The sequence below is a fragment of the Perognathus longimembris genome, chromosome 2 (genome assembly GCF_023159225.1).
Source record: "Perognathus longimembris pacificus isolate PPM17 chromosome 2, ASM2315922v1, whole genome shotgun sequence".
NCBI classification, from domain to species: Eukaryota; Metazoa; Chordata; class Mammalia; order Rodentia; family Heteromyidae; genus Perognathus; species Perognathus longimembris.
In genome coordinates, this window is record NC_063162.1 from 146,675,256 (window position 1) to 146,819,434 (window position 144,179).

Here is a 144,179-nt window from a genome sequence, read left to right on the forward strand (position 1 = left end):
TTACCCGACATTTAATTTCATTGCCATGCAGTTAGTCTAAAAATTATAGGGAAAATATGATAATCTATGTTTATTGATGCTAGCTACTGGAAGCCTTATTAGAGGAAGCTGAGGATTCACTCCAGCTTGGGTCTGACTTTGCTGCCGGATGAGTTTTGACACAGTTACAGAAAATTTGGGGTGTCAATGGTTTTCAAAACCTGTGGTGAATGACAGTGAATATGTATATAAATCTATCTATCTACATCTATCTATTTGTTGATATATCTATTGATAGATGTGTGTATAGCTGATATTTGCCTTCTTATTCTGTGAAGATGTACCCAAATGAGCTCATATTTGTTTAGAGGATATGATGAAATGATTGATTTGGCTCATCTATTCCAATCAGAATTTTCAATTCTTATCTTCATTCAGTACACATTCCTCCAAGTGATAAGGAAAAGGAAATAAGAGATACTTTGTGAGGAATGGAGAAGAAAATAATTCTATTTGGAATTATTGGAATTATTTCACTGGCAAAGTCCATCAAAGCAGCTTATAATTTCAAAACCAAAGAAGTAAAAGTAATCGGCTATTATGGTAAGAGCTATATATAGGTGTGGTCTTGGAGATCTAAGAACTATGCAATATAGTCTTCCTGCCTGAAGATGTGTTCAAAACTGTGATTTTTCTTCCTGTTCATAACAAGAAAGTAGATTCTTTCTGGACACATGAAACTGACTCAAGTGGGGGCTATTGAGACAACTGGAATTAGGGGTCAGGGAGGTAGAAAGGAGTCTAGGAACCTTTTACTCATAAGAAGAGCAGCGATATGAGTTGATGGACTCTGTTCTGTCCAGGTAGAACTTTATATGTGTGCTTCTCATAATGTTTGGGTTTTTCACTTCACTGAAGCCCTTCATAAATATTTTCTGTTTTCCCATATGGCTATAGCAGGTTATTTTTCTGATTTGCTTTTCTACACATCTAGCATTCTCATACTCAAGTTCAATCTCTATTTTCTCTGATATGACCCCATGTATAACTATCCACATCATCTACAAAAAAAGACAAAAGTTAAAATGACAGACAACATAATAATATGAGAAACAACGTATTTACTAATATCACACTGATGCTTAAAGCCTTTCATTGAATGATACTGTTTTAATGAAAGCTTCAAGAAGCTCAACAAATTAAGCTAAAAACTATGGAACACTAAAATAATGAAAACTATTTTTATCTCCATTATTACTTTTTTGACACTGTAGCCTTTTTCAGTATTTCACTCATCCATGCCTTATTTCATAGAAATTCAAAAAGACCATTTCCCAGGTAACAAATTATACCTCTCAGAAATCAATTACATTTCAGGACAACACTAACAGTACATGTCTTTTTATTAGGAAATAAAACCATAGGATATGGGTAGTAATAAAACTGGAATTATTTCACTGGCAAACTCTGTAAAAATATCCAATAATTTCAAAATCAAAGAAGTAAAAAAAATCCCAGATCTACTACTGTGCAGTATTAGCAATATTATTTTACCCACATCCACATTAATTTCTCCTGTCAACTTCTGGTAAATTCTCACATCTGCTTGTAGAATGCTGGAAACTTCATATTATGCAACAGTTAGTATTTTTTGTTGTTCTTTTTATTTATTTATTTATTTATTTATTTTTATTTTTTTGGATTCAATCACCTTTATTAGCCTACCAATGTTACATTTTATACATAATGTCTAGGCATCTTCTCAAAAAAAACTCTACTTTAGTATATCACATTTATTAGTAAAAAGCCAAGTAAGATGGTAAACCTCAACCTAGCATTTTAATATTCTCTGGACAGGGAAGCTAGAAAGCCAATCACTTCAAACACATTTAAGAGTAGTGTTCCAAAAATAACTAAGAAATTGCTATATTTTTAAGCAGGGACGGAAACAATTTTGATTTTGGTCTTTCATCGTGTTCTAGTAAATTATACTTTCAATTAACAGCAACAATGATATCATAAAAAATCCTCAGCTTTCTAAATTTGTGAACTTCAATACAAATTAATATAAAATAGTATTGGAATCTTTTGGGCGGCAAGTAGCTATCAGTTACATTCATCAGTGTAGCTGAACCTTCTTATCGATAACTAGGTCCAGGCTGGGTATAGCCCTGACCAAAGGGAGGACGATTACAAGCATAAGGGTTAGGCCCACTTGAAGGAAGGGGTCATGGTATACTCCCAGGAGGTGTAGTAAAACCTGGTCTTGGTTGATAAGCCCCTGGTTGGCTTGGAGCCCTTCCAGGCTGAGAAGCAGGGGCCACTGGATAGTTAGTCGGTTGAGATGTTTGAGTAGTGTAAGTTTGTGGAGGATAACCGCTCGCCTGGTACTTGCTGAGGTGCTTGAGCAGGCAGTTGTGGCTGACCAGAAAAGGCAGGTGCTGGTGCCTGAGAAGCTGGTTGTTGGCCATATCCTTGGAACTGCTGAGGTTGTTGAGGTCCAGTCTGCTGACTATAACTAGCTGAATAGTGAATGCGGTATTGCTGAGGTGGCTGGGGTGGAGCCTGGAGCTGCTGGGCAGCATAGCCAGCTTGTTGCTGGTGCTGTTGATAGATCTGCCCTGCTTGTGCCTGAGCTGCTGTGTAGGGAGGCTGTTGAGGCTGAACTCCCGATGGGTGAGCGGCTGAGGAGGAGAAAGCAATGCTGTCAGGTGTTCCTGAACGGTCTTCTGTGGGAGCCCTGGGTGGTCCTGAAACCTGATCATCTGTTAAGCCAAATGCCGACATGACATTTTTATTGATTTCATCTTGTTTTGTTTTTTTCCCCCAAAGGATCAAAAGCTGACATACTTGCTGCCATAACTTGAGTAGACTGTTTCCCAGAAGAATCAGAAGTGGCAGACTTTTCTTCCCTACCATCCACAGCATCATTATCAGGAATACTGGTAGAAGGGACTGGCTCTCCAGTAGGTTCCAAGCTTTCCAACAAACGATTTACTTTGTTTCGAAGCTCAATCAGCTCTCGACGAAGATATTTCACCTGACTTGATTCAAGGGGTCTTGGCTGGCCATTAACAAATAATGTCAGTTTCAGTATCCTACTACATTGGATTGCAAAGGAAAGGTCAGAACTATCAAAAATTGTTATTAGATCGCCACCTTCATCTCTATACTTTATTGTAACTTCATTATTACTGAGAAGTTTTCCTCTGAAAACTCTTTGCATCATTAGCACTAATTCATCATAAGTAACATCTTCATTATGAATGGGAGTTCGCCGAATATCTTCCCCAAGTTGAGCTTTAATAATCAGCTTTCCACTTAGGTCCATTCATGGTGGAACTCCAGGATGGTCTATTTACACAACTCTAGGGAAAAAACAGCTTGCAGAGGCCAGGTCTCCAGGGACTGCCGCTGGACTCGGGGAGCATTGCACGGAGGCTGCAGCCTTAGGGGCCCCCCTGCTCAGTTACGTTCTGCGGCCGCCTTACCAGCTCTCAAGTTCCTGCAGGCCCCGGCCAATCGCATGGAACCACCAAGCCTAGAGACAGCCCGGGGCCCAGTACGTGGCAGGTGGGTTTGTTGCTCTTTGTAAAATCTATTAATGAGGGAGGAGAGAGGGAAACAATGTTAGAAAAACATTTCATGAGCGACACATTGCAAGACATTTGTTTGAACGCAGATAATATCTCAGCTCTGTTTTGATAGGTCTGGAGGGAATACTTTCAGTATGACTGCAAGTAGCGGACAAAGCGCTGTGCAATTTAATGGTGCCAGTAGAGCAAGACCTTCTTTCTGGTTTTTGCTTCAAAATGGTCTTGGGGGAAAACTTCATGGCCTGATTATAGGGACCAAAAGAAGGTTTTCAAGTATATGTGTTGTCAAAAATATTTCAGATAGGAGTTACATAAAATAAAAATATAAAGTCCATTTTTTGAAACTTAAATCATTTTAGTTTACATGGCCATATAAAAAGAAATCCTAGATGTCTCCAAGCTCTATCTGATAAGCAAAGCCAAGTTCCTCAGCTGAATGGCTTATAACTTCTTTTCTTTTCTCTGTTTGTATATGTGATGACTCAAGATTTTTTTAGATTATTTACCACCACTGACTTCTGCTGCCTGCTATACAAACATTGATTTTTTTAAGGGCTTAAGACATTTAAAAGAAAAAGGGTTGGTAAAGAATAATACGTGGGCTGGGGATATAGCCTAGTGGCAAGAGTGCCTGCCTCTGGTACACGAGGCCCTAGGTTCAATTCCCCAGCACCACATATACAGAAAACGGCCAGAAGCAGCCCTGTGGCTCAAGTGGCAGAGTGCTAGCCTTGAGCGGGAAGAAGCCAGGGACAGTGCTCAGGCCCTGAGTCCAAGGCCCAGGACTGGCCAAAAAAAAAAAAAAAAAAAAGAAGAATACGTAATCTCTCACATGTTTTTAACCTAGTATTGGTGTTAAGATTTTATTATAAGTTATAAGTTATTATAAGTTCTGAGTTTGGAATAAATTCTCTACCATTTGCTTTATTCTCTTCTTTTTAAAGCTAGTTTATCATCTTTAAGTAGTGGTACAAAGGAGGTGCCACATAACAAAGCAGTTCATAAATATAATACATCTTCATTGGTGTCACCGCCTTCAACATTCTCACCTCCCTTCAACTCTCCCCTTCCCTTACTTTTCTTTATTTTGCAGTATGTACAGTGAATTCTTAACTGCATTCTCTCTACCTTCTTCCCCTCATTAGTCTTCCCCTCCTCCTTTGCCCCCTGCCCCCCTTTTACTTGGATGGATTCATATCCCGGTGTTGATTTGGTTGGGCTTTGACCTGGTCTTTCTAAGAGATTATAATTTGAGCTCTCCATGGAGTCTATTTCACTTGAGTTAATTGATGTTTTAACCACTTGAGTACTGCCCAACATATTTACTTATAGATGTATAGGTGTATAGGTATATCCCAGCTACCATAGATACAGGGAACCATGCAACCCTTGCTTCTCTGGATCTGGTTTACTTCACTGAACATATTTTTTTGTAAGGCTTTCCATTTCCTTATGAATGGTACAAATGTTATTCTTTCTCATGAGTGAGTAAAATTCCATTGCATGTATATACCACAATTTTTTGATCCATTCATCTATTGAGGGACATCTGGATTGATTCCATAGTTTGACTATGGTGAATAGTGTTGCAATGAATATGGTTGTGCTGATAGCTTCATAAATGCTCAGAAGTGGGATTACTGGGACGCAAGGTAGCTCTTTGTTTAGCTAGTCTATTTTCTTTTAAAGAAACTTCCATACTTCTTTCAATTCTCACCAACAATTCATTAGAGTTTCCTTTTGGCTGGATCCTTGGCAGCATTTGTTGTTGTTTGTTTTCTTGTTGCTGCTTGTTTTCCTAACTGGGGTTATGTGGAATGTGAATGTTGTTTTGATTTGAATTTAATATGTCTTTTTGTTCTTTACAAAAGGGAAACACATGCACTCAGGCACTAGCTTCATGTTTGTTTTATCTATCTATGCATGTGTATGGCATGTATATTATGCCTATTTTATATTTGCTTCTTGCAAATTGTCATCATGGCCGATTCAATCTGTGTTTATGCATAAATCTGTTCTTTTTAACTCCTATGTAAGAATCCATCATCACAATACTGTGATTGGATTTTGCTTGTGATTATGGGCAATTAGATTTCTGTCTTTTCTAGTTTGTTATTTTCATTATTAATTGAGATTGAAACAAGAATCCTTGAAGATGCTTCCTTGTGAACATGTTCAAAGTTTTTGGATGAGGTCTGCTGAAGAGAAGAGTTTATTTATCTAGAAAGGCCATCCAGGACTCTAATGAGTGTTTACATTATGACTGTGTCCTGAGGAATTGCACAGTGGACAGCTTTTTCCACATGCCATCTATGAGAATTCTCCTTTCCTATAACTTCACTTACATGGCATAATACCACTTCCATGGATGTAAACTGGCATATCATGTTTTTATTCAAAAGTCTCTTAATTATTGTTGAGTTAGAATGACTTATTGTGTATTTACTTTCTACTATTCTGTCTTCTGCCAAATATCTTTTTCTGGGATTATAGGTGTGAGCCATTGCACCCAGCCAACATAGTCATTTTTAATGTTGAATCATTCTTACATACTTGAGATAAATTACACTTCCTCATAATACATTCTTTTCATAGGCACTCATTTGGATCTGACTTATTAGTAATTTATAAATTTCTTAGATTTATTTTCCTAAATATTACAAAGGAAATTGGTTTACAGAGTTCTTTCTACAGTGGTTGCTGGCATTGTATTAATAGAAGTTTAATAAAATGAACTAGATAGATTTCCTATTTTCATTCTCTGAAGGCAATTTCAATAACACTGATTTGGTAACATTCACCTCTGAAACCTTCTGGGCTAAGCAGAAATACCTTCTGTGATTTTGTAGTTGTTGAACTTTCTATACTCTTTTATTTCTGAAATGACGTTTTATTCTTTTCTTAAAGTGATGATATGATTGCTTAAGCATTTAATGTTCCAAATTACTTAACTTTAGTACTTTGAAATTATTTTTCCACTGCTTTTCTGAATCGTTTTTAAAATGTGGATTTTACATCTATTATTTATTTTTTTAGAGAATACCAATTTTCTCCCTAGTGGTTAGACATTACTTTTGTTGTGCTTTATACTTGGTAGTCTGATATATTACTATATGTGTCTCAGTGTGTATCTAAAAGACTTAACTGTGTTTAGCTATCTTCACATCAGTATCTGTCTCTTAACTAGTTTTGTTTTTGGTTTGTAAATTTTAAGCAGACATGGGTTTACATACTTTCCTTCAGATCTGCCATCTTCTAAAACTACCTTTAGACAAATGCAGTGATTTCCCATTGTCTCCCAATTCTTAATACACTCCACAGTGTCCTTGTTTTTCTATGCTTACTCAAGGAGGTGTCCTTTCTGTTTCTAAAGTACCAATTATCTCTTCGCTTATATCTCTTCTAGTATTCAAATGACTACCAAGTATTTTCCTTTTATGTCAATGATTTTGTCTCATACTTACAATTTATGCCTCTTTTTATTGCCTCCTAAAGGAAGGATATCCTTTGTTTTAACATCTTTTGGAATACTTTCAAAATCCCATTGACATTTTTTTCCAGTTCATTTTATCCTTCTCTCTGGTTTATGGATGTGAATTGTCCTTTATGTTAGTAAACATACTTTGAATTTACTTTTTTTAAAAAAAATATTATATTTAAGTAGTTGTACAAAGGAGTTTCCACTTAACAAAGCAGTTTATGCATATATGTTTTGATCAATGTAACCATTTTCAACATTTTCACCCATTCCTCCCTTGTCTCCCCTTTCTTCACTCTTCTTAATCCAGAGTCAGTTTCTGAGAATAACCATTGGAAGTAGACCAAAGTGCACAGGTGAGGATTTCTTGGAGTTGGCACCTAGGGGCTGGGTTGTATTAAGTGTTTTCTCTCCTTCTAATCAATGTTTACATCAGTGTTTTAGTTGTATGTATTCTGAATTGAGAAATTTTATTCAAACAGTATATAGCATAACCTTGGTATTTCAAACTTTTTAATGATTAATGAAAAAATGAGCTTATACACTTATTTGTAGTCATAATTAATTCAAGTTAGCAAAGGAACACTCAGGCTGGGATTTAGAGAAAGGAAACATGTTCACAGGACTCAACTGCATGAGCAAATACAGGTAAAAATAGCTGATTTTGTACCAACATTTCCTTTTTTTTGTCTTCAGTTTATTGGCTGTGAGTCTCTCTTAGACAACAGTAACTGTTAGCCAGCAACTGTCTATTTCAGTAATGAATTGAAAAGGTATTTACATGGTCTTTTTTATCTGTTTTATGTTTTGAGGCAGAGTCTCTATAGTTCAAGCTAGCTTCAAATTTAGCATCCTTCTGTCTCAGCCTCAAGGTGCTGGGATCACAAGTATGTGCCATGTATTAGATTAAAGATTGTTGAATCATTTGTTATTCATTTTATTTTACACAGTGATGACAAACTGATATGTATTCATTAAAATTTAGGTGTAAAGAAGGAAAAGAAAGAATAAAGGGGAAAAAGTTAATGTCATTTCTTTTCCCATTTTCCAATGGTAACATGTTTATAAGTATGTATTTCAATTTAATAATCTACTCACCAATAGCTATTTCATATCTGCCTTTTTCCAATCTTCTGCAAAGTGCCTAAGTAAGTCAATTTTCAAGTATAAATATAACTTTCTATTTTTGAATCTATGTGGCTACTTCTCTCTTCACAGGGACTGACTGCAGGGCCTCTACTTGGAAGTGCACAATGTAATTTGTAGGTTGCGATGAAGCATGCTTATTTTTTCCACTGGTGGTATTTTCTTAAGTAGAATGGCATTTTGACTTATAAATTTTGCCTGCATTTTATTTTAATAGCTAATCATAGGACTGCATGTTTTTCTCATTGTTTTCCAAAACTCCAGGGTACAAATTGATATATTTCTGTAGCTAATGATACTTTCAGTTTTTGATTTACACTCTTTTAAAAGTTGCTGCCTTAATAATTCCACATGATAGGGAGATACACAGAGATCTGGAGGAATCTATCTCAGGACAATCTGGGCAAAAAGAAAGACCTTTATCTCCAAATAACCAGAACAAAAATGTCTAGTTATCTTTATTCAAGTTGTAGTTTCTCCTAGCAAACATGAAACTCTGAGTTCAATTTTTAGTATTGCTCAAATTAACAAATAAATGCTAATTTTGTCTGAATTCAATTTCTATGATACAGATCGCTTTTTTATTTCTGTGGTGATTTGTTGTAAAAGCAGAGTTAAAAGAAGACAGATTTTTTTTTTATCTCTTATCTATACAGCTGAATAATATGGACCCTCACCCTATTTTCAGCTAGCTCACCTACATATCGTTGAAATGTACATCGCAATTAAGTATGGAAATGTCTTAATGAAACTCATTATTTTGTACAACTAATATATGATAATACAAATATTATAGGGCACAAGTGAATTTGCAAGGTATGATTCAAGTATGGAAGTATGGAAAAAATGAGCTTTCCTTTACGCACTTGCAATTTCCACCTCTTTACTGGTCTCTCACTGCAAAGCACTTTCTACCTTGTACTGGACAATGTGATTCTGAAAATGTTAGAATGGCTCATTATAGTATTGTCTTACAGACACAAAATCTCCCAGCTTGAAGGAGACCTACAGGTCATCTTGGGTCAAGTTCCACACATTTCCAAGGCCATATAATGAAGCCCGTTGAGGTTAAGGGAAGTGCCCTTGTAACAAAGCCCTGGAGTGCTAAGCTGACCTGAACCATGTCCTCCACCGTGCTTATGTGCACTACAATGACAGACACCTTGATCCAGCAGGAGATAGGAAAGCACAAAGTCTGATGTGATTAGAGTCCCAAATCCACAGATGTTTGCATGGAAGGAAATGATGAGCCAGATCAAGGTGAGAAAGTCCAGGGGACTCTAAGCTACAAATTGATCTCCCTTGTTCGGAGAGGTTCACCAGTCTCTGAACAAGTACTTTTCCAAGAATTTCTCTTTCTTAGGGCAATATTTTATAAGAACTTATAGTGAGTCCACATGGCATTATTGGTTTCTATCTTTTAGTGCCTAATTAAGTAATAAAGTATCCTCTTCAAGGTTTCTTTTTTAGCTTTATGACTTACACTATTTAGTAATATTTTAAAGTTAAGACTAAAAAAATTGACATGTTTGTGGGATACCAGGTGATATCTTTCTGTAAAGTATAAATTGGGTAGCATTTAAATCAATGTAACCATCGCTATCTGTTCAAACTTCGCTATCTGTTTCTTAGTAGTGGGGAAGTGTAGAACTCTGTCTAGCAGTTTTTCTGAAGCATAAAATAAATTACTGTTATCTATTCACACTGTGCTATGCAATAGACCACCAGAACTTAGTTTTTCTTTTTCAGTGGGCACACAGCATTCACTAGCCAACCTTTATTCCCCCCCGTCTGTCTTTCTTATCCTGTGACAACCATTGTTGTAGTCTTAATTTATATTCAATCAGCCAGGAGACTTAGGCCTTAAGTAAAAATGCCTTCAGTGAAAATGCCAAGCGATCTCGTCAAAAGCTTATTCTTCATCTTTGAGATGATCTTCTGATTATTGAACTTACTTCTATTGATGTGTTCTATTACATTTATTGATTTACATAGTTGAGCCAGCTTTGCATCCTTAAGATGAATACTGTTTGATCACAGTGTATGATTTTTTGATTGTTGAATTCAGATGGACAGAATTTTATTGAGAAGTGTTGCATCTATGGCCATTAAACAGACCTTGTAGAATTCAGCTGTAAATTCCTCAGTTCCTAAACTTTTCTCAGGTCAGAGGTCTTTTATTGCCATTATTTGTTATGGGTCTATTTAATTGGTTTATATCTTCTTGGCTAAATTTAGGTATATCGATGTTCTCTATAGGAATGCTTCCATTTCTGCCAGATTCTCCAATTTATTGGTGTAAAGATTTACAAAGTATTCCCTTATAATATTCTAGCACTATTCACCATAGCCAAGATATGGAATCAGCCCAGATGCTCACCAGTGGACAAAAGGATGAAAATAATGAATGTATATACAAAATGGAATTTTACCCATCCATTAGAAAGAATGGAAAAGGTTTGTGAAGTGCAGGAAGTTAGGCCTGGAGAGACAAAGGATGTTTGTTTCCCCTTGCATGTGGAAGGTAGATTTAGCTTACAAACTCATGAGTAAATACATTGAGTGGTGTGCAAGTATATACAAATATATTAACTGAAATGTGGTAGATTCAAGGGAGACCTCAAATAGTGTAATTCTAAAATCAAAGTTTAACAAAATAAAACCCCAGGAAGAGGGTACTCAATAGTTGTGGGTGGGTCAAGAGAAAAAGGGTAGAGGGATGAAGAGAAGAGGGGGAAAATTCAGTCAAGAATCATTGTATAGGGCTGGGAGTATGGCCTAGTGGCAAGAGTGCTTGCCTCGTATACATGAGGCCCTGGGTTCGATTCCCCAGCACCACATATATAGAAAATGGCCAGAAGGGGCGCTGTGGCTCAGGTGGCAGAGTGCTAGCCTTGAGCGGGAAGAAGCCAGGGACAGTGCTCAGACCCTGAGTCCAAGGCCCAGGACTGGCAAAAAAAAAAAAAAAAAAAAAAAAAATCATTGTATATTCTACAAAATTAAGAAGTGCTAAGGAAGGAGTGGATAGGAGGGGAATAGGTGAGCATGTCAAAAGGGGTGACATCAATGAAATATATTTTATTCATAAGCAGCTTTGTTATACGTCAACTCCCTTGCACACTATTTAAAGATAATAGTTTATAAAAAAATAAACAGAAGCCAAATGAGAGGATGAGAGCCCGAGTTCAGTCCTACTCCTGGAATTAATAAAAATAGGAATTAACTTTTATAGATTCTACACACAGGGAGTGAGATCACACGGTATGTGTTTCTGGGCCTACTGATTTCAATCAGCACGGTGCTGAATTTTTTTCTTTTTTCTATTTGCCATTTTCATGATTTCGAGAAACGTTAAAATTTATTTCCAGCTTTAAAACTGGTTCATTGTTTTGGTATTAAGATTGGTAAATTCCTTACATAGTTGAGATACCAACCCCTTATTAACTTTATACTTTGAAAATATTTACTCCAATTTTGTAGATTTTTTTTCTTTGCTGTTATTTTCTTTGATGGATATAACTATTTGAGTTTGATGTCATTCTATGTCCATTGCTTTTTGCTTTTGCTTCCTGTGTTTTGAGGATCTTGTCTTTAAAAAAAAAATCCTTTCTAGCCAGGCACCAGTGGCTCCCACCAGTAACTCTAACTACTCAGGAGGCTGAGATCTGAGGATTGCAGTTGAAAATCAGCCTGCACAAGGAAGTCTGTGAGACTCTTATCTCCAAAACACTACTCAGAAAAAGCTGGAAGTGGCCCTATGACTCAAGTGGTAGAGTGCTAGTGTTCAGCCAAAGAAGCTCAGGGACAGTGTCTAGGCTGAGTTCACACACACACACACACACACACACACACACACACACACACACACTTCCTTTGGAGTCATATAAAAAATAGACTATGGATGAAAATATTTCAATGTCTTGAAATATTTCACCCATGCTATCTTATAGTAGTTTCATAGTTCTAGGTCTTGTGTTAAATCTTTAAAATATTTGAAATGAATTTTGAAATTGGTGGATCTGAGCATGTGAGTATCAAGTTTTCTCAGTACTGCAGCCTCATTTTGTTGAGGAGATGATAATTTCTCTAATATTTGTTCCTAACACTCTTGTAGAGTTCACTCTCATTATCTGTTCTACCCCAAATAGGCATTCATACAATTGGGTTTGATCGTTGCTTTTATATATTAATAGATACAAATGCATCTTTGTAACATTGGTTTTCATATTGGGTTGCATATTTTTTGAAATTGCAAAATAATTTCTTTTTTTTGGCCAGTCCTGGGGCTTGGACTCAGGGCCTGAGCACTGTCCCTGGCTTCTTTTTGCTCAAGGCTAGCACTCTGCCACTTGAGCCACAGGGCCACTTCTGGCCATTTTCTGTATATGTGGTGCTGGGGAATCGAACCCAGGGCCTCATGTATATAAGGCAGGCACTCTTGCCACTAGGCCATATCCCCAGCCCTGCAATATAATTTCTTGATCCAATGTTGATTCCTGTCTTCTATTTATGCATATCAATATCTTTTAGTGGTTAGACTAGGTGGACTGGTGCTCAACATTTTCTTGATACTTTGTTATCTATATGACCTTGAACAAATTCCTTAATCTCTGTGCCTTACTTTTCTCATATGGCTGGTGAGTTCCTATTCCGGACAATGTTGGCAGTTACCTCACTGGTTTAACAAGGAGTAAATAAGCTAATCAATGCACGATGCAGAGAACAGCGTCTGACATATAACACTGTCCTGGGTATTAGCTATTGACACTGTTTGAGTTGTATTTTCCCTGAACTCCACTTCTAACCTTAAACTATGTTGCTGTTAAACACAAGTAATTCCTTGTTCTGAATGTTACCCAGTGTTCCATGATATGCCTCCACTCCACTTGTTCAATAATCTGATAATGAACACCAGATTGCTTCCAAATGTGTGCTGTTATAACCCAAATTGTCCTCTCACAGGACAGTATATGATGTCTTTCTCTTGTTATGGGATCATTAAATATACCCACACATGACTTCCATAAGTACTGTAACATATTGGGAGAATGGCTTTACCAATTTACATTCCCACGACTGGATATCGTAGCTCTATGCACATGGGGAATTATCACTGGCGTTTACCCCCATGTGCTATACAAGATCTCTGTCTGAGAAAGTGTCATTCCATCTGGCCTTTAGTTATTTCCCACCATCCTCAAGAATATTGTACATATTCTCAGGATACAAGAATGATCTGCCATTTGATGGTATCTTTGCTGTCTTCCTCCTTTCTCTAGCCCCAGGCAGTGAAGTTTCCAGCCCCTTCCACACACAAAGCTGCATAATGACTTCTCCATCCTTAGGCAGTGATACTATTTTCTAAGACTCTATTTTGTCTTATGCCCTGGAAAACTCTTTATGCTTCCAGAGATGGTGACAGTAGACCCCACCTGCAATCTGCCTTTCTCTGCTTCGTTTGTGTTATCTCTATACCCCCAGCCTATACCACTTCTTCCCTCAAATTTCCTCCTTTTCCTCAGACTATGACAGACCTGTGCTATGTTTTCTGGGTCCCCCAGTGCTACAACACCATGCAGATTTCCAGGCCTCAACATCAAAAATTCCTGCTTCCTCTTCAATGATTCCTTCTGCTTAGTGTGAGACGACACATGTATGCATGAATGTGGGTGTGCATGTGCATGCATGTGTGCGTGTGTATTTTGTGTGTGAAATCTCCATCAAGATATATGGAAAACCACCCCAAAGCCTGGCCACAGGGAGGTTATGATATAATACACTCACACTACCACCTACAGCTATTAAACTGTAAATTTGACTCCACAGTCTTTCCCTATCCTACTGTTTTCCATAGTGTTTTATTAACTATCTACACTTTGGGATCTTGTTTTTTTGTCTTGTTCCTAAAGAGGACAGTAGAGGATTTGGGACTGTGTAAATTACAAGCCACAGGGCTGATGGACACAAACCATTTGTCTCCAAGATGCCTATGTTCCTCCCCGTCCATAAACCTCTAGAAACCTTTTCAAAGACATGTTCATATTTCTTCATTCTACTCTGTACAAAGGTGATTATTGACACTGTTTCAGTTCCTCTGACCTACTCATCAGAGATTCACCTAGCAATTAAGATTTTTAGTGAGAAGCCATATAAAGAAAATTAATTTGGATTTCCATCTCATTCTCTGTTCAGATATGCACGGGGGATGTGCAGTGAGTGTAGAGAAGAAAATTCACGAGTGGATCGAATTCAGCTTTTGGGAAAGGAATTTTTAGTGCTATCACATTTCAAGCTTTATTAGGCTTTTGATCAATTTCTAATTAAAGCAAGCATGAATCGTCATATGACAAGGGGAAAAGGTGATTTCTAAGTAAAGTACAGAAGGTCTTGTCTCTGTAATTCCTACTCTGTCAAAACAAATCAAAACACTCACCAGCAATTTTAATCTCATCATTATTTTTTTAATAGAATCTGTTCTCATTTAGGTAGGAGAAATCCCAAATGCTCTTTTTGAATTTTTATTCTACTGTTTGAGATCACTTTAGTAAAAGAAATATGCTTCAATCATTTGGTGGAAAGATGACTAACATTAATTTCATTTCTGACTCTATAAATATAATTTTATATTATTTGGTTGAGATGGATTTATTACCTTTAGATTTCATCTCTTGTATAGCATAATAATTGATCTCATATTTCTCATATAAGCCACTTAGGAATATATCATTTTGATACGGTGTGTTTCTGTAGGAAAAGAACTTGTCTTTTTATGAAGTACTAAGCATAAATTTATTTAATCAAATAGCTTTGGGAGACAGGAAAGGAGGGAGAAGGAGGATGATGGATTAAGAAAGGGTAAGATCAAGTTTGTGTCAATGACCAATGAACAGAAATGCCAGTTCATCATTTGACAGCTGTTTCTGTATTATATAATTAAGTCTCTTTACTAAACCAGATATTCATAAGTAAACTCTGGGTTTGCTTTAAGTGTTCCCTCTATCGTAAAATTATATTTATGTTTAACTCATTCATAGACTACTAAGCTGAAGGGGATCTTTTTTTTTTTTTTTTGCCAGTCCTGGGCCTTGGACTCAGGGCCTGAGCACTGTCCCTGGCTTCTTCCCGCTCAAGGCTAGCACTCTGCCACTTGAGCCACAGCGCCGCTTCTGGCCGTTTTCTGTGTATGTGGTGCTGGGGAATCGAACCTAGGGCCTCGTGTATCCGAGGCAGGCACTCTTGCCGCTAGGCTATATCCCCAGCCCTGAAGGGGATCTTAAAAATAACAGGCAACTCCTAATTTTATAGAAGAGAAAATGGAGGGAGAAATTAAGAATCATTGTCATAGTATCATTCTCTCATTAATGGCATTTGCCTCATTTAAATGCTATCATTTTTGATGACCTGACTTTCCCTTTTTTCTGATTTTGAGCAGATATTTACCACAGGTGAATATAGTGGAGGCTGGGAGAGAAATACCTGCCAGCAAATCAGTACACTTTTTTTTAATAAAGAGTTTGTGAATCTGGTAACAATAGCACAATGGGCAGGAAGGCAATCACTGCTTGGTGCTACTCGTCGGCTCCTCCCTCCTTGAAGGAGATGGTGGAAGTTGGAGAAAGGCCCACTGATTTCTACTGCTGTCTTCTTACCCTGCATGTGCCCTCCTTCGTAACCCGTTTGAGTTTGTGCTTTCCATCTGTTGCTCATGAGCTGAAGTGACAGAAGGTGCCATGACACAGGGATGCATGCCTTCTGATACGTTTATTTGAAGGGGGAATTATCCAGCAGAGATGAGGCAGAAAGGAAGACCGTGTACTTCGCTGTAAGTCAACAGGTGTCACTGCCATGTGGTGCTGTGCCAGCCAGCTGAATTTCCTGAGACCAGAAGTGTGATTAGTCACAGACGACACACTCAAAATCCTTTGAGGGCATTGGGTAGAAAACAAAGGTGTGCAGTCATTTGCATAAAATAATGCAGAATTGCATGGACTGTCGAAGGTGCCCATATACCCTAAGAACATGCAAATAGACATTTGTTAAAAGCTTAGCTGGGTATTAGTAGGGATCTAAAGCGACTTGAACTAATGGATTAGTGGTGAGCACTTAAATTACTGTGATCACTTTGGAGAGGCATTTTTTAGTTATAAACATAAACATACAGAGTACATATGATTTTTGACCTCATTGTTTAACTCCTTCAAAGACAATGATCAGAAATGAGTGTTGGCATCCAACAAAAGACATGTATATGAATACTGACAGCAGCTAGACTCATAGACACAGGAGGCCATAGATGCTATAACTCTAGCATTGCAAAACAAACAAATTCAAAACCAGTAAAAGCAGTCTGTGATAATGTTTTTCCAAATAGTGGCTTTCTGGGTTATTTTGGTTAAAAGGGACATAAAGCACCTCTGAGAATTTTCTGCTATATTGATTGGAGAGTGTTTATATAGACATATGCATGTATAAAATTGACTTAGGGCGAGGGTACTTAACTGTATATCATGCATAACTATTGAAAGGAGAATAAATAAATAAAAACAAAAAAGAATGTAATAGAGAATGAAAGGAGGAAAAAAGAACAGAAGGAAGAAAGGCAGTATCTCTTTTATGGGGGGCGGTGGTTGATATAAAACCACCCTTGCAGATGGTTGCAGAATGTCACTCTGTTCTTCCTCAATTCAGTGGTTTCTAAGATCCGCTTCAGCTCTAACAGTCAATGACTGTTTGAATAAGAAAAAAAAAATAACATAGAAGGTGAAAATTTGGAACTGGCAACGGAAAGTTAACACCAACTTTTATGGCTTAATATTATGATTGTCAATGGGCCCATTAACAAGGAAATGATACTAACTATAAAAATTCTAAATTGCTGTGTCAAGTCCCCACTTTCCTTACCTGGAAGCTATGGTTACCTTGTGCATCATAATACTGACTATAAATTAGGAAACTCATCTCATTCCCTTTGTCTGCAGAGACCTGTGGTTCAGGAGGGCGTCTTTGGAAGGATTTTACAATTCAAATTCAGCAGCACCGAGTCTTCCTACTCTGAGCAGATATAAAAAGCCGCTCCCTGCTATTATAATCAGAATAATACAGATTAGTGCTATGTAGCTATCGTAACCAGAGTAATTCCGTCTAAAGCTCTGTTTCAAACAGCTAAGAAATTTAGGAGTAGGTAGAATTAGTGGCCTTTCCATTGGTGAATTTGATGGGTGAAATTGTCACCTACATATGCAATAGAGCATCATGTTCTTCCACACAGATGTTTAGATTCATGAGGACAGGGAATACCTGTCCATCAAGGGACCCCCTCACCCCAACTTCCAACAGTGTGACTAGCAAACAAAGGGTGCCTCTCAATAATTGTTGAGTTGTGTGTCTGAATCAAAACTGAAAAGCACCTCAACTGAAAAGTCATAAGTATCAGGAGTCAGATCTCACCTCATTGCATTACATTGGGAAATTAGCTAAATGACAATTCTTAGAAATATATCGATGGTTAAATAAATGAATCCACAGTACGTGCTACACCGTATAATGAAGTGTGTGTTGAAGTTCAGATCTAAGATATGCATGTTTCTCTTTCTTTTGTTCCACTGCAAAGGAAACCATATATTACAGATTAATCTTTCCGTAGAGGACTCTTAATCACTATAATTTTATTCAATAAAACAAGAGCAAATTATGGGTACACAATGAAGTTACAATGTGCACATGCACTTGAATATTTTCTTATCCTTTTGGAATTAAATGTAGCACACAAAGTTTTAAAAGGAGTTTATTTAATGATGCTAGATTCCAAAACTTTCCTAAATGTTACCCAGTGCCAGGAGGGATAGCTAATTTCACAGAAAACAGAATTAATATACTGCAGGTTTCTGAGAAAGAACAGAAATCAATATTGTGAGTTTTAATCAAGACAAATGGAAAGCAATTCACTAGGGAAAGATCAAATCTGAAGGAAAAGAACAGGGTGTAAGCCAGACAATTGTAAGCTAGAAGTCATTAATGTGTGTTTGTGTGTACACGGGTGCTTGTTTTCAAACATTTGATATGAGTTTCACACAAGAGACCACCACAACAAAAGGATGAATACTGTAGGAGAAAGTATTAGCTAATATATCACTCATATGTCTCCAGGGATAAGTCTCTTTTTTCCTAATAGATAGCTGATCTACATATCAAACACAGCATTTAATTACTCTCAAACTGTGAAAATAATGCAAAGCAACAGAGAAGCAGCCCACTTGTCTAACATGTGACGAGACCTGATGTAGTGTGCTGAACCTTTTGTTTCCCGATTTTTTAAAGGGGTCTGGGTTTTCCTCTTCCCTATGTCTAGCCTTGCCTTATTTCCATTTTTGCTTCTAGAAATTCATTTTGTCCATCTATATCAACCTCAAATGAGATCTCATTGATGAAGACTGTCTTCACCTCTGGTGCTTTTTCTAAAATTCCATTCTGCTTGCTTTCTGCATGTTGGAAAGCACTAGAATTTGAGGTAAAGTGGGAGTTGCTTTGTGGCTGACTTGGAAAGAGCTGAGTCTGGACCTTTAGAAAAGACCTATATTTCAAAAAGCCTTGATTTTAATGATCATAAATAAAAAACACACTCTAGGAGAGATACCCTGGAGGAGAAAGAGATGTCTAGTGAGGAAGGACTCTACATATACATGTAAATCCTTGCCAAGACAGGAGAAATGACACAGGCCCTGTAAGCTAGTGGATAATGATGGAGTGTTTTGTTGCAGTCACTTGTAGTGACTTGTAAGGATCATTGGTCTCCTTGTTCCATTCACGCAGGATTCTGCATCTTTAGGGTCTCTTGTCTAGGCTGGGAAGAGTATTTCCAGGAGATATAGCAAGAGTCCCATTGCATTGAAATGCTGTGGGTTCTTGTTTTGAGGTTCTGTAAGCAAGAAGAGACTCTTTTCTTTGGGAAAGTAATTGAACACTGATCACCAGAAGGAAGTGGGGAATCTTTAAGGGACTAGGAAGGAAAGTACAGGACTCTGGTAATAACTGGGCTTATCTTGGTGCTCTTGGTGCTTCATTGGAAACAGCCCAGAATCAATACCGGCTGCCACCCTAAATGGAACTACATATGAAAAGCTAGGACTCAGGATCCGTGGAGAGGAAGAACCAGATCACGCATCAATAGGTAGGACCTGTGGTCATGATCACAGTGTGTGAGGGAAACAAGAGATTCTCCATATCACGGATGTCTGCCCTATTCGTTGCAATGCTGCCTTTATTTTGCTATTCAGCTTTAAATATGTTACAAGTTTTATCTTCTCTACCTCTCTTAAAAACTGCCTTCTTAGCCAGGCGATGGTTGCTCACACCTGTAATCCTAGCTACTCAGGACCCTGAAATTTGAGGATCTGGGCTGGATCCAGTCTAGGCTGGAAAGGCTGTGAGACTCTTATCTCCCATTAACCAGCGAAAAAGCCAGGAGTGAAGCTCGGGCTCAAAGTGGTAGAGTGCTAGCCCTGAGCAGTAAAGCTCAGGGACAGTCCTCAGGCCCTGAATTCAAGCCCCATGACCAGTAGTAAAAAAATAAAAACTGCCATCTTACTATTTTCTCTTTCTGGTATTTAAGAAAAAATATCTTTATGTAGTTTACAAAGAAGTTTCCACTCACCAAAGCAGTTTGTGAATGCAATGCAGCTTGATCAATGCCACCTCTTTTAACATTCCCACCCACCACTCAAGCCACCCCATTCCCTTACTCTTCTTAATTATGGAATAAATTTAGACTTTTTAAATTTCTTAAGCCTTTCTTTTTGTAGTTGTCATCATTACACACTCACACATACTCTCTCTCTCTCTCTCTCTCTCTCTCTCTCTTCTTGGCATTAATGTCTGTTTATTTGGTAGGAGGTTAAAGTTCCTTTGTATATTTATAGTAGTCTGGCAAGCTGTCCTCCTACTTCAATTTTGTCTCTATAACATATATAACAATCTCCACATATTTACTTGAACTATGTTCTCTCTGAACAGCAGAAATTCTCTTAGAATGTTTAGTAGTTTGGCAAATTCAGCTTAGACTTAAATTCTCTCTATCTAACAATCACCACATATCCTTGAACTATATTAGCTCTAAGTTGCTGAAATTCTCAGAGGATACTTAAGTTAAAGCAAAACCAACATTTATTTAACAAGATGACAAAGAACGGTAGCCTGGAAACTGATGAAGGACAGAACAACGAGCCAAGGACTATGTGCTATTGAGCTTTCTCTGGGTTTCTTCTTCATTGCCCCTATTCTTTTCTTTTTCTCTCTTCTTCTTCCTTCTTTTTCTTCTCTTTTGTCTCCTTCTTCTGCATCCTGTTCTCATTTCTTTTTACTTTTCTCCTTTCTTCTCCCTTTTTCTTCTTCTTCTTCCTCCTCTCCTCTCTCTCTCCCCCCATCATCACTACTTTTCCAGCTGCCTTTTCCTCCAGACTCTACCTCCACCAGACTCCTCCAGTTCACTCAAGTCTTCTGCTAATTCCAACTGGTATAGTCTAACGCATTTAGACTCTCCTTCATTAGCTCTCAGAAGACATCTCTGGAGATGAAGCTAGTCATGTCGATCATAGAATCAGTATGATCTGAAATCATATTACTCAGTTTAACTAATGCAGGAAGAGAGTGTTTTCATCCACCCTTGTATTTTTCACACACTGTCCCTGTATCTCAGGGCTTCTTGTCACATGGTATCAGATTGCCATTACTGTGTAGATTAGGGAGAGAAATGGCTCTCAGTGAAGTATATGCTGAAGGGCATTGGGGAGAAACAGGGGCGGAGGAGGGAAGATTAAAAATGACAGCTGGATGGATGTGTTGGTGTTTATTTAGTCATCAAGTGTGGGCTCTTCTTCCCTTAGGGGCCCCATCCTTCCCCATGCAGACAGTGTCCTGAATGTCAGTTTCTCACCAAGCATGGATGGCGGGGAACTTCCTTTCTCCAGTTGCCCACTCCTCTTACCACCTGTGGACTTACAGCGTCCTGTTGTCAACCTGCCATTGCCAGTCTTCTCCACCATCCATTTCTCTATTGAGACCTGGGGTTTGTAAGTGAAGGGGCACCTAGCTGGAGGGGCCCTGGTGTGTGCTAGGCAAGCTCAGCAGATACAACCTCTGTGGGCTTATCAGCCATGTCTCCATACTGCACACCCAGTAAATACAAAACCACTAATTTCACTTTTTCAACTTTTTTTTTTACTTCAGTGTCATTTTCTGAAAGCAGAAATGGGACCAAAGTTGTCAGTCCCTCAACCCAAGCCATGTAAAACAAGATGTTGCCTAGATATTGAGCAAACTATTTTATTTTGTGTTAGAATTAAATATTTACCTCTCCTCCTGCAGGAATCAGTACACATTTCGTTGTGTCTAGGAAAGAAAAATATAATGATCATAAAGTGGAAATCTCTGATGATAGCTTTTTACTATGAAATTTCTTTTCCTTCCTCTAATTGACATGGGTTAGAAATGTTTGTTAACTGACCAAATGTTTGCTACTTACTTTTCTACTAGCCTAATTTGGACTGCTTCTTTAATTTAATTTTTGAATCACAGTATACTTTTAAGCATTATAATTTAAAGTAAAATAGGTTAAATAATTAAAAAATCATGAATTATTGAAAATAACTAAAATATCCATCTGGCATGCTTAAGTATATAACTTGTTTTAAAATAGGTTTATGGAAAATATAGTAATTGAAAAATCAACATGGGAATAACTCAAACAATAATTTCAAGCAAGCTTTCACAGATTACTACTTTGTTTGAAATCCTAGCAGGATGTAAAACAATTTATATTTAATAAAGAATTAGAGAGAGTGGATAAGGGTTTAGTTAAGTAAATCAAAGACAGCATTTTAAAATATGAATGAAATAGCCTCAACAGTATTTTGTAGAAGAAGAATAATTCTACTAAGAGAATTCTGAAATACTTTGTGCATGCTAAGTGCTGTTGATTCTTCAAAGTAATGATGCTCCATTACAAGAAGGGTCAATATTTGGATGACAAAAGATTAAACAATAGATTGTCTGAGTTGGCATTGCTCATTTGGCTGGAAGGATAATATGCTCTGAATTGAGAAACATATATTAATAATCATTTTGAGTTTTGAAGTACCAAATCAGGCTATGAATCCAGACTGAAATATAGTACTACCAAATTGGAAGTAAAGTAATTGATATTTAAGGGACAGGAGACAACTAGTGAAAGTAGAACAGCAGAAAGTTTTTGCTTGAGTTTCTCAGCAGTGGAACACTTGAGTATAAGAAATAAAAAATAGAGAAAAGTGCTAACAAGAGGAGAAATTGTAACAAGCTTCAACAGTGGATGATAGGTTCAAACTTTCTTTGATACTGTAAATTTGGATTTCACAATTTTCAAGGTCTATGAGACTGATTGACACACATGCACACACGCAATCAACTTCTCAGAAAAATCACAACTTCTGTTGGTGTTACAAAACAAAAGATTAGAAAACAAAAGTCAAAAGACTAAACAAAAATAGGTTTTTAAAATCAAAATGGTGAGTGCTAACAACACATTCTACTTTGTGTTTTTTAATTTAATTTTATTGTCAAAATGATGTACAGAGGGGTTACAGTTATTACATAGGTAAGGTCAGGACTCAATTTCTTGTCAAACTTGTTACCTCCTCCTGCATTTTCCTCCCACTTTTGCCCCCCCCCAACCCCCTCCCCTAATGTGGTGCAGTTCACTTTCAACATATTGTCTTGTGAGTATCACTGCTGCATTGCTATCACTGTTGCCCTTTGTCCTTTATCTCACCATTTTTTATGTTACCCTTCCCTTCCCTAATTCGGATAAATGTATATACAATATTCAGGGTCACATTCTTCTTTTTACAAAGTATTCACAAATTAAAAAAAAAATCAAGTGGTATCTTTTAGGTCTTTCTGCAAGTAAGCCAAGTAGGAGATATTCATACTCAAAAGTGAGTACTTTGTTTTTAGCATTTGTTAGAACTCCTCTCCTCATTCCAGTGTAAATTTTTTTTTTCCAAAGTAGGTTGGTATACAAGATTTCTTTTTTTTTGTTTTTTCCTCTAATTTGAGAATAACTTTATTCTGTGCATAGGGTAAAGGTAACAGCAAATTCTGGTGTCAAAATCATGACTAAAAGGCCTGGGGTATCATAGCTCAACTGGTAGAGTGTTAAAAGAGTCTGGTTTCAATTGCCCTCACTGAAACACACACACACACACACACACACACACACACACACACATACACACACCCCCCACACACACCCTGGAGAGAGAGAAAAAGACAGAGATTGAGAGAGAACCACGACCACTAGAAATTTTTGGTTAGCATGTTTTAGCCTTTTATATGTTTCTGGATTAGATTTACTAAAATTGTTTAGAAATTCTGCATCTATGTCATGAGAGATATTATACTATCTTTTCTGTAAAGTTTCTGCAGAACTTTGATTCCACAATCATGCTGACCCCATGCTATGAGTTGCAAACCTTTTCCCTTCAGTATTTTAGAAGAATGTTCAGGATGGATGCTATTCCTTCCTTAAATATTTGGTATGATTCTCAAGAGAATTTTTCTGGGCCTACAATTTTATTTGGTGGAAGATTTTTGAGGAAACATTACTTTTCTTCTATAGGATCACCTTGGAAAGCCTTTTGGAAGAAACTTTTGGAAGGGCTTTCATAAATGATTTCTTTTCAAACTTGGGAATTTTGTGATGGTCAAGGAGATGGCTGCCATTATCTGTTTATTTTTCTTCGAATTTCTATATGCAAAAAAACCCCACTAAAAAACGGACTGAAGGACAAGTTTTCGGGTTTGCCAAGCAGCCATCAAATGGTTGTGTGGCATATTTGTAGTCCTCGTGTTTCACACACACATACACACACACACACCCCGTGTTCGATTTAATCTTATGTATGTCATTTTGTGTAAGGCTATTGTGAATGGAAGAATGTTTTTTTCTGACATTTTTCACAGACTACTTACATCGGTAGATAGAAAAGCACATGTTCTTTGTACATAGATTGTGGGTTGTCCTATTTGCTGTATTGTTCAAGACCTCTAAAATGTTTTTATGATGTCTTTGGGAGTTTTTTTAAACTATAAGTATAGAAGCTGTGTAGGATCATGTGAGTTTCAAATAGGGATGATTTGACCTCTTATCCTTTTTGATATCTTCACATTTGTCCTTTATTGCAATGGCTAATAATTCTAGTGCTATATGGAATAAAATGGAGAAAGTGTACACTTTCAACTAGTTCCTGATTTTAGAAAAATGGCTTCATTTTTTTTCTCATCAATGATGTTAGTAGCTATTGGTTTATTATAAATTGTCCTTTACTATGTTGAACTACAATCATTTTCCTAATTTGTTCAGAGCTTTTATGATGAAGGGCATGTTGAATTTTAAAAACATGTTTTTCCCTTTTTGTTTGGCTTTTAGTTTGTTCGTTTTTACAATTATTGGTTCTCCAAATTTGAACTGTCCTTGTATTCCTAGAATGAAGCCAACTTGATAAGGGTGTATTATCTTTCCAATACATTATTGAATTCATGTCCTAAGTATTTTATTGAGGATGTTTATAGCTATGTCCATCTAAGACATTGCTCCAAAGTTTTCTGGTTTTGGTACATCCTTTTCCAGGTTTGATATGAGCACAACTTTGTAGGGACTGTATATCAGCCAGAGGATTTCAGAGACAGGTCTCGCTGCAGTCATATCTCTCACAATGGATCACTACGTTGGTCTTCTCACCTTACATGCCACCTCTGTGAGCTCTGTTAATGTCACTTCTGCTGGCAAACAGCAACCTCTAAGGTGTGAACTACAGCAAATTAAAGGGTTTGCCATCTTTGAAGCATCATGGGTGTTGGCAGGGGAGTCTTTTTTTTTTTTTTTACTATGTTCATATTTTGTCTCTCTATATTGTGGTTTTGTTTATCAACCTTTTTACTTTCTTGAATTTCTTAACCTTCCATGTGAAATCTAATACTAGGAGAAAATTGCTATGAAGCTCACAGGCAATACATGTCGAAGTTTCGAAAGGAAGTATCCAACGGATAAAAATTCAAATGTTTTTTTTTCTTGAATCTCTGCTCCACTTAAGGCATTCCTACATGAAAAGCTATATTACACAGGAGAAGAAATCAATATCTAACTGTGAAAAGCCCAACTGAATATGACTTGAGTGAAGTCTAGGATTCAATAGAAAGTTCACAGTCACAGAAGCCTAATTGCCCAGCAAAGGAAAATGTGAATTCTTGACCTTCCTTAGATCATAGACCATTAGGAGACTTCTGAAAAAGTGAATAAAAGGGAAGGATCAAAATGAGAAATTTAATAGCCCCATGTGAAATCTATTGAAACCTAATAAACAAATATTGCCCAAATAACACTCTAAACATACAAAAATGCTAGGTTTTAGTCTCTATTTTCTAGCTAATAAGTATATTTATTGCCATCTTTAGCTAGTTTGTACTATACAGTGCTATAAGAGACAGAATTATCATGGAAGTGAGCATAATATAAAACATACACATACATTAACAGGTTGCAATTAATAACCCTTAATAAATGGGTTAAAGACCTAAAGAAGAGGAAGAGGAAATGAGAATGGCCAACAGACACATGAAGAAGTGCTCTACATCACTGGCCATAAAAGAAATGCAAACCACAACAACACTGAGATTCCACCTCACCTTAGTAAAAATGGCCATTATCAAGAAAACTAATAACAACAGATGCTGGGGGGTGTGTGGCCAAAAGGGAAACCCATTACATTGTTGGTGGGAATGTACATTTGGTTCAACCACACTGGAAAGCAGTGTGGAGGCTCCTAGAGCTCCCCTAAGACCTAGCAGCCCCTCTTCAGGGCATTAACCCAAAGCAAGACCAAACTAAAACTCAATTATGTTAATCACAGCACAATTTACCATAGCTAAAATATGGAACCAACCCAGATGCTCCTCAGTAGATGAGTGGATCAGGAAAATGTGGTGCATATAAACAATGGAATTCTACGCTTCCATCAGAAAGAATGACATTGCCCCATTCGTAAGGCAATGGAAATACTTGGAAAAAATCATATTAAGTGAAGTGAGCCAGACTCAAAGAAACAGAGACTCTAGTGTTGGGGTTTGGACAACCCCTTTCTCCCCCCACGGGGAGAATGGTAACCACAAACTCTATGAAAGAGCACTCAGCCTGGCCCCCCGCCAGCGGAAGGCCAAAGGCGTGCTCACATGGGCAAGCGCTAAGTTGAGGAAAGGTTGCTGAAGCCTCCCCTTCCCCCAGTCCCCTCACATGTTACCAAGGGCGGAGGCGAAAAGGAAGGCATCAGGGACGCTGCGGTGGTGGGAAGCGTCTCAAAGACTTTAATATGGAAGGGCACTTATATAGAAGTAATGGCGGGAAAGAAAGGGGGCTGGCCAAAGGGCCAGTCATAGGCTAGGGATCACGTTCATCAAGTGACATCACGAAACTTCCCTTTGTGGGCGGGACAACCCCATCATGGTGGCACACACATGTTTACCTCCCAAGGGGTGGAGGCCAGAAGGTGGGAGGGACTTCCATTGTCCCAAAGCTGGAGGAAGGGCAGCCTTCCCAAGGCCATAATAATCCCCAACACTCTAGGGTTTCTCTCATTGGGAATAATTAGAACATGTCTATGATAGACCTAGCAGATGAATCACAATACCTCAATAGCTAGTACATATGGACACTTAAGATGATGCTAAGTGAAATGAACTCCAAGTTATAGAAGTGGTTTATCATTGTTGTTATTTTCAACATTCCATGTGAAATTATGCCTTTTTCTTTTGTCATTCTTCCCCATAGTTTTACCCCTGATGTCACTGTAACTGATTTTGTTTCCCTGGATATTGTATATACATTTATTGGAGCTAGGGAAGGGAAGGGGAACATCAAAATTGAGAGACAAAGGGTAAAAGGTGAACCAATGCAACAGCAATACTTACAAGACAATATGCTGTAAACCAACTGTACAACTGGGGTAGGGAGGGGAGGGAAGTGGGGAGGAGGAAGGTGGGAGAGAAATGAGGAGGAGATAACAACTTTGATAAATGTACTCACTGCCTTACATATGAAACTGTAACACCTCTGTACATCACTTTGACAATAAATAAAGAAAAAAGAAACCTCCCAAAAAGAAAAATAATGAAAAAGAATTTGGTAACTGCTCTTTATTCCTACAGTTTGATATGCTTATCTTTCCATGTTGGAAAATTATCCTGAAATAATGACTTCTGTTGATAATTTATTAATTGATGCCATTTGCTTTAAATACAGTAGGAATCTATGGATTCTTTCTGGCATCTTCTAATTGTTTGAAAGTATCTGATATTATTCTATTGATCGCACTTTCCCATTGTGTTGTCCCAAAGGCAGAGAAGGGCAAACAGCAATCATGAAATATGAATGAGATGCCTCATTAACCTTTGGGCTTTTGAGTAGTTGGAAGCCGCGAATCTATGTTATTGACAAGAAAAGCTGGGGGCCCCGTAGGGGTTCACAGGGAAGGGCCAGAGAACCCCGAAGGGGTGCACAGGGTCGTTCCCAGATAAACTGACTCTGTGTTTCCTTTTGGGTAAAAGCTGCTACCTGGGAGAGAGGGGTGTCTGCTCTTACAGAACTGGCTCTTGTATGAAACCAGCTATTCTGAAATGTGGGCGAATGTAAATATAAAGTAGAAAGCTTGCCGAAACTCACCTCGGGCTTTGCGGTAGGACAGCAGATTCACCAGCTCCAGGGGAGTTCAAACATCTGCATACGAACAAGGCCAGCTGAGTCTGGACCCAGAGATCCAGGACCCAGAGATCCAGGACCCACGCTGAAAGTTACTGGGACCCACTCAACAAAGAGGAATTAAGTGGATAGATTATAGCATTTTTTACTAGAGTATACTGTAGGGTGGCACTGCCTTTCTATTATTTTTTGATTTTTTAATTTAACTTGGACTACATGTCCTCCCCAAGTGCATGACTTGGGATGAAGGGTTTAAGGGTCATATCTCTATATCATCAGAATCTTCTTTATCTTCAACACTGAGGTCTCCCGATAACTTATGCCTTGCCTTCCAAGAGTTTACAGTGGCTATTCAGTTGTATGGTAATAATTATACAAATACTGTCTATTAACGGGGAAAAAGAAACTCAACAACTTATTTCCAGTGGTAATATAATGTCCCATTGCCACCGAAGCTGACTTCATAGATGTCATAGCAATCAGCTGATGCTATTAGGAAAGCAAGAGCTTTCTGCGCTTTAAGAAATTCAGTTTTATCAGGAGCAGTGCTTGAAGAAAAAAATGAAAACTTGTTCCAAATGCGGCAAGTCTTTTAGTTTCCACAGAACCTAGATCCAGGGGGACCCAGGTGATAAACTGACTCTGTGTTTCCTTTCAACAGTCCCTCTGTTTTGTCCTAAGTCTTAAATCTAACTCTACAGCTTTGTATTTTATAGTTATCAGTTTATTTCAGTTACTTTCTCATTCTAACCAATAACTTTGTTGCCTCTCCATAATCCTGCCTTATGCTACAGGTGAATCTATAATCAGCTTCATTTTTCACTCTTCAGTTGAGGTCAAGGAAATTTTTCTTACAACTGTTAAGTAAAAGCATTGTGACAGACACATTTGTTGTAAAAAAGTTATACACTGAGCTATTGACTGTAATAATAACAATAATTAATAATAATAAGCAAAACTGTCACTGAGATATAAAATGTCTTTAAAATACTCAAAATATTAAAAAAATTTCATTCTATATGAATGACACCTTCAAACCAGAAGAATTCAAGATATACAATGTCCATTTTACTCAATTTTGAAAACATACTCCTTGGTTTTACACACACACACACACACACACATATATTCTTATTTATTTGTCTTAATTAAATTTAAAGTAAGCTAGATTTTCTTGGGATAGTTGATAGATTTTTGTTTACCTATAAAACGTGTATTATGTCTGAAGGGTGACAATGTATAAGCTTTTCTGTTTATTAAAACTGTCTTAAAGTGAACTTCTGAGCCAAATGTATTGAAAAGAAAATCTGAGCAGTTACATTTGAACATGACTTAAATCACTCAACTTTTTCATTTCATAGAATTTGGGTTGGGATGTATGTGGTGACTGGGTGCAGAGTTGACAAGTAGAATACTGTCTTTCAAATCTCCCTCATTATATCATGATGCATATTTGTGACATGGTTTTGCTTATGTAGATTGCTAATTAATTATTCAATACCTTGGTCAAATTTAGTGTGCTACTACTATGTGTTTGGTCTATGCTAAAACTAACCTGAAGCTACATTCAAGCAGCTTCTGTTCTCATATGGTTTCTGGTAAGTTTTAGTGAATGGATTGTTTGAGATCAAAGGTAATTTGTCAGCAAATGAATGAGGCTGTATTCAAAAAAATTGTAACAGAACCATAGATCAGAGGGCTTCTGTGGAGATTTTAATCTTGTTCAATAGCTACTTTTATAATTATTTTATCAATTACTTTGAAATATACTTCATTCTGGAAATGCCAAATACTCTAAAAGCTCCTTTCTTTCTTCTGCAAAACTAATGCTGCCTGGAAGAACTGGTTAAAAGATTTAACACAAAATTCAGTTACTCATTTAACAAATGCTTATTTCATGGCTATTGAGTGGTAGAGATTTGGTTCTTTCTGGGGAAAAATACTTTTATAGAGCTTATATTCTGGAGGACACACACACACACACATAACAAATAAGTAAAACATCAATAGGCATGATATTTTGAAGTTTTGATCATTATTATGAAGCAACTGAGAAGGGTAATGCTTTACAGGGAAGTGAGTAGGTAACAAATCAATGTTCAATTATTAATAAAAAGAATCGCTGGTAGTTAATATTAAAGTTGAATTGTGAAGATTAACAAGAGATCAACTAAGTCTTTACCAAGGGAAAAAGTTGTTCTTGGAAGTTGATGGCAAATAGCTGGAAGCTGAAAAACTTAGTTTATTAATAAATGCATTGCTGCAGCTTAGTGAGCAATGAAGCAAGGTCAGAGACAAAGGCAGAAGAGACCTGTAAAACTTTAAAAGTTATGGAAATGAACTTTAAATTTGCTATTACAGAAGCTATTAGAAAGTATTTTTTACAAAAACATATATATGTATAATAGGACTATACTCTTTGTGATGTATAGTACTTTGCATGTTAACAAATGCATTAAGTCATAAATTGGTGGTGATTGCCATGAAACAGAACTATTTCATCATGCTTTTGATTCTCTCCTGCCCCTTCACACCTATAATCCCAGCTACTCAGGAGGTAGAAATGGAGAGTATCAAGGTTTGAAGCCAGCCAGTGTAAAAAGATAGTGAGATGCCATCTCCACCAATATGGTGGTTGGAGTGTATCTATCATCCAAGCTGAACAGGAAGCTCTAGATAGGAGTATCACAGTCTGAACCTGGCTCTGGAGGAAAAAAAAGTTACTTGACAAATGATTAAAGAAAAAAGAAACATGGTGGTGTGGCTCAAGTGCTAGATCACCTGCATGGTGTATGTGGATGCAAACCCCAGGACACTCTCCAAAAAGAAAAGAAGAGGAAAAAAATGAAAGAAAAAAACAAACCAACCAACCTCCAGTCAACATTCTTTCCCCTGAAAAGAAACATTCTCCCAACCTCCAACACCAGGTCTGTTTTCCATCCTTTAGGAAAAACACCATAAAAATGAGCCTAGGCCCTTGTAGTCATTTGGACATGAAAAATATGTACGTATGTATGTATGCATGTATATACCACATGAATAATGGTTGGTAAAACATATACATTTGAATCTAAAACAATGTGCACAATATCTCAACTAAATATTTGGAGGATAAGTACACTTAGTATTCACTCTCAGCTTTTATTAAAGAAGATGTTATATTTTTAAATTAACTAGTCTTTACATTGTACAATAGGAATACAAATATTTCATGATTATCACCTAGATGTGGAATTTGAAAACAATTAATCTTATAGCTCTAGATGAGCAGAATGGTGATGAAATCTGGGGTGAGGGACTGAGATGATGTTAGCCAACAAATATAAAATCTCTGTTGGTAATATATATGCCAAAGTCATTTATGTTTATATATATATATTTATATATAACCTATATGCATAAGTCATTTATATTTACAGGTGCTACAGTCTTTCAACATTACTATTTTAAGATTTTTGTCAAATCAATTTGCATTTCAAATCAAATTTTAGTTTCTAATGCTTCGGTTTAGGAGCCACCCTTTTTTTCCTGAACCTGTCACTATTTACTTCTGACCCCAGTACATTGAGAAAAAAGAAGAAGGAAAGACAGCACAATCCCTGTTTTTCCCCAGTCTTTTCCAGAAACCAAATATCACTCTCATTTTTAATAACCAGAAAATTGTATTAAAATAATTTTCCTTATTTTTACTTGTTTCAGTGTGGTTAGTTATACCATATATTCTTTCTTTTCTGGGCCCAAATCACTGAGAAAGATGGTATGAAATGAAAGCCATATAATTTTTCTCATCATGAATTCACCTTCTAATTTACAAATCACTCTTTCAATTGGTGATGACCTTCAATTCCTTCTTGTGGAATAAAATTAACTTTCTGCATGGAGAAGAGTATACATAGAGTGTTTGTTACAGAACCAACAGTTGATGGACAAATGAACCTCCTTACTAAAAGACGATACACTTTACTTCATAGACTCTATCATGATCAAAGTATCCAATCCATGAGGAAAATATACCTTAACACAGAAAAATAGAATATTTGATTGGTTTGGGCTCAGGGACTCTGCTATTCTATCAATAACCGAGACAAAAAGAAAATGTAATCTTTGTCCACAAAAGAGAACTGAGGTTTTACTAAAAAAAAAGACTGGAGGGAGGAAGAAATCTTGTAAACTAAAAATAATTCTATTTAAACCCCATGTTGAACAATTGTGCAAGTGTGGAAAAGGGAAGGGAGTTGAGCACAGAGGTTAGCTGAATGAATACTTTATAAGCTTCACTGATCAAAAGGTAACTCTTCATGTCAACCTACTGGCAGAATTGTGATCAGTATAGTTTAAAAAAGTCTTTTTCAAGATATTTGGACTTGAGTAATATGAAACTATTTTTTAAAGGACAAATCGATTCACTCAAATACAACCCTCATCCTCCTGGAAGCTTTGATGTTCGTTTTATTGGACAAGTGTCCTCCTCTAGTTAGAAAGGGGCACAAATGAACACATCATTAGTTTCCATCTTGAATCAATGATGCAGTATTGAAGAAGCATTAGTGATTTGCTAAGCCTAGTTCAGTGTTTACAATACAATGCACATTCAAAGGTTCTCAAACAAACAAGTTTATACATGAATGTTAATGAGATACAAGTTTATTTTAAGTTAATTATAATTTTCATATCCAGAACTGTACCTTTTTATTAATGTCCATAAATGATTTTATTTGGTTACATTAATCTAATGTAGTATCTTCAACATGTAATTAAATAACTCACTTTATTTAGATCCTATGATTTAAAATTATATCGAGTTTAAAATAATAGTTTCAACTCAATCTAGAAAAACATAAATAGAAAATTAATGATAATCTGTCTCTAAAGCTCACTTAACATATGGTATATCTATTTCATTAAATGACTTAGAGACATAAAATGAAATGCTCTTGATGTTTTCACATTTCATTGGCTATTTATGATGACTTGTATTCATTAGGCAACAGGAAATGATTGAATCAGATAGCTTAGCTGTGTTTGGCATTGAACATTTCCTATTATATGTAGCTCTCTGATAACTGTATTTTCTTCAAAATCTGTCCATGAAAATCAGAACCAATGGTATATTCAGCCTGTCAGAATATACTGGTAATAGTATTTCCATTGGTTGTTTTCATTAAAATAAGATTTTTATTGAATATATTGAATACAATTCACTTACTATTTATCCTTTTGGAGTTTGTTATTCAGTGGTTTTTAGTACACTCACCATTATGAATTGTAAAACATGGTATCAGAAAATCCATATGCATTAGAAACCATTTTCCATCCTGGTTTCTTTTTATTTCCTGCAATCACAATCTACCTAGTTGAGCTTGATTACTTTGGAAATTTCATATAAATCTTATATGCGTTGTTTTGTATCTGGCTTCTTGTAACTCATATAATGTTTTCAGGCACATCCAGGTTATAGTATTATAGGGACTTCATTCTTCTTGATTACTAAATAATGTTCCGTTACATTGGCCTATGGAGAAAAGAAAAAGCATTGAAGAGAGGGCTTAAAAGATATGGTAACCTCATTTATAATATAAGCAGTATTGGGTATATTTCCAAACTATATACTTTCTTCTTGGAGTTCAAGGGGAAAATAATAGAGGTTTACAAGAGTCAGAAGAGATGTAATGCAGAGAACCGTGTGAGGAATTAATCTGGATGGTGAAGCACTATTCCATCCCACGAGAATCCCAGGAAGTGGGGGAGGGGTGGAAGTAGGACAGGCGATTTGACCTTGAGCCTCCATTTCAATGTGGTTCACAAAGTTGATGTTTCTCTGAAAATGCAATTGGGACAAATAAGAATGACTTTGAAATAATATCCTGGAGATACTTGGAGGACCAGCTAAGGTTGCAATACCAGCATTTAAAACTTGACGGGTCTCCTCACTTAGGAGATTTTGTATTCAAGAAACCTCTCCAGCCAAGTACTGGAAGCAGAGAAGAAAGATTACAAGTCTGATTGTATTATTGCTGTCAGTGCTTTGGAAGTCCTTGGTTACAGGCTTAAGGTTATTATAAAACTAAAAGGAAATAATTTCATGGAACATCATAAAATCCTACTTAAATATCCAAAGAATAGAAAACACTGGGGAGATGCTGGCTGGGGGAAGAGAAAGGAGATGATGAATGGCCTAGACATGATAAGGATGTTCCAGGGGTATGGAGTGGATGGGAAAGAGCTGCAAGTCAGCGAGGGGTGGAAGATGCGGTCAAAGGTAGGATGTGGGATTGAAGATTTCACAGCAGTGTTGAGCCATTGCGAGGTCAGCTCTGTAACCATGGGAAGGAGTACTGAAGTAGAGTGCCGGTGGAGTCACTTCATTTGAGAGAGTGAAGAGATGGTGAGATGGAGTCGTTCGAATGAAGCTTGAACTTCCACAATGTAAATTAACATAGGGAACCGACTGTCAAAGGTTCAGGTCATGCCCATTCTTCTTTTCAGAACTCTGAACTGGTCGTTAGGAACACCGGCTCACCACTGGCTGTTATCTGTCTTTTACTAAAGAGCTTCAAATTCTTCACTTTTAAATAAGGACGTTGAGCCCTATGATTTATAGTGTCATCTCGTGTTCCAAGGGTATAAACTCTTTACACTTAAACTTTCTTCAGTCTCAGTAATCTCCTCACTGGTCTTTCATTCTTCAATTCTTTTCTAATGAGTTCTAATAGAATCCTTGGTCATTTGATTTATGCTTCCAAGTCTTCTTATATTTTCCCTTGAAGTATTCCATAGCATCATAGGAGGCGGTTTGCTTAAAAGAGCTACATTGGAGGAAAGAATGGGGAAGACAAGGAAGGAGAAAAGAAATCTCCTTTTTTTTCTTACTTGACAAACACTTTGCACATACAACGTCTTTCCCATCTTAAAATAAAAGTATCATCCTCTTTATAGGTGTGCAAATTTATGTTTATAAATTAAGTGATATTACCGCATATTATAAATAGAAGGTGTCATAGTCCCTCCTCAGATCTGGGTGCAGTTGAGTGCAAAGCTCATTTTAGTGGTTACTTTGAGATGAGTGACTGTGGCTCACACCTGTAATCCCAGGTCCTAAGGAGATTGGGATCTGAAAGTTACGGTTCAAAGGAAGCCCAGGCAGGGAAGTCCATGAGACCCTCTAATTAACTTAGAAAAAGCTGGAAGTAGAGCTGGGCTTCAAGTGGTAGAGCACTAGCCTTGGAAACAAATAAAGCTCAGGGACTGTGCTCAGGCCCTGAGTTCAAATGCATGCACACATGCACACACACACACACACACACACACACACGACTAGCTGAACACATAGGTGAGGCTTTCACACAGTGATTTATGTATACTCTCTTGCTCCATTGCATTCAAGTATCCCATATAATTTTGTGATTTCAACTCAAGTTTCACAAGCTTTGATGAAAAATGAAAATATATTTTCATCCTAATAAATGTGTCATGTATATAGGTTTAATTGACAACCCTGGGCACTTACAAGGGGGCTCTAACTGTACACGCTGTAGTGAAAAGTTATATATAAATTGTGGTGTGGTCTCTCAAGGTTCGATTCTATAGCCCTAGTTATGATAAACAAATTAAAGAATATATTACAGATTGGAGAAAACAATTTGGGGATTCTTAAAATACATTATGTTTTTCTTAGGACTTCTTTTATGTATTTGTGCTTTGAATATGCACTCAGCTGTTTTGCTAGGTCATGGGTTCCATTTCATTCTAGGGGATTCAATTATTTTCCTCCAATGTGCATTGAGAGAAGAATCTCTGCTTCTGACTAGACCGTGAAAGTGAACCTTAGAGTCATATGGAAATTCTACTAAGTATGTGAGTGAGGAAAAAGATAAACTCATTGACAAGGGCAGAGAATCAAATGGAAATGAGTAAGGTGCCAAGATGAGAAATGGAGAAAAAGGATAATTTTTTTTTAGTTCTTTCTCAAAGATGTTTAAGTCCAGACTCTGTTTGTTTTTATAATTCACTATGAATTTTGTCATATTTCCAGCATTTATAATCTACTTCTGCTTATCCTTGGGTTCACCTTTTCGGGTAACATTTTCATATATTTTGTATTTTTTCTTATTAGTTTATAGAAGTGCTTTTGATATGTCAAGAAATGTATCCTTTATCTTTTTCTCTGTGGTTCTTTTGTCTTTGATATACTAAGAATATTTACCCTAGTGTAAGTTTCCTATAATTAATATGAGATGGTAGTAATCTGGATGGATAAAAAAACAGAGAATTTATTTGAACTCGTGTCTATTGACACTAATTTGTTAGAATTGAAAATGAAAAACAAATGATAATGATAAAATCTACATGCTTCAGAATAAATTTTAAAAAAATTGCCTAGTGTCTCCATTTGAAAACCCCTACATACTATATATTAGAAAGGTATAAACAAGTTTATGTTATACGTATAGCAAATTACTCTATTTCCAAATAAATATAGTCATTTAACAAAGTTAGAAAAATTCTACTTTATTTTCTCTTTCAAATGGGACACCAAATGTATGGTTCAAAGGAACAAATTAGAGAATGACTCCCTAAACAGTCAATCAAATAGTAGTACAGTTCTTAATTTGTCAGATATTAATCCTCTTTGTTAGAGGGTATATAGTACCTTTATTAGCTGTATCTACCAAATCAGTTCTGAGATGCCTATTTATGCATGAACATTACACTAGAGCTCTTGTGCATCATGCAGTTGCTGTCCTGATTCTTGCTTGATCTGTGCCCATACTTAATCTAACCATTATCATGTCCTGAAGTCCTATGTTCAAAAGCTTACTGGGAATGAGGAAGAGATTTTTAAGGAATAATATTTAAAATTTCATAGTAATTTTCTGAGAAGTATAAAATAAAATGCTAATGGCATGATGTAAATTAAACAACTTGGCCCAGTTCATATAACATTGCTGGAGAGGCTAAGGTTGTCAGCATCTGGGTCTGGATCCTGGATCCATGGACATTTTAAAGCCAACCTGAAAGGCAGAGCTACTGGAATTACTGAACAGACAAGAATTCCATCTTCCACACCTCCAATGAGGAAAGTAGGAAATGGCTTCCCACTTGCGGTTAAGGAACAGTGCATCCATTGCACACGGTACTCAGGAACATCTTCTCGTGATCTGAGCACCAATGTGGACAATGTGAGCTTATGCTGACTTCCAGTTTAGTTAGTTTCTTATTCTCTTCCACACTGGTGCCTCTCGAGTACTGGGATCTCTATGGAGAACAGGCTGTCAATGAAACTGCCTTGGATTTTCCTGAGCTCCTGGAATAACCTTCACCATTCAGGGTCAGACAAAGCACAAAAATCCACTCTTCAAGTGGAATGCCTTTAGATTACAGAATTATATATTTTTTCAAAGATATATTGGAGCCTGATATTTTGGAGTAAAGGATATTTATGATTAAGCACTCCTAAGGGCTTCATTAAGACTGAAAGCAATGTTCTGATATTGTAGCTTCTATAAAGACAAAAAATTGTGTATGCAGCATCCTCCTGTAAGGTACAAGGAGGGCAATGGCAGAGGATGCAAAACTAAAAACTGATGTAAATTTAAGAAACAAAACACAGCCCTGTAAAATATGTGTAGGTAGCATAAGGATCCAGAAATACTACAACGGGAAATATAGTACACATTGGAAAACCAAACTATTTTCATTTTGTAATGTAACTAATTTCTTATTTTCCTTTATTTCCAGACTTTTAAATTTCTATTTCCTTCGACAATTTCAGAGAAACTTGCTGCAGGCATTTTAATCAAATATAGGTCTTGTCTTTGATTTTTACTCTTGAATTATGACTTCTCACTCATTGTGCCAATAATTTAGCTTGTTCTGTTTATTACATGCCATTTTTTCCAGTAAGAGTCTTCAAAGAAATCCCCACGTGAGTCAACTGAAACACACTTTTAAATTTATTTAGCCCGATTAATGCATAATATGATTTTCTATATGATGTTAGATAAGATTTTCTTATAGAATTTGCAGAGAGTCTGGGTAAGTATTTTGTTTAGCAACTATCAGAAGTCAATAAACATTTCAATTTTGATGATAACTAACTGGTTAGTCTTTTATTATTTACTGTTCAGCCTTCTAGTTGTCTAAGAATTTTCCTGAAAGTAATTATAAAAATAGAACTAAATATGATAGATTACCTTATGTGTGTGTGTGCGTGCGTGTGTGTGTGTGTGTGTGTGTGTGTGTGCGTGCCAGTAGTGGGGCTTGAACTCAGTGCCTGCGCACCCTTCCTTAGATCTTGCTCAAGGTTGGTGATCTATTCCTCGAGCCACAGCTCCACTTGCAGCTTGTTAGTGGTGTTTTGGAGATGAGACTCATGAACTTTCCTTGCCCAGGCTAGCTTCGAATCACAATCCTCATCTGCTTGAGTGTTTGGGATTAGAAGCATGAGCTTCTAGTAGCTGGCCAGTTCTCTAAAATTCTAATAGATAAACATTCTTTAGGGCTAAAGGTTTGTATGTGAGGTGGATGCAACAGTTATGCCAGTCATGTCTTGACCCAGGTTGACCCCTTAGAGAAACTTCATGGGCTCTGATAACACGTGTCTCACTGGGGCATCTGGGGTTTTGGTCATCTTCTGCTCATGAATTCTTTTGATATGGTGCTATCATATCATTGTGTACACTATCTGTAAAAGATGTCTACCAATGACATCCCAAGGACACAGTCTTCCTCATCACCTCTGTTATCAAATGAGTACAGCTATGCCTACCTATGGTTCAAACAATTTCCCATGACTCTTTTCATGTGTTATGTAACATGCACGGTTTTCTACTTGTAACAGAGACTGTTTTCACTCTTTTTAGAGAAAGTTTGTCCACTTGAGGTTCACCTCGTCATTACATTATATTGTGAAAGAAAATGAGAGTTGAAAAAATACTGGGATGCTCCTAAGGGTTGTATATATGCTTTTGATGGTTAGAAAGTAAAATCTTAGAAATCATTTACCTATTCGATTCTCTCACTATGATTAATTGTACTTCCAGTTGTTTTCATTGCTTATATCTTAATCTTTGTTACCTCAATGAAATCTTAGTCCCTTGAACTACATGAAATGAATCTATCGGTCACCTCCTCTTTACGTGAATTGTCCCATCTGGTTTAGGAGCCTATTTGACAGTTTCCACAAATGCTATGCCCAATTCTGTGTTCTTCAAACTGGCACAATTTCATATCCACTCAAAATGGATATGATAGAGAGAGAGAGAGAGAAAGAGAGAGAGAGAGAGTTGCATTGCATAAGGGAAAACAGAGAGATTGAAAAGCTATTATATAATACATATTACATATGTTGATTTGAATATCAATTTTTAACGTTTAAACTCAAATTGTGTTACCATTAAATTTGGGAGACTTTGGATTATGTGTGCATATAAAAACTCATAAAAAGGGAAAGATGAGAATAATTTGCATAATATAGTAAATACTCATGTGGCTTACTTGTGTGTATCTGCATTAACGATGGAAGAGCATGCTAGGCAAATCCCAGGAGCAGAGTAATTTGCTACAATTTAAAAATGCCAAGTTAAGAGCAGTCTTCACTTTGACAAAGGTGAGATTCAACTCAATATGATAATTTATAGCTTTGATGAGTCCTACCTCACAGAAACCTCTGTAAAACTAATGGCTGACATGCTCTCATTGCCAGTTAATCCCTTTAAATTACTGAAATAATATTCCGACTTGGACTACATAGGCTCTGAAGAAATCATTTTAGTAAGTGTAAGATATTTGATGTGAGAGACGTAAGAATCATGGTTACAGGGAACACAGGACTAAAAGAAAAAGGTCATTTGTGTTAGTAAACTAAGAATTAATGGCAATATCTGCTATCAGATTTAGTAGCTCTTATGGAAACCATGAGGCATGAATTATTTTCCTTAATGTGACTTGCCATGTTTCCTGTCTCACCAGCTACTCAGAGCTTAAAGGGGTTGAAATACAAAGAGAGAACTGGAAAGGGATTGGGATGCTAACCACTCCCAAATTCCCAGCTCTGGTTGCAACTCTAACCTTTTCCCCCAACTCTGCCTGCCTTTTGCTGGTTTTCAGGACACCTGTACTGGAATGCTGCAAAGGTTTGGCAATCTCTAATTTCCTTTTACAGACATTGCATTTCAGCTAACCGTGGCAACGCATCTGATATAATATTAACTGAAGTATTTTGTGAATGAATGAATGTAGGACTTCTGCTTAAACTGATGTTTTAGTACTATAAATTATTCGTGAATGCTATATTGATCTGGATAGGCATAGAGTTTCAAATTTGAGGATGATCTTAGAGGTTATTGAATTCAACCTGTTCATTTGGGGGTGAGGGGGTGATGAAATTTAGACCTTAGAGGCTAAGTGATTTTCTCTAGGTGACACAGGTGGGAATAGGATTCAAATCTTTTGCCTCTAAATCACATATACTTTCCTACCTTAATTCTATAACACAATTTGGATCATCCATTGTGTAATTACTTTCTGTACCCCCAAAACCTTAAAGCATTCTGCAGCGTCACAGCCAAGCAATATCCACAGCTTATGTTACCAATCCCTTTGCTGATTTAGATTTCCATCTATGGTGTGGTATTTTACTTTCTACATTATTTATTTTTCCTTCTGTCCAGAAAAAAAGCACACATGAAATGATTACAAATGTCTCCCATTTAACATGTTGCACTATTTGAATGCCATTTCGTCAACACCCTCCCAAAGACACAACTCATTTGAAATGGTACTGATTTCATCTGAAGGCCCAGAAGTCTTGTCACTTTGCAAAATTTCATTGTAGGGTTTTAGTGAACCAATTCCATCTATTCAGGGATGAACTAGAGCTGGCCCATTGATGACAGTAGATGGACACATTTATAAAAGAATAGACTAGGTCTCTGGGCGAGGGGTGACATATTTTTAATTTGTGTTGAATTGGCTATAGACTTGCTATACTTGCAAAGATGAAGAGATAAAAATGTCAGCTGAAAACTCTGGAGAACAGGAAGCTTAAGGCTGGCAGCAACAGACAAATAGAAAAATAAATGGATTAGCCTGGTACCAGTGGCTCATGTTTCTAATCCTAGCTACTCAGGAGGCTGTGATCTGATGATCAAGGTTCAAAGCCAGCCTGGGCAGGAAAGTCCATGAGATTCTTATCTAGAATAAACTACCAAAAAAGCCAGAAGTGGAGTTGTGGCTCAAGTAGTCAAGTGGTAGAGCACTAGCATTGAGGAAAAGAAGCTTAGGGACAATGCCCAGGCCCTGAGTTCAAGCCCTAGGACCCGAAATATATAAAGAAGTGGGAGAGAGAGAGAGAGAGAGAGAGAGAGAGAGAGAGAGAGAGAGAGAGAGAGAGAGAGAGAGAGAGAGAGAGAATGAGAGAGAGAGAATGAAAGAGAGAATGAGAGAGAGAGAGAGAGAGAATGAGAGAGAGAGAGAATCCTGGACCCAGAACCAGATTCTAGACTACATTGGGCCCGGGCCCAGGAGCTAGGCAGCTCCTCAATACCCCACCACCTTTCCACCCTCCACTTCTTTTAGGTCTCCACTGATCCAGTGTATTGTCCCTTAACATCCCCAATTAAAAAGCACCCCACTAGTCAGGTGCTACCTTGTAATTCTAGAAATTTGGGAGGATGACATCTGAGGATTGTGGTTCAAAGCCAGCAGGGGCAGAAAAGAACTGAAAACACCAATTAGAAAAAAGCTGGACTGGAGGTATGGCTCAAGCGGTAGAGAACCAGCTTATGGAAAAAAAAGAAATCAAAGCACATAGGCCTTAAATTTAAGCCCCAGTATCAGTGTGCATGAGCACACACACACACACATACATACACAGGGCTGGTGGGCTGGCTCAAACTGGTTCAAATGTTTTAACCATGTATTTTAAGATAAATGCCACATTAAGCCACAGTTCCTTAGTATTCCTAGCTCTGTAAATTCTTAATTATCTCTTGGCTTATATCTTTGTAGATTGTGACTCTACTATAAAATGGCATCATTATTATTATGGATAAAGAAGCTTTGAGTTTTGAAGTAATCCATTAAGCAAAATAAAAGCAGTTTTTTGATTGAGGAATACCCTTAGTTTCTAATTAAATACATGGTCGATCAAGATCAAGTTTAAAATTAAAGGCTAGTTGAACACAATAAAAGTGTGATAAATATCAACTTGTTATTCATTAAAATGTGATTTTGAGAAATATTCTGCTTTGTTTTTTCTGGCAGTGCAGATCCAAACAATAATATAATTGGTATGATTGATGGATTCATCATTAAAACTTCAGAATTACTTTTCTTCGTGGAGTAAAACTTCCAAACTTCTTTAAAAAGGGTTATTATTTTGAACAACTGCTTCTACCATTTTAATAGTCTACAGCACAAAACAATAAGAAAAAGAAAACAGTCTTTCAGGCAGTAATAAAACTACATGACATGTAATAAAGACAAAAAGAAAAATTCTAAAATGCCATATTACTGGCTGTAGATATTCAAGTTTAAGAGTACTTAAAATCTCTACATCATTTCAACAAGAAGAAAACAAAGTTAATCACATATTTAAAAAGCAGGACTCATCAAACTAAATTCTAAATGCAACCCAAAGGTTATGACACTTAAATTGTCAAACTGTATGAATTAATGGCATCTTTGTAATGGAAGATGTAAGATGACATTCTTACCTGGAATCCTTATTACTTGTCTGCATTTGTGGAGAGATTAATTTGCCAGCAATTGATTGTGCCATCCAAATGATTTTTTTTTCATGTCTACATTTTAGATATTGAAGGTTTAATTCCAAAATTAAATGGATATTAGAATTATTTTATTAGTATATGTTACTTTTACAAGGAAAAGTTGTATGGTGACATTTCCACACATACAGGAAATGTATTCTTAGCTACACTCTCCTCAATTACTCTCCTTCCTAAAACAGTTTCAGTAGGTTTTATCACTGTTTTCTTACATACAAACAATCTAGCTTCACCATATTTAACCATTTGAGCTACCTCAGTCACTCCCATTGGTACCCAGACCGCTCTCTTCTCCATGCCAACCCCCCTTGATAAACAACTTGTGGTGTGGGACTTTATGTAGTTTTCATATATAGTTGCAGTGTATTTCCAAATTATTCACCATACTTTTTGCTTTTCTTTTCCACTTTGTCTTCTCCTTCTAAGTAATCCTTCAACTAGGCTCATATTTATTTTCTCTCTCTCTATATATACACATATATACACGTGTATACATTTACACATATGTACATATGGACTTATATCTGGCTTTTTGAGCGTAACCTATCTGGCTCAATATGATTTTCTCCAGTCCCATCCCTTTTCTTTGAAAAATGACATGATTGCTTTTGTCTTTATGGCTGTGTAATATTACACGCAGATGTACTTCTATATTTATATGCTATCTGTATAATATGTTGTTAAATTTGGTTTGCAACAATTTTATTGAGAATTTTGGCATCAATATTCATCAAAGAGATTGGATTATAGTTCTGTTTGTGTATGGGGGGCAGGAGTCAGGATCTGTATGTATTTTGTGTATGTGTGTTTCTGACTAGTTTGGGAATAACTGTAATACTTATAGAATGAATTTAATCATGTTTTTTCCCTTTCTATTACATGGAAGACTTTGAGGAGCATTGTGTTCTTTAAGGGTCTAATAGAATTCAGCTTTGAATGCATCTGCTTCTGAGATTTTGTTGAGGAATTTTATTACTGCTTCAGTCTCATTGCTTATTATGAATCTGATTAAGTGGTTATAGCCTCTTGGTTCAATTTTGGCAAATCAACTGTGCACAAAATTTTATCTATATCTTCTAAATTTTCCATTTTACTTGAGTATAGGTTTTGTTTTTTTTTTTTTTGGCCAGTCCTGGGCCTTGGACTCAGGGCCCGAGCACCATCCCTGGCTTCTTCCCGCTCAAGGCTAGCACTCTGCCACTTGAGCCACAGCGCCGCTTCTGGCCGTTTTCTGTATATGTGGTGCTGGGGAATCGAACCTAGGGCCTCGTGTATCCGAGGCAGGCACTCTTGCCACTAGGCTATATCCCCAGCCCCGTTTTTTTTTTTGTTTTTTTTTTTTTAAGTATTCTGTCATGATCCTTCTTTTTGTGATATTTGTTGTTAAATTCTATTTTTTCATATCTAATTTTATTGGTTTGAATTTCTTTTTGCCTTCTTTTAGTTATATTAGCTAGGACTTCTCAATCTTTTTTTGAGGAGTATTTGTTTCATTCATTCTTTGTATAATATTATTGACTGTACAGCATTTATTTCTTTCCTAATCTTTGCAATTTCTTTGTTTTTTTATGAGATAAATTCTTGTTTCTCTACAAGTTCGAGGTACAACATTACGATACTTATTTCAGGAATCTCTATTTACTTATGTGGGTAGTCATAACTTTTCTTTCTTTTTTTTTTTTTTTTTTTTTTTTTTGCCAGTCCTGGGCCTTGGACTCAGGGCCTGAGCACTGTCCCTGGCTTCTTTTTGCTCAAGGCTAGCACTCTGCCACTTGAGTCACAGCGCCACTTCTGGCCATTTTCTGTATATGTGGTGCTGGGGAATTGAACCCAGGGCTTCGTGTATACGAGGCAAGCGCTCTTGCCACTAGGCCATATCCCCAGCCTAGTCATAACTTTTCACATTTCCTCTCAGCAATGTTTTTGCTGTATCCCAAAGGCCTAGATTGTTATGCTTTGATTTTAAATTTGAGAAACTGTTTGATTCTTCCTTTCTAGGTCTTCAGGACTCACATGTAGTTTAGCAATGTGTTGTTCTGTGTTCACATTTTTGTGTATTTTCTGTAGCATCTTTAGAGATTCTTAAATCGCATTGTCTGATAGAATACACAGAATTGTTGGCATTTTGTGTATTTGTTCAGTCTTTTTTTTTTTTTTTGCCAGTCCTGGGGTTTGAACTCAAGGCCTGAGCACTGTCTCTGGCTTCTTTTTGCTCAAGGCTAGCACTCTACCACTTGAACCACAGTGCCACTTATGGCTTTTTCTATACATGTGGTGCTGAGAAATCTAACCCAGGGCTTCACGTATGAGAGGCAAGCGCTCTACTACTAGGCCATATTCCCAGGCCCCAGTCTCTCTTTTATAGTTTTTTTTTCCCAGAGCTGAGGACCAAATTCTGGACCTTGCACTCAGCAGGTAGGCGCTCCTCCGCTGAACTAAATCCCCAACCCCCCAGTCTCTCTTTATGTTATTAAATGTGATCTATTTTCTGGGTGTCAGTAACTCATACATGTAATAGTAGATCTCATTAGACTGAGACCTGGGGATTCTGATTTGAAGCCAAGCCAGGCTGAAAAATCTTTAAGACGCTTATCTTTAATTAACCAGCCAGAAGTGGAGGTATGGCTCAAGTAATAGAGTGCTAGCCTTGAACTAAAAAGTTAAGATAAACTATCCTGGCCCTGACTTAAAGCCCAAGTCCATTAGAAAAAGAAATGTTGTCTATTTTGGAGAACATTCTATCGGCCTCTGAGAAGAATATTTTACATCTAATGAATAAAGTAAGTACTCTGTAAAAGTCTCCTCAATTCATTTTATCAATAGTGTTATTTAATTTGGAGTTATCTTGGTTTATTTTATTATTATTTATTGGCGTGGTTGACCTATCCATTGGTGAGATTTTAGTTTTGAGTGTTTTTTTTTTTTTTTTTTGTCAGTCATGGGGCTTGAACTCAGGGCCTGGGCTCTGTCTCGGAGCTCTTTTGCTCAAGGCTAGCACTCTACCACTGTGAGCTACAGTCTCTCTCTCTCTCTCTCTCTCTCTCTCTCTCTCTCTCTCTCTCTTTCTGTCTCCCTCCCTCCCTCCCCCCCCCTCTCTCATTAATTGGAGATAAGAATCACACAGGGACTTTTGTTCCCAGGCTGACATTGAACTGTGATCCTCAAACTCAGCTTCTTGAGTAGCTAGGATTATAGGCTTGAGCCACCAGTGCATTTTATGTTTTTCACTATTATTGTGCCGAGGTCTATCTGTGAAGGTAAATCCAGAAGTGTGTTTTGCTATATTTTATATATATATATGTATGTAAACAACTGTAATTTTCTAGTTATGAATTCCTTCCTTTATTAAGATGAAGTAAACTTATTTGCCTTGTCTGACTGATTTTAGCTCAAATTCTATTTTACCAGGTAAAATAATTGCTACTTCTTCTGCCTATTGGGGAAGGAGGGAGTTCCATTTGCTTTGAAAAATCCTTTCACACCTTTTTGTTTTGTTTTTTGCCAGTCCTGGGCCTTGAGCTCAGCTCCTGAGCACTGTCCCTGGCTTCCTTTTGCTCAAGGCTAGCACTCTCCCACTTGAGCCACAGCGCCACTTCTGGCTTATTTCTGTATATGTGGTGCTGAGGAATCAAACCCAGGGATTCATGTATATGAGGCAAGCACTCTTGCTTGGCCGTATTCCCAGCCCTTTCACATCTTTTTATTTTAAGGTTATATTTGCCTTTGTCTTTCACTGTAAAATTTTCTTTGTCATGTAGGTGTCAAATAACTGCTATTTTAATTGGAGACCAGATCGTTTAACAATCAATGTTAATATTGAAAGATATGCTGCTTTTTCATGTCATTTTTTTCATTTTTGTGGTATTTGTATCCTTTTCCTACTGTGCTAACTTATCTACTATGATTTATTTTATTTTATTTTATTTTTTTAACTACATTTTCATGTTTTACTTTTCTTCCTTTATGAATCAAATTCCTTTAAGTATCTTTGGAAGTTCTTCCTAAACTCATTTTGTTTTTGTGGATCATGGATGGTTTTTATTTCTTCTCAATTCTAAAGAGTAGTTTCACTGGATAACAGGTTTAGGTTGGCAGTCATTGTCTCTCAGGGTTGAATTTTGTTCTTCTGTGCCCTACTTGTATTCAGAGATGGGGCTGGGAAATCTGCTGATGTTCTTTCCGCTCCATTGGGAGTAACTTGACTCCTCTGCTTTGCAGCTTTTGGAATTCTTCACTAGGAATATTCAGTGTTGTGAGTACAATCTCTCATCTTGCTTGTTTGGTGTCCTCAAAGCCTCTGTCACTTGAATGACCCCCCCCCTTTCTCCAAAATGGGGAAATTTTCTATTGTTTTAGCAAATAGGACCTCTTACTTATGTCATTTTTATTCAGATGTGATTTTTTTTCCACTTCTCTATGCATACCCAGCTTCTTATTATGTCAATAAGTCGGTGAATTGAGTATTTATCTAAGACTTATTACAAGGCCATTGCTGTGGGGGCCATTTTAGAAAGTCAAACGATGCAGTTCCCTGCCTCAGACACGATATGCCTACTGGGGAAGAGAAACCATTAACAGACTCAGGTTATAGTTTACTTTGCATGTGACTGTTGGGGAACTGGTGTGACATTTCAACTGAGCTCATAAGTCTATTTACAGAATTGTTCATTGCTCCAAGTGGCATGGGATGGGGGTGGGGGGGATATATTTGTGAATTTCCTAAGTTCTTTGATTAATTGTGTTTACCCAACAGCTACAACTAGCTTCTTCTCGAAGTCCCTCTTCCCTTCGTCAACCAGGACCTGTGCTTGTATCTACCTTAGCTGTTTTTGTGTTAAGAAAGTGGTTTGAGACCTGACCATCCCTCAAGTTCTGTTGTGCTACTGGGAGGTAGCAGGATGCTTGGGAGGTGCTCTGTTCACTAGGAGACATATGTGTAACCCCTTGAGTTCTGTCAGAGAATTTTTGGGAACAGAGCAGACCCAATAGCTGCTATGGTCCTCTCAATCTGGTTTCTGACTGGAGATGAGGTCACTCACTTAGACACAAGCTTCTGCCACTGCCAGCCCCCATTTGGCAAGAGTCTCCTTGGGAGCTTTGACCTTTAACTCAATATATATATATTTTTCTCTTAGTAAGATAACTGTCTCAGGTATCTTATTATAGGGGCTATGATAGTTGGAAAAAAAATCCTGGGGCTGAACCTCCTTTGCTTGTACACCTGTATTCTCAAAAAATTTCCCTGAAGAGTTTGATCGCCGTTCTATATTGGACCTTTATGAATGATGTATTTTGGGTCTAAACAAGCCTGAGTCTGGCAGAAGGACAGTAGCTCTTAAAAGATATTTATAAGCCCCTGCATGTTTCTAGGACCGTTTGGGTGGTCTTTACGGTTCCAAACCATTTTTGTAATGAAACACATTATTTGTACTTTTCATTGTGTGGGTATCTGTAGCAGTAATGCAATGTCAACAGTGGACAAAACTTCGGTTGCATCAAGCATTATGCCAATCCTGGAGCTTTTATATTCTTCACCTCCATGCCACAGATAAGAAGAATAAAGCCTTTGATAAGATTGTCCTGATAAAATGGAAAAGGTACTCATTTTTGACTCACAGTGTCACTTATCAGTTTTTGAAAACATAGTAATATTTCATATCCCATGGATGTCTTCAATCCCTTGTGATGAGACAGGATGGACGCATGAAGAACTTCTGTTGCATGTTGCTGCACCAAGACCTCAGGAGAGGGACATGTAACTTGAAGCTTGACAGGGTAACTCAAGTCGCTTTCTTCCAGGAAAAATAATTTTTTTTTTCTACTCCAACCTAGCTAAGACAAAAACTAAGGTTATCCCAACTCAGGTGACTTTAAGCAAAAACAACTGACAAGATTTGTTGCCAGGGACAAATTTCAAGTAGTTAAGTAATAATTAGAATTCTGGGAAACGTTTAACTGTCACTCAAAGGATGACAGCTTCTCAATATTTAAGGATCTTCCTGAGGAGATTGGTGGTAATATTAATGAATGTGGGTCTTGGATATTCTGTAATGAAATTCTGTCAGCATTTAGATGATGTTCTGAAAATCAAACATGGAGAATAAAAGATTGATTCAAGGGATAAGTTAGGCCAATGGACTTCAAAGCTATTAAGTATTAAAAAGTGCATGGATACATTAGGGATGTCACATTGTGACTAATATTTTAATAGCTAATACTTGCTAAATTTTTCTATAGTATCAAAGATAATAGTCCAGTGATCTAAAGCCTACAAAAATACTTCTGCTTTTTCTACTTTCAAATCTCAGTAAGGTAGAGAATTTTCCTTAACTATTTCAAGTCAAACAGCACATTGTAACATTGAATAGAGGAGAGGAGGCCTTGTGGGGACTACTCGTAGGTCCTTTCTCCTTAAAGGGTCTTTGCTGAACAAGTTAAGAGGTGGACATGTCTTGTGGTTATCCATCCCACTGAGACAGTGGAAGGCTGGGGAAAGGATGATACAGTGAGTATTTTGATGCATTGACCCTCTGGAATATCTTGGCCCAGAATTTTATTTCTCCTTTGGCTACCTTAAGTTACTACGTATTCTTACTGGAGAGTAGGCTGACCTTTGAGATTCTGGGTATCAGTGTCAGATCAGCCTTTGTATCCAATAGCCTTATGTTGCTTACATATTTATTTCCTTGCTTAGGTACAGTTACTAATGGAGATAGCTAATAGTTTTTTTGTTACTGCTGTGTTGAGGAAAGATTTGGGCAATGGTGATGCTATGTACTTCAGATATTATTACAGCGTCCTCTTTGGGGAAGTGTTGCCACTCCATCAATTAGTAGGTCTAGGTCTCTGAAGTTGCTTAGATTTGAAAACAAGGTCAGAAGTTTCCCATATGGTGGCTGATACTAACTGCTAAATAAGTCTTGAAATTTCTTAAGCAAGGCAGATAATTGGTTCCCATTGCTTAATCTTTCTGAGTATCATAGTTTATTTGCTTTGGTAGACAGATGTTTGTGGGTTAAAATACTCTGAGCATTACTGCTCTGGACTTTGTTCCCATTACAATAATGGCCTGCATTATAATTTGCCAGTTAGGAATGTCGGCCTAGTTGGGATCATTACAGACATGATTTACACTGTTACTTAGTTCTTTGCAGCCTACAGAAGACAATCATTATCAATCTTCTCAAAGTTTATCATTCTCCTTGTATCCCTTGTGTATTTTTTTTATTGTGTTAGCTAAGGACTTGTTCTCTGGATCTTCTTTGGAAATAAAATCAGCGAGCAGTTTTTCTGATATTGAGTAATAAATCCATTCTAGTATTCTCTCTCACACCACCAAATTGTTCATTAGGATTTTGCTAATGCACAATACTCATTGTAGGACAGTAGTATGTATGAACTTCAAAGAGTGATCTCGGAAACATATTAGGGCTAGCTAAGTGTCCTTGCGAGGTCACTAATTGCCAAATCATAGGGGAACTTTCTAACGTCAATCTACTACTGTATTCACGGTCTAGTACTTTCTAGAGCTATGTCATTAAGATTCAAAGCCATGTTATCGACAGATTTCTGCATGTGAATATAGAGCCATGTCTTCTAATCTTGAATGCTCCCTCTGTTTGGAGCAAGAGTTATATTTCTCTGTCAAGGCTGTGATGTTACTTAACCCCAACTTTTGTTCTGTAGGCAACTGAGTTTCACACTCTAAAGGACCACACCTTGCAGCAAGGAAGTTGCTCTGCTAGTGTGTCTTCAGAGTGTTGGGACACAGAGCCCTTTCTTTTCTAGCAGAAGAGAGAGCGTCATTTGTGCTGACTCAAGAGGCTCAAGGTTAGGAGAGAACCTACCTGACCATTCAAGAATCTTGGTCCATTGACGGCCTCATCTCTTGAGCCCAGAACTTCCTCGGTGAAGCTCTAGCTAGGGACTACTCCATTTTTTAAAATATAGATGTATTCCCTGTACAGTTGTGGATTGGGCATGATTTTTAGTGTTGTCTTTCTATTACCTCAACACAAATGTGTAAGCTTTTCTTCACCTGTACATTGTAGTTGAAGTTGAAGTGGACTAATTTTAAGCCTGCCAAATTCATTTTCAAGACTTCTAAAGAAGTGAACAAAAGTAGCTAACATCAGAAGGTTCAACATTTTCTTTTACCCTAACCTGTTTACTACCACTCCCTGTATTTATCTCCCATTCCTGCGTCATCCCACTTTCCATGCATGGGAATCTAAATTCTTTTCTTTTGCCAGTCCTGGGCCTTGAACTCAGGGCCTGAGCACTGTCCCTGGCTTCTTTTTGCTCAAGGCTAGCATTCTGCCACTTGAGCCACAGCGCCACTTCTGGCCATTTTCTACATATGTGGTGCTGAGAAATCGAATCCAGAGCTTCATGTATACGAGGCAAGCACTCTTGCCACTAGGCCATATTCCCAGTGGAATCTAACTTCTTAGCATTGACTGCTATGTGCTTCTGAGTGTTCCCATCATTTTACTTCCATGTGGCCAAATCCAGAATTCTGTCTGAAGGGTTGGCCTTGTATGCTCATTTTTTATACCAGCTTTCTTGGTCAGGAATTTGCTAGAGACTGTCAACTGAAAATGGGGGCATGTGAAGGGTAGCTTATTATAGGGGAGTGTTTCGGGGGACAAAGAACAAGGGACTGGGAAGGATAAAATGAGAACCAGGAAAAGCCTGTGTACAGTATATGGTGACCCGTGTACCCACTGTGGGTGGATCTTCTATCTGTTGTGTGCATAGGAGCTTTGAGACTTGCTACTTCAGGAGCAGCACACAGCTTCTGCCATGAAACTGAACTTTCACCCATCCAGGACACCCACTTTTGGAGAATATATACTCTGCAACTTGACCAGGCTCCCAAGCAGCTGGTCACTGTGGATCTGGCATAAGGTGAGAGAAGGCAGAACAGTAGAGGAAAGACGCTGTGTGATTACTGCTCCTAAGAATGTGCAGCATCGCAGGCTGGAGGGAAGATGTGTTGTCATTGTCAAGTTCATCATCACATCACTACCAACCCACTGATTTTCTCCATTTCATACTTTTACCACCATGGCTATTATCTGGGCATTATATTAGCTCCATGGTGCTGAAATATTTAGCACCAATTTCCAGCTGATTGCTTTAAAATAATTTTAACCCATATAGTACAATGCCACTTGATAATGCAGAATGAATAGATACAAGTTGGCATCAGAAGTCTTTTAGAAAACATTTTTAGAGCTCTGTCATACCATTATTTTCAAGGATATAATTTAGTGAACTTGACTTTATTCATTCGGCACATTTTTGTTTTGGAGCTAATATAGGCCAGGCACTTTGCCAGGCATCTGAAAGCAAAAAAGAAAAAAAAGTATAATAAAAAGTTTTTTTTGCGCTGATAATAAAACAGAGGATATAGGCATGCAAATGAAACCTTTCAGAGACATGTGAGAAAATAAATATCCCCATATCACAGGACTAGACAGGAAGGAGAATCCAATATAGGTCATAAAAGTGGCAGAGGATGTTTTGCAAGGGAGACAGACTTCGAGGTGAATTTTCAAGGATGAGTCAAGACTGGCTAGATGGAGAAGCAATTGCATTCGCAAAAGCACAGAGTCATCTCACTATAGCTTTTTCATAATGTGGGGCTGAGATTGCTGGAATGGTGTTGGTGAAAGTAGAAGTATAATATTTAAAATAAACACAGGTTTTAAATTGACTGTACCAAATCTTATGAAGTACACTAGAGGGCTCTTGTCAGAAAACAGCAAATCTGAATTTTAGTTTTGTGTAGAGGACAAAACAAAGGAGCATACTACTGGACTGAGAGATTGCCTGGAAGATTACTACTCTACAAAGGAAAAGGATAGTCACAAACTACAGCAAACAGAGCTGGAAAAAGAGAATTGTAGATGGAATTCTTAGAGATATGTGTGAAACAGAAACAACAAAATTTAATTCAATATTAAGAAGAAGAAAGTGTCCCTATTTCTATTTTGGTGATTAGTAGGTGACAGTAATAACATAAGTCAAGGAGAAAACCATAGTTGGATGTTAGAAATCAATGTAAGTTTGTTCTGAGATATATTGAGATCTTGATAGAATGACCATAGACTAGGCAATGAAGGTGTATACCCTATTTCTAGAAGGGCTATTTCTGCCATTTCAATCACAAAATAATTTCTAAGTATCTAGGGAAAAGTGCCCCTTTGAATTCAGAATAGTGCCCCGAGACCCTCAGAGTCATCGCATCCGAAATTCAAATTCTATCATCCCCCAATTCCCAACATGTCCCCAGTTAGTTATGTTAAACAAGAAATGTACTCATTATCTTATGTAACTGTAACCCCTCTGTACATCATCTTGACAATAAAATTAAATTAAAAAAAGAAATGGATACCATCATTTAAATATTTCCTTCCTTTTATTAGTGTATGCAAAAAGTACTTGTCATCATGTGACAGGCACTGTTTTGGGGCGTTAGAGTTCAAGACTGAATAAAACCAAGCCTTTTCTCATATTAGAGGAAAATTGGATGAAAGGGTTACTTAGCTAGGCTTGTCAGAAAGCTAGGGTGGAGGTGTCTCTTTTTATGTTGGTGGTAGGGCTTGAACTCTGGGCCCCGGGTCTGTCCTTGAGCTCTTCAGCTTAAGGTTAGTGCTTTACCACTTGAGCAACAGTGGCACTTTCAGTTTTCTGGTGGTTAATTGGAGATGAGAGTCTCAAGGACTTTCCTGCCTGGGCTGGCTTTGAACCGAGGTCCTCAGATCTCAGTCTCCTGAGTAGCTAGGATTACAGGTGTGAGTCACAGGCTCCTGGCTGGAAGTGTGTCTTATGAGTTAAAGTTGAGCAGAGTGCTGGGAAAAAGGGAAGGGTAGCTTGAAAGATGCATGTGTTATATTTTCCCATTGCTGGTGCAGAGAAGTCATAAGCTTATAGTGTCACAAAATGACACAAATACACCTTTCTATTTTAGAAGAAAGATATATATATATAAATACCTCTTACAGGGATGAAATCAACGGGCAAGCAACACTGAATTTCTTCTGGAGGCTCTAGGGCATAATTTATTCTGATGTTCTTGAGTTTCTAGTCTGCTCCTTTCCATGGCTCTTGTTCAAGACCATTGCTATGTCTTCAATTCTTTCTCCTCCTCATAGGTCTCTCTGATTCTTTATTTTAAATTTTTATTGTCAAAGTAGAGTAGAGAGGGGTTACATTTTCATATGTAAGCCAGTGAGTACATTTCTTAGTCAACTTGTTGCATTCTCCCTCATTTCCCTTCCCCCCCATGACTTTTACAGTTGGTTTACACCATACAGTTTTGTAAGTATTGCTGTTGCATTGGTTTGTCTTTTTATCCTTTGTCTCCCGATTTTGGTATTCCCTTTCCCTTCCCTAGTTCCAATACATGTCTATACATTATCCCAGGTACTAAAATCAGTTACAGTGATATCAGGGGTAAAACCATACTCTCTAATTCTTTTTATCACATTTCCTTCTCTGACTGGGCCCCTCCAGTCTCCCTGCATCTAGCATCTAGCAGTTTCTACTATGTTTAAATATAGCAAAGTAAGTAACCAACTGGAAGGAACAGATTTTTTTTTTTGTCATGAAAGTAAATGTATAGTGCGTGAAGAACTTAAAAATGTAGCTTTAGTTTGAAATTACTGCTGAATAAAACTTTAAAAAAAGTACTGAATGGATGACTTCTCTCTTCTTCTTCCTACATAGACCTTCATAGGACTTCATGGCTTCAGGGTGAGAGGCCATATTTGAGCTGGCTACCTCTTCCTCTGTACTCTCCTGATGGATTGTCCAACCCCACAGCCTTCAGACTCCTCCCTGCACTTGGTACACACGCACCCGGGGTCCTTTCTTGTCTGATGATCACAACGCCCAAGAAAGATAAAGCCGAGAAGAATACAATAAACTCGATTAACTTTTAATGCACTATAGGAGACAAAAAATTAATAATATATTAAAAAGAAGAAATAAAATTTTAAGTGCCTCTTAAAAATTTAAATTGCTGACTGGAGAATAAACAACAAATACAGGAAGTGGAAGTTCCTACGAAAGGTAAGCACTTCTCAATGCAAGAGGTTTATTGTGAAAGCTTATTTTCACTCCAAGAAAAGAGAACTGGCTTTAGGAGACTTTAGAAAGGATAGCTGTAACCCTGTGCATTAGCACAGGAAGAATCCAAATGGTTTCTTTTTGGATTTTCCTTTCCCCAGTGAGGGCTCAGTTAAAAGTTTTCCTGGTAGAACAGGGTCCCATAGCATTGCATTAAGCAAAATCATTTTATTCCATGCAACATAAGCTTATATTCCATATGACAGTGGCCTAACTTACATTGCATTAACATGCTACATTGCATGTAGGATTACATGACATTACATTACATTACATGACATTACACACAGCACCTTTTTCAAGGACGTGCCACACAGCTGTTTATTCACACATTTTTGTTACTCTTGAGCTTCTTTACCAAATGCCTGTTTGGGGAAGAATCGTTAATTTCCTGTACTGAACACATTCTTCTGACTGATCACATTCTGCCTAGGACAAACAATTTCTTCTATGTCCTGTGCACTTCATGCTGTGCCGGAAAATAAATTGTATTGGAAGAAAGACATATCCACATATGATTGATGATCATATCAGAAGATGGATGAAAAGTATTACAAAAGTAAGTCAAGACATTGTTTGATATTTTCCTTTGTTAATTTTATCCTGAATGGACATGTGATGTGTTCTAAATCAGAATCCTTTTCAATGTTCTCATGGTAAATAATACGGCCACCCTTTGCTGCTTTTAGCCTACAAGGAAAGCCAGTAGAAACTCATCAACACAAGTGACTCCATACGCTCATAGATTAGTGATAGAATGTTAGAAGGCCACATCTCATGAAAGGGGAGGAAATTTGTTTCTTTTAGAAGATATAGAAAAAGTCCTGTGCCCTCATGTTAAATTTTCATAATGTGTTAGCACATTTCTTGGGAATCTTTGACTTTTAGGACTTATAATTGTCTTCGAGATCTAGACACCATGCTTTTGGAAGCATAAATGTCTGTGGAGACAGGCCATTTGTCTTCCTGATATTTTCAGGACCCAATTTGGGAATTTGCTTCCAGGTATAAAAGAAGTTTTCTTATTTTCCTCATAGGACTCAGAATGGTTAACTAAATGGATGGATACAAGCTGGTCCACATGGGAGGTAGTGAGTCTCAGGAAAGTACAGTTGATGCTTTGTGGTACAGGACCATTGGGAAAGCTAGGGAAACTTTATTCAAGGCAAGCACTCTTGCCACTTGGCCATATTCCCAGCCCTAGGGAAACTTTATTGTCCCAGACAAGTGATAAAGAAATAAGAGGAGTCATAATGAAGGGGCAGGTGATACTTGAGGGGAGAAGAGTGAGGTAATTTCAGTAAGGAAACACTATGATGTACATAACTTATGAACAATGTAAAAATTGTAAGGAATGTTAATAATTTATAAAAATTAGGAACAGTACAAAGTTTGCAAGTGTTCATGTTCATTGTTGAATATATCAATGAGCTTTACAAAAATAGACACTCAGCCATACTCTTTGTGAAACTTGTAGTATATAGCAGATATAATGTTAAAATGAAATGTGATTGGTTTGAGTTTGTTAAATTACAGAAGGAAGTGAACTTTCTGAAAACCCAATTTTCCTGTGTATGTGTGTGTGTGTGTGTGTGTATTTGTCTATTCCTCAAAATGAACTACGTCTTTTATTTTTTTTCGTTTGGGATCAGATTGGAATTAGGGAGGTAAGCTTTATTTTCTTAAATATATGTTAGTGGCATTAATGGTCTAGTAAATATGATTTTTCTCTCCTCCGTTTTGGGGATTATATAGGAAATAAAAAATATTGAGTTTATGATTGAAAGATATTTGGACTGACATTGTACTTAAAAGGAAGAAACACAAATGAGAGGATAATTTGTACAAAATAAAGATCTATTCCTTCATAGAAATGTATGAAAATACATCATTGAATATTTAGGAATTTCTTATGACTAAGCGTTACTCAGGGTACAAAAGACAGTTATGACCTGGTATGCAGAGATAGAGAGGATTGTCCAAGGCAAAATTGATAAGATCTTATCTTAGAACAAATCAGGAGTGGTAATAGGGAATGCCTGCAATGGTAAGAATCTGACAGGCACAGGAACGATGATGGTCTTTTGAGTATGGTCTAGGCTAAAGCAAGAGGTCCTGTCTGAAAAACACCTAAAGTAAAAAGGCTGAAGCCATGCTGAAAATGATAGAATTCTTTCCTGGACAGTGCAAGACTCTCAATTTCAAAGACAGTTTTAACACCAAGCCTTAACTTGTGTGTGTGTGTGTGTGTGTGTGTACTATGTACTATGAAAGTCAATTTAAATGCAGTATCTTGAAGGATTCAGAAATTAAAAGAACCTAAACATAATTAGCCTTCCATTTATATCTTTTTCTTTATTCATTTCTTGAATACTATGTTTTGTTTACTTCATCAAGGCATTAACAGGTAAAAGTTCAAGGCAAAAAAAATGACTTCTATTTTTCAAAGAATTAAAATTCTGTGTTTGAATATTTAGGTAGAGGCTTTAAACAATAAAGTTAGGAGGCTGCCATTGTAGCTTAGTGGAGAGTGCTTGACTAGCACACATGAGAACTTGGGTTGTGTCCCCTGCCCCACAAAATAAATAAATAAAATAACATAATATACATAATTAGTTATTGATTAGATACTTTGATTTTGGCGGTTCTCTAGTGTGGGGGTCTCTAGCCACCCACACGCTCCCCCGACCTGCGGGATCGATGGGGAAGGCAGGCCCCGACTGGACGAGCCAAGATAGGATAGGGTCAGCAAGCTGCCCGCACCCAGCCCTCCCTCACTGGAGGACAATCAGACGGCCTGGGAGACAAGTCAGCACAAAGTCTCATTTATTGGGGAAGTACGTGCCACTAATATAAGGGACAGGAGCCAATCAGGTCTAATATCGGCAGGAAGGGGCGGGATGAGCTGTCCATCAAGGGTGAAAGAGCCGGGGGGTCACAGCCCACAGAACTGCCTCCGGGTTATGAGCAAAGACACTTGTAGCAGCTGCGCACTGTTGTTAAGCGCCGCCATCTTAGCCACAGGTGGCCCCAATACCGAGAAACAGGCGGGGCCAGCTAGTTGACTTCCAGGTGTGCCCCACACTCTAGGACAGAGCATATTTATTCTTCAGTGCATTTAAATTCACCTGTTTTAGGCCAGGGGTGTAGCTCTGTTAGAGCTCTTGGCTAGAATGAGCAAGGCTTGAGGTTCTGTCAGCACAGCACAGAAAGAAGAACAAAAGGAAACAATCACAAAATAAAAATTTCAGAAGCATCCACTTCATCCATAAAGACTACATATTATTCTTTGCAAACAGAAAATGCTATATGTATGGTGTAGTAGCATTGCTATATTATTTTTTAAGCAAACATGTTATTGACTCATGAGCTGAAAAACAAATGGGAATGTGATACTAAATTTCCCTCTTTTTATAAGGTGTTTACTGTAAATGGAAAGCTGACTCAAGTATTGTGGTTACAAGGAACACTCATGGGGACATGCAGAATACACATGTGCCAGTATTTCAAGGTTTGGAATAGCTATCTTATGTGTACCACAAACCTCTGCTGACCTTGTACAATGACTTGCTTCACAATCCACTGATACAACATCGCTCTACATCTGTAGCTTTTTAAAAACATCTAAGCAGTAACATAGTAGGGTGACCACATTTTCTTATTGCTGTGCATGTACTTAGAGGTCTAAACTGCTCCATAAACTCTTCCCCAAAGATGGTTTGATTTTAAGCTGCATTTAACAATGAAGTGAAACACATTTCCCATCCTGAGAAATCATGCTAGTGATGAAACCTCTCAAAGCTTAAATGAGTGGCCACCTGCCTCCTGGTATTAGATTTTAGGGAGGTAATTGCACCAAATGGTGGTTTTATCTCCAAGTAAAATGACTTGCAATGCTCAAAGTGTAAGGTATCTGAAGATTAATGTGACATTATGATACCTCAGCAGAGACATGGGTATTGAATGACAAGTCTGCCATAAGGAAAGTGGCATTGCTCTTCCCAATACTCTATATTTGTTAATTAAATGATCATTGCTGAGTGTATCTTCCTCATGAATATAAATTACTAGCCCAGCAAAGGCCTCATAGCTGTTCACCACCTTTTATTATGAAGGATTTTGAATGGTACAAGGAACTCATTTTACCCTGCCTCTTGACACATATAAATATTGTTTTATTCAGCACTCAATGTTGTCCTTAAGTAACTGTGTTAGATTCAGGATGGATCTTAGTAAATATAAAAGCTCTTATCCTCACTGATGGAGTTTATTTTTTTTTCTTGACTGGGTGCTTATTGTCTAAAGAATTCTACACATTCAAATTCTTGGGTAACAAATTCCAGTGAATATTTATATTTCTTTAATATTCTATTGACAACATATGATTTACTTAAATTTGACTACCATTGGCATTTATTTCTGATCTGACATGATGAAATTTCTGTATTACCACAAAAATTAAATCTTCATTTCAATAGGATAACTTAGTTTTGAAGCCTGAAAAACACTAATCTTAAAGAAAGAAGTTGGGCTGGCATGATTATGGATGTCGGTTATCTTCTACATGGAAACTGGAAGGACTGCTTCTCAAGGATACTTGCAACAATTTATGCAAAATATATGTACTTTAATAATTTTATAATATTTCCATCTTTTTCAACATTAAAAATCTTGGGAGAAAGTGAGAACATATTTTGCCAAGTTGAAAGCCACTGAAAAATTACTGTTAAGAAATCTACATAAAAGTTACCAAGTAAGTGGCTATTTCTATGGGAGATAATATGTTGGAGTAGATAAATGCTACAAGTGTCAGAATAAATTCTGTTTTAGTGAAATCCAAATGCATACTTAATTGACAAAAGCATATAAGTGACTTTGGATTTCTATTATAAATAAAATTCCTAATTTGTTATATTCAGTGTATTTGCCTTTAATTGGTGTGACTTCATGCCTCTAGCAGTAGTTGTTATTGAATAAATTATATTCTCAATTTCATATTAGTAAATAAATGTACACTCACAATAATATCAGTGTTTTTTAATTTATACATTATTACCGAAGGAGCTAGTTTCAAATTCCTCTAGTGTTTTTCCATTAAAAAGATGTGCCAAGAGAACTTGAAAGTAGACTTGATTGGAGTAGGTAAGGACTTTTCTTTAATGCTTACATTAATAATTTTTAAAAGTAACAAATGCATTTCATATTGCTTTTTCCAAAGCTAGAAATGATTATTTTTGTAATCTGAAATTTCTACAGGATGAAGCATCTTTGTCTTTGTCTTGTTTCCAATTTCAGAGGGAAACAAGTTAGTTGTGTATTATCACTTATGATATTAACTATTTCTACTTTGCTGAGTTCTATTGTTTTCTTCTTTCAAAAATGGACACTGGATTTTTTTCAATACTTTTTGGGCATCCTTTGAAATATTTAGATGTATTTTCTCTTTTATTCTCTCTGGGTGATTTATATCACCCAGTAGCCCTTGGGATGCCTCATCTACTTTAACATTCACTGGCAAATTCAACCTGGTCATAAGTTTGCATAGCATCCACTAAATAAAAAATGGATTTAATGTGTAGCATTTTGTAAGGAATTCTCCATCTTTATTCATGAGAAATATTTCTGTCTTTGGGGGGAACATTACATCATTGATAGGTTATGGTATTTAGTTATGCTCCTTCCACATTTTGAAACTTTTGAAAAATTGTGTGCAAAATTTGCATTTATTGTTAAATAAAATTGATGACTCATAAACCATGTATAACTTAAGTTTCCTTCTGGAATTTTTGTTTCATTTTTTTCTTTATTGTTAAAGTGAAGTGCAGAGGGGTTAAAGTTTCATATTTAAGGCAGTGAGTGCATTTCTTTTCTTATAACCTCTATGGGTAAATGAAGTATGAGCACTAGGAAAGATTGTGCATTCTGCACTGTGGTGTAGCATTCAGTAAATTTTGGACTTATCAAAGCAGAGACAGTGTTGTACAAATCTTTCAGTCTTGATTGGATTAATGCAGTTTTCCTATTAAGTGCCATCTTTGGTTGTCTCTCTATAAATGTTTATTTCTTTAAAAAATTATTTCATTTTATCCTCATAATTTGGAACTCTTTTATACTGTACATCCATTTATAATTTCTATCCTTTTTTATTGCTAATGTTATTCTGTATATTGATGCCATTCCATCTGGTATTCATCTAGGCAGAATATTCTTCTTATATTGAGAGTTGCATTTGTTATGTATTTTACAATATATTTACTTTAACCTGTTTGCATTTTGCCTTGCATATTACAGTATGAAATACAAAGGTAACATATGATTCATTTTTCCTGATCTGTCAACCTCTGCCTTTAAGTGAAATATTAGACTAATTACATTGAATGCAACTTTTTTTTTTTTTTTTGGCCAGTCCTGGGCCTTGGACTCAGGGCCTGAGCACTGTCCCTGGCTTCTTCCCGCTCAAGGCTAGCACTCTGCCACTTGAGCCACAGCGCCGATTCTGGCCGTTTTCTGTATATGTGGTGCTGGGGAATCAAACCTAGGGCCTCGTGTATCCGAGGCAGGCACTCTTGCTACTAGGCTATATCCCCAGCCCCTGAATGCAACTTTTGATGTATTGATATTTAACCCCACAATTTATGTATTTGTTTTCTCATCTGTCTCTCTTTTTCATTCTTACTTCCATACTTTGAACTACAATTCTTCAGATCTCAGTCTTCTGAGTAGCAAAGATTCTTGAGGTGAGATACTGGCTCCCAATTTCAATTTAATTTTAATCAGGAAATCAACTCTCAAAATGGTAAAAGCAAGGCATTATATCACCTGTTTCAATATCAACTATTATCTTGAGAATCTCAATAAATGTTCCAAGAAATAATATGACTTACAGTTACAGGCTATCAGAATTCCTGCCTCAGTATAAAAAATACTTAGTTTTGTTTAATGTAAATGATTATGCATGTATGCTTTTCATAAGGAAGGTAGTCAGAAACAATTTGAACAAAGAAAATTAAAATAAACGAATTTATTTGGAAAATCTGTTCTTGTTTTCTGTGATAAAGTATGAAAATATTCAAATTAAGTATTCTGAATACCTTTTTCTGACTGTAGAGTTGTAGCAAAACTGTTTGCATAGGGAATTGAGTTTGATACCAAAGATGCCTGCTTAAAAAATACTATGTATAGTTGTCAATTACATTCAGTGCTCCCTGGCACTAGAAAGGATGTTAGGTGATATGTCAACCTAGGGATTTATTTTATGGCTTTTGTTCAGAGCTAAGGATTGAAATCAGGGCATTGCACTTGCCAGGCAAGTACTCTTTCACTGAGCTAATCCTCTACCCTTTATTTATGTCTTATGCAATAATAATAATAATAATAATAATAATAATAATAGTTATTACCTTCCTACACTCATGTTTGGAGCACACTTACTTATATGTCCTTAAATGAGACTAAGGAACAGTACACTCTTGAATAAAGAAAAAACTCACTAAATTTAGGTTTATTTGCTTCTTAAACAAAAAGGAGGCAAGTTTTGGGGGGCTCATAACTACAGTCTCTCATTAAAATCTTTTTCTCGTATTCATATTGAGGTAGAGGTCCTAGAGCTCTGAGTCCTGTGTGCCATGCCAAAGCCTTGGCCACATACAGATGAGTGGGATCCAGACAAGGGGGTATTAATTCTTCTACATCTTTCTTATTCACTTTTGTTCAAAGAGCAGTGTGAAACCAAGTGTCTGGAAGAACAGAATTTGTCAACTTTATGCTAACTGCTTATAATGTTTATTTTCTATAACACCCTCATAAGCCTCTCCTTGTGTATTTGCTGTACCCCAGGAATCTGGGCTCTGTGCCACTTCAGCTGGGCTTAAATAAGCAGGTTAGAGTTGGTCTCCAGGGGACAGTGTCTCACTGAACCATGTGTCCTTAGTAAAGGGTGTCACTCAGAAAAACAAGCAGGATAAAACCTAAGGATGGAAGTGTGTGATCACCACAGAGATAAATCATCATCCTGGGGAAAAAGTGAGAAAATATTTATTTATAGGTACTTATATTCATAAACATATGGGTATTTTATAAGTGGAGATGCATATTTCACCTCAAAGAGCACTGTATCATCGTTCATCCATTTAGCCTACAGGAAATGAATCAAGATTCCATTTCACCTGAATTATATGTAGTAGGAATGACAGATTTGGTCATCATCAGATTTGTGCAAGTTTAATAGCAATGGTACATGCTAAGTCTGGCCCTTTTAAGCATGTCTTCTGTCCTCCCTCCCTTCTTGTTGTCAGTAACAGACCTTGTAGAGACCTATTTCACTGAATCTGTCATGGTGGAAGCCTACTTCTTGACCATATTCTCTCTCTCACATCATTTATATGGCCCATACATGGTAGACAGTGAACTTGTTCTAGCCACAATTTCTATGAGGCAGAGTCTGAAGATTTTGAAAGTCCTGTTGTGTAAGTGCTACTTATTTTTGTTTTAATTTACAATCAGTTCATTGGTGGTCACTTACAATCTAGTCAATTGGTCAAGCCTAAAGGTAGGTGCACAGGTGTTCAAAATAATAATTCTCACTAGAGATGAGTGCATAAAAATGAAAATAGCTTAATTATATAAAGTTATTTGGAAATGACAAAATATATGTATCTGTATCAAATATGGTATTTTCTGTGAAGTTAAGAAAGCTCTAATTCTTGTAAGCATATTAAGTCACCTAACTAGAAATGATCTAACATTGACTATAGAAAAGAAAGCAATAATAACAACAAGAAAAAATACAACACAGAAGATGTTGTTTTACTTTAAAGGATCATTCGTTTTCTTAACATAAGTAAACTTGTATTGTGACTTTTTTTTTCGGCCAGTCCTGGACCTTGGACTCAGGGCCTGAGCACTGTCCCTGGCTTCTTCCCGCTCAAGGCTAGCACTCTGCCACTTGAGCCACAGCGCCGCTTCTGGCCGTTTTCTGTATATGTGGTGCTGGGGAATCGAACCTAGGGCCTCGTGTGTCCGAGGCAGGCACTCTTGCCACTAGGCTATATCCCCAGCCCTGTATTGTGACTTTTGACATGGTTGGTTAATGTATTTCATTGCAGAGGTAACAACAAAATTATATTGTAATTTTAAAGATAACTGACCAAAGGAGAGTGAAATGGGTAAAAATAAAGACACAAAAGTAATTAGTTACAAAACTGTAGTGAAATTGGATCTCAGGTCTGGGAAATTTCTGTGTGTGTGTGTGTGTGTGTATGTATAAATACTTATATAACACACACAGAACTATATTGTGTTCATTAACTTGCATATGAATAGCACTTTATCCTTGTCAATTGCAATAATCTTCTAAGCTATATATTGTTACACTAGATTTTCTGATGAAGAGACTGGGAATTGGCCTGGAAATCGTTTGTAGCCCCATGGATTTCTTTGTATGTATGTACTGTTGCACAATATTGAGAAATTTGGGAGAATGTGCTATAGGCCTCACATTACACTTCCTAATGACAAGAGCTGTAAGCAATACTTTTCTTTCTATTTCATCCCTATTTATGAAAAGTAATGCCTTATAATTATTATCCATTATGAATCATTATCAAGAAATAACAGATGCCACTAATTAGCATGGTCAAATTTTATGGTTTCCTAATGGATTTAATGGGAAAATTTTTTCTTCAAGGAACTAAAGTGGCTGAAAAGAAACTTGACCCATGCTTTCTTTCTTTAGAATAGTAGGACTATGAACTCTGCTCTTATATACTATCTCGATTTTATTTATATCACTGAAATCCTTTTTGTGTGAATGTTTTTATCTTTCATTGATTTTTTTATCTCAATAGAGAGAAATGCCTTAGAAATTTGGAGCTCATTATTTCCTCATCATTAGACCTCTTGTCTCAATATTTTGAACAAATAATTATAAGTTGATGTAATTATTTAGAGATTGTTTCTGTTAATGTTATTCAACTTTTTCTTAGTGAACTCTCGGTCTTTCCCTTCCTCTCTCTTTCTGAAGATGCCAGTCTTACTATGTAGGCTAAAGTGGCCAGAAATTTACCACCTTCCTGACTCAGGTGCCCTACTGCTGAGATTACAGGCATACTTCATGCATTCAGCCTTCACTCTCTTTGGACTGTAAGTATATTAATAAATAATTGCAAATAAGCCAATCTTATCCTCTTTTAGCTTCTGAAAAAAAAAGCAAGAGTCCCCCTAACTTCAAGCTATCTGTAATATGAAAGCAAAACAGCATATAAATGGATAGGTTTTTTCCTAGCTTATATTTTAATGGATTAATGATTGATACAGTGTCATAAGCACTGTTACAAAAGCTTCTGGTTGGGAGGAATACATTGACTTTATGGTTTAGATGCAAGGATGGTTGTGGAGAAGAATCTTGTAAGTGCCAGGGATGTATAGAACTGAGCAACACACATTTTTCTTTAGATAAAGAAAGGATTCATAGGTTGATGATATAGGCATTCCTGGCCCTCTAGTTTCTTGCTTTCAGCTGTAACAGCTGTAAAACAAAAGGGCCTAGATAGAATGACCTGCAAAATTCCCCTTGGTCCATAAGATGCACTTAGAATGATGGTTCTCTCTCTCTCTCTCTCTCTCTCTCTCTCTCTCTCTCTTTCGGTGTGGAAGTGATATAACAGACACATTGATTTCTCTCTCTCTCTCTCTCTCTCTCTCTCTCTCTCTCTCTCTCTCTCTCTCTCTCTCTTTCGGTATGGAAGTGATATAACAGACACATTGATTCCTGGCAATAAAGAATGGGTGCAGCCTCTATTTCTTCCCATGAAATCAATATGGTTGAACAGAAGAGTCAATGGAGCCAGTGAGGTCAGGTGGTAGCTAAGCAGGATGAATTATTTACAGGGAGGTCTGTAGTGTCCTGGTTTTCTTCCAAAATTGCTCTGTAAGAAGGATCAAGAGTTGAGGGGTGAGCTGCATAGGCACTGCTCTACTAGAACTGGACGTAAAAGAAATGACAGTATGCAATGTACGTCAATAGCAGAAATGAAATAAAACCAGCAACATATCTGAATAGTGTCTGAAGTTTTTCAAGAAAATTCGATACAGTCTTCTGTGAATTTCTAGACTCAATATTTCTTATTTTAAAAAATATACTGACCTATATATACTTCAGTACATGCTTTTATTGGCTTTTGTGTAACTAGGATGACAGGTTTGTCTCTCTATTCTGTTTTGTTTTCTATCTGATTTCTCCAGGTTTTTATTTTTTAAAAGTTCCTATAGGTTTAAAAATTATACCGTGTTTTTTTCCTGTTTAAATGACTGAAAACGTTTTATTTTGCTTGTTAATGAATATATATCTTCAATTTCCACTTAACTGAGTTTTCCTTCCTAGGCATAAAACTAAATCTACCTATCCATTTTCAGTTTTCCTGGTTTTTGTTTTGTTTTGTTTTTACACCCTCATTTTTCTTTCCCTTCCCTAGATCAGGTAGGCATATATACAATACCCAGTGTACCAAAAACATATACAGTAGCCACGTGGCATACACCAAAGGAAATTCACTTGGAACTTTAAATATAACGTCAACAATAGAGTTTGCTTATCTTTGTCTTATATGATCATACATATATAGCTTTTGAGCTATTGTGATCCACTGAGAGGTCTATTTTAGACCTTCTTATGTTTAGTAGTTGTTTGGTTTTAGTTACATAATGTAAGGTCGCTGACCCACACCTGTGGGAAATACCACTTGACAAAAAGTTTTTTGTTTCACAGATCTGGTGTCTAGTGTCCCCTCTGCCCCACCCTAACAGTCATATATCAAGGAGATCATGCCCCTTTGTTTTCTGTGTTCTAGGCTTGTCTCGCTCAACATTATTTGTTCAAGTTCTGACCATTTCCCTGCAAATACCAATATTTTATCATTTCTAATCGCTATGTAGTATTCCATTGTGTATACCTACCACATTTTTTGGATCCATTCATCTGTAGAGGGGCATCTGGGTTGTTTCCATATTTTGGCTATTGTGAATTGTGCAGCAATAAACACGGATGTGAAGATGTCTTTTTGATATCCTGAGACCTGTTGTTCAGGATAGATGCCTAGGAGTGGTATGGCTGGGTCATAGTGTACGTCTATGCTGAGTTTTTTGAGGAACCCCCATACTGTTCTCCAAAGTGGTTGTACTAATTTGCACTCCCACCAACAGTGGAGAAGGGTTCCTCTTTCCCCGCATCCCCTCCAGCATTTGTTGTTGCCTGAGTTCAGAGTATAGGCCATTCTAACTGAAGTGAGGTGGTATCTCAGGGTTGTTTTTATTTGCATTTCCTTTACTGCCAGGGATGTTGAACATTTCCTCGTATGTTTCTTTGCCATTTTTATCTCTTCTCCTGTGAAGTCTCTCTTTAGCTCCTTTGCCCAATTAATAATTGGTTTACTGGGCTTGGAGGGGGTTAGTTTTTTGAGTTCTCTGTAGATGACAGATATTAGGCCTTTGTCTGTTGCTGTGCTGGTGAAAATCCTTTCCCATATGGTTGGCTGTCTTTCTTGTTGGGTGGCTATGTCTTTAGCTGTGCAGAAACTTTTTATTTTGTAGTAGTCCCATTTTTCAAGACTCTCCCCTATCTGTTGTGCCCTTGGGACTATATTCAGGAAATACATTTTTCTTCCTATGTATAAAACTGAGTCCACCTATCCATTGTCATAGAATATCTTTCAAATTAAGGAAACTCCTTCCCAGTGGAATTAAATCAAACCAATCTGGAAATAGCCATAGACATGGAATAGCAGTTTGCTCAGTGAATTAAGTTATGAGATAGCGATTGCTTTCCTACCACCAAAACACGAATAGCAACATTAACTGAAATGAGGTAGAAAGCCCCCCAAAATATCCTAGCAATCCCAATGACGTCTTGAAGGTTCCGGATGAAACCTCAGTGCAATGTTAAAAGAGCAATGGGATTGGCATCTTGCTCCCAGGGCCATTCAGAGCTTGGAAGTCCTGAGTCTAGGATGATCATGGTCTAATTTTCCTGAACTAGTTTCTAATTGTGCACTAGGAGATACTTCTGTAATTGAAATACCTTTTTTTTTCTAGCTAAGAGAACTTTTCACATTTTGAAGATTTGTGAGCGCATATATTTTAAATAGGCATTTGTACACCGTTAGCTTTATCTTTCTCTCCTCACCATAAATATCAGCTGCTATAATTAAAGAAAGGCATGGGACCAGAGTACAAAATAGATGGTGTGTCTCCCAAAAGTACAACTTCGAAAGAAAAAAAAAAAAAACAGCCCTTGTAAAGCAACGGGAATGTGTTCTGTGATTATGTGCTGTGGGGCAGTTACCCAGCAAGCGTGATGAGGATTACAAATTAGCCAGCGCTGCAGGAAGAATGCGCCTATTAACAGAAACCAGCTGTTCGGAAAAAATGCTATGCCCAAAGTAGTGAGAGGATGTCTTAATTTAGCTCTGGGCCACATTTATTACTGCTGAAAAAAATTTTTTTCTATCAACTATCAACTCCATTTAATTAATAACATTCCTGTGAATTTATGTAACACAAAGGAAATATTAATAATAGTTCATCTAAACTAAACCAATCTCTGTGTCTTAGCAACTTTCTTTTTACCACTTGGTATCTGTAGCATTTCTAACTGTCTATTTTTTCATCCAGGCCAAGGCAAGAAACCCATTTAAAGCCAGGTGGTAGGAAATGTGTTTGCTTTCTTTCTTTCTTTCTTTCTTTCTTTCTTTCTTTCTTTCTTTCAACTTAATTTTATTGTCAAAACGATGGACAGAGAGGTTATAGTTACATATGTAAGATAATGAGTACATTTCTTGTCAAACTTGTTACCTCATCCTTCATTTTCTTCCCTCTTTCCTCCTTCCAAGTCCCCTCCCTCCAGTTGTGCAGTTAGTTTACAACATATTGTCTTGTGTGCTTTCTTTTAGATTGACAAACCAACTAGACAGATGGCTGAGACTCCTTCCTCTCTGAGTATGGGTGAAAAGACTGACTGTAAGATTGACTGAGCATCCATCTCTACCTTCTTTAACTCACTATTTCTGTGTAAATATCTAGTATCTCTCTGAATTTGAAAAGCTGCTTACCATACAGACCATCATGTGGATATTATTGGCTACTTTTAGTCATGTTTATAGAAAATTGCTAGCAAAACACAGAGAGGAAAAGTATAAAGAAGTCAGAGTTTGCTAAGAAAAGATGTGCTTGTAAAGTAGGGGCCAAGGAGAGGGTAGCTGCTGAAGAGGTTAGAGCCATTATAGAGAAGTCAAGTACTTTTCTGCAGGAAAGTAAAAGATTTCCTTTGAGAGCATCACAGGAACAGGCTGGAGCCCATGTATGCAAGTCACCGAGGAGACTTTCCCCTAGGAAGAGAATTCACATTGCTAATAAAATTGTTTTGTTTTGTTTTTTAAATCAGTATTTGTTTTACTGTGATCAGCAACCTAGAAACTCAGACAGTACATCAACCATGATCTATGGGGCCTGGTCATCATTTTAGTAGATTTTTGTCATTATTCATCTGATGCTAGTTTTACAGGAAATCAGAATGAGAGCATTGTGGGTCCATGAAAACTTCCACACAGATTTCAAAGGAAATCCTTGGTGGTCAAGCAATGGGCACCAGGTTTACATTTCCTGTAGGCAGCCCCTGAGAGGATATTGTATGAAATTACAACAATGAAATCAAATCTCTGGAAAGTTCTAAATGCCAGAATGCCTGCAATGGAAAGTTACTAGGGGAAGTGGAGCCAGTCTAAGTGAGGGGTCATGGGGAATTCGCTTGGCACACATTTGTGAGTTGTGGAGCTGGAGAAAACAAACAAACAAAAAAACCCAAAAGCAAAACAATAAAAACCGCTTGTTTCCAGTTCTTGGAGTTCATCTTGATAAACACCATTTTAGAGGATCATATGCGCATAGCTATTGAACACTTGTGTGCCTCTCCTAAGAATATCCTCCTTTGACAGGCCTGAAGACCAATGGAACAGAATTGAAGACCAGGAAATGAACCCACAGAACTATGCCTACTTAATCTTTGATAAAGGAGCTAAAACAATAGTTTGGAAGAAAGATAGCCTCTTTAACAAATGGTGCTGTCAAAACTGGCTCAACACATGCAACAAACTAAAACTAGATCCTTATATATCACCCTGCACTAAAATCAATTTCAAATGCATTAAAGACCTCGAAATCAAAACAGACACCCTGAAAACACTAAAGGAAGAAGTAGGAGAAACACTTGGGCTCCTTGGCGCAGGACGGAACTTCCTTAACAATGACCCAGAAATGCTACAAATCAAAGAAAGGTTGGACAAATGGGACTGCATCAAACTGCAGAGCTTCTGCACGGCAAAGGACATAGCTCACAAGATAAACAGAAAGCCCACAGACTGGGAGAAGATCTTTACTGGCCATTCAACGGACAAAGGCCTCATCTCTAAAATATATGCAGAGCTAAAAAAATTACCTTCTTCCAAAACAAAACCGCAAAGAACCAATAGCCCCCTCATCAAGTGGGCTAAAGACTTACAAAGAGACTTCTCTGATGAGGAAATGAGAATGGCCAAGAGACATATGAAAAAGTGCTCTACATCACTGGCCATAAAGGAAATGCAAATCAAAACAACATTGAGATTCCATCTCACCCCAGTAAGAATGTCATATATCAAGAAAACTAACAATAACAATTGTTGGAGGGGATGTGGCCAAAGGGAACCCTACTTCATTGTTGGTGGGAATGTAAACTGGTTCAGCCACTCTGGCAAGCAGTATGGAGATTCCTCAGAAGGCTAAATATAGAACTCCCCTATGACCCAGCAGCCCCACTTTTGGGTATGTATCCAAAAGACCACAAACAAAATCACAGTAATGCCACGAGCACAACAATGTTCATCGCAGCACAATTTGTCATAGCTAGAATCTGGAACCAACCCAGATGCCCCTCCATAGACGAATGGATCAGGAAAATGTGGTACATATACACAATGGAATTTATGTTTCTATCAGAAAGAATGACATTGTCCCATTTGTAAGGAAATGGAAGGACTTGGAAAAAATTATACTAAGTGAAGTGAGCCAGACCCAAAGAAACATGGACTCTATGGTCTTCCTCACAGGGAATAATTAGCACAGGTTTAGGCTAGTCACAGCAGAGGATCACAAGAGCCCAATAGCTATACCCTTATGATCACATAAGATGATGCTAAGTGAAATGAACTCCATGTTATGGAAACGATTGTTATATCACAGTTGTAACTACTTTCAACGTCCCATCTGTATCTGTAGCTTCTATTATTGATGATGTTCTTGTATCACCTTCCAGTGGTTGTACCTACACTATCTCTGTAATCTTATCTGAGTATATTGGAAACCGTGTATACTGGTATTAGAAGTAGGAAATTGAAAGGGAATACCAAAATTGAGAGACACAGGGTAAAAAAAGACAAACAACTACAAAAGCAATACTTGCAAAACTGTTTGGTGTAAGTGAACTGAACACTTCAGGGGTGGAAAGGGAAAGTGGGAGGAGGGAGGGGGGGAAGGGACAAGGTAACAAACAGTACAATAAGTGTATCCAGTGCCTAACGTATGAAACTGTAACCTCTCTGTACATCAGTTTGATAATAAAAATTAAAAAAAAAAAAGAATATCCTCCTTTGGTCTCACAGTGTGAATGTTTATAGTGTAATTTATCATATCTTAGTGTAGTTTCTGTCTTTTACCATCTAGTGTGCTTTCTTGTAGATTTATAGTCACATTCTATTTACTACAAATGAGAGAAAACATACAACCTATGCGTCTTTGGATATGGCTGACTTCACTTAAAATATTTTTTGCATTTCTTTACAAATCGTGCAATATCATTCTTTCTAATGAAAGTATAGAATCTCATTGTGTATATAAACCACATTTTCCTGATCCATTCATTCACTAAGGGGCATCTGGGTTGATTCTAAATTTTCGCTATAGGATACAATGCTGCAATGAATATGGTTATGCTGGTAGCTTTAACACGGTCTTGTTTGTGGTCTATTGGATAAATTCCCAGGAGTGGAATTGCTGGGTCATATGGAAGCTCTATATTTAGTCTACTGTGGAACCTTCATATTGCTTTTCAGAGTGGTGGAATACATTTACATTCCCACCAACAGTATAGTTGTGTTCATTTTGGCCACATCCTGCCAGCATCTGTTATCATTAGTTTTCTTGATAATGGCCATTCTAACTGGTGTGTGGCAGAATCTCAATGTTTTTTTGATTTCCATTTCTTTGATAGCCACAGACAATGAACATTTCTTCATGTGTCTATCGGCCCTCTTGCTCCTTCTCCTGAGAAGTCTTAAGTCTTTAGCCTATTTATTAGTTGGGCTGTTGTTTCTTTGAGGAATTATTTTTGGGCAGTTTAATTTTTTTGAGCTCTAAGAATAATTTTGATTTATGGCCCTTGTCTGATGCACAGCCAGTAAAGATCTCCCTTTCTGTGGGCTTTCTATTTATCTTGCTAGCTATATCCTTTGCCATGTAAAACCTCTTCAGTTTGACGCAATCCCATTAATGCAATCTTCGATTTGTTGTAATTCTGGATGTTTACTTAGGAAGTCTTGACCAGCGCCAAGGAACCCTTCTGTTTCATCTACTCCCTCCTGTAACATTTTTATGTATTTGGCCTTACATTAAGGTCTTTTATCCAGTTGGAATTGATTCTGGTGCAGGGTGATATATACAATTCTAGATTCAGTTTTCTGCATGTGTATAGTCAATTATGCAGCACCATTTGTTAAAGAGGTTGTCTTCCTTCTATCCAGTGGTTTTGTTTCCTTATCAAATATTAGGTGGCTACAGGTCTATGAGTTCATTTTTGGTTTTTTTATTATGTTCAGTTGGTCTTCCATCCTATTCTTGTGCCAGTACCAACCTGTTGCCATTTATCCAATAGACCACAAACAAGGCTACACTAAAGCTACTAGTACAACCATGGTCATTGTAGTACTGTTTAGCATTGCTAAAATCTAGACGAATGGATCAAGAAAATGTGATTTATATATATGTATGTGTGTATGTACAATGGAATCCTATGCTTTTATCAGAAAGCATCTGTAAGAAAAAGGAAAATTTAGGAAAAATTACTTTAAGTGAAATCAGTCAGATCCAAAGAAACATAGGTTGTATTATTTCCCCCATTTGTACTAACTAGAATGTGACTGTAAATCTGTAAGTAAACACACTAGATGGTAAAAGACAAAAATTATACTTAGACACAATAAATTACACAGGACTCTAAACATTTACACAGTGAAACTAAAGGAGGATATTCTTAGGAGAGGCACACAAGTGTTCAGTAGCTATGTGCATATGATCCTCTAAAATGATGTTTATCAAAATGAACTCCAAGAACTGGAAACAAGAGGTTCTTATTATTTTGCTTTTGGGGTTTTGTTTGTTTACTTATTTTTTATTGCTCTTTTTTTTTCTCTGCCATTCGTTTGGGGGAAGGTATGAGGAAGCAAAGAAATGGTGGGGCAAAGAGTGAACAAATGCAGCAGCAACACTAGATGCTGTGTTGAAAATGAATATACAAGTTGTGGAGGAGGGGTGCTGGAAGGAAAAACTGGGAGTAAAAGAAGGAAGAGATAACAATGTTAAAAAATAAATGCATTCATTACCTGTTATATAACTATAAACCCTCTCTGTATATCATCTTTACAATAACAATAAAATTTAAAAGGAAAAGACAGGAATGGACTTACACAACCTGCAGCCTAAAAGACATGCCATCAATGGCCTGCTTCCTCTAGCCAGGCTCCACCTCTTAAAGTGTTGGGCACTGGCTTGCAGCTTTAAGAGGCGGTCCTAGTCAGCCTGCCTCTTCTCCAGCCTGTGGGCCATGACATCCACCCTTAGAGGAAGTCCCATGACGTCATCCTTGATGGACAGCCTAACCAGCCTATAACAGTGCCTAGGTAGCCGCTCCAAATCCCTCCCCTTCCTGCCACCATTACTGCTTTATAAACGCAACCCCAGAATAAATCCTTGGATGCTAGACTTCTCCCCGGATCACCTGCTTGTCCTTTCTGGGCTGCAAGCAGGTGGTACGCTGCTCTTCTACCTCTTTTCAGCTCTACCCCATGGGATACACTCAGTGCTTCTCCTGCCGGCAGGGGAAGTACGTGGGCCAAGAATCCCAACATAATTGGCACCCGAACGTGCGGCACAAAAATGTAGGTGAGCCGAGTAACCCTTCATGGAGGTAAGAGTATCCCCCATGGGGCAATCCCAAATTCAGCGCAGCGACCCACCCTTCAGGGTTTTGAGGTTCACATTCCAAAATACTGGATTGGATATTTCAGATTCTCGTGCCATACAGATTTGGGAGGCGCTGACCCATGCTGTCCCGTGGTTGATTAAAGCTAACCCACTCTTGTGGGAAACATGAGACCGGCTGGGGCAGGAAGTGGAAACAGGGGATCTGACTTGGGAGAGGAGCTCCCTCAGGAGGCCTTTCCAGTCCTCTCTGCCCTTGAGGCTTGTTTTTCCCCAGGCCCCCTGGAGAAAAGCGTCTGGGCCTGGGAGGGATCTGCAGGGGAGCAAGAGCTCCGTGGAGGGAGGGAAGTGGCCTTCCTGCTGCCCAGGAGGAGAGGGGCTCGGTGCCTCACTCTGATGGGCCCATGGACAAGACTTGGCCTGATCCCCCAGATCCTGAGCCAGGCACCTCGGTCCCAGGACACGTGGTGGACGAGTGGGGTGGGGGCGGGCGGCCTCTGCCGCCTCATCGCCCCTCCACCAGAGGTTACCCTCCATCTTGCGTGGGCCTGGGAGAGGAAAGCCCTCTTGGGGTCAACCTGACCCTATCTCTCAAGGCTGGTTCCTCCCCAGGCCCCCCCAGGTGGTAAAGGGACACCTGGGAACAGTAAAGGCTCTTTTGAGACTGGGAAGCATTGCTGAGGAATGTATTGGGTGGAGAGGAGACAGCCCCCTGGCTGCCCAGAGGAAAAAAGGGCTTACTTGCTTAACATCTGCTTTAAAAGAGACAAAAAAGGCTTTTGGTTCTTGTTGATGTTTGCTAAGTTGGAGATTCGGTTAAATTCTGCTTGTTTGGCTAAATCTTAAACATTGGTTGGAGGTGGAGCCCACCCATCCCCCAGGTGATGGGCATGCCAAATTCCTCAAGGCTGAGCAGGGACTTGAAGGTGTCTTGCTGTGAGCCTGCTAAGGTTCTGACCAGCTCTGCCGCCATTAAGCCATGCCATGTGTCTGTTCTGTTCACGTCTTGTCTCCCATCTCCTGGACCTTCTCTGGTCATAGCATCCCACTTCAGCTCCCCACTGGAGCTGAACTGGTTTTTCAAAATGTGGCTTCGGAAATGATGAGGACTTTTTCCAACCAAACTGGACAGTACCAGGTCAAATGACGAATCAGGGACCCCTGACTACTTCGCCCCTTTTCAGCAGGAAGTAGTTCCAGAAGAGACAACCTCCGCCCATACTCCCAGCCTGGTGCCCCTCCTCTGTTGTTAATTAAAACAAAAGGGGGGGAGCAGCCCCCATGACCAGTTAAGGACAGCTATGTTTACATTAGAAACTTAAAGTATTGTTTATCAGAATAACCACCCAAGAGCAGTCACTCTTGAGGAATGTCTTCTCCTCATTCTCTCTAGGAAAAAACAAAGACCGTGGTGGATTTCCTCCTGCTCCTCCATGGAAATACAGGAAGCTCTGCCTGCGTGCATCGGTGGTGGATGACATCGGAGGCAGCCAGCCTCCCTTCCTCCCAGTGCCCGGCCCTGCTTGCTTCCTGGACTCTGCCTTGGCATCTTTCGTGGTGCAATGTTTTGCTGTGGCTATATTAGCTGCAGCTTTCCACAAGAACTGGAATGGAGTATTGCACTGTTGTTTCCCTTTTGCCTTTCCCCTGCTGTTGAGCTTAGGGATTCCCATTGGAGGGAAATAGGCGTTGAGGGTTTGGCACCTTGCTTCAATGTAATGATAAAATGTTTGCTAACCACATGCATTAAGTTACCAGCACCTTGGCTGCTGTGGACCTCCAGAGTCGCCAGAGCCTGAACCTGCTTCTACCTCACCACCAGAGAAGGGGAATGCTGCCTGTGTTACCATGAGTGGTGCAGAAAGGACTAAGAACTCCAATTTTCCCTGGACTGAGCCAAATGGATGGCTCCTTCACCTACTCCCCTTTGCGGGAGAGGCTCCCCATTTGCCTTATGTCTACATTTGCCTTATGTTCACATTGCCTCTTGCTAGGCCAAATAGGTCTCCCCTATTTCTTAAGTGATAAGCCAGGGCTGTCCAGTCACTGGTGGTCTTTTGCTTTTAGCCAATTGGGAACCCTATGAGGTTGGTCACGTCACCCAACAGGACGCGCAGCCTACCCGGGTGTACAGGCATGAGGCAGATATAACAGGGCTTTCTCTTGAGTGCCAATTCCACTTTCCCTGAGTTCTTCTGCTGGGCTGGCCAGCCCTGTAGGTAGGTTTGCCTAAAGATCTAGGGTGTTAGCCCATGATGGGTAAGATTTCCCATGGGGGAGGCAACCTAAAACAGATGGCATATATAAGTGTGGTTATACACCATTTGTCTCATTTGTTTGATCTCACTTTTTCTAAAATTCTTCAGGTTTATCCATTTTGTTGGTAAGACAGGATTTCCTTTTTATCTTTTTTCTTTTTTTGTATGAGCCTGGGTTTGAACTCTGGGCCTGAGTACTGTTCCTGAACTTCTTTGCTGAACATTAATACTCTACTACTTGAGACACAGCTCCACTTTCTTTTTCTTCTTGTGGTAGTAAATTGGAGATAAGAATCTTACTCACTTTCTTGTCTGGGTTGGCTTTGTACCATGATTCTCAGATCTTAGCTTCCTGAGTTTATAGGCATAAGCCACCAATACCCAGCAGAATTTCCTTCTTTTTAGTGACTTAAATTTCAAATTTGTGTGTATATATACATATGCACTAAACATATACACACATGCTTATTTTCTTTATCTGATCATTTGATGGACTTCAGTTATCTGTATACTTTGGCTAGTGTGAGTAGTTATTAAAAATAGCATGTAGATATCTTGTTATGGTGCATATTTTATTTCCTTTGGCTCTATATTGACAATTAGGATTTCTAGATCATATGCTATATTCTTACCTGAAGTTTTCTTAACATATGAGCTGAGTTATTGGTAGTAATATATTACTCTTACTTCACAGATCTTTTAGGTTTCAAGATACTTCTTAAAGCTTTGTTTCATCTCCTCTATCCTTAATTTCTAATATGTTCTCTAACAAAGGAAGGCACCCTTCTCGATGAACAACCATGTCACAGTCACAAGCGTTGTATTCATGTACAGCTTTCCCCTCTGCTAAAGCTGAAGAAAACAGTTGAAAACCTTTGGCCCAGTTGGAAATGTTTATATATAAGGCAAACATTCTTCAATGCATTTGGAGGATTAATCAATAGAAATAATATGCCAAACCCTCCTCAAACCAAGAAGCTTACTTATATATAATATAATTTGTAAGTAGGTTCAGGCTTTATATGATTGACCTCCTCATTTTCAGTCATTGCTGAATTTCTCCCAGCAGTCAAAATGTAAAACTTCCTATGTGTTTACTTTAGTTTATGCTTCCCTTATGGAAGGTAAACATTACAAGTCCCTTGCTTGATGCAGAAAAATATAAAATGAAAAGTATGATTCTTTTTCTAAGAGAAAAGTATCATCTTTAATTAAAGGGAAGTCAGGCAATTTCCTGGAGGAAAAATACTTGTCTATTCAGTGTGTGTCTTATATCCCCTTCTGGGTGCTTATAAGAAAGCTAATGTCTCAACTTGGTAATCTAGACAAAAGAGCTTCAGCTGGATAACTCATCATAGTTGGAATAAATTTCCCAAATAAGGTTGAACTTGCCCTGCCCTTGGGATAGTGATGATTTCTCTGCTGTGTTTGTATTCAATTTAATGAAAAAATACTGTCCCTGTACTCAGTTGAAATATAGAATCATAAATGTAAATCTTGGCATTGTGCTGCAGGTAAACGGACAACACTTCAGGTAACTGAGGAAACATCTAGACCATGACACTGGCAGGAGTGCTGATAGTTTATATGTTTACATTGATGGCTAAATTTCTCCACAGAAGCTATGAACTTAACTAAATTTGTTGTCTCTTAATCCTTATCCTACAACAAATCATGATCTTTCTTTGAAGGTAAATAAAACTTTAGTAGAATTTCCAACATTTGGAAGCAGCCTGGACTCCTTTTTCCTGGCTACATCAATTTTGAAAAAGCTTTAGGTGCTCTTGTCATTCAAATACAAATCATCATACATTATCAGTATTTTAGCATACAACTCCCAGCTCCAGTGGCATTTCACTTGATAATTTCAGAGTCCTCCAAAAAGTATGTGTTTTCCCTCAATTTATGTACTCTTTTTTTCACTGGGAAAGCAGGTGCTAACATCTGAAAAGTCATCTTGAATTTCAGTGCACCATCAAAGGTAGAAACTTTCAAGTGGGTAAGAATGGACATTTTGTTTCTTGATGGCTATAATGCTGGTTCACTGATTTGGGCAGGCCAAAGAAAATTTCAGGCAAAGTTGGAATAGTGGCCTATGCTTTATCTATAGTATATTGTTACAGATTCAGCAGCAGCAGCACCCAGAATAATAGCCCAACTGTACTCTGTACGTCATGAGCCCAGCAGCATAGACTCACATATTCTTCCCCTTGTACTCCAGGGGTGCCTGGTGATACTCCTACTAGACAAAAGTTGCATTTAGCTAAATTCAGCCTTAAGGCTACCTAAGGCATAACATGGAGGCCTAACTCAGGGTTACATGACTACACTGGATGAGCTTTGGGAAGGGCAGGCTCAAAGGTCTCTGAAGCTATCCTGAGGGAGCCTGACACACTCCATTTTCCCTACCCTGGGCCTCTATGATACATATAAAATCACATTACATAAGTAAATTTTTAAATGTTAAAAATAACTATGACAATGATGATGCTTACACTGGCAATGAGCAAACACAGAATTAAAGAAATGAAATACAACAATAAACCAGTATGATCTTAGAGAACTCTTGAGAGATCTGTATTGTTTGTGTTATGTTGACAAAATCCTTGGAAGGAATATAATCTGATGAGTAGTAGTGACTGAACTTGAAAGTCGTAAGGATTGGCGACACATCTGTTGTGTGGACTGCCTCAGCTCCAGTGTGTATTGGACTCAGTATCTGTGTATGTAGTTATTGAACGGCCACCATCACTCCATTTTACAAATGTGGAAACTGAGGACTTGGGAGGTTACGTATTCGTCCAGAGGCATCTAACATGTAAGTGCTGAAGCCAAGACAAGTACCTCGAAAGCCCAAACTTGGATCATTATGGGTTTTGTTCTTTTTTTCAATGTGTGTTTGTGTTTTGGTCCTAACATGTAAAAAATCTTCCTGATTCTTTATTTTTAAAAAGTGAATAGCCTGGGTGCCTGTGGCTCACAAACTGTAATCCTAGCTACCCTGGAGTCTGAGATCTAATGACCATGGCTCAAGGCCAGCCTTGGCAAGGAAGTCCATGAGACACTTAATAACCAGATAACTACCCAAATAGCCGGAAGCGGAGCTATGGCTCAAGTGGTCAAGCACTAGCCGTGAGCAAAAAGGTGCAAGGAGAGCACTTGGACCCTGAGTTCTATACCCAGGATTGACAAAAACAACAAACAATTAAAAAAATACTGAGTACCTAGAATAAAGAGTATAGACTCTTTAGAGTTTGTGATGGAGAGATACTACAGTTGGTCTGAAACATAAAGATGGCCCACAACACAGTCGTCTCTCATACAAAGATCTAAACTCATTCTCACAGTACATAAAGCACTGTATCTCAACAGTATAAATGCGAATAATAGGTGCTTGAATTCAATGGAAAAGTGGACTTATTTGTGCCAGGGTCAAGGGAATCTGTCTCTGCTCTTGCTGCAATTCTCTAAATGAAGAAAGGTGGTTATTAGTAGTTCAAGATTTCAGCTGTAGAAAACTTTTAGCAGAGCAAATGCATTTTCTCAGCCACAAATTTCAAATTGTTTTTGCCTGACCCTCCTCACCAAGACCTGAAGTGCAAAAAAGAAATACATATTTTATTTCAAGGATGTAGTTTGTTAGTTTAATCTCTCCCTTCTACTGCCTTAGACTGTATTCTCTCCTGTGGGAAGTCAAGCTCTTCGTATCCCAGAAGTCTCCCTAGCACACCTCCCCCCTGCAGGCTCCTCTCCAGGCTGCACTACAGAGAGACAGTAACTTTCTTTCAAGTCTTTTCCCTTCTCCTTGTTCTATGGAACACAAAAACACACTCCAAAATATCCTTTGAAAGATGTGTGCTTTTGACTGAGATCCACATTGATTCTAAACCCCAAAACTTTTAAGCATGCTTTCCCCAAGTAGAATTCAGAATCAATATGAGATTCGTAAAAGTTGTTCCTTGGGAATTTTGTTGTGGTTATACCCTGACTAAAATATAACTTGGATTTTTCAGGGAGAACAGAAAACATTATGCAGACTGGCTTTTCTAAAACTCTAAGTAATTGATGGAGAACTACTTCCCTCACTTGGTTTGCTTTTACAAAATGAAAATGTGGGGACACATTTCCATTGTGGGGACACATTTCCATAGTCTGTTATAAATTAAACAGACTGTCCAACGTGTAGACATTCCAAGCTTTTGGAGATTTTTAATAAAACAAGAAGGACAAACATTTTAATGAATCTAAGAGCTCCAGTATTGACAAAAGGGCTCCATGGATAGTGTAAAGACAGTTGGCAGAGACACCTGGGTGCCCGATCTTGTTACCACAAACACTCTGCTTAAATACATAACAGGAAAACAGTCTCTTTCAGGTACATGATTTCCTTCCCAAATACTTATGATATACCTTTAACTGTCATCTTAGGTAGACTGATAAACCTGAATATACAGATCTTTCTAGAATTGGGAATTTATTCAATTCATCCAATTGATTGTGAAGGCATGGGTTTTTAGTTCAGCTGCTGGATTTCTTTTGCCCAGGACATGATGAAATGAGAAGTTAATTATTAAATCACCTAGTTTGTGGAATTCAACAAATGATTACAGGAAGCTGTGCCCAGGAAGATAACAGGAGATTCTTGTACAAAAATCAAAGTAGATTAAAGGTAGAAAATCCATCCTGTAACATTTGCTTTCTCCCACAAATTTTGTGTTAATCACAAAGTACTAGGTAGAGAAAAAGAATATATTTAGATAGATAGATATACATATATCTATATATACATACAAATGAAAATCCCTTGACTTGATTATGATAATCATTTATTATACCTCCAATTACTTTTTAATTGTTACTCTCCTTCAACTTTTAAATAACTTCAGCAATTATATTTTGGAAACGATAAAGTATGTATGCAGAGCACATGTGATAATTTAATTCACTTTTTAGTTTTTTAGTTTATAGCTTGAAATCTTTGTTGTCAATAGTATTGATTTTTCCATCTTCTGTTTAATAAGAGAACCCTAGAGTTTTACTTAGAAGCATAGATGACTATTTAGCAAAGACAGTCACAAAACGGAGAAGCTTAGTCCTGGACAGATCTGAAATAATACCATGACACACGAGTTCATAATCTTTTGGTGTAGCATATTAGCTTGTCCTTTAAACTGCCACAATGTTGGGTGACAATTTATTTTACTTTTGCAGTATAGGAGTTTGAACTCAGGCCCGTATGCTTGTCAAGTGGTCTCTTGTCCACTGAGCTACAAAATCAGCCCTTTTTTTTATGGTGGTTAAATTGAATGCATGGTCAGAAGCAACACATGTCTTTCCACCACATATAGGGTAACAACTGTATGCTATATCCAGCTCTCCATTGAGAAGAAATCACATGAACTGTTTTCTTAGACTGACCCTGAAGTGTGACCCTCCCCATTCCAGAATTTCATGTAGTTAGAGCTATAGGTGTGATCCAACGGTGTTCAGGAAGTTACTGCGTAAGAATTCACCTCATGTTATCAATAACTGAATTACATTTCAGTGTAATTCCGTTCAGTATTTAACAAGATGACAACATTCTTGTACTTCAAGCCAAGCGGGAACTGTAGAAATTAAGTCTAGCCTCTCTCATAAAAGAATACAAGGACACATAATGCAGAAAACAATGGGTTTTGACTTAGTGGGTATTAGGCAATGATGAAGATTGATTCTAGAGAAATGGGGAAGGAGGGAAATAAGCCATGTGATTAGCTGAGCTCAATATTACAGGGGAATCCATCATTATGGTGGGGGAGTGGAACCCAAGAAATGTGTACTGGGGACTCTTGATTTGAGAAGATGAGTGAGGGGTAAAGTGACAAGGTGAAAGATAACAAGAAAAGGTAAATGAGGAGAGGGAAGAGAGTGTGGAGGAAAAGACAGAAAAAGCAAGAGAAAGAGAAGGAGAAAGGAGAAGAGGGAGAGAAAAGAACTGTTGCAGAGTGCAAACAGTTGAAATTTACAGAGGTCTCCTTTGCATATTCAAGCTGAGGACTGATGAGTGGGTTCTTATAAGGAAGCCACTTGAGGCTTAGGAGAGAACAAGAAGATTAGAGACAGGGCCATTTACAGAGAAAGAGAAGAGTGTATAGTGCCTCTTCTCACTATTCACAACAGAAAACTGATTGACAAGGTATGGAATAGAGCATTCGGAAATGTCTTGCTTAGGGTATTTTGATTCTTGACTTGTCACAAGAACTGTCTCAACTTAAAGTTTTGTTCAAAAGAAACTGAATAATACTTACCAGAATACAAACATTCCAAGCTTCAAAAAGGGGAAATTTACAATGTCTGACGTCCAGTTAAAGATTTCTAGCGTTACAAAATGGCAGGGATCCACAATCTAAAATAATAGGAAGAATCAATTGATAGGAACCTAGATATGAGGGGGTAGAACTACTATGGTAAAAAACATTAAGTTAGCTGCTAAAAATACATTACATGTGTTCAAACAGTTTAGAAAAGATAGAGAGAGCCTAGACAGGATTCAGTCATCTATAGTTGAATAATCTGATAGCAGGTAAGAGACAGGAGAAATAAAGCAAGGAGGATATTTTCCAGGACCATGAGAAGCAAGGGAAGTAGAAGCTTGCATTTCAACGTGGAAGCATAAAGTCTTATCTGGAGCTGAGATTCCTAATTTGAGGTTACAAGATGGCTAATGACTGAGTTCCATTCTCTCCGACTGCTGTGTTCTCTCTTTATAAGACTTTCTTCCTGTTATTGAAGTATGTATTCTACGCAGGAGACATAAAGTAGTTGAAAGCATTTGCTTGATCCTCCTAAGGGTGAATATATAGCCAGGCTTTTTGGTGTCTTTGGTGCATAGATAGGTGAGATCATTTTATCCTTAAGATACTATCCACAGGCAGAACTTTAACTGCCGAGGATCATTTCCAAGTGGGAATGGAAACTCCTTGGCACATTCAGATGAGTTTTGGGGCTTCTTCTGTATTTCTCTTCTGAGCTGACACATGCCTGTGATTCCAACACTGAAAGAGAAGAAGAAAGAAAATGGTGAGTTTGAGGTCAGCTTTTGTCTAGAGGGTGAGATCCTTTCCCAAAGGAACAGCAAAGACAATCAAAACAAAGCACCATCCCACTTCCAAATTAGTGATCTAGGTTCCTACTGCTGGCTGTTATTCTTTGTTCAATGAGTAAATAATGGGAATAACACCATTTATGTGCTGGGTCTTTAAAATTTTTATAGATTATGTTGCATTATGTATAAAACATTAGGAGAATTTTGATAGATTTACATACTTTTATGTGTGTGATATAATTTGATATATATACATATATGTATACATACATATATATACATATATGTATGATATGTGTGATATATATACATATATGTATATATACACATATATATATTTGAACTTGTACATAGAAACTGTAATTTTCCATTTGACAGTTGAATGGAAAAGTTCAGGACAAAAATAACCCACAAGAGCATGTGGAAGACTTCCACCTTGTAGAATAGCAGAGGACAACAGTTTCGATTAGATGATTAGAGTTATAAAGTAGTGTTTATTTCAGCTACATAAGAAAGGCAGTCTTGATGCCCAGAGCATAAGCCAGATAAAGCATATGTCCATCCGTAAGAAAATTGAGTAAGTAGAGAAAGGAAGAGATTGTGTTGCCATTACTTTTAAGATCCTTCCTTTTTGTGTAGATGTTAGTTGTGGTGTGGATTGTGTTATAATTGGGATCTTACATCTTTACATGAGGCGACACTTTTTCTTGACCTGACATGTCTGAGCTCTTAGCAGTCACTAATACCTCCTCAGAGTTGTTGAAACTGCACACAGAGCTAGAAAGAAGTAATTAAAATTTCCAGACCTTTTTTAGAAGACCAAATTTATTAAATCACAGCGAATGACAGAATTGCAAATTGAGATACCCACGAGTATAGTAATACTATGTTTTAAACAAAGGAAATATTGTGCTTCAGTGAATTATTCTTAGTGTAAGTTTATGATAGTCAAGTTATTCATACTTGGAGATACCCTCCTGTATCATCAGGATGTATTCAATGAAATGAAATGTCACAGATATTTGATTTTAATATTCACTTTTCATTCTTGTACTCAAATTATCTCAGTTATTAAGTCATAGTTTTAGAAATTTCCTGCAATGGCTCCTTTAAGAAACCTAAATCCAATCAATATTCATTTTTTCTTTTGCTCAGTGTCTAGCAATCCCTTCTAAAGCACAATTGGACATTTTTATAGCTTTATGACATTTACCTACTTTTTTGTCAACTCCAATGTTTAAAGCCTTTAAATTTATATTTTACAACTGTAACTCAAAATGCTCATTTCAGCATCCTACTCCTTAGAATATGTGAGAATATTCATAGAAAGCTATCTCTGAGCACTAGCCTTAACACGGACAACTAGAAGAAAAATAATTTCCTCCTGTAAATAATATTTCCCCAGGGTAAGAATCCAATTAAAGCATTTATTTCAGATGTGAGGGGTCTTAAGGCAGTACTATGTTTTCTTTTTTATGTATTCATATCTAATGCTAATTTTTGATCTGACTTTAATCTGCGCGTTTGGGCAGGGAACGATCGATTGAAGTTGATACTATACCCCTGGTGTTTTGTGCTCAGCCTTGTACAACATGCCTCAATTTGCAGCTAGATGGTGAATCTGACCTTTTCTGTGTCAACGACTGACCTCCTTCATGGAAGTACCATTGAAGTATTCTAGGAAATACTATTGGCTCATTGCATTGAGTAAACAAGGACTTGCTTTTTCCTCAAGGGAAATCAAATGGAGCTGGGTGGAGAGATCTGTTTATCCAAGATAAGCCTAGAAGTGTAGGCTGCAGCGAAGAGGTCACTTGGAGATGAGAAAAGGTGTTCAGTTCTGAAGAAAATGGAGACCAAAGAGAATGCTTCTGGAATAACCAGGGAAAGAAGGTCAGTTCCAAAGGGACTGAGAAAAAGAAAAGCAGACCAAGGGCTGGCCTTTCAATGGTCGCAGTCAAGCCAGGCAGCCTGTTCTGACACCTCACCTCCTGACTTGAATACTAACACTTTTTTTTGACCTGTAATTCCCTGTAATTCATCACTCCGCTATCTCTGCTCCATTCCAGAAGTTATTCTAAGATAGTCTTTTCATCCACAAGTCTTCATATTCCTAAAACAACCTCTAACATTTAACATACATCATTTATCTTCTATCTTAGAATAGGTGATTTGTATTTGAAATAGGAGCAATAATATTTCACATCACTGATGAGTTTTTAACTTTTGCAAGTAATTTGGGGGTCTATCAGTTAGCGCATTTGAATTGCACCATTACACAGGGGCTCTATATTGTAGAATTACTAAGAGAGCCATTGGATAGAAAAAGAAAAAGGCAGTTGAAAGTAGTAGAAAAAGGGCAGAAACCTATGAAGATGTAGTTGATCCAAACTCTATACAGCTAGTTAGGTAGATAAGGTTGAAATCCAGGTTTAAAAGAGAAAAATATGAAAAACTGAAGAGAAAGAATGTTTCCATGCATGGTGCTTTGATCATCTGGGTGAGCTATTCAAATTCCCGGGGAATTCATGCTTACTGATTTTTGTGTACCTTTGAGCTCTATTCTTTTATGTATTTTCTGTGTCTGTTGTTTGATCTTACATTTTCAAACAACGCTGCAGGATTCCTGGTATCATTATACCTGGACCTAACATCCTAAGGTAATTAAAAAACTAGTAGGCATTTCACAAATAAATTAATAACTAAATTAATAACTGTAGTCTCATTTATTCAAAAGGAAAGTGATAATTAGAACTGTGTTGCTTGCTATCATTCTTGGCCAACTGTGCCTTTTCTGGGCAGTGACTGATAGATGTCAAATAACAGTATACATAAAACAATCTTTGAGGTTATAGTCCTCTACTATATCCATTTAGGCCTAATGATCTCTTATGATAGTTTCTCACATTGTTCACAGATTTGCGGGCAAATAAGGTGAAACTATGCAAATTGAATATCCTTTTTGAAAAAAATGGTTCAAAGCTAGTTGGGCAGAAAACTCTGTAAGATTCCATTTCTAATTAACTAGCTCACATCTGGACTAGAGGTATGGCTCAAGGGGCCAAGACCAGCTAAGAACAGGAAATCCAAGAGAGAGAGAGCAGTTTTCTCTGAGGCATTGCCATGATACCGGAATAGAAAATAAATAAACAAAACCATTTGGGAAACAATATTTAAGTGATACTTTACTATATAAAATTATTTAGCAAGTTATAATACTATCTTGTCTAAATATCTGATATCAGCAAGAATTTACCATGAACTAAATTATTGTTGTGAAAGCAAAGTGTATTTTGAAGGAAATGAAATTAGCTTTATTTAGGTTGAGAAATGGATGGATTGAGGGTGCGGATGAAAATGGCAATTTAAACATCATGATCATAAACATCATAAAGTAAATATGTGTAGCTGATAAGTATGATGTATGCTGAAAATAATGATACTGAAGAGAGAGATACTGAGATTTGTGTTGAGAGATGACTGGAAAATTATGGCAGGTTAGGTATAGTCAGATAATTTAATCATTTATATGATAGGAAATCTAGATTTTATTTTCAGACAAAGGGAGTCACTGACAGTATTGAGGAATTAAAAGCACTTGAAGAAGAGAAAAGTGAAGGCAGAATAACATACTGGCTGGGTGTGGTAGAAAGTCATGTGTTGTCAGGGAAATTTCCAAGGTTAGACTTTCCACTTTATCCTGTTTACACTCATTGCATCTCATGTGATGTCAGATAATCCCCTTAGCCCCTCTGGGCTTCAAGACAATCATCCACGAGGTCTGTATAAAGGTAAGAGCGAGGTTTTTTTTTATTAGAGACATTTCTTCAGATTTGCTCCATCTCAGTCTGTCCAGGCAGACCATTTACAGAATTATACTAGTAAATCAAATGTGAGTTCACAATGGTCTAAAGGAACTAATGAATATCTAGGTAAAAGGCAAACAATGGGTCAGAGTGTGATTAGTTCCAATAGAAATAGTGCCAGGCATTGCTGGCTCAGGCTTTTAATCCAGTTATTCAAGAGATTGAGATCTGAAATGTGGTTTGTAGCCATCCAGGGTAGCAAAGTCCATGAGACTCCAATTAACTTCCAAAAAACTGAAGCTCGAGCTCACATGGTTAAAACACTGGCCTTGAGCAAAAGAGCTCAGAGACAGTGCCTAGGCTCTCAGTTCAAGCAACACACACAAGGATGGACACACACAAAGAAATAGTTTAGTAAGAGGAATGTGGTGCAAAATAAAGAAATCATTATCTCATATAAGTGCATTAATTATGATGTGTCAAACTATCCAATTTTATGATTTACTGTGGCTATGTGATAACTACTGTGACTTTCAAAAGGAATTATTACTTCTGATTATATTATCTTCTATTCATCCTGCTTTCATGTCTTCTAGTTTCCTATTGCCTGTTTTTTGTTTTTTTTTTAATTTAATTGTATTGTCAAAGTGACATACAGAGGGATTGCAGTTGCAATGTGAGGGAGTGAGTCCATTTCTTGTCAAACTTATTACTTCCCTCCTCCATAATCCTCCCTCGGCCCAGTTGTAAGTATCACTGTTGCATTGCTTCACCTTTTACCCTTTGCCTTACCGTTTTGGTGTTCTCCTTCCCTTCTCTAATTCTGATAAACATATATACAATACCCAGGGTACCAAAATCAAATACAGTGACAATAGAGGCTATAACCATAAGAAAAAAAGTGCAAGAAAAAAGAAATAATTTCACATAGTGTTTTTCTTATTTGTCTTACATAAAACTTTGTACTCACCTAACTCTCTCCATCCATTTCACACTTAGCCACATTGATTGTTGATGTCCCAAGTTAGTTTTACATAACATTGATAAATGCATAATCTTACTCAAAGTAGGAGAAAAAGATAATATATAGAGCAAAAGGAGAAGTATTTTGTTACAACATTCGTATAATGAAAAGCATACCTACAATAGATTTCAGAAGATATGATGATTAGATGATATAATATACTATAAGGAATAGGAAGGGGTATACATTTTGTTATTTAGCTGTGCTGTGTAGAAATCATTGGCAGGATGTAGTGCTCTAAAAGGTTTTGGAGGCCCTCTACTAGATAATCAAAAGGCCCATGAGAAAGACAAGCTCGCACTTTCCTCGCCCATACCACTCATCCTTGAGAACAGAATAATCTGATCATCTCCCTTAATAGTAAATGGATATACGCAGGAAGAAACCTAGATGCCGCTTAATCTTCCAAGACTACTTGCAAAGCATTACCAATCGTATTTTTGTTCATTAGATGTCATTGGCTCCCCTTATCTCCTACATACATACAAACTCCTTCATCAGTCCCTTTGTGATGATACTTTCACCAACTGGTAGAGCTTGAGCTCCTATCCCTGCATCTTTTGTACTCCATTTCCTCTGGAATTCATGTTTTTAATTTCCTCAAGTAAATGGAAAGCAGTCCTTCTGCCTTTATGTTGTGTTCAGCAGAGTATCAAACTTTCTTCCTCTCTTCCTCTGCCACCAAGATTTATTGGGTTCATTCCCAGCTAAGTTCTAATTGAGACTTCCTTTCTGTAAGAGTCTCCTAGAATTCCTCAAGTCTCACACAGCTCCATCCTCCATTCACTCCTGGTTTCCACTCCCCTCCACACATGATTGTTACCTTTTCCATTTGGCTGCTTTCACTTCCCTGTCTTTAAAAAAACAAGGGAGGGGCTGTACTACTTGGCTAGCTGGTGCTCCTCCATGCTGCTCAGTGCCTTGACTCTTCCCTTTCCCTGGATGCTGTCAAGTCCTAAAATTCCCCACAAATGCTGTCATAACTTTTATGTTTAGGACATCAAGAGCAAAACTAAAATACATGTCTTTTCCTCCACAGCTTCACAAATGGAATATATATATATATATATTTATAATACATCATTACACGAGTATAAGCCACTGTGAAATCATACAGTTAAGCTAATAAATCACATGTTTACTGGGTGACCAGTGGGTGGGTGGTTCTACAATCTGGATGGATTAGAGAAAGAAACAAATTATGTCAGGAATAGGAATGTGTGGGCCTGTCACCCATGACTACTCAGAATAGTGCAGTATTTCACTAACATTACTTTGGTGATTTTCCTTTGAATACTTTGGGCCTGCTGGTAACTAAAACAGTGGAAAGAGGGATTAAGTGAGGACTATATTGTTTCCTGTATGGTCATCTCTCAGTAGATGCACAATGAAAGCTAGATAGGGTGGTGCACTTGTAACCCCAGCACGTAGGAGACAAAGTCAGGAAGCACACCAGTTAGAAGCCAATCTCGACTATATAGGAAGTTCCAGGCTAGTCTTGGCTACATAGTTAGACCCTGTCTCAACAACAAATAGAGATACACAGATCATGAATGAATGAGTGGTCCATATACTCCATCACCGTGCACATCTGCCATCATTAATACTCAGAAAAGAATTTTTGGCATGTGTATTTGCCCCCTTCTTAGAAAAAAAATTTAATTCATAGTAAAGTAACTCCCGTGCCCAGGGTTTAAAAGCTAACGTGTTTCAGAGCTGAAATTTGAATCTTGTTACTTCTAAGTTTGACATCCATGCATTTATCAGTTTGAGAGATAAAAAATCTCTCAAATTTTGCTTCCCAGGCTGACCTCAAGCCACAATCCTACCCTCAATCTCCTGAACAAATGTGTATTTTTGGTGGTATTGATATACTTAGCCCTTTGGGTTTGGGTGGTAATTTGAAACAGAATATTTCATTACTGGAATGTGAAAAAATGTAGAAGATAGTAAGGCAGGATATTTTACAATGAGACATCAGAACTTGGCATTTCTAACATCTATTATACATGTCTAACAGTGACTTTCAAAGCCTGTAACACTCTCCAAGATGGTATCATTCTTTTTAAAAATTATTATCTTTAAGTAGTTGTACAAAGGGGTTTCATTTCAACATGTCAGTTTATGAGCACAATGCATCTGGATTGATTTTTGTCTTTATCCATCATCCTTCCCAACCCTATCTCCTCTCCTCAATTTTCTTAGATCAATTATATATACTATGTATATGTATTTAGTATTATATATGTGTATTTAGTATTATGACTATTCTCCAACCCTTCCTTCCTTCATCTGCCTCCCTCTCCTTGATCTAAATGTTCCATTCCTTTCATATCATAGACAACTTTTTATTATTTCTGGTCAAGAATTACTCCAGGTGAGTATCTTCTCTATTTCTGTTGTTACTTTTATAAGACCACATATAATTTAAAAGAATACACAAGTCATAACTACCATGGTTTCTATACTACAAATTATTCTTTCACTTTCAATTTTCTAGCTTCTTTTGTAAATTGAACCCAACTCCTTTCATGAAGATGGCTTGTAAACTTCATTGGAAAGAATGCTTTAAGCATGATTATTGGCCATCTAGTTTTATAGATTATTGATTTTGAAAATGTTTCTTTCATTTTCTGATTTTGTACTTATATTCATTCTCTTCCAGGCATATTCTAAAGTTAAAACACATCCATTCTGTGAAAAAAAGAAAAAGAAAAGAAAACAAGAATTACAAACTACATTGGCATTGCCTGACAGCCAACAGCTCTGTTTTGTCAGTATTCCCAGTTTGGCACTTCATTATTTGAAGATTTTATTGCAATTGTCTCTTATTCATTTCACTAGAAAAATGGAATGAAATAAAAAACAGAATAAGCGTGGGTCTCATAAACTTCAAAATTTGAGAGAAAGATTGAAATAATTGGCTACATTAAAAATAGTGAATTTTTAGCTTCAGTTGAGTACTCAGCTAATTGTGTGCTCAATTATGGGGAGAAGAACAAAATTAAAGAACATGTACAAATTCTTGAAATCTTCTGCCAAGAAAAGTGCTAGATTTCCATTATAATTTATAATTTTTATAAAGATGGATCGCTACTTAAAATTTTTACTTCACTGGAGTAATTTTGATGCAATTTTTTAATTGCAAGAAGAAATAACTATAAGTAGAGGCTGTCTTCTCCAAACTTCTTTTAACCCAAGTGGCCTATTAATGTTGTTCAGATTTTTTAGTTAGAAAAGAATTAACTACTTTTAAAAATCAAACTCAAAGTACACTCAAAAGATATGTTTTATTCCTGTACATAATAAATAAATCCAACTAGTATTCAGTAATTTTGTACCTATTTGGGGATGTTTCATATATGTTCAAGCTGCTCAAAGTACTCGTTTTAAATAGTGTAAGCATGTTTGAAACTCTGTAATCTTAGCTACTCAGCAGGGTGAGATCTGAGGATCATGGTTAGACAGCAGCTCAAGCAGGAAAGTTCATGAGACTCTTATCCCCAATTAAGCATCAAGAAAATTGAGAAGTGGAGCTATGGCTTGAGTGCTAGAGTGCACTAGCCTTGAGCAAAAAAGCTCAGGCACAGCACCTAGACTCTAAGTTTAAGGACTGGCACCTGAATGAATGAATGAATGAATGAAAATAAATAAATAAGACTCTTTAGTTGCTAGAATTTAGTTATTTCTTCATATATTTTTATATAACCATATTCTTTCCATCTTTAATTTGCTGAATAATCTTAACTGGTTAAAGACAATGCATTCAGTTCTAGATAGTCTGGGAGAACTGTAATTCGATTGTTCTATCCTCCCTGTGAAATACTTTCATGCCATTCATTCATTTATAGGCTACCACAACGAACAGCTTTAAATTCAGCCTGTTCTAGTTCACGTTCCAGATAAAGTGTTCCTCGAACACTTTTCTTCCTGATGCTAGTTTGTTTGAAATAACCCAACCCATTCCAACTGGGCTCGCACGTCCTCCCTTCCTTCCCCTCTACTTTGGCCCTTCCTCACTGGCATCGTTTTGCATTATTTGGGCTTTGATTAATCAATGGTGCTAGACTTCCTGTCATATCCACATAAGGTTTATTTTCACATACTGAGGGAGGAGAGGGAAGGTAAATTTATTGAAGAAGGGAAAACAAAGGAAGGAAGAAAAGAGTGGAAACATGAGAAGGGAGATTACTTGGGGTGGAGAGGTCAGAGAAGCTCTTCATTTTGTCACACAGCACTTGGGTTTGAAGTAAACTGTTCTCCCTGCTTCCTTCCTTCCCTCCTTCCTTTCCTTCCATTCTACTCCTTCCTTCCTTCCTTCCTTCCTTCCTTCCTTCCTTCCTTCCTTCTTTCCCTCCCTCCCTCCTTCCCTCCCTCCCTCCCTCCCTCCTTTCCTCCCTTTCTCCCTCCTTCCCTCCCTCTCTTCTTTCATTTCTTTTTTCTTTCCTCTGTGCCAGTACTGGAGCCTGAACTCAGGGCCTGAGTACTGTTCTTTAGCTGTTTTACTCAACGCTGGCACTCTACCCCTTGAGCCATATCTCCACTTCTGAATATTTGGTGGTTCCTTGTTGATAAAAGTCTGACAGACTTTCCTGCTGGGACTGGCTTCAATCCTCTGATGTCAGCTTCCTGAGTAGTTAGGATTCCAGGCATGAGTCACCATTGCTTGACTTCCACCCTTGCTTTCTTATAGGTACAGTCCAGGGCCAGGAGGCTCTCTTCTTATACAACTAGTTTTTGTTGTTATTTTCCCCGTTGCTTGGTTGATTGTTTTATTTTCCTTTAGTTAGCCTTTCTGGTTGGTGCAATTTTGTACAGCTACCTTGGTAAGTAGAGAAGGTGATGATGATTTTTTTTTTTAACTAAGAGAAATAGTTTCCCAGAACAGTCAGGAGAATGGTCTTTATGTGCTCGTTTCACAGGGAGGTAGTAGCACCTTTCTGTAGCCTCAAATTCTGCCCTCTCTCCCGCACTAGGAATGGAGCTTGTTGACATGGATATTCTTTAGTCATTTTCTGAGAGCTGTCAGCTCCCTTCCAAATCTGAAGGCACAGTGTCCCTTCTTGCTGAACTCTGCCACACACAGACTTCTTGCCATCGGATGTGTAAATTGAATAAGCTTCACTCGATAGAGATGGAGGTAAGTGACCAAGATAAGGCAAGCAAGATATTCAGTTTCATAACCGTGCTAGGCATAGGCTCAAATTAAGTATTGCACTTCCTAGGTGGTAGTCACTGCTTGTTCCTGTTGTAAACTCATTACAGATTTGTGTAATTGGATTACAGTGAAATAAAAATGTAAGAATAACATCCTTTTATAAGGGTAAAATTAGCAGCCACACAATCTTCTAAGCTTGGGTCATAAAACTACCATCACATTTATAAAACTCTAAAAGTGTAAAGAAAAAGTATAAAAGAAAGGAAAATGAGTTCCTTCATTGCAGGGAAAATGCAGTGGTTATATACAGTCATAGCTCCTCCCAGCTCTCCCCAAACTTAAGAATTGACTTCTCAGGGAGAAATTCAGCTCTGTGATGTGAGGTTCCCATCGACTTTTCTGAGTCTCAAGAGAACTTTATTTTTTACTGTCAGGATATAAGCAACTAATAACCCAAAAGATTGCCCTCTGACAGCCCTTGGAGCTTAAGAACCTTGTTAGAGACATGTATCCAGTGCAGGAGGAGCCCACCAGCATGGCATGACCCATTTCTGTTTATGCAGGCATTTCCTGGAAAAATTATGTAATAGATGCTCTGACTACAACTCTTCAAGGAGATCTATCCATCTGTCTATCTATCGATCGATCGATCTATCATCTATTTATCTATCAATCATCTAACAAGCTATACATTTATCTCAATCTTCATCTATCTCTTTTTCCACTTGCAAACATTGTATACTGTTACAACAGAAACAGTGACATAGCTCCTTCCATATTTCCTCATGTTTGGGCGTCTTATTTTAGAAAATCTTAAGGAGAAAGACAATTCAAGCCTAGTGTTGGTGGCTCTGATATTGAGGTATGAAGATTACAGTTCAAACAGGCTGCGGTCATCTTATAACCAATTAAACATCATGAAGCCAGAAGTGATGGTATGGCTTAATAGTAGAGCAACAGATCTGAGAAAAACAAAACAATCCAAGTTTGATCTCTGAGGTCTAGGGTTCAAGTCTCAGTACTGGCATGCACATACAAAGTATCTTAATGAGGAAAACATTTGCCAAATGTTTCTTTTCTTTTACTTGAGAATATAGTAAGCACATGTAGTTTTTAAGGAGGGGATTATATATATATATATATATATATATATATATATATACATATATATATAATTTACCATACCTCTACATCAAATATTTGACATACTATCTATACTGATATGTTTCATATAAATGTTTTTATTAAGTTCATTGGTTTACAATGGCCGTGATATATAGGTGCTCTCTCATTTCTAGAGGACAGTGGCACAAAGTAAAAATAAATAGAGATCAAAAAGAAAAAGTGAGTTAAAAAGGTAGATAAGCATCAGCTTTGGGGAGTGTACAAAGAATAGACTATGGATCCTAATTACTGGACTCAGATGTTAAAACACAGGAAGCCCGAGAGATCAGGTAACTTGAATCATCAGGGAGGTGACCTGGAAGATATAGTAAAGCTGCAAAGGGTAAACTTTGATAAAATAAAAGATACTCATGACTCAGAATAAGTACCTCTAAGTGGAGTTCTTTAATTCTACCTGCATGAAATCTCTCACAATCCCAGCCTCAATTGATTGATTCTAGGAGCTACTATTGGAGCTCCATTGTCAGTATATCTGTGTTGTTTAAAGTGAGTTACCTAACAATTATTTGCACAATTACTTCAATAATAATAATAATAAGCTGTCCTGGTTATTCTTTTCCTTGTTTTTCAGATAAAAAGGAAATGTCTATTTCTGATATATATTAAGGTGATAATAGACCTATACTAACTATAAAGTGGGGATTTTACTAAGTAACTATGGAAACAGAAACTATGAAAAATCAAGAGTACATATAGTGTCCTGCTGGGTTTATCAAGTCAGTGCATCTTCACAGACCTTCACTGTATATGTGTAAATCTAAAACCTCTAAGGACTGCTCAAAATACTTATATTTACTATAAGGAATTTATGTCTATTAGTATTTCAGTATGGTGAAATGAAAATAGTTCTCTTGAGAAAAGAGAAATTCAAAAGCTCTATTTAAGCATGAAAGGTGAAGAATCTGTTGGTCTCAGAAGCTGCAGGATCAAAGGCTGAAAGGTAGAAATTGTGGTCTTCCCCTGTTCCTGAGTTTGGCAGGCATTATAAATGAAATAGAATGTAATTGTAAAACAAAGATACCCAATTAATTATGGTAAAATTATAAGGAATGTATATACTGCTCTAAAATCTCTCAAGGGAGAAATGACTAGGTTTGGTAGCCTTCCCCACAAATGAGAAAGGAGGGGATGTAAGGCCATCTAAAAAAATTAGCTTTGGGGGCTGGGGATATAGCCTAGTGGCAAGAGTGCCTGCCTCGGATACACGAGGCCCTAGGTTCGATTCCCCAGCACCACATATGCAGAAAACGGCCAGAAGCGGCGCTGTGGCTCAAGTGGCAGAGTGCTAGCCTTGAGCGGGAAGAAGCCAGGGACAGTGCTCAGGCCCTGAGTCCAAGGCCCAGGACTGGCAAAAAAAAAAAAAAAAAAAAAAAAAAATTAGCTTTGGGGAGATCTCAGTGGTCATGAAGAAAGACTGTCCAAAGATGGATACCAGTACCTACCAAAAAGAATCTCATAATTATGAATGTCCATACATGCCCAAGTTAATTGTGGCATTAATTTGCAATACCGTTAACGATAACTTCATTGTAAAATTTACCTGGTTTTGTGTGATACTGTCAGAAAGAAGGCTCTTCTTTGACCATTTTGTTTATGGGGATTGGGAGCAAAGATGGCCACTAATGAATGGCAATGGTTTTCGACAAGAGAGCAATGAACCATTGCGTTTAGTGAGTTGGTTCATGAGCCCTTAGGGTGAATGGCTTAACACCACCCGAATGTGTTAATAAGCAAGGAAGTCAGACAAGAGTCAGCTGAGCATGTAGGTGGATAATATGATAGAATCACTCGTGACATGCGCTGAATGGAAAGTCTGGGACAGGAGACCCTGACATAGACAGGTTGTGGGAACCACCAGACTTTTGTAGTTTCTACACTTGGTAACACAGAAGTTACCAAGGCTCATTGTTTTCTGACCCTTCTCTCATATTTTCAAAATAAGTTGGGGGAAAAAAAAGGGTGTAGTGCACTCACCTTTCCTTTTTATGTATGCTTTCACATATATACCCTCCTGTCAGTAGTTCTTTATCTTGAACCCAGGCAGTTGTATTCTAAAATAGTCCATTTGAAGCGCTTTTCTTCTTAGCTCACAGGGCAGGCATTTATTTATGCATGTTTAGGCAGACTGTAAGGCAAGAGTGAGTAAGTCTTCCTGGGCTCCCACGTGATAGAATTAACAGCAATAACACAGCGCCTGGACTCTCAGATGGGCTCTGACTGTATTACTTAAATGAGAAGTGGGAATACAAAATCAGCAGAGGGAACAGCCTGCTGCTAAATTAGTTTAGGGCTTTTCTTAGATTATTTTGAATTATCTCCTAAGAGAAGAACTTATTTGTGTAAGCTCATATTTCTACTTTTGGGCAATCCCAGGCTTAGCTAGAAGGATGGTAAAAGGAAATCTTTTTGATTGTTTTGTTGGAAGTCATTTGAGACCAAGTTGCTGGATTAATGGCCCACTCACTCTTATAAGTTTTACTGTATTTTTGAGCCTGATACGTTCTCCTGGACAACAGCAATGCAAATGTGATAAAGGTGAGTAGGAGTCATGCCTGCCATCTCCTCTTCAGAACACATTTAACTGTTGCCAGGTGTCTCAATATTATCCTCTGTGACAAAAGAATGCATAACAAAAGTTCAGTATTGGCTGAAATATGGCTTTGGTCTCCAATCTAGGAGTATTCCTTCAGCTGTCCTTCATTTCAATAACCTGACACTTCTCAGACTACAAGAAAATTATCAAAGTTACCTTAATTTAGGTTTTCTTGATATTTTCTGAAGACTACATTTACCTGATACATCTTTGACAGGGATGTTATGGCAGTGGCCCTGTGTCCTGTTCTCCATTGAATAGCTCACAGTTTTGATTTATCTCATATCTGAGGATATGTTTGATCACTTGATCAAGGTGACATCTGCCAATAGTCTTTGAAAATTTCCCTTTCTGACACTCACTCATTTGGTGGAAATTACTTTGGGGTTGTAATATCCCATTCCTCATCAAATTCTCAAAATTTGTATTAGTATATGCTCTCAGTGTCTGTCATTAGGGTACAACCCATAATTATCATTTCTTTTGATGCTCAAAATTATAGCCTCTTCAAACATCTTTAACCCATCTTCATCTTTCTCTGAGTGCTTACTATTTTGCAAGTTGAACACAATGGTCAAGGCTCATTTTGCTCTTTGCCTGGAGAAGTCCTGGAGTCAGCCAACTACTGAACTTGATATGAGTCCTCCTTCTATGTGAAACTGGGGGCCATGGTCTGCAGAAACTAAAACCTGGAGAGTACGTGTGTCTGTTGCTGTTGAGGTATGCTGCTTCATCAGATAAAGCTAAGGAATACATGGATAAATATGTACATGTACATGTGTCTTGGCATTTAAGCCAATATGCATATTCACCTCTATGAGTATATATACATATATATATGATTATGTTGACCTTTTTTTAATTTTAACTCAATACCTAAACACAAAGGGTTTGTCTGAGTTTTGCTTTTCAACTGTGCCCTCCTCTCTCTAAAAGTGAGAAAATGAACTTCCATTTTTCTTAATACATTGACTTGTCCGGTCAAAATGTGCTCTCTGCCTGTGCCTCTTAGGTCATCGCCACTGCCCCGTCCCCTGTACTGTCTGCTCTCACGGCACTAATTGGCTCACACATACTGTGCTGGACCGTCAGACTGTACTCTACCCTGCATGAATGTCCCGACCCCCGCAACCCAGGCCACCTTACAAGTACGGGCACCTTCCCAATCTGGCCTGGGTTCTGAGTGTCTGCACTGGGCTACACCCTCTGCATGGACACTCGTTTTCTGTAATGAAGGTCTAATGTATCCTGCTAGGAAACCCTTTGCCCATCCACTGCCCTGTCTTTAGCCTATGAATTCTTTCTAGTCACCAGGACTCCTACCCGTCACATTCCCACTACTGCACACGCACCACGCTTGGTGCAATCAGAGAGTTTTTGTATTAGAAATCAAAGGGGAAAGGGAAGTGCAAGAAGCACAGTTTTTATTTAATTCTGTGTACAGTGATTTACAGAGTTGTGGGCAATTGGTGCCTGAGTCCTTAAACTAGTCTTTTAAAACTTTGTCTCACCGAACTTTAACTTATGATAATGACATCATACATGAAAATATAAATAATCTTTATCTATAATCATTGAGTCATAAGAAAATAAGAAAGTGGTGTTAAGTACAGCTTAATAGTAGTTAGGTATTTAATTTCTGTAGAAGTCCTGATCAACATGTAACTCCATCTCAAAACACTTTATATATATTTGTAATTCTTTCTTTCTTATTTCATTTTTCTTTCCCATGGTTTATCCCCTGTTATTGAATTTGATTTTGGTATCCTGGGTATTGTATATATGTTTATCTGAATTAGGGAAGGGAAAGGGAACATCAAAGTGGTGAGACAAAGGACAAAGGGCCAACCAATGCAACATTGATATTCACAAGACAATATGTTAGAAATTAGTTGTGCAACTTGAGGTGGGGACATGGAGGAAGGTAAAGTGGGAGAAAAATGAGGAAGGGGGTGACAAGTTTGACAAGAAATGTACTCACTACATTACATATGTAACTGTAACCCCTGTGTAATCTCCTTGACAATAAAATCAAATTTAGTAAAAAATACAACATATGTATTTTGAAATGGGTCATGATAAAACATAAATTCTAATAAATAAAATAATTGGTTATTGGTGGATACTTGAATTTTATCTTGTAAGCAAAAACTATCTTGCATACTACTTATAAATATTTACTAAAGCAACTAAAACTGAAACAATAAATCAACTTTTGTTTAGAAATTTTACACTATGTATTTAAAAGTGTTAAAATCACTGCCCACAAGAAATCACTGCTTGCCAAACTGTTCAGATGCAGTGCAATGATGGTTTTGAAAATTAGTGAAACCTAAATATCTTTTTAAATAGTGTTTGGGGTATTTGGTTAAATTTTTTTAATGAAAGCTATTATTTAGCAATACAACTTGCATTATTAAATATCACCCTAACTTTGACTATCATGCCTGCTCTCTTCGATGAGGGTGGATAGCTGGGGTAGCTTTACATTTTTGTTCGTACCCGGTTTTATTTGCACAAACTCATGGAAGGTCTGGAAATGAAAGGTTTTACATAGTTGTAAAGTACAACAACATAAAAGATGAACTGGGAATCTGCTATCTAGAAATCTACACTTTCCCCTCATTTTCACATTCAACACCCATGGGCAGTTCTATGCAGCTGCAAAACCAGCTCTTACCCAGGGAAGGCGGGGCTTAGGAACATCGTGAAGCATTGCTTAACAGCCTTGTCTTGTTCCCAAGTCAATTTTTCTGTCTCTCCCTGGATGCCTCTTTTCAAGGCTAGACCCAGTCTGCCAGTCACCGGGACCAACCTGCATTCAACACTCATCTTGGAAACACTTGTTATTCATAATTAATTTCAAAATTATTTTTCCTGATCTCATTTATCTTCAACTAATAGCTACTGAAGGTGAACCAATTGCTTGTTGTTATAATGATGACAGACCAGGAAGGGGGTAAAAGGCCTGTTTTCTGCCCTGTAAGTCACCATTTAATGGAGGGATGTTGCTGACACACAAAATCAGGGATAATAAGAATAGACAAAATGTGCCTTTAAATCTTAGTTTGGGTTAATATTTTTAGGGACAAGTGTGATAGGAGTACCAATGGCATTCTAGCTATAAAGTTTATTTTTTTAATAATAGAAAAAGCTAATAAGCTTTATAATAAAATATGTTCTCCTTTATTGACAATAGACACTGTAAAAATGAAATGAAGACAAAGTCGGGAGGATTGCAATGTGAAGCGAACATGGACAGAAAGTTGGTTAGACTCGCATCTTCAAAAATAACCAGCAAAAGGCAAAAGTGGGGGCCTGCCTCAGAGAGTAATGTCACCAGCCTCACAAGTAATAGAACATGAGTTCAAATCCCAATGCTAACAAGAAAGAGATATTTCTTCACTGCTGTTTTTCTTTGTAAAACTGATAGTTGTTATACTACAAATGAGGAGTCATTTTTTGTGTGTCTTAAGTGTGCATGATTTTTTGGATAATTGGGTTAATAAATAAATACTTATATGCATATAATTAATAATCTATTACGTGTAGCCCATATGCTTATGTTATTTCCTTTATTTTAGTAAAACCATTAATTACATACTTAAAATTAAGATCATCTTATACTCTGCTACCTTATCACATTAGTGACTAAAAACACTAAAAGATTCTATCAGTGAAATTAATTTAAAAGTATTTTTACTAAAATGTAAATAACTGAAATATTGAAAATTTATTAAAAAGTACATATTATAATAATGATATGATCTATAATTTATTAAATATGTCACACTTAAAGTTCAAAATTTAACTTCTTAAGATAACTAAATATTACTAGATTTAAAAAAATATTATATAATACCTTCCTAGTTGCTCAAATAAATAGTTTCTATCTTTCTATATGCCTGCTTTATATATCAAAATGTCATTATTGTAATTGAGAAAAAAGTAAGAATATTATGAACTTTTTAACATTGGGAAAGCTTCCAGTCACTTGGTAATTGTTGCAAATGCCATGCTAAATTATGTCTACTCACAAGGAATACAAATTGGGTTAATAATTGAAACAAGAGACGGGAGGGACACTGGGCAGTCCCGGGATATGATACCTGACTGTAGAAGTCTCCATCGCAATGGTGCAAATTGAAGCTATAAGCCTTTGACATGTTAATTTATCTTGTCTGTTACCAATAGCATATTCTGTGCTCAGATGCTCTAAAGCCTACTTCATATCAAATAGCAACAGGAACACAACCCGCATGTGTGATGTCATTCCCCATGATCACTCATGGATCTATGGGGAAGAAAGGTGGGAAAGAATTTCTCTGGGCTAGAACCGTGTCACTCACAAAGGGCTATTCAGTCATAGGTTGAAATCTCCTAAGACTGTCTGCTGGATTCTCATGTGTGCTTCAGTGAGTGTCATATGAATGTATAGTTATGCGATTGCTAGAGTCTTTCTGGACCTCATGACCCAAAGTGAGGGCTTTTCTTGCCTAAGTCCAAGTTAGTCTAGTAGAAACATCAATCAAATTAGAGTAACTTTGTACAGAGGATGGAAAATTATTCTAGACTTGAAGGACATATAAGATTTAGACAAGAAAGGCAAGCAAAGTAAGAAAATTCCGGACAGAGGTGACATAAATTCAGAGAACTAAGTTATAGTGACAAATAGTAGGACCTGCTTGATTAGATAGAAGTTCTGCTATATAAATACATCAGCACATAAAAAGTAGCAGCCAGATGAAAGTGAAGAGACTTTGCACATTAGCTCATTGTCTGCTGCCTGTAATGTACTGGCAGTGGTGTTTGAGAGGGGTGGGGTAATTCATTCCTACAAGTGTGCAAGGACTGATAGAAAAAGAAACTTGAGCAAGAGGGGATAGTCAGAAATGAACTCCATACATCTCTATGGTATTGATAAAAGCGAGGGTAGGATGTTGGTTAACTGTGGGGAGGAACTGTGGAGGAACAGGAGAATATTGGGAATGTCACGGGAAGGGGAAATACATTAGTTTGGTGTGTTCTATTTTCTTCCAGATTTGCATAGTGATAGTCGAAGAAGAAAAGTCCCTTTTTTGATGAGTTGCTAAATCTGGTGTTTAAACCAAAGATATTGAAGATGCCTCCACATGCATGAACCTTCTGAATTCTTAGTAAGAAAGGGAATAATATAGAGGTTATTATAGCCAGAGTCTCTGGAGGAAATTCTTCTTTCCACTGTTCTCACTTTGTATATAATAATAGTTCAACAGTCTCTCCATGGCCATCTTGCCTACCTACATTTTTTTTTTGCCTTGTCATACCCTTCATGCTATTAGCCTTCAAGACAAAGGTGAAAGCTATAGAAAGCAAATCTGAAGTAGATAATTTAATAAAGTTTTGAATCGATAATATAATAAAGCAGCTTTTTTTGCTAAAAGGTAGAAACAGAAAATGTTTCAATAGGTAAAATGATTAAACTTACCTCAGTTTGTGTTATTTTTTCCTACTTTGTAATAAGCAAATTAAATTATCTCCCAAGGTCTAGTTCAGGCCAAAGGACATTTCTAGCTCTCTGCTGGATGAGAGGCTGGGCATTGATGTAGGGCTCATGGCATTGTCTATGTCAGTGGTGTTGTCTTAGTGGTTCTCATGCTAATTAAAATGATTTCTTTTGCATAAACCCAAGGATTCTTCCTGTTCTCATTTTGAATGAACATTGGTGTAGGAGTTGTGTTTCAAAGTTCATGAGCAATTTCCATAAATGCTGCTCCCCCTGTGTAATGATTTTTATCACTCTGTAAAAGATCTAAATGGTTTGGAATACTGAATATTAAACTCGAAGTTTTATGTCTATATTCTTGATTTTTGAGCTCCAAAAGATATACTTTATTAGTTTGAAGTATAGTATGCTATAGAATTACCACTTGAAATAACAGAAGACTTCTAGGGAATTAAGCTAAATATTCCAAACACGAATACACAATGAATTTGATAAAAATGAGATGCATAGAATAGCTTTATATGAATAGAAAATAAATGCTATCTGTGAATGCGGGTATGTGGATTTTTTTGCATGTTAATTTGAACATTATATATTTTGTGTATATATTATATACATTATATACGTGTGTAAAATATTGTAACTACACATATATGAACTAGTAGTATATGTTATAATGGAGGGAACACCTCGGAGAACTGTGTAGAATTCTTAAGAAATATCAGAATATCCTGTCCCCTGAGTTGACTCTTCACTTCTCTGCTGTTATCAAGAGATCTTATCAGTAAACCATGTGACATTAGCACTGTGGGATGCCATATACCTTGTAGGGTAAATATGTATAAAGTTTTAGGCCTGTTGCTGATGTAATCCGATATCTACTTTATTTTTTAATTGGCACATTTTAAGGAATATGAAACAGGTTAACTAGAAAATATTGTTCTTTACAGTAATACTTGTAAATTTGCTTCAATTGAAGCCTGCACTTGAATTTTATTTTATTGTGCCAGTATAGTTGTTTGAGCTCAGGTTGTTGCATTTACTCAACTTATTTGCTCACTGAGCTGGTGTTCTACCACTTGAGCCATGACTTCAACCTGGCCGTTTCCTGGTTATGTTTGAAGGTAGAGTCTCACAAACTTTTCTGCCCAATATGTCTTCAAAACATGCTCCCCTAGATCTCAGTTTCCTGGGTAGCTAGGATGACAGGAATGAAGCACCTGCACTTGACTGCACCTGGATTTTTTAGTTCAGTGTATTGCTAGCACAACAACATTTTGAATAATCTAGGACCATTTTTCCATGCTATTTTATCTTACTGTTTAGTGTGAGATAGCATCATCTTTTTATCTGTGTATAGAGCTGTCACTGAAATTTTATCTTAAGCCCCAGCTTTCCGACATTTGGAAATCTATCCTGAATGTGCATATATGTATGATCTCTATTGCTTTTTCAACATAACTTTAAAAGGCTTAAAATGACAACTGCCACAGCATCAGCTAGCATACATCAAAAATGTGTGCTTTACGTCTAATAAAGGTTGTCTTTGTCAAATTCTCTTTTCCTATTTTGGAGTTGGTTGGAAAACTCTCAGTAGTGGAAAATATAGGAAATAGTTTTAGGGTTAATTCTTCATATAGTTTCTATGAGGCAAGCACTCTTGCCACTAGGCCATATTCCCAGTCTCTTCATATAATTTCTATTGTGATTTCTCATATCCACTGTGGTTTAAGGAAGTTGACCAACAGCACATAAATGAAGAGGGCAAAGCTATGTTCTGTTAGCCATACATTGCTCAGCCTGCTTGGAAAAAATCTGGGTTCATGGGTCACTGCTATAGGTACATTTCTGAAAACCATGACAGCCTTAGTTTATTAATTTGACAAGACCTAAACTTCCCTTTTGTTTGTATGGCAATTGACCATGTCCTAATACCAAATTCAACATAAGAAGTTGAGGTTTCTTTGCAGAAATTATTACTAAATGTAATAAATCACAACCTGTTAGATTCTGTAACAAGCAGACATAAAAAAATAGCCATTATATACATATATGTTCAAAAAAAGAAGAATCCTGAATACTAATGTGTTTTGTCCAAATAGAACTCTATAGCTCAAGAGAAATCAAATAATGATATCCCCTGTAAGTAATTGGTTTGCTAAAACTCAAACGTATGATGACTCCTTTTCTGAGGAGTAATTTTAGAGCAAAAACAATTCACCTTACATCTCAGTAAAGGTGGCGGGTTATTTTTGGAGCTTTTGTGGCACCAGGTGTGTGGAACTAAAAAATACAATGTCAGGGAGAATTGTATAAAAGTCTGGGTGAAATTAAATCATTTCTCTTTCTCAGTAAGAACCTGTGCTTTATACTGGGGAGAACATAAAGCTTGAATTAAAATAGACACTGATATAATACTGGATCCAATTTTAGAAAATTTATTTAACCTCTCTTAGTTCTTAGTTGTTTATGTAGAAGTAGGAAACAACCTCATCAAAATGTCCCGACTATTAAATAAGGTGTGTACATGGTATTTCAACAACTTTTTTTCTCTCCCAAAGAAACCTACATTCTCACTTTCTACCTGCACTCTCACTTTCTACCTGTGCTATTTAACTTGTTATATACTCCTATAGCAAAACAGCCCAAAATGTAAAACTACCAGAAGACAAAATTAATAAAACGATATGACGAGCTATCAAGTGAGAGGAAAGGCGTTTGTGCTAAGCATGTGAGCCATAGGCTGAGGGAAATTATTCAAAGACAGCATCTCTGACAAAGGCTTGGGTCCAGGATAAAAACAATAATCCTAGTGAATGATAAGAGGACAAACAAAGCTATTTAAAATAAGCAAAGACCTAGCAGACACTTCACAAATTAAGACAGGAATGGCATTCCATGATACGCTTCTGAGAGCACACTGGAAGACTAAAACTAAAATGACTGAAGACAGCAAGGCTTGTGGAGGCAAGCGTGTTGCAGCTTCAAGTCACATACACTGTTAGTAGAGATGGGAGAAGAAATAAACTAATAACCTAAGCGACAACACAAATGTGACATTGAATAGAAGAACACAGAAACGAGAGTTCAGAATGCATGGTTTCATTTACATGAAGTTCTAGGATAGGAAAAGATTATGTATGGAAGTAAAAATCAAGACAGTGGTTTTCTCTAAGAGGAGACAAGTAGAGAATTACCAAACACTTTTAAGTAGGAGGGACATTCTATTTCCTGATGGTGTCATGATTACAGGAGTATATAAGTTCCTTAATCTTTCTTAAAACTAAACAAACAATATTTTTAGGTTCTTTTTTTCCAGTACATGTGAATATTCCCCAGTAAGAATTATATTGTAAACTAAAATAAATAAAATTCTACACTCTATAGAAAGGAACTTGGCATGCTGTAGTGATAAATCATGTTTAGAATATCAGTTTTCAAGTTTTCTTCACTTAGGGAATTGCAGATCTTATCTTCCAAAATGCATTTGCTGCACATCATTGCGCTACATTGCTCCATTTGTGAATAGGTTAACTGATTCCATATAAAATCTAAAAAATTCTTGTCTTTAAGCCATATTAATTTTCTTCATTTAACATGACATCCTATTATAATGTGTATTAAATGCAGTTCAATGTTTCATTATTTGTTTTTATAAAAAGTACTCTATTTGTGGAGTAAAAGTTCCTAAAATTGTCTTAAAAATATGCAGTACATTTTACAGCTTTCTGCAAACCATTGCCCAATATGCAGTTATGGGAAAGATGTCATAGGAAAGAAAGTAGCTGAAATGAGGGCATTAGTTAAGGACTATAATCCACAAATAAAAGTGTCATCGAGATGGCTATGAACACATCTCAGCTTTTAATTATTTTAAAGACTTCTATATTGTTTAATTCATGTGGCCTAACAGAATACCTAATTCATATTTTTGTTCCTTTTTATTTCAGCTTATTTGATAGTGATAGAAAAAATAGGACTCTGTGAATAGCATCACTGGCTTTCCTGAGTCTCCTTTCAGCTTGAAGACAGAATAATGCAGGGTTCTCTGTCTTTATATTTGAATGAGCAAATTCCCATAATAAATCTTCCCGTATCTATCATATAGACAGAGAGAGAGAGAGAGAGAGAGAGAGAGATGGCAGATAGATAGAGAGATAGAGAGATATCTGATAGATAGCTGATAGGTAGACATGTCTCCCATTAGTCTACTGAATGGACATATTACTCTAATCTGTAAGCCATACCTCATACATACATAGAAGACCCTCAATAGATATGTACCAACTGAATAATTAAGTAAATATTTCTTCCAATTCTTTGTAACTGTGTCTTAGCACCCACATTCTTCCTGGCAAAGCAAATCTGAGACTCTTAAATCTCCAATTAACCAGCAAAAAGCCAGAAATGAAGGTCTGGCTCAAATTGTAGAATGCCAGCTCTGAGTAAAAATGCCAATGGTGATCATGAGGCTCTGAGCTCAAGTCTCAGTACCAGCATGTCTTTAATCTATTTTTCTCTAGATTTCTTTCTTGGTACCATGTCATATGAAGGAAAACAACGCTTTGCTGGTTAAGCCATTCAGATATTAATTACTAACCTTAAAATACTATTGCCTCTCCTCAACAGAACATAGGTATTATTTTTGTTTCTTTTTAAATTAGTTTGGAAGAAATGGGATTTGAACTCAGTACCTTGGGCTTGCTAAGTGAGCCTAGCTCCAGGTTGAACATTTTTGTTCCTTCTGTTCACTGCTTTCTCCTAAGTGCCCAAATCTTTATCTAGCACAATGTAGATGATAAGATTCTTGTGTAGGATGAGTGAATGAACTAGAAAACGATGTGATTATTGAATTTTTTTTCCCCCTCACGGTGACAAAATCTCAGCATTCTTCCCTCCTAGCTCATGTAGTTCAATTTCATGTAGTCATTTGATTACAAGGAGTTTTCTGGAGGGACATAGCGGGTAAGGAAAATTTACCTTTCTTCCCTCCTTCTGGGGTAAACAGTTCTCCTGACATGCGAGGCAGATGGAGTTCAGTGAGTCAGCCTCTCAGCTCTGAGGAAAGCCCAGGGAAGCCTGCAGGAGGACTTCCTCCTTCTACCTAAACATGTGTTTCCTGGCAGCCCACTCAGACTCCAGGCTGGTAGCAGGGTATACATGGGGGAAATCCACATAGAGATGTGCAGTTCTGTGAGGTTTTATGGGAAGAGTTTCCTGCAGTCACTCTGAATGTGTGGGTCACTGTGCTGGGGCTTCCTGCTGCCCAGGCTTTGACTCCTGCTGGACAACACAGGCTGCTTAACTGTGTGGTCCACACCTGAGCATCCGGCAGCTTTCAACACTGGGCGTGGCCTTGAGCTTTCGGCTGTCACTAAAGTACCCTAAAAGACTGTGGTGTCTTAATAGAAGAAATGTGTCTAGATTAATTGTCTGACTGGATGGCCTTATCAACAAAAGGACACTGAGGCTCACAGCATTGTTAACAGTAATGTTTTTCTATGCTTTCATAATGTAGCCCAAAACCTTTTCCATTTATTATCCTTGAACCTACTCCTCACACAGAGCTTGTAACATGGTGGGTAGGCTGTTGTATTTGTTGAAGAAATGAATAGATGAATTACAGGCATTTTTGTTTGTTAAGCATAAACTTCAGGGAGAAAAGGACAATTTTTAATCTCCATTTTATACTCTATAGTCACGCCTGGAATTTTCTTTCATAAGCAAAAACACAAGGCATCTTTGTTATCTCTGACACTAGTGACTCCTAAAAAACCTGTTAGGAGAGGATTCTATAAAGGTATACATGTTATTTAGATAGAATTTTAGTTCAGTTTTGCTCTGATTGTTACTTTTGCTATGACTGTTATTTTCTGCCTTTTCAAAGGAGTATAATTTATTTCTTCTGGAAAAAAAATCTCTTGAACGGGCCCCTCTTAGTTATTCAAATATGAGAAAAGAAAAACTTGTTGCTTGCAAGAAATAATGTGATATCACTTTTATTTCTCCTGTTTGTATTTGAAATGCTCTGCTTGTCCCCATAGGCCTATGCATCTAAGCTTCTCCTTGGGTGAAATAAGCCAATTTGTTCTTAAAAGGAAAAGATTTAAACCCTCCGGCCTCTCTTTTTCAAGATCCACTGTTTTCAGTTAGTGAGGGATAGATGTTCCAGCCTGAGGGAGACCTCAGGAGGAACCTTGGGGTGAAGGCAGAGGAACAGGCCTTGGTGACTCAACTCCTGAGCCCTGTCTTTCACAGAGGGCCTGCAGATGGACCCTTGTCACAATCCAGGTTAGACAGAGGTGGGAGGTTTGGGAAATGAGGTGAATGTCAACTAAGCTAGTCTCACTTTGTGGGTAAGGCAGGTAGATGACTCAAGCAAGTATCCACACATCAGAAACGCTGCTCTGAATTCCCTCGACACAAGGCGAAGGCCACATCTTGTGGAAGGAAGGCTAGCCGGGTCTGGGGAGACACTGTCCCGTGTGTGTCCAGGAGGCCATTTCCAGCAAGCACCTGCCAGCGTCCAAGTGCAGAGTATGAGGTTTCACCCCGAAGGTGAGGCTGAAGGGGATGATTAGAATAGAAACTTAGAACCTACTTTTAATAAGCAGCCCTGCTTGCTCCTGCGGGACCACAGACGACTTGCCTCATCACCCTTCAAGGCTGAAGGCACAGAGGTAAGGAAAGGGGTGTGTCCTGTTGACCTTTACCTCTTCTTCCAGACCCCTAAAAAGGTTCCAGAAAGTGTCCAGTCATCATCCTACATCTGCAGTTACCTTCAAAGCTGGGAACAACAGGACTGATGATAAATATACTGTAACAAGAGTCGCATCCATCCTGTGCTTCCGGGGAGCCATGGCTTCTCAGACCACACTCAGAGTGAGCCTCTCACCCCTGCCCCAGTTCTTTCTTTTAATACAACTAAAGTTTATGTCACTCCCTGGAAGACAGACTGGGGCTCATGGGGCCAGTTTATCTGCTTTCCCCATAGCTCTGTTAAATAAATCTCCATTCTCTGCCCTTTGCCCCTACTCATTTCTCTAAGTGTTGTGTTGGGCCTAGTTGGGCTGAGCCTTATCTATTGGGAATGTTGGAGTGGGGGCTTTTATCCTAAATTATGGTAACAAGGACGTCTTGTGTCTCCTAGCTAATGAACATTTACAGTGCAGAAGAATGTAATGGAGCACTGTTTCCAACCATCCACGTTCATGCATTTTGAGTTCGTAATAGAAGGAAGCACTGGATCACCTTTAGTGACTCTTGTTCAACAAATATTCTGACAGTTGGAGGAACAATTTGGCTTCAATATTTGCAGCTAGATATTGCATTAAGGAAGTTAAGAATCACAGTTGCTTTAAACAGAGGGAGAAGCATGCGGATTGTGGTGGTATGGTGCGAGGAGAAGAAGGGAGATGGGAAATCTAACCAGGTTTGTGAAATGGGGAAAGTTTTCTTGAGGAAGAAAAGTTATGGTGTGCCGGAGCCAGCCGGCAATGAAAGGGAATCCTGAATGAGGGGGGCGAGGATTAAAGAAAAGGAAAAACACAAGACAAGAGAAAAAAGACAAGAGACAATGATGGGGTCCGGGAGGTAAAAAATTGTAACTCAAGACTGCAGTCATGTTTATTCTTAACTTCCAGCTTATATGCAGTTCGAAAACCACGAAATAGCATAGGCTTAAAATTCCAGAACACAAAAAGGCTTTGAGTTAGCAATACTCCACGATAGCTAAGACAGGATGAGGTTGGTTAACATAAGAATGGACTCTGGTAGACATAGTAAAGCATTTCCGATTTTCCATTAAGCCATCTCCTTGCACGTCCTTGAAAACACAGCCAGAGGTCAGAATGAGATTAGCTACTGGTTCTACTCCCAACAATGGTGAACCTCACTTTGGTTTAGCAAAGAGATGTAGACCAAAACAGTGTGATGAAGACTCTTGGAGGTCAGGAGAAGTCACATATTTTTAATCTGGGGAGAACAAAGGGTGTGCAGTATGGCTTGAGAGCCATACTATAGATTTCTGTCTTAATAACAAAGAGGAGAGATGGAAACTTAAGAACCATTAATGTTAATGTTAATCTGCATTTTAAGGAAATATTTTTCCTTATACATGTAATTTAGTTATAGTGGAGCAAAAATGTTATTTGTGTGTTTCTGGGAGAAGGTGCAACATAGGCAAAACTTTTCTAGTGACAGAATATAGACAAGAACCCATCACCTGCTACTCTCATAGCTTAATTTTGGCTACTACATAATTTTCTGCATATATCTGAAAAAATGCATTGGGCTGTTCTTGAATATATTTTTCTTGTGTCTTGTAAAACTGTTGGATATTTATTAACTAATAGCACTAGACACTTTTATTTATTAGTATATTTACTGATGGTAGGCATTGATTAAGTACTTCTCTTAGAAATAAGACCACAGTTTAGAAATAACTATCTGAATTTTTGAAAAATTACATTGTGCATTCATGCAGTTTGAGAAAAATATTGCAAATGTTTTAAGTTGGATATGATTTTATTTGACCAGGATATTACTGATGACAGTTTCCATCTTTTGGGAAGATCAACAACATTATAGAAACTTACAAACCTTTGCTACTAAAATTTTAGTGTTTCCATTCTGCTACACTGAATGAATACCAAGAACTTCACTTCTGAACTCTTGGTTGCACAATTCAGCTACAAGGAGATCTTCTATAAGATTAATCAGGGGAAACCAAGAGTAAAACGAAATAGCTATTTCAATTCAAACGCTACCTTTTAGATAAAGGATTGTGTAAATATGGACATTTGATTATTGAAATTTAAATGAATTTAAAACTCCCTGGATATAAGGTCTGTTAATTAAGGCAGACACGAATGCCTTATAAATCTTGTAAGAGTATGTCTTTGCCACATACAGCTGTAGCTGACAATAGTCCTTTGTATAAAATGAAAAAGAATTCTAAACCAATTAAGTTACAGTATGGTAATTATGAATATTATAAATGAAATGAGGTGACTGTGGATTTCACATTTTAACATGTGTCAAATGATATTTCATTAATTCTTAGTAATTTTTTACTGATCATTCTGTCCCACTGTAAAATGTGCAAAACAACCAATTGTCTTTTGGACAGCTTAGCATATCCACCAATGAAGAGATTTTATATAAAGACATGTATAAGTCTGGTCCCTGTTCAAAGACAAGTTGTTCAAAGTAACATGTAAGAAGAGCTTTGGGTGTACTAAACTTATGAAGATATAATCTTTGTACAGAGAACTCACAATTTTGTGTGGAGAGGAGCAGATACAGAAGTGAGTTATGATATCTGCTGATACAATAAAAATGGTAGAGAGCATGAAAGTGATAGCAATTAATTCTACTTCGGGGTCACAAGGATTCTTAAACTAAGTTTCTAAAGGTGGAAGGCATATTTCAGAGTGTGAAAGGCATTGAAATCACTATAACTTCCTTTAATCACATTTTTAAATCAAAGAATCCTATCTTGAAAAAAACAATTTATCTACACGATTTAAATGCTTTTAAGAAAAAATACTCAGAATTTGAAAATATGGGAAAAGGATAATAACTTGCTTTTCTCCTGCTATGGAAGAACAGTGGATAATCTACTTATTCAAGGATGTACTCCTTTCTTTTTTTCTTTTTGGGAGTAATGGGGTTGGAATTCAGGGCCTTGTGCTTGCTAAGCAGATGTTCTACCACTTGAGCCAAGTCTATAGTGCCTTTATTTGAACTATTTTCTATCAGAGTCAAATCCATGTGAAATTATGTTATGAACATGCACATTGTATTCCTAGAGATGACTATTATTTCTTGTTCAGTAGAAAGATGAATGTAAATGCTGCAATTTTCATTGCCAAGAAGTATAATTAACCTACCAAACTCATCTCTACACTTGTTCTTTCTCTCACACTTCAAATTCTGTTGTAAACTTTACCAAATTTCTTACACTTCAAATACTGTTGTAAGCTTTACCATCCTGCTGGTGTTCTTGTTAATGTGATAAATAAATAGAACCTCGCTGTGTTTGTCTTCTCTGCTTGAAATGAAAACGTGTTTTGACTTAATATAATTAGTATTAGATAAGCCACACACTGGAGTCAGTCCCTGAATGCATAGAGAAGTCGACCTTCAATCCAGTGAGCCAAAAGGATGATACCATCGCCTTTGTTTCATCTTTACTGTGTTGGCTTCTTTAGATTGATGATTAAATTTCAGGGGAATAATCCACCCTTTACCAGACTTTAAACACGCCTTTGGTTCATAGGAAGGGACCAGAAAAATAGATGCGACATAGTTCTTTGCATTGTGTTAGTCACTGAAGAAGGCCAGGGAATAAACATGAATGTTCTGGAATTTCTTTTGTTGGAAGATACTTTGCAACATCTATTCCATTTTTTAGCTTTAGCATACAAGGGAGAATCATTTAATAGTTTTAGTCTTATTGTCTATACTTACTTCCTCATAAAATATCTGCATCTGAGCCTGTAATATTGCTTTTATAAATCTCTTTAGTCTGTAGTTTGGATTAAGATTATAATCCATTTCACTGGAAGGCCTCATAGGCACTGACAAACAAACAAATTATATCCAAATATTCCTGGCTGAAAACACAGAATGTTGCTAGACACTTGTTTGCAGCTGCTTTTTGCTCCATTTTTGGCAAGGAAAATGTATGCATGCTAAATGTCTGCTTTTATCTTGAACCATATTAACCACTGAATGTTGCAGGTATCTCTATATTTTACCCCTGTTCATCAGCTTTCTCTACTGTACATCATATCCGAGACACTCTTTCAAAAAGAGAACCTATTTATCTAGACTCCCAGTTTTGAAGGCTTAGGTCTGTAGTAGGTTGCTCGTGTGGTTTGGGCCTGTGGTGAAGAAGAACGGCATGGTAGCAAGTGCATAATAGATCAAGTTGCTTTCCTTCTGGTGGCTTCAAAGAGAGAGAAAGGGGATGGGATCCCATATCCCCTTCAAAGGCAATGCATGTTCACCTAACTTCCTCCCATTAGGCTCCACTTCTTAAAGGCTTCACCACATCCCAACAGCACCATAGCCTTCAATTCACAACCTTTGGGTGACACATTTCCAAACGACAGAATCTTCAAACTTAACCATTGAGATCCCTATATCAATCTTAGAAATGATATGTTACATATCTTGAAATTTAGGATATCTTTCTTCGAGATACCATTTCTCACGAAAGACTCATCAATGATGGTGTTCAACTCCGAGCCTTATCAGAGCTATTTATAGTCAGTACACAGTCCACTTTCTATTTTGCCCTCAGGTGTACAATAATCCATCTGAAATTCAGATATCAGTATAATGCTTTTTTCTTCCTTTAAAAAAGAATATTGAGCAAACAAATTTTATATTGTAATAGTAAAATATGTAAACGTATTTATTGTATGATATGAGCACATTATAAATTCTCTCCATTGCTACTTTCTCGGTTCCTCCTAGGCTTCAGTCTTCTATTCAAAGCAGTGATTGTCAGGGGCAGATTTGATTAGCATTTGGGTTGACAATGGACAATTTGCAAATTGGGTATGAGAGCCTCTGTTGTAAGGGAAAAAAAAAGCACACCCACCTAATTTAGGAACTGGATCTCTATTTGCAGCTACGTATCCATGCCATTGGTGCTCAACAGCATCTGTGGGTCAGTTGCACCAGGCCCTGCAGAGTACCGTAATAGTCAGCTGTTAATTTAAACATCCACAGTAGCATCAAAAAATGGCAGAGGCTGCCCAAAAGCAGGAGAAGATGGCCAGCTGTGAAGCAGTTAAATGCTTGCCTTTCGTTGTGAATGGTAAAAGGAGACTTTTTAGGAAACTACTCAGACCTCAGGACTTGAATATTTATGTGACAGAGGAATCCAGCCATAAATTTACATTTTTAATAGGAAGCCTACAGCAGGGATGGAAAGGAAGTGTAATTATTTTTGAAAGAAGCATTGGACAATAAAATCAATGCTCCACAAAAAGTTGGGCCCAACGTTAAGAGATGATTATTGGAAATGGAAGGCCTTTAGTTCTCACTCGGACCAAGTTATTCTTTTATCCATCTTTTCTCAAATGTGTTCATAGCTTATCACTGGATTTTTATAGCAACATCTCTTTTATTGGCCTCTGTTAGAAAATGAGAATTCCACGAACGTGAGTTGCACAGATAGCTGATGCTTACAGCCCCAAGTGCAAGAACTTCACAGAAAGGAACCATATGAATGAAAACACCCTTAAAATATATTATATAGCACCTGCTGTCTTAAATAGCATATGTCAAATAATTATGGCTTTCTCTTAATGTAGTCAATATTTCCCCAGAACTGACAGATGGGGACAGAAGTCGAGCAGGAAATAGAAACAAAGATTCTCTGACTCTCACACTGCTGTAGGTCCTGAAATCACAGGTGGCACTGCCTGTCCCCAAGGCCTTGTCATCTGTAAATCTCACACTCTCTGCTACGGTGGAGAAAAGATGTCACTAAGGTGGGTGCTGTCTGTCAAGGCTGCAGTTGGCCACTTCTCTGCCACCTATCAATATGCAACTAACGTGGAGCCTGAAGATCCTGACTATAACATCTGCTACAAATATTATATTAAAATGGTGCTGATAAATTACACATTAAAAAAGAATGGAAGAATATCTAATTTATCAGTGTTTAAGGAATTAACTGAGCAGTCACTATACAAGTAGATCCTTCACCATGCACCGATGCAAAAAATAGTAAGTGCTCACTGCCCTGGTGCCTTGCTGGCTCTGCACCAATTCTAGTGGTAATGTAATCTCCTGCTGGGGAGGTCACAACCCTAAAGCTACTGCTTAAAAGTGGGGAGGGGTCAGTTTTCCTCTCTTTTGAGTTATTGTGCTTCTTGGATCTCACAGGACTTTTTTTACAGTGGAAATAGGTCTTTCATTTTTCACTCCCCAAATCGTAGTTCCTTAGGTGTAGAAAAGTTCAGAGACATGGTTATAAGATGGTACGAACAACCAACACACTAGGGCATCCCAAATAGGAGGCTCTGTGACCTGCTTTAAAAAGCTATATGCACTTCACCCGCTCTTCTGATATATCCATATGTAGCTCCATAGTAATGAGAAAACAACTTAAACTCAAGGTTCTGGAGAAACCCCCCCAGAGTTGCTATGATGATGACAAATTGGCCTTTGACTGTACAGCTACACAATGGTTAGGTGCCCGGTGAATCATCACCATGCTGTCAGATGAACGTACGGCTGCCCAGTGTGGTCCTCCCACTTCTAATTGGCCGTCTGCAACTTACTATGACTTGACAACACAGCTCACTTAGGCTGGTGGTACTTTAAATAAAACATGAGTTTATGAAGGAAAATGAAAGATCGTTGCATTAATGTGAAATTGTGCGGTGTTAGCAACATTAGCAGATAATCAGAAGTCTCAGTGTTAAAGATCAAGTTTAACTATTACAGCAAGGTATGCATCAGTATAATATCTTACAACAGATATCCCTTTGTTATCTTGGAATCAATAAAACCCATTGCCACTTGGTTGGTTTTCTTTAGAACCAGATATTTTATCATTTATTTGCTAATTTGTTTTTCTTTTTTGCTACCATGAGACATTTCCCTAAAATGATCTATCTATCTCAGAATCACAGGAGAAAACCCATTCATCTCAGCTTGCTATTTGAAAGACATCTATAAATCAGCCACAACTAAAATGTGGTGATCTTCCCTGAAGAGAACCACCCCAGTTGGCAAAACAATTGAGAGCCATGCTGTTGTGTGTACGGAATCACCTCTAGTGGGGGGGAATGGCTTCAGAATGTGCCCTCCGTAATTGCAGTCCTCAGAGACCTGCTCTGCATATGAGTGTACTCTGTGCACACTGATGCCTTAGATTACCCATGCATAGAACGGTGTCTTCCAACAAGACTATCTCTGAAATCCTCTCCTGCTAAGTTAGTTACGAAATCTGAGACTGAGGGCTCCCACGAGGGATTTGAGAGCATCGAAGAGCATTTTAAAGCCATGTAGTTACAATGCGCTTCCTCACTCACTTCTGCTTCCCTATCTCCTGGATTTTCCCTCTGCCAATGTTCCTAGTAATTAATAATAATAATATAACTATAACGCATATAATATAAAATGTAGCATAATGTAAATTATAGTACCATATCTAGTGTATATAATATATCCTCTGGTTCTAGAAAAGCAATATTCAATACTAATCTTTTAAGATTATTTCTGATATCCAGATAAATCAAGGCTCATTATGGGAAATAAAAAAAAATTCCGATTTCTTTTGGATTCCCATATACTTTAAAGGAAACTGAAGATATTTGCCATCTTTGTGTCTCAGTATTTTCCTGCTCATCATGGAGAATTATGAACACTTTAATGATAGCCATGGTCACTATTTGTTTTCTTGGGATGTGCTAATATGTTATTACAAAAATGAGCAGGCTAAAACAATGGAAATGTATCCTTTCATGATTCTGATGTCTAGAAGTCACAAATCAAGGTGAAAGTAGGGTCATGCTCCAGAGTCTCTAAACAGAGCCTTTTGGCCTCTTTGTAGGTGCTGGGGGGGCCCTAGATGTCTCTTAATTGTAGCTGCACCCATCCATTTGTGCTTCTTGTTCTAGGACCTTCTTCTTTGTGTATCTTCTGTGTGCTGATCTTTTTCCTTCTAGTCATTAAAAGTTCCTCAGACTCTTTTGTCAGTTGTTCTTGAGACAGGGATCTGTATACTGAAACAAGAAAGCCTTCTTCATGTGTTTCCTGGGTATCCATGGCAATAGTTGATTAGATCCATCACTCCAAGGCTAGGTGTTTTTCCCCGCCCCCTCCCCCAATAAAATTTTGTCCACTCATAAACTGTAAGACATGGAATTCAATTCATGTTATAATTAAGAAATCCTAGGCTGAGTCTCTAGTTTGCTTTTTAGAAATCTCAGTTGTACTTTTAATCTTAGCTAAAGGAGGTAAGAGTTTATTCTAGGACAAGGAAGCCATTAAACCAGTAATTTCATGCACCGAATGTATCCTTTCTTTTCCTCACTCCTTCTAATGCAGATAAGATCAACAAGTGACTTTTATTATGTTCAACAAAAATATTCTAAGGTGTCAATGCATGACCATCCAGAACATAAACTTTCAAATACATTTGATTAGGGATATCCAAAGATGAAAGTTTGTGTCTCTTGTGGCTACATGTTATGGAATAAATGTTTATGATTTTCTTACCCCAGTCATGTTGAAGCTTTAACTGTCAGTGAGGATGTGTTTGGAGTATGCAAGTTTAAGTGAAGTCAAAAGAGTAGGTAGGTTGGTAGATTGGTTTTCTAATAGGAAGCAAAACCCGGGTGTTCATTTGTTCTCTGTATGCATGTGCAACAAAGAAAGGCCATGCGAAGACAAATCCATTTACAGGCCAAAGGGGCAACCCTCTGAATCAGTGAGAACCTTCATCTTGGATTTCAGTTCATGATATATGATTAAGATAGCACATGTGACCACTATAACGTGTCATTCAGTGATGTGTCTGTGCACCATGTATCACTATGACTTTATTTTTTAAAAATAATTACTTATTTATTGTCAAAGTGATGTACAGAGGGGTTACAGTTTCATACATAAGGCAGTGGGTAGATTTCTTGTACAATTTGTTACCTCCTCCCCATTTCCCCCCTCCTCCCTTTCCCTTTCCCTCTCCCCCATGAGCTGTTCAGTTGGTTTACATCAAATGGTTTTGTAAGTATTGCTTTTGGAGTCATTTGTCTTTTGTCTCTTTACCTCTCAATTTTGATATGCTCTTTCCCTTTCCTAATTCTAATACCAGTATATTGAATCACCCTAGAGAGGAAATTCTACAATCCTCGGGGGCAAATCTTGGGAAAACTTAATCCTGGAAACTCTTGAGTAGGAATTGACTTCACAGTATTGACGTGGAATTTCTTTCTGGGGAAAACTTCAGGTTTTTGCTTTTGAGGTAGCCGGAATGGCTGAGGTCTAGTCATTTATTGAAAATCATCTCCTTTATAGGAAACTGCAGATACTTGTCTTATTTACAAAATTCCTCCAAGGCAGCATCAAGAATACTGATTAATGGATTTCCTGATGCAGTCATGTTTTTTTGTTGCTATGGGAAAATGGCCTGGGTCCGGGAAACCCTTCTTTAAGTCACAGATTGAAAGGCTGAGAGCCTTTCATTAACTTCATTAGGGAGCTTCATTAACATGTCATTGGTGATGACCACTGGGCTCCATGACAGCATGGCAGATATTAGGGTAGGAGTGTGCGTGTGAAAGGGAGAGATCACATGATGAGGGACAGAGAGAAGAAGGCCATCCTTGTCCTTTTACAATATCCCACAACCTGAGCCCCACAGAAACCAGGCCAATCCAGGCTAAAGGCCTATTTCCTCAGTGACCTATTGGCCTTCAAGTTGGTTCCTCCTCTTAGAGGCCCTATTACCATTTAACTGTACTACACTTGAGACCAAACTTGCTACACGTCATCATCCTTTGGGAAACAAAGCACAATGCAGTGACAGCATCTAGGTACCAGGGCCTGTGCCCACTTTCCCACACAGCTACACAGAGCAAAGCATGGATCCAGAGAAGAAACATCCCCTATGTCAGTCAGCCAGCACGTACCCCATGCTGACATGCTGTGATTCTTATTCTACACATGGAGTAACACGCACAAGTCCTGTGACAACCAAGGTCAAAGTTTACATAACTCTTCCAGGAGGAAAGGGAAGGTGGCTGTTCACATATACCAACTTAATACTTTTAAAAAAACATTTCAGATTTTTAAAATTTTAATAACATTGCTGAGGGATTTGCAAGAAGATAAACATCCAGAGTTCCCATGTGTGGTTTCCATAGCAAGCATACAATGATTCTTATTTAAAAAAAAAAATCCCCTGCCAGCTTTTCCCTAACACATTTCTCTGCAGAAAGTTTTGGTTTAACAAGCCCTACATATGCTCCCTTTTAAAGCTCTGTCCCGCAAGCGAGACTGTGTCGATAATGGCACACATTCTATTGATTTATTCTGAAGGACTATGGGTGATCTTTACAAGATTTTTTTTTTTAATGCATTAAGCTCCAGGCTCCACAGAAAAAAAATTTCCCTGGGTTCCTCTTACACACTTTTACAATTGTATAGCACATTTCCCTTCAAAGAAGCTTCCCCGATATTTCCCACTTAATTCCTCCTTCTTTTGTCATGAGTCTGCTCCCTTGCTCTTGTGTCTTCCTCTCCCTCCTTCTTTCCACTTTCCCTCTCTCTTTTCTTTCTCCATCATATTTCACAATACTATCTTCCTCTGTGCTTCTTTAAAAAAAACTGGACTTCACCTATTCCTTTTCTGTCATTTTTACGCTGATTACAATGGAATATGGTAAATATTGGCTTTGCTGTCTTAGTATACATACTTGAAGTGTCTGAGTAAATGATGTGCATACTTTTTAATTTTAAAACTCAATAATGTTTTATTGAATTTTTTTCTGTGTCTCTACTTTTCTTGGCAGTGGTCACAGAAGATATTTCTACTCTATCGTAACTCATATCTGTTAATATCTGAAAAACTACAATAAGTTGGAATTATATTTACCTTTATGCCAAAATTTATACTATATATGTACGTATACACACATACATAAGTATCTTGTGTATAGTGATATACTGTAACACAATATATATCTTGTTTTTTTGCATGGATTATAAATCTCTATATATCACTATGTATATATATCACTATGTATAAATCTATAACCACATCTGTATACCTATATATAGAAATATGTATATACATACTATAGAAATATGTATATATTAGTATGTATATACATATTTCTATATATAGGTATACAGATGTGGTTATAGATTTATATAAATACTGTGGGAAAAGAAGCCCACAATGTGTGTGTAGGGCTCATGAAAGACAAAACATTTAGCCCACCACAAAAGAAAATGCCTTTTCAGGAAACATAGACTGCACTGGGATATTCTGTTGCTGAAAAATCCTTTAAAGACTTTTTGTTGAATTTCCTATAAAGACTTACCATGTAATATAATTTTTCCCAAAGCCTCAATCTTATTCTAAATAGTTCACTCTCAAAGTCACTACTGCGGGGAAGTCAGTTTCTGGACATACCTGATGTGTCCCGCCTCCGTCTGAAATGCTTTCCCCTTATTGGTCTTAGTCTCCATCTGTCCATCATTTAACTTTGGTTGAACGCTTTCTCCATCAGGTGACACTTAGAGGGAAGTCAGAAAGGAAATCCTTTCTGTTTTCCTTGCATGGTAACTTGAATACTGTGATGTTACTCACTCAGGCTGTTGACCTCGTATTCATTCTTCTGTGTTGTGGTCCGTGAAGGGAAGAACAATGTCCAACCTGATCTCTATTAGGAACTATAGGTCCAGAACAATACAAGCTATGAACATTCAGAATGCAACGTCACTCCTAGTGAACAGCATGAATTGATTAAACACAACGACATATTTGGGAATTCTTTGAAGAAAAACAATACAATATCTTTCACTATGACTTTTGGTTTCTTTTCCCTTGTACTCATCCTATTGTTAGAATAAGCATAAAACTCTGCTGTGAACTAAAAGTTGAATGGTAGACTTGAGAACTCAGGACTCAAAATTTAAAATACACATGAGAATAGATTCTAAAGTATTATTAATTTTAGCTGAATTCCTAAATTTGCATATGCTCTATATGTAATATATTTTAGAATACCTATCTATATATGTACATATATACATATAATTACATACACACACATGCCCACACACTCGCACATACAAACAGTTTTGTTTTTCTTTTCAGAGAAAAGCAGAAGGAGCCAGGAGAGCTTCAAAGACATTCTCAAGTATAACACTTTCTAAATGCAATCTGTTACATAAGAATTTTCGGAATTTTTTGTACTGAAGATGATTATAACTTCAGGTAGAGGCAGATTTGTTCATTTCCTCATTGCTGAGTGTGAGGCAGGAAATAGGTGGTATCAGAAAATCAACATGTCCGTTGGGTTTTGTATTTGCCTTGTTTCATTTACGTGGGCAAGTCTCTCTCTTTAGGCAAAGAATATAATCCAATTTTCTCCTACAGATTCCTGCTAGTGACTGTGTTGGCTGTCAGGATGGAAGATAGATTGATCTACACAACTCTAACAAAATTCATCACATGGAACCTCTGCTAGAAACGAGGCACGAATGAATCCTCTGCAAGGCAACGCTCTGCTCTGGTTGCCAGCCTGGAGCATCTTCTCTGTTTTGAGATGAAGTTTGTCTGGGCATAGGAAGTGGAAAGAAAGCAAGGATGCAACTCACTCTATGATAGTGCAGAGACAACTGCGATAAGAAAGGAAGGGGAAGGATAGAAGGTACTTCATCTTGATATAAGCTGGTAACATGTTGGAGAAGTTTCAGTGACTAATTTTGAAAATTGAAATGACTCCTTTTTTGGTCTTTTTTATGTCTTTTTTTTTCTTCTTTATTGTCAAAGTGAAGTACAGAGGGGTTATAGTTTCATATGTAAGGCAGTGAGTACATTTCTTATCCAACTTGTTACCTCCTCCTTCATTCCCCCCTCCCCCCTACTCCTTTTCCTCTCCCCCTCCTCATGACTTGTACAGTTGGTTTACACCAAATGGTTTTCTAAGTATTGCTTTTGGAATGGTTTGTCTTTTTATCCTTTGTCTCTTGATTTTGGTATTCCCTTTCTCTTCCCTAGTTCTCATACATGTATATACAGTATCCAGGGTACTAAGACCAGATACAGTGATAAAGAAGTCTTTTTCTGATTAATTTCAACCTCAGTTAATAACATAGTTTGCAGTAGTCAGCTTTAGGAAAGCATATACCAAGTTGAGCTACATAGTGAAGTTATGTGTTAGGCATGTGGAACTCATAGGAAAACGGCCACTGCATCAGTCTCAAGGGCAATTCTGAAGAACAAAGAAATCTGGAAATACAGAAGGAAGCAGTTTTATTCAAGAGAGTCATGCATCTAACATATCTTTTGCAAGCTGTGAGTTAAGGAATTTTTCTTTTCAAAAGGAGTATTTAGATTTTGATCTAAGAACTCAAGGGCAGAAGATTTCTTCCTTTGGACATATAAGTATTTGTGTGTTTCTGCTTAAGTTAGGTATGAAATAGAATATAATCCACCTTGAAAGTCAATTACTTATTTAAAAAGTCAGCAACACAAAAATCTAAACAACTCAATAAGTAGTAATTTTGCAAATATTGGCCTCATTTCTGTTAGGAATATCTCTGAAAATTCAATAAGGTAGAAGACAGAAGTTATTACAATTTAATAGGAAAAGAATGTTATAATAAGGCCACAGTAGATAATACTTATTAAACTATGTATTCCTATGATTGACAGAATTTAAAAATTAAATATACCCATGAAACAACGAATCCAAGGCATTACAACCTGCTGACTTCTTAGACAAATGGAATCAATTGGGGCTGGGAGTATGGCCTAGTGGCAAGAGTGCTTAACTTGTATAGAGTAAATTTTTCTCCCTGCTGATTATATCTGTAAAAATAAGTCATTCATGGATGCTCAGTGTCCTCATCTGTGAAATACTGAAATGAAGATTCAGCGTAGGTGTTAATGTAAATTTTCCTCAATCACCTTTCAGTTCAATCATCTTACCATTCTAACAGATTTTCATTCAAACTAAAATTTTCTCATTAATATATCACTTCTCATTTTACAAATATAGCTTATAGTTTGTAAGGTAGTACTTCTAAAACAGCAATGGAAACTTAATGTAGTGAAGGCATACAGAAACATTCAAATTTGACCTATTGCCTCTATGAGTAGTAATAAAAAAATTGAATAATATAGAATTCTCCACTCTTCAGTGATTACTGTATAAAGAAGTTACATTACTACTTTTTGTGCATGCTACTTTTTTTTTCTTTCCAATTTTTTCTTATTTCAGTAGGGAAATTTATGTGAGAGTAGAATAACTTAGGAACTTTCCTTTGTGTGTGATGCAAGTACAAGTAAGTATTCATTTTCTTCAGAAGAGAATGAAGCAAATTCCACTGATAACATTTCAACATGAGTGCTACAAGAGGAATTCAACATGTATGCAATTACTATGTCTCTATTCAAGTAAAAAATTATATTTAGAACACTGTAGACTATGTTTCAGAAAATATACAAATAGCCTTTTAAACAATCCTAATACTGTAAATGCCAGATCATTCTATCAGCTTCAGGGATCTTGGGCTTTGTGAGTAAAGCCAATAGAGGCAATCTCGCTGCAGTGATTCAGGAGAAATGGCAATACGGGTAGATAGCGAGGGGTTATTTCTTTGCTAAATAGGTTAAGTTTAGCAGACTTGTTCTGATCTAGTTGATGAAGCATTCACTGAATTAAACCAAGTTGGTGAAGCTTCCTAAGGCTTTGGAGGCTGTCAGAATCCTGCCAAGAGCCGACACTTGAAGTTTTCAAAGGAAGGAGAATAAGTATCTCTTGAACAATCAGAGGCTGCCTTAGGAGATATGAAATCTTAAATGAAAAGAATTAAGACAGCACATGCCTTAATAACCAGGCAAATTTCAAAGAAATCTATGAAATGCTTTTCTTATCAACTGTTGCCTCACTGATAGAAAAGCTGGGAGCTAAGGTTACTCACAATTATATGAAACCTAATGGATACCAGCCATATTTGGTGAACTGTGTCCATTCCCTAAGGTTGCTGTCGACTTGGTCTCTTGATAAGGAGATGTGCCTTCAATTTAATTCTTCTAGAGAGCTTAACTTAAAAAGTCTGGGCATAGGCCAAAAATCTAGGCCCAAGGCTAACAGCAGTCCTAGCTGTGGACTTTCATTTCTCTCTCCTGTATTGAGTAATAAGCATTCTTACTTCTTGCCAGCCTTTCCATCCAACCAGCCTCTCTAGTTATCCATACTGACATCTTACCCAGAATATACTGACCTATCATCTATATTTTATAGTTAACAGATTATAACGTTGGTAAGAGATCAAAGGAATAACTCTCGGAAATACCTGTTTACACCTGGACATAGTCCCCAGACTTGGAGATGTATTTTAAATACTTGGGTTGGAACTCATTGCCTTGTGCTTGTGAGGCTGGTACTCTGCCACTTGAACCACACGCCCCAGCCATTTTTTTAAGTTATTATTTTGGATTGAGTTTGGATTGAGTTTCAGATCATGAACCTTCTACGGTGCTATTCACTACCTCCAGCTTTGTGAGTTGGGAGTCACTCAAAATGACCTTGAACTGTCATCCGAAGAGCTGGAATTTGAGGTGTTAGTCATTGAGTCTGGTCCCAGACTTAAAGATTTTCTAGTCAGTGAAATTGTAATCGCAAAATGGGTGTCTGGCTTGGAAGGGAATATAAGTAAAACAGAGTTATTAGTTCAATGTTGTGCTGATAGGAAGAGCATGTACGTGCGCACTCACAGAGACTGAGTAATCCCACTATATATATATTTAGCCACTGCACTGAAATTAATGGGAGTTTCACTGAACAGAAGAAAATGCAGTGCAATCCAGAACAGCTTTCCCTTCGTCCCTTGCTCCTCTGTGGAGCATGAAGCTCTTGTGGTGCTTTCCCCCTGGTAGAAACCTCTCAGAACTGACAGCAGGTGGCATTTCCACTGTAGAAGCAGCTCCACTGACCACCTTTGCTCTCCTGTTAAGCAGAAGTCTACCTCTACTTCCAATGTCCCTGGGCCCTGCTTCTTTTGGAGCCAGCTCAGCAGAGGCCAGGCCCTATCCTAATAGCAGGGAAAAGAGAATTAATCCTAGTGTTGAGGTTGCTGAGGTTCCCTTAGCCTTCATATTTGGTGCCCAAGTTGGGGTATAAAAACAAAGTAATAAACATTTAACTTCATTGGTTACATCTGTGTTATTTAAAAATAACTGATACTACATTTAGACTTATTATAATAAAATGAGTAATGGGATTTGCTACTTTTAAACAGTTAAATATAATATAGATACATTAAAATGAACAACCATAAACAATATAAATATATTGCAATATATTTTTAATCTCCTAAAAATGTGATCACCTCCAAACACAAATAATCCTTGTCATGAGCGTCTGCTGGCTGCTGGAAAGCACATTGCTGAATCAAGAGGTTTCCATACCGCCTCTGTAGCGCAGCGAGCCTCATTCAGTTCACTTGTGAATAATGTGCTTAGCCCAGCTTTGATTTTGTTCATTCAGGTATACTATGCCATCTTTCCCTGCATTATTTTAACGTGCACCAGGTGGCGATAAGGATGCATGGAAAACATAGTAGCTTTCGTTTGAGATACCAACTCATAATTCATGGGAGGACTATCTCTTGTATCTCAAAATTTATTAAGTTTGATTACCAAAAATACTCTGATCACTATATAAGGAAGTGCAGTCTATAGAAAAAATATCGAGAACACTGTAATACTTCAAACTAACATTTTCTATTAAAAAAAAATTCAGTGCATTTTTGCTTGGTCTCCCTATTTTCCCTTTAGTAGATATTTAAAATGTGTGAGTCCCTCCAAAATTGAGGACAAATCACAACTTGGAACTCTCCTTAGCCCCTTGAGACCTTGCTGCTTGGTGGTGTGCATTTTGTCATTCCAGCTGCTCTCCGTCCGGTTTTTCCCATGCCCAGTGTGTGTTGAGCGATGATTGCTAACTCCTGCTCTGTCCCACCAGCCTGTAGCTGTCCATATGAGGAACTGACACATCTCTGAGCTGATTGCATCTCTATCCCACACAGTGGCTCAGAGCCCTGGCAGAAAAGAATCCATTGCTTATGGAAACCCATCTCAAATGATTTTTGGCTTTGGTGTCCCAGAAAGGAGGGAATATGAGGCTATATTAGTGTAAATGACTGACCACAGCAGAAAGTAGTTTTCGACTATGGATGGTGAGGAGAAGGAAGATTGCATGACCGGGAGAGGAATGTTGAGGCAAGAGGGTAGGAGTGTCTTCCAAAAGAGGTTTCCCTCAACCTTGCTTTCTTTTTTTCATTTTAATATACTTGTATTTTATTTAAGTACTTGGACAAAGGAGTTGCCATTCCACAAAGCAGTTTATTAATACTATGCCTCTTGATTGATGTCACCCCTTTTAACATTCTCACCCTCCCCTCCCCTTAAAACATTTCTAGGTTATATATAGAATTCTTCGCTATTTAACATATGTATGTATATCAACTTACCCTTTATTTTTCTCAGTTCTGTGGCATATACAATGCATTACTGCCTGCATGTTACTCATTTCCTCTATTCATTCTTTTACCCCTCTCCCCTTGCATGGCCCCCCTGGAAGTACAAGTATCAATTTCCTGGTACTTACTTTGTTGGGCTTTGGCTTAGTCTTTTAAAACAATTATGCTATTGATGATCTCCATAGAGTCTATTATACTTCAGTTCATTTACTTTTAACCACTTGAGGGCTGCCCAGTGTGTTTACTTGTAGATTTGTAGGCACATTTTAGTTTTCACAGATGAGGAAAACCATGCACCCTGTGTTTCTCTGGATCTGGCTTACTTCACTTCATATACTTTTTTCCAAGTCTTTCCATTTCCTTATGAATGATACAATAATATTCTTTTTGATGGAAGAGTAAAATTCCATTGTGATTACCCTTGTTTTCTGTCATTGAACCAAACCAGATTCCCAAAGTATTGTGATTTTTTTTTTTTTTTGCCAGTCCTGGGGCTTGGACTCAGGGCCTGAGCACTGTCCCTGGCTTCTTTTTGCTCAAGGCTAGCACTCTACCACTTGAGCCACAGCGCCACTTCTGGCCATTTTCTGTATATGTGGTGCTGGGGAATCGAACCCAGGGCCTCATGTATATGAGGCAGGCACTCTTGCCACTAGGCCATATCCCCAGCCCCAAAGCATTGTGATTTTTGAGGTCAAAATTAAATATTCAAGTTCTCAGTTCTTACCTGGAAAGATTTAAAAATGATAATTCATTTCCATGCCCTTATATTCTGTATTAATATTTCTAGAACAAGGTCATTAGAGTATTCGTTTCATTTATTTTAACCGCCCCCGAATGACTTTTTAAATAACGGTTGAGAAACAAGAAATTTAACCAATATTTAAAGGAACATGGGTTTCAATCTTGGTGTTTATTATGGTCCGAGTACTTGAAGCACCATGTGTACTTGGCTCAGTGAGAAAATGAGTCCAATTTCTTTTCCATTGGCTTGTATCATTATTAAATCTTTTATAGTATGAATTATAAATTCATAAATTTATAATGTGAATGTATGCTATTTTATGAGAGTTGTCAGAAAAGTTTAGGAAACAGAGTTCTTTCCCAGGAATTTATATACAATACTGACTATATATAAAAAGGGAGAATAAACAAATATGCACAGATCTTCCATGTTTATTCATTATCACCGAGTATCAGAATGGGAACAGAACATAATGATCACCTACCTCAGTATTTCTCAGACTGCTGCTATGATCTAGCAGAATGTTGTTATATCAATTTAGAGAGTTGCAGCCAGCGTTTTAAAAGTGGAAGACATAATATAGGATGGAGTAGAATAGAATGGAAGATAAATTATCGGAATCCATCACAGGCAGCAAAAGTAAGTGGTTTGTGGACATTGTGTAGAATTTCATTTCACTGTCATAGATTGATAGGAAAAATCTTTCTGTATTGTGGATGCCCATCAGAGCTTGTAAAGCCACTCATATAATTTCTCCCTTTACCAGAGAGAGAAGGGTCCCGAAATAAAGCTAGGGAAGATGCCCAACTCACAAAGCTAGTTTGCAAGTAAAACTACATGACAATCATGTTACTTGTCCATTCTTGCTTGTTGTGGGGCTTCTTTCTGGGTAGCACAAAGTGGGGACCTCTGTGGAGCAGGTAAGGACAGTCTTCCAGCTGGTGTCTCGTCAAGCAGAAAACTGCATCTGTGAGAAGTTACAATCTTGCAAAGATATTTATTCAAACCTACAGTTCTAAGAGAAGCATGTTAATTATTTTTTTCTACTTTTTGAAGGCATTCTGCTATTTTCCACCCAGAATTCGTTATTATAGAAAGTTTATATTGGGTTAAAGGGCAGCATGGACTGAAATAGGAAGACACTGAGTAAGAAAGACCAGGTATGTGGCTGTTGGAATCAAACCAATAAGTGATGAAGTCTAAATTTCCAGTGACAATGATATTGAAGGGCAAACATAAGCTTTGAGAGGATTGAGGAATGAATATACTGGACTTCGGAAGAGATTGACTGTGTTTTGCAATGAAAATTTGTTCATTTATGTACAGGTCACTTGGGATTGGTATTAGAATTCATCTTCTTGAGTTTTCATGTGGTTGCATTGAATTGAGTATGGCTGAGGACGCTGTGTTTTAGCATATGCTTTAAGATAACTTCTTTGCCATCTGTCAGAAGTCACATACAATAGACATATGTCATATTTCATGTCATGTCAGGAAAGCACTGAAGTCAGTTGTGAAACAGATAATAGACAAAATATCCTTAATCAATATGTATATGTATATCAGTTTGCACAGTTCCATAGATGCTGGTAGTGGTAGTGTATTGGGAGAGTGCCATTATTGATCTGATGAATTGACTTCCTTACTACTTAACAGGAGGCAAAAATTGCCTGCTCTGTGTGTTTAATTGCCATTATTCATTGATTCACTCAAGGAATCACTTGACCTCGAATGCTTCCTCTATGCTTCATACTCTGTTGTGTTCTGAGAATGCAAAAGGAGAGGATTGTATTAGAAATGTAAGTCAATTCACTGTCATATCCAACTTCTCTCCCAGCATAACAGCATCCCTAGGCTTTAGAAAGTCCAGGTCCTTGTTGCCTGCGACACACTAATTCCCAAATCAGAGTTGAGTGGGTCACCAATGGACACTACCCAAAGGCCAGGCAATCAATTGATTCAGACACTCTTCTCCAGGTTTCAAGAAGGTGAGCCGATAGCTGCAGCCAGTGTACTGTGTGTTTGAATCATGAGTTAAGAACTCAGGTTTGGCAAGGGCACCTCTCTAGCATGGCCCATCAGATTTCAGTTTACACATCACTTCCTAAAAGACTCCTAGCTACCCTCCTAGGTGGTTTATACCCTCTTGATGTTTACTTGTTTGGGTGCATCACATCTCTCGTGTTTGCTTTTGAACACTTAAGGAAAGTTATTATTGAATGTGACAATTGGTGGTTGTTTTTGTTTTTGTTTTTTTTTTTGCCAGTTTCTCACAATTGAAATGTATATCCTGGGCTTTAGTGTTCTTATGTTGTCTATGTTTGTAATGTAAATACATATTAATCACAAAATTTACCAGAATTTGTTCTGTATTTGCATAATTCCAAGTGGGTTTAAGTCAGTTTAAATGCAAGATACTTTTAAACAATGATGGAATCAATGTAATCATTTAAGCTTTCTTTCTAGCTCTTACTGTAATAAATGATCAGAAACCAGCCTATTCTTACCATGTTATATTTGAAATGCTTTTATTCTCTTACTTTATTGGATCAGAAAAATGATACGTGTATTGATCCCTGTGTGAAAATACATTATAAAAAACCTTGAATGTCAAGCATTTGTTAATTATTAGTTTCCATCTTAAGAAATAGGAGCTGTCTTTAACTTTTCACTACTCAATATGCCCCATAACTATTAGCAAGTTCTGTTTACTCTCATTAAAATTTATGTTAAATTCAGTTATCCTTGTCTCCACCAGTACCATTTGAATTCAGGCCATCCTTATTTGTCACCTGACTCACTGAAATGGCCTGGTAACCCACTTTCTTTCTTCCGCTTTCTGCAGGAGAATTAATGATGTTGTGGAGCAAAAAAGGTTGCCACAAGACTACTGAGCACCTGCCAGTGGGTTTTAAAGATTCTTACAATAAACTCCAAACTCCCTTCTCTCATTTTGATTTTCGAGGCCTGGCTTTTTAATTTTTCCGATCTTAATTTCTATATATTTCTCGTTATTCGTTGACTTACTCATGGGACGCGGGGCATGCCAAGCTCATTTTCACTCTGGAGCTCTCCCTTGCTTACTATCAGCTAAGATTCTACTTTGGAGTATTTTCTGTCGTCTTTTCGTGGTTGGATATGTCTTGTCCTTTTCTATGAATGCTACCTTCTCATGGATACTTTCCTGACTCCTCAACCTGGAAACCTAGAAAACCACCACTGTCCTTTTCAGTGTTTCCTATGAGTTGTATTTCTCTAATGTTATGATTGTGAATCCCACCCAAATGGAAGTTAGATTCCCTTCAAGTAGGGCATTTGGTATCTCTGCGGTCTGCAATGGGCCTCCAGGAGCAGGATAGGATCTTGATACCTATCAGATGTGCAAGGAAATGGAAAAACTTGTAAAAAATTATATTAAGCAAAGTAAGCCAGACCCAAAGAAACATAGGCTTCATGGTTTCCCTCACTTGTACTAAGTAGAATATATCTATAAATCTACAAGTTAATCCAATGGATAGTAAAAGACAAATAATTACACCTGGATATGATTAACTAAGCAGCACTCTAACCATTCGCAAAGTGAGAACAAAGGAGAATAGAGATTCTTATGAGATGATCACAATGGAACAATATAGTATGTGCATAAGACCATATAAAATGATGCTTATTGAAATGAACTCTAAGAAATGGAAATGAGGGTTTAATGTACCTTTCACATTTATTTATTTTCTCTCTCTTTTTTCCCCTTTAATTTATTCCCTTTTGGCACTGGTTGATTTCTGTTTTTTTTTTTTTTTTTTTTTTTTTTTTGGCCAGTCCTGGGGCTTGGACTCAGGGCCTGAGCACTGTCCCTGGCTTCTTTTTGCTCAAGGCTAGCACTCTGCCACTTGAGCCACAGCACCACTTCTGGCCATTTTCTGTATATGTGGTGCTGGGGAATCGAACCCAAGGCCTCATGTATATGAGGCAGGCACTCTTGCCACTAGGCCATATCTCCAGCCCGGCACTGGTTGATTTCTATACACTGTCTTGTATATAAATTAATCTGATTTGGGGAAGGGAAAGGGAGTCACAGAAATGGTGGGACAAAGGGTGAACCAATTCTGCGTGATACTCACTGGACACTATGTTGGAAATAACTTTACAACTTGAGGGGTCAGCTGGGGGTAAAGTGGGAGAAAATGAGGTATGGGGTAACATTTCAAAAAGAAACATACCCATTACTTGAATTGTGTAACTGTCACCCCTCTGTACATCTCCTTTACAGTAAAATATAAATTCATTTTTAAAAAGATTCATGAAGAAACTAACAAAGAAAAAGGAAGATGAAGGGCTCTCCTCTAGGCTATAATTCCTCTACTGGCCACAGATTGAAAAGTTTACCCAAATGTATTTGTTCTAACTAAATGTAGACTCTGACTGGGAATAACATTTCATCTCCTACCCTCTTCCCACAAAAAAATCCCTGTGTACAATGTTGAGTGTTCTCCACATCCTTTGTTGAATGGAAGAGAAATGTTTTTGTTGTTACACATGGCAGCAAAGATGAGAATACCTACTGGCAGAACACTCAAGGTGAAATCTTGTCCTGCACTCATCTCCTTGGAAGAAAGGCTAACTCAGGGAACACCAGAGCAATTTGCATCCTGGGGTTAATCATAGTGACCTTTTTGGCTGGGATCATTTGGATAATGAGGAAGGCTGCAGAAATAATGATGTTGCTAACCTTTCTTTGGAGAACACCTAGCGTGAACAAAGAAAAAGGAGGGGAAAATCTTGTGACACTGTAGAGACTTTGATGATGATGTGAAATTGTTTTCTAACATTTCTATTGTGCAACCTGTTTTTATGCTTTGGAGCGTTAGCCCTCAAATTGTTGCTTCCTTAAAGGCAGTCATCATCCCAATATTATTTTTTTAAATCTATTCTGCCAGGCTGGAGTAGTTTTCTACTTTTCACTTGACTATAAGTGGCAAATTGTTACCCTTTTATTACAGTGCTCTATTGTGTCAAAGAAGATATGAAATGTGTACTTAAATTACTATAGACTGAAGCCATCCAATTGAGTGTACCTCTCAGATTTAATCTGGTAGGAATGATGGAGCACAATGTCTCTGCAGAAAAGGAGCCCAGAATACCCACCACCATCTTCATTAGCTACACTATGACTGTTGAACGGTTAAAGACATTAGCCACAGACTACCTCATGTAGAGGATAAGCACTAAAGAAGTGGGAGTTAGGGAAAGTTTACCATCATTTCTGCACTTTAAGTATTCTTTCCTTCTTTTAACTTTATATTCCCATGTCCTCATTATTCTAGTACAAGAGGAAGGTAGCAAATGGATTTACTCAAAAGGAGCCATTGCATATTTCACGTCTGTACTCTTCCTTACATTATGTTTAAAATAAAACTGTAGGGATAAAGAAACGTTTAGTGTGATAGAATGGATTTGTAATGGAGCATCTGTGCAAAGGTTAGTGTTTCAGGCAGGGAACTTTCTGTTATCTTGTAGATCATGTCACACAGAATTGTCTTATCTTACCAACACTGTCGTAGTATAAAGCAAGCCCTGGTTTAAGTTCAGTAATTGGGTCAGAGTTGAATTCAAGATCATAATTTTCCTTTGTGATAATGCCATTTTTATACCTTGAAGAAGCTGACTTCATCAGAGGCAATAGGGGCCCTGTATTATGTCAGTTCTTGCTGGCTAAGCTGCCCTTGCCCTTTGTTTTTAAGAGAGTTATAAATTTCCAAGTGTTACTTTTGGACTGAAGTTAAAGTGAATATAAGCAGCATCAAGAGAGTAAAGAAAGACCCACAATGACATGAAAGGGAAAAAAAAAAAACCCCAGATTTCCAACATTCCCAATTTGAAAAGAAACTAGTAAACTTGAAACTCTTGCTAGCTTCACAGAAGCTATAACGAAGAACAATTTTCTCTGAGGTGATTTGTGTCCTCTAAATGTCCCAGAAAGTCAGGAGTCTTTGTGCTTTAGTGCAAATGCTGAGAAAATGAAGTTTCCTATGTATAATACTTCGAATTTGGCCAGGCCACCATTGTGCTACAGAAATTCGAAGGAGTAAAATATAGTTTTTAACGAATCAGAAGCATCAGAGAACTGTTTTCCTCCATCACACTATGTCCAGATTCCTTTTCATAATTAGAAGTGCAAAAAGAAAATTCAGCCTTCACCAAATTGCATGGAATGTTTCATATAACAATAAAGGGCTGCTCTCATATATTCTCTGGTGACAGACAATAAAAGAGAAAATTGGTGTAGTAAAAAATGATAGTAGGGTTTTGGAGACAGGAATAGTGGTGGTAGATTTGTTAAACAGTTATTTTGGCTCTAATCTTTCTGGAGGACAAAGAGGATAGAGATGATTTTTTTCCTCTCTCTCTTCTTCCTAAAGATCTCATACTGTGAAAAATCATATGTATCGAAACCTAAACAAAACATAAAAACAAATGCTGAATTAATTAATGTAAGTCTTCATGTAAGATATATAAATAGGCAGTTAGAAGCACACAATTGAAGACATATATATGTGGCTGATTTAACTCTTCCTGGACTTTTGCACTCTCTAACCTTCCTTTCTATGTGGGTTCCTTCTTACTGCCTTCTGGATCTGTTAAAATACCTTTCAAATATGTCATCTACATACAATACTACCATAGAAAATAAAATTGCATGGTATGATTTTTCATAACTTTCATCACCCCCATACTTATTATAAATTTAAATCAGCTCATCTTCTTACCTCTGTAAAAATTTCATTTTCATGATGGCTACTACTTTGTCCTTTATCTTAACTGCTCTATCCCCAGATTCCAAAACAATAGATAAAATGTATCACAGGGACTTATGAAGTAAACATTCATGGCATAGGATAGACCAGTTGGTCAAAAATATCTTTGATGTTAATTAATACCAGTGTCTCTTTTGTATATTGAATTTAATATTCAATTTTTCTTAGGGCCTGGGGATATAATGTCTTGCAAATCATTATTTTCTTGTATTTTAATAGTGTAGTTATCGTGACTTTTCAATAATTAGTCCAATTAGACTACTTGCTTATTTCTTCTCAATATATTCTACAATTTTAGGGTTAGGTAAATTTCCAGTTTGCTTCTGCCCGGTTAAGACTTTTCTGTTCTATAAAAAAATAGACCAAGATATGTTCTGTGAAGTTGTGTAGGGAGATAGTGGTCTCTGTGAGCGGACAACTCCACAAAGCTTTCCTGTTGCAAACATGTGTTTGAGTGTGGGGTACTGCCTATAACAGAGTTGAAGTTCTTCATCTTCCCTGTTCCACGTGCATGTTCAAGGGCTGAGAATTAGAGGGGACATCTTTCTTTTCATCTACTGTGCTCACCTCAGATAGCTCCGCCTGCCGGTGTTCTTGACAATAGTCTTCACGGAGTACAGAGGTGCCATTCAACTGGTCCAGCTTTAAAGAAGCTGGAGAGATAGCAGACCTTATTCACCTGGCATGAACAGCACCCTTCAAATGACAGCAGGGAGCCTTCAAATGACAGCAGGGAGCCGATCATCTTCCCCTCTTATCTGTCTACCTGTGAGCGTGGACGTCCATGGAGATTGCACCACCACTGCTGTCAACTACTTTGTCACTCCCACGTGTCCAGAGCAGTGCTTGCTCTCAAGACAAGGGCTCTCTCTACCCCCCCCCCCCCGCCCCCCCTCTTGTTCAAGCTCAGCATTCTCAAGGCCTGCTTGAATTCTGCCTCAGCATGACTGACGGTTATGGGAAAAGTCAGAGACTTCGGCAGAACTTTTTCCTGCTCCATGATGCTTCCTTATAGAACAAAGTAGAAGACACCACTGCCATCATGTTTTTTTCTCCCATGACCTTGTGGTTCTCACTGGACCACAAGCCCGTTATAACAAAATATATACTGTAGTATTTGAGGGATGAGCTGGTCTTATGAGACAGAGAGTGATTTTAGCTTGGAAAGCTTGGATGTTAACCTTTCTCCTCAGTCAGCCTGATCTTCCTGCAGTCACCTCCAGACTGTGGTGCCTGGAGCCCCCTCAGTTGGACCTGGGCTGTGACTGTGGGCTGTCATCACAATCATCAGGTGAGGCCTGCTTGCGGCATTTTCCCACAGCCATAGATGACTTTCTGTGCACAGTCAGGGCTGAGAAACAATATCTAATGCAACAGTGCCCCTGACGTCCATTTCTGGGGTCCACATTTCTTTAGGTAGCTTGAGCATTCCTTCTAAATTGTGTCCATTTGGATAGCATGCTTACGAACAATGTTAGTCCCCGTTTCAGGTGTTGTTCATATTCTAACTCATTTATCGCCATATCCCTATAGAACATTCACGATTATACTTATCCTCCAGTTATAAAATAAAATTTCTTTCTTAGTCACTATTCTATCCTGTTTCTTACTTTAATACTACAGAGGGGTTGAGCTCAGCATGTTCAGGAACCATCCGTAGCTCTGCTCTTACCAAGGACGATGTCTGACCCTCTTTTCATCTCCTTTATCCTGATGAATGGTGCCAAGCTCTGCACACAACCACGTCAGAGTCCTAGAAGACGGAACTGGCTCTTCCTTTCCTATTTTCATAATTAGTTTGACGACTCACAGGTCCCATCTTTTTCAATGTTCATTTCCCATTCCCACTGCCTTTCCTTCTGGCCATGGTCACTGAAGCATCTTTCCATCCTCGTCAGTCTTTAGATTGTGGTTAGGGAGTCATTCTTCTAATCACAATCATTCTCTATCACATCTCTAATTAAATTCCTTCAGCTGCTTCGGCGAGGTATCCTGGCACAATCTGCACAATTCAATGTTGCTCATATGTTTTGCCAATCTACTGCTTCTGTCTTGCATCCGACCCCTTCTCTAAGCCTGTTTCCACACCCACCGCCCTGCTACATGCTCTCCTCTATATATTAAGTTATGCAAACCTGTATTGTCATCTTGTGTGCGCTTTGGCAGCTGCAACAGTTGTTCGGTTTTTCATCTCATTGCCAGGCTACACTGAACAGTTCAAGAGTCAGCCTGTTCTTCCATCTGTAGTAGATGTCGCTTGAATGTTGCTGGGCCTTTGTGCATATTTCTGCAGAACATGTGTCACCCTTCTTTGATGCCCTCTGTTAAACTCATTTTTGATAAATTGACACTGAGTGATTCTATAACGGGACAGTGGGTCAGGTTCATAGCACTCAGTTCATGCTTGGGTTTGAAAACAACAGATGCGTATTCAGAGCTGATGCATGCCAAACATTATCCTAAAGGCAGGTGAAATTAGATTATCTAAGTGTTTCCTTCTATAGTATCATAGTCTATGCGATGAGATCTATAAAACAAGGATAAATACATAGCCCACAAAGTTACAGGGCACAATCTTATTTAATGATAACCTAAATTATCCTTTAAGGTGAAGAATATAAAATTAGGATTAAATACCATAAACCTCTGTACAGAGGTATTATTGAGTTAAATTTACCTCTGTTTAGCCAAATCTTACAGATGTGATTAAATTGATATTCGTGTATTTATACCCCAAGCCACACAGACTCAGGTATGAGCTTGTTTTACTCTTGAGAAGCTCTGAGAGATTCTGAATACGTGACATATGGCAAACTCAATTATCTAGTGTCCTCTGAATAAAGTAATGCTGTTTACACAATTGGGGACTTAGCAGAGTGACATATACGAGATGCTAACTAGTTTCTGAAGGGTGATGGAGATAGCCAGAGAGCGCAGCCTTACCTATAAGTCCCGAGACAATTTAAAAACAGTTCTTCGGTAAGACACTGAGCCAACAAATGACGTCAGTCCTTTGAGCAACTAATTTGTAGTCTACCAAGATGGATATCAGCAAGCTAGTACTTGAGGTGTCAAGGGGAAGGGGTAAGGAGAGATGGGAATAGATGAATGAAAGGAAGGGTGGGCGCAGGCAGTTACAATGTTCAATGTGTTCAATGTGTAAATGTGAGAATGTAACTAAGAAAATTGAGGGTGTGGGTATGGTTGACATGAGGAGGAGAATGATCAAGACACACTGTTCTCATGAACTAACAGGTTGAATTGAAAGACCATTGCCAACTACTTAAATACAAAATAATAATAACAATAGGATAAAAAAGTTAAGCAATAGAGGAAGCCCTTGACTTCAAAAAGAAAACAAAAAACCTGGGCCAACTTACTTTGACTCTTTAAAACATATATTCATTTTAGTAAAATACAAGTGAAATGTTCAATTTAATTTTGTTTAATTGCTCAAAGTGTTAGCTGTAAGGAGTGCAAAGAGAATATATGAAATTCTACATTTACAGTATTCATAAATAGGTTATGAAGTAAAAATGTCATAGAAATTTTGTTAATAATTTATAATTAGTTTTGTCTGTTTTAAGTATTCACATAATTGTTTTTCATGAGTTTTCTCCTCTGAGCACATTATTTGCCAAATTACTCAAAAGGCTGGGTTTTGCTTAAATTTTATAAAATAATTCTAGCTTATGTGCTGTGGCATTGAAACTGTTTATGAATGTACAGTAGTTGAAAATTGGAATGCTATTCCAGGAAGACACTTGATTTGGGACATATGTCAACATTAAGAGTATGTGTTATAATAATTTCCATCATGTAAATGTTCTTGTTCGATGTTTTCCATAGAATATCCAAATACACCTGATGTTTATAAAAATATTCCCCAAATTCATTTAAAGCCACCTGGCCAGGTTCTGTCTATGAGCACTTTCCAGAATATAACACACTCTCTGAAACGTTAATGCTTGTGTTCTGCATCTGCAAGCACTTCTATTTTGTTAGGACAAAATTTCTCTTCTTTGTGAGTCTTTTCAAAATCTAGACTGCATTTCATATCTGTTTGGTCCAGAGCCACTTCTAAATAATCTTCTCATCTTTGAATATCATCTTGATCTTGTTGGAGTTAAATTTAAGACTGAAGTATATCTTCTAGGAACTAATTACAGATACTGACAGATACTTGGACAACAACACCACCACCACCACCAGCAACAAAACCATTCCTTCTCTGCCAAATAGAAAGAGAGGGATTTGCATATAGTCTGAGAAGGGTTTTATTGTACTTCACTGTGCATCCAAAAATTCAATCCTAATGTAGTGCTGTCCTCATGTATTCCCAGCACGTGGGAAGCTGAGCAATTAGAATCCAAGTTCCAAACTTGCCTGGGCTCCACACTGAGACCTTGTCTCAAAAAAAGTTCTATTTTGTAGCCTCACTGTGGAAATTAAGAAGAAAACAAAGCTAATATTTATAAAGTAATTAGTATATTTTCTAACACTACTGAATAACGAACACCATGTGGAGTATAAAAATATTTACGTTCTATTCACTCTGCTACCATTTGTGGACTTTGACGTTTTTTCATGAATGTTTTTATATAAAGAAATTGATAAATTCCTTTTCCATCTAGGTAAACGGGAAATAAAGTTTCAAATAATGTCAAAAGAAACGGTTTCTCAGTCACAAACTTAGATATGTTTACTTGAAAGGGTTTTCTGGTCACTTGACATAGACTAGATCAGTGAGTAACAAATTAATAAATTACTATTATAGACATTAAGGAAATTGAGACAATCATAGGAAGTATAACTTTTTCTACATAACAGTAATCATACAGAAACATTTCCTAGATTGTTTGTTTCAAATAACCATAGTTAGACAAGAGATATAGGTTTTGATCTAAATAAACCCTCACAAGTGTTGATTTCTGAGTTAGATTGGATTATTTCCATATTAAACTAATTTACTAAAAAAAATACAGCCAATTAGCAGGCCAAGAATTCACTGAGATCATCTCACTAATTTTAGCCTGGAGATAAATTCAAAATTCAGAGCCAGAGGGGAAGACATTGTTTAAATATTAATCCTATCTTTGTGAGCTGAATTCCTGGCTTATTCTCACAGGGAACAAAATGCAGGGACTTGTTATACTGTACAAAAAGTAAAGCCCTCTGGGTGAGGCAGTCCTTACCTGTAATCATGGCATTCTTGTGGTTCAAGCAGGGAAATCACAAGTTTGAGCCAACCTGGGCTACATAGCTGAAATCCTCTCTCAAAAATCAAAAGCCATCCAAATACATAAATTAAAGGCAAGGGTGCTTCCAGTGGTCAAATTCCTCAGAGATATTTATTAGACCTAGGAATTAAGATGGACAAGATGTAACGATGACATTCAGGTTTTTAACTTGGTCAATTGGATGAATCATGGTGACATTTAATAAAGAATTGGCAAAATAGATCAGAAAATTGACAGTCCCTGGAACGTGTGATGAGTTCCACCGTCAGGTGCCATGCCTTGAACCTGCAAGGCTGTCTGTGACTCCGCAGCAGGAGACCAGCAGCCAGCAGTGCAGAGCTGGTGCTCTAAACCTCGTGTGTGCAGATGTCTGGCCAAGAGGATTGCATAGAGCAACTAGGAAAGAAAATGGAGTCAAAGTTCTGAGAAATATGGGGATTCAGCAGAAGATAAGGAATGAATAATTTCTTTCCATTGGTGATGGAAAAATAAAACCTTCAGGAAAAAGAACTCTCTTGCCTGTTGTCACAGACCCAGAAAATGGATAAGGATTCGGGATTCTCAACTTTTTAAACTGGTTTGGAAAAGAAAAATCATTAAAGCCAAACTAACACCCAATAACATTGGCTTATTCACAGCTTTCTTGCATTCACGATGACAGGAGATCACATGAAAAAGATAAGCAATACGCCAGGCAGAGAGCATCCTGGGAAGAAGGAGGAATTTATGACCTGAGTAGGAGTAATTGAAGTAAGGTCTGTCTGGAGGTTGGAGGATGGCCTTGTATTCCTCTCTCACATTGAAAGGTCATTGGTGAAGAAAACCACAATCCTCCAGGGACAGTGGTAGGCTTGGTTTTCACTGTTCTCATGATCTATTGACATGAACAGGTAGAGCTTCCAGGAGTTTCTCTACTTAGTGCTTAAGATGGAAACCACTGATAAGCACGGCAACATGACCAAAACACAATCCACTGTCGACAGTTGCTGAAGGTGAATGATTGTTAATATTATAGATGAGGAGAATTTCCTAAGGAGGGTAATGATTGTTCAGGAAGATCATACATTGCACTGTCAGCGGTGTGAAATTGAAGGACTGACTGTTTTTTCAAAGGCAACAGAGAAACTTATAGCGCCATCTCACAAAGTAAAGTTCCTTAAAAAAAAAAAAAAGGTGCTATCCATCTCCCCAGAAAATAGGAAGCATTCATAATTTGAGGAAGTATCTTCAAAGTGTATTCCCAACAATTGCATAGTGAAAGAACATTATATATTAAAGATGATTAAGACTTCATCCTCCATACTTGGAGAAGTAACCATTGAAATTGGACTTAACTTATTTTTCTGCTGCATTTCAGGAGTAAGACCAGGGGAGACTGATTTTTTCACGATGGGATCATCTCAGCTTCAGTCCACTTGCTTTCATTTCTCCCAAGAGGGAGAACTAAACCCTAATCTAATCTTGAGATGTTAGAACATACATAAGACAAGGTTCAACCAACTATAAACCCTGAATTAAATATGACCTGCTGTCAATCAATAGAGTTTTAGTGGAGGGCAGCCACACCATCCATTTCTTCTTGTCTTAGGCTGATCTACATTACAAAGGCAAATAGAGAATATGGTTCATGGGTGTAAAAACACATTAGACTCTCAGTATCCACAAGTATGTAATTCCAAGGAGACACCCACTGAGGAAAATCTATGAATGGTCAGGATGCAAACAGTACACTGCTACTGAGGCTTGCTCCATTTTCCCATAACACCACCCATTTCCGCTAGACCTGCTGCTTTACAACAAATATAGAAATGTTATCCTTTAACTGAAACATATTATCTTTTACCTTGCTTTTTTGGGGTCACTATTTGTGCTTTGGGGAAAAGTATGGTCAGAAAGAAGGGCAGGAAAACACTGTGTAGGTTAAGCAATGTTAACATTATATGAAGATAACTTGGGAATGACTGACAAATTCTCACCAACTGAGCTACTTCATGTATGTAGGATTCCATTATTTTTTGTTTTTGAAATTAATTTGGTGCTTGAGGTCCTGAGTTCTAGTTCCAGTCCACCCAAAAGCATAAATTTCATTGTTAATCCTGACTACAATTGGTCAAAAACATACACAATGAATCTGAATATGTGCCAGGCTTATTTTATTTACTGTTTGTCCTTTTATAGAAAACTTTTGATAGCTTGACATAAAGATATTCAGAAGTGTGGAATGATGGCAATTATGGCATTAGTCTTTTATGTTTCACCATGCCTAGACAAACTAAAAAGTCTTCACGACTTACCTCTTCCTGATGATAATTTATTATGTTTGAGAACACTGAACACTAGCAATTTGAGCAATTTTGTGTAACTTTGCATATGGGACTCTTCTATCAGTGGGCTGAGTAACGTTTATTAGCAGAGTACTACTTCAGCACGCTGCATGCTGCAATGATTGTACTGCTGCCATAACATTCTCTACAATCCAAGAGGTATCTGCATCTTATATCATTTCAGAAATAAGGAGAATGCAGACAACCTTGAAATACAAGGAGAAAGAGCTGAAGCTACTGTAGACAAAGCTAATCAGTTCTTCTATATTTTTGTTAATGAGGATTGAGGAAAAAAAACACTCATTAACTCAATAAATGGGTAAATGCATATGACATGCTTGGGACTCCAGTAGCGTGTGCCAGAAATTCGCATTTTATATGAATAATGCTGTGATTAATTGATGGCAATCTCTGATAAGAGTTACTATAATCTATGTTTACTCCTCACAATCCATGGAATTTAAGACTATGTCAGGCAAAAAGTTGAGTCATACAGGTATAACAGGTATTGGCACTCTAGTTATTTATTTTTGTACCAATATTTGGAAATCCTTCACAATTCCATTGTATGTACTTTTACTAACATTCCAAGAGGCTGATGTCTTGGCCATTTCCACTGTACTACTTACCCCACAGTCCACATGTGGAGGGATGGGAATTTGGGCAGTGGCTTGCCACCCCTGCTACTATGGGTGCCCTCAACTCGCCCTAAGATGAAATTTACAAGACTTCAAACTTACCAATTTCCCAACTTATGAACCAAGGTGACACTTGGAGTCCCTGGAGATTAATAGCAACTCACAGTCAACAGCGAATAGTGCTCTATGGAGATCAGATGGAGAATGTCCATCGGGGGAGACTCTCGGACCACCCAGTAAGTCGCTAATGTTTGAATGATATTGAGCAAGGGAAAGCTCCTAACACCCCATCCAGGGCGACCCTCTCCTTCCCCTTACCACTTGACAGCTCCTATTCTTTCTATGCTGTCAAAGCCTTTTGTCATCTTGTCCTCTACATTTCTGAAGGATCTGTGCAGAAATTCAAATTAGGTTGCTGTGATTTTCCCTAAGCTTCAAGAACTTACATGTACTGTTGAGATCCACTTTTTCTAAATTACAATTCCTTATTATAACTTGTGATATTCCATGAAGAGTATAACCATGTCTATAGTCTTTTCCTGGCACTCAGGGCCCTCCTTGTCTCTTTTAAGAAATTCCTACTTCATCTGAGGTGTTCTGCTTATCCAGCTTTGCTGTGGAACAATCTCACTATTCCTATTACCCACCTTGTTTGTAATTCCCACCTCATTTCCTTAGTTCCTAGCTTTTATTCCAGAACAATTCAATTTCCATTCACTCAATAAAAGCAGCCTGAACACTTTGATGAATAACAGGTCATCTGTATATGTGATCTTTTCAATTACTGTCCATTTCTACCTTGTATAACATAGCAGTATATTTCTTTTTTTATCATTCTATATGCGTGTCTCCAGGGGCATGAATAAGTGACTAATTATGAATATCTGCAAATACGATTATTTTTCTTAGGACAGTATCCAGAGCTTGCACATGCTACATCTCTAGGAGGAGTCACTGGTCTCTCTAAAGTCAGTGTGACCGCATTAATAAATGGAACTGACCCTTTTCCAGTCATACATTCGACTCCCACTGAATTCCTTTACTCTGTACCATGCCAGGAAGCTATTGAAAATTAATTGTAGTCTGCATGATGGTGTTGATCTTCTTTCCCTGATTGCTGCACTTAAAATTTATTAAGGACAGGAGAATTTCTTAAGTCCCCTGTGATCCTTTGTGCTTACTAAAATGCACATCATAGGTGTTTCACTTATATTTGTTTATTTGGATGTGGATCATGATTTTATATTTGCTCAATGCTTACAATTATCACATAGCTCAATGAAAACATACCTTTCTGCAAACAGTCTTCCAGCTGTTAAGCCAACTATTTAGCTCTCCATATCCGCCTCTTTTGATGCAAAATCTCAAAGTGGAAATCACAAATTTTG

General features: G+C 37.6%; 1 pseudogene; it reads right to left on the bottom strand.

Moving 5' to 3' along the window:
* Nucleotides 1-2,079: 2,079 nt before the first annotated feature.
* LOC125345695 lies at nucleotides 2,080-74,721 on the bottom strand (annotated as a pseudogene).
* Nucleotides 74,722-144,179: the final 69,458 nt, after the last annotated feature.